This window comes from Dendrobates tinctorius, unplaced genomic scaffold, assembly GCF_039654945.1.
Source record: "Dendrobates tinctorius isolate UK_male_01 unplaced genomic scaffold, ASM3965494v1 ptg000130l, whole genome shotgun sequence".
Classification (NCBI taxonomy): domain Eukaryota; kingdom Metazoa; phylum Chordata; class Amphibia; order Anura; family Dendrobatidae; genus Dendrobates; species Dendrobates tinctorius.
In genome coordinates, this window is record NW_027361798.1 from 2,217,100 (window position 1) to 2,361,278 (window position 144,179).

Below are 144,179 nucleotides of genomic sequence, written 5' to 3' on the forward strand. Positions count from 1 at the left end.
CAGCAAATCGGCGCGGAATTTTCCGCAGCATGTGCACGGTGGATTTGGTTTTCCATAGGTTTACATTGTACTGTAAACTGCATGGAAACTGCGGCGTAACCGCAGCAAAAACCGCAACGTGTGCACACACCCTTAGTGATCGTTCTGTTCCCATCATTCTTTCTCAGATGGTGGAAAGAGGCCGGGAAACAAGCATTGAACAACTTCAATTTTGACGATCATTTAGCGGCCCGAACTCCGTGCATGTAAATACAATCGAAATGCTTCTGTGTGATGTGCAGTATGTTAGCATTTGGGGCCCCATTTTAAACTTTGCCTAGGGCCCCACTTTGCCTAAAACCGGCCCTGTCGCTGGTACATCGCTAAGTGTGACAGTACCTTTACTGTGATTGGCAAATGCTAGGCAGGAGATTCGAGTAGTGCGAGGAGAGTAGTGAAATACTCGCTATGTTCCGAGTACCGCGACTACTTCACTACTCTCCGAGTACCGAATACCCACGATTATGCTCGCTCATCCCTAGTCGTAATGTAGTGCCTGGGGTCTTTAAAGCTGGGCTTGTATCCTAGGTCATGGATCTTACAGCAGGACAATGAACCCAAACATACTTCAAGAAGCCCCCAGAAACAATGCGCTTGAGAGTTCTGAAGTGGTATTGTAACGCCAGCGCCCTGACTGGATGGCGCAAGCGCGGATTGTGGCCCCACTGTGCCACCAACCAGACTACCCTGGAGGGGCGTGACTAAGTAGCTACCTTGGTGGTCAATGGAGCCTCTAGTGGTGAGGTTAGGCTTGTGCCTGACTGACACCCTGCTGGCACATCCCGGGGACCTCTGCAGCCTACAGCACGCAGCATTGATTGTACATTTTCACTATTTTGATTTTGGGCAACTTTTTTCACTGTGATTCACTTACTTATTTATTTTTATATATATATTTATATATATTTTGCTGCACAACTGTTTTGCTGCACTATTTTTATATTATGCACTTTATCAATATCAATTTGGTAATACATTATAGCACGGTCACTTTATATATTCATATTTAGTAAATTTCTATTACTTTTTTATTAATATATCGTACCTGTGTATATATGTATCTTTATTTTATTATAAATTTTGGTCCCCGGTAGTGCCTTATCCATGGCATTGACCCCCTTTATTCATATTTTATTAATTTGTATATATGCTAATAATCAATAAAGTAATTTTGGACATTTTCTCGGTGTTTCGTTGGTTTCAACATATGTAACGTTGAGTTCCAATGCATGGGACATCGCACACCAGTCAGTGAGCTGGAAGTTGCAAACACTGTTGCAGCACTGCTAGGGCGGTGGCAGCTGTAGCTGACTTGCAGAAATGGGTACACACGCGGCATACGTTCACAAGTAGCTAAGGCAGGTCTGGGTCATTTTGAGAAACCACAGAACCACTAAGTTGAGCACATTATCTAATTCTTCCATACCCCAGGCTGCTACAGAAATAGAGGGATTCTGCAAATCCATGTGTGTGCGCTCTGGTGTCTCAGTGGAGGAGATCTCCATACTCTCTTCTAACCTGCCATCCTGGGCACCATTTCTTTTGGCCTTCAGGAGGAGGAAACCACACCAGCTTGAAAATGTAAAAACTTCTTACTGACGGTAACAGTCAAATGCAGAGAATAGCATGTGACAGAGTGTCCTTTCTCTTCCTTCACATACAAGCACTTTTTCAGTGATCATGGACACAGACCTGACAATGATGAATAATGCACAATTCTTCAGCCCTAAGTGAAATACCATTGTTTCTTGAATCTGTACATAATAGAGCTCCTGCTACCACCCTACGTTTCCCCATACCTGACTTTCTTGGATCTCCGTTGCAGATAAGGTTGTCCCGGTCCTGACACGTTTGTGGAGTCCCCAAATTGGCCTCTTCAGGTAAGTCTACTCTGTTTGTCCACGTTGCTCCTATTCTCTTGTCCTTCTCTTGTTCTTGTCTAATTCATCTCCTTCTTTGCCTCTGTCTTCTCTGAGACTCTCACTAAATAAGAAGGATGCCAAATATCCCAGTCATCCCTCAGTCTAAAACCACCCCCCTCAGGACCGACCTAACTGGTTAACAATCTCCTCTTCTAACAGGACCTGAAGGCACAGTGGTATTCACAGTAACACATCGCTGCCATCTAACGGCCAAACATTAAATAACATTAATTATGACAGCATAATAAAACAGCAACAGAGGGTCGTGGGAATCCTGGACCACCCCTCAAACAGCCATTGTCACACATGACCATGCCGAGTTGTAGGTTTAGAGGCGATAGGCACCGATCAGTCTGGTCTGTTAGATGTTTCAACAACTCTGCGTCGGTGTGCAGCTTGTCATCTAAACAGATTAGGTACAGCAGAGCCTGTTGTCGCTTGGCCATGGCAGTGCTGCAGCGCTTCCAACTTGCGATTGATGTTGACATCTCTGAGAGAAAGGGTGAGGAGGTTCAGGAATTGCTGTAGAAGGTCTGGGCAGCCCTGATTGAACCAGGACCCGCAATTCTCAGTGTCGATAGCACGTCTTCCATATCAGAGTCCGACTGGGTCCCGCCTTCTACAATGTCCACCAGTGTGCCATCAGGGAATTGAAGCCACAAGCACTTGTAATAATAATAATAAATTTTATTTTTATAGCACCGACATATTCCGCAGCACTTTACATTTCAGAGGGGATTTGTACAATAGACATTACAGCATAACAATCACATAGATCATAACAGATACCAAGAGGAGTGAGGGCCCTGCTCACAAGCTTACAGTCTATGAGGAAAGAGGGAGACACGAAAGGTGGGTGGTAACAGTTGCCCTGATTGTATGGACCAGCCATAATGTTAAGTGTGTAACAGTACAAACACAGAGGGCTAATGGAGGCATAAAGCATGTGGGAACATGATGCGGGGAACCTGGTTATGGTAAAACTTTTGGCTCTGCCACACAGGGATAGATTAGGTTAATGTGTTGAGGCGGTAGGCCAGTCTGAATAAATGCGTTTTCAGGGCACGCTTAAAATTGTGGGGATTGGGGACTAATCGTATTGACCTGGGAAGTGCATTCCAAAGAATTGGCGCGGCACGTGTAAAGTCTTGGAGACGGGAGTGGGAGGTTCTGACTATTGAGGATGCTAACCTCAGGTCATCAGCAGAACGGAGGGCGCGGGTAGGGTGGTATACTGAAACAAGGGAGGAGATGTAGGGTGGTGCTGAGCCATGGAGGGCTTTGTGGGTGAGGGTAATAAGTTTATACTGAATTCTGGAGTGGATGGGTAGCCAGTGTAATGACTGGCACAAGTTAGAGGTATCGGTGTAACGATTGGTGAGGAATATGATCCTGGCTGCAGCATTCAAGACAGATTGGAGAGGGGAGAGTTTGGTAAGAGGGAGACCGATTAGAAGAGAGTTACAATAGTCGAGACGAGAATGAATAAGAGAAACAGTAAGAGTTTTTGCAGAGTCAAAAGTAAGAAAAGGTCGAATTCTAAAAATGTTTTTGAGGTGCAGATGACAAGAGCGAGCCAGTGATCGGATGTGGGGGGTGAAGGAAAGCTCGGAATCAAGTATGACCCCAAGACAGCGGGCCTGTTGCTGGGGAGTAATAGTAGAACCACACACAGAAATAGCAATGTCAGGTATAGGTACATTAGTAGAGGGAGGAAACACCAGGAGTTCAGTCTTTGACAGGTTCAGTTTCAGATATAGTGAGGACATGATATTAGACACAGCGTTTAGACAATCGCCGGTGTTTTCTAGAAAGGCTGGCGTGATGTCAGGAGAAGAAGCGTATAATTGGGTGTCATCAGCATAGAGATGGTACTGGAAACCAAATCTACTGATTGTTTGACCAATAGGGGCAGTGTACAAGGAGAAGAGGAGGGGGCCTAGAACCGATCCTTGAGGGACCCCAACAGTAAGGGGAAGGTGAGAGGAGGAGGAACCGGCAAAAGATACAGTAAAGGAGCGGTCGGAGAGATAGGAGGAGAACCAGGAGAGAACGGTGTCCTTGTCCACATGTTCGGGGTTCAGTGGACTTTTCCCGTACCTGCGATTGTCGGGGCATAGCTAATGATATGGGACAAATGCTGATGTAAGGCAAAAACGGCATACTGGGAGAAATAGTGGCAGCTGGGGACCGAGTACCGAGGGACGGCCACAGCCATTAGGTTGCGGAAAAATTCCATCTCCACAAGCCTAAATGGTATAATTTCTAGAGCAAGCATGGAGGAAATGTGGCCATTTAGTATCGTGACCTGTGGGCGGCTGTGTATTAAGGCATTGACTGTGGTATCGACAACTGAACGCTGCACTGGGATAAGGAGGTGAGCGTGGTTGCTGATGGTGGTTGCAACTGTACAACGATAGGTGCAGGGTGAGAGGCATCTTCACCTACATCACAGGCAGGGGATTGGCGTGCCCATAGAACAGGGAAAGAAGCAGTGGTGTCACACACAGATATTGTTTCTACGATTCTATGATTCTATGTTTCTGTACTCTGGTATTTGGCCCAACTAGTCGGTTGCTTTGATGTCTTGTGCCTGAGCATGCTGGTGGTGGTCAGGCTGGTAATTGTGCTGCCCCTGGTGATGCTGGTATGTCAGATGTTGCAAATGGATTTTTAGGTTAACTGGACCATCTTTAAAAAAGTGCCAGACTACTAACCCTTGGCCTGGCAACTTCAGCTATGTTTGTGCTCTGGGGAACAGTTGGCCACCTTGTGTCTCTGGCCTGCACACTGCCTCTGCGCTGCTGTCCTTACTCTGTATGTCACCTTCCTAGAATAGGTCAGTGACTTCATCATCCACCACTTCGTCTTCCACTTCCTCACACTGGTCCTTGTCCTGTCTTGTGGATGTAACAACACCACTTTTTGGCAATTGTGTCTCATCATAATCCACCTCTTGCCACAGTAATAGCATTTTCCCACCACTGCCTTCTTGTGACCATGGCTGCTCAAATATTTGAGCATCTCTACCTGCGATCTCTTCATGTCCCGCTTAAAACTGGCAGGACGAGAGTCCAGAATCTATACTTATAAGCGGAAATATGAACAGCTCTTTGGAGTATCCAATTGTTGGTCCGCTAGTCTGCGGGTACTTTGTATGGTTGGAGAAAGGAAAATCAGGGTGAAGATTATGTGGTCTAGAATCATGGCTACTGAAACTGGACTGTGTGTTAGACAGGTTGGTGCCGGCAAAGTAACTGAAAGCATTATCTGCTATCCATCCAGCAATCTTTTTACACTTCAAGAGTGGTGTTCCCTACAAAGTTGGATAAGAAGCAAGATCGACATGATGTGTGTGTTTGTTGTGATCCCGCGGCAGTCAGTTTCACCTTGCCCACAGCCTCGGCCTCTGCACTCACCACTAACTTTACGTCCACTTCCCTGTCCTTTGCCACTCACCTTGTCCATTGTAAATTATGTATGAGTTATCCCTGTTGAGAAAACGTTGCAGAATTAATATCACAGGAAAATTTGCCCACCTCAGATGGACTCCTTACACTGCAGGAGCAATATATAGCGATGCTATTTCTAACCAACCAAGTCTGGTTGTATGTATTTGACGCACAACTGCTGCAGCTGCTGCAATATATATGGCGTATAATATTTCCCTGCTCAGAACAATTTGCAGGCTGAAGAGCAGAAAGAATATTACTAACCCCGAGAAGAGGTTCTGGTAGGAGCTGCAGCATAGAGGACATACAATTCCCCCTATCCTGTCCTACACGATCCTTTCAGCACAGTCTCTCCCTAAGTGCTGCTATCAGCAGTATCACTAGTGATTATAATTAGCCCTAATGAGGGCTGTTGTTGCAGTTGAAAGAAAAGTATCAGTGGTGTCTAATCTCTTGCACAAAGTAACGGAAATCTCTAGCTCCATGGATAAAATCCATAAATCTTTATTGATAGGTTAAAACATGAAAAAACGAACGAACCTGCTGCAGAATAAACCGAGGATACCGGAGGAAGACTGACCGCAAAAAACAGCTGTACGCGTTTTGAAAACTCAAGGTGTACATAGTCTTCAGTTACATTGTGCACGGAACGAGCTGGGTATAAGAGCACTTGGAACAGCTGAATAGCAGACATATAATTAACATAACTACAAAGAAAAAAATGTGAAGAAAAAGAAGGTGACATGAAAATATACACAATGCATCTGTACAGGAGAAAATGGTATAATACAAAATGCAAAAATTGTATATGTCAATAATGCAACATCATTTCTTTCTTTAAATCTAAACCTAGCGGTACTCGGGGATTTAATAAATAAATCCGATACGCTTCCCTGCCACGTAATCTTTTTTCTCTGTCTCCACCATGTTAATTCTTTTGTATTTGTTCTATGGTAAGCACATTAAAATATGTGATCTGTCTGTTGTGTAAAGTATTGACGAGACCAGAAACATCTGAGAGATTACGGGTTGTGGGTGGGACAATATCATACGGGTGTTCTCTGATCCTGTCTCTTGGTCTCCTGATAGTGGAGCCAACATATAGAAGTTTGCAATCAGAACATTCAATCATGTATACCACGTAATCTGAATTACAGCTCAAAAAACTTTTGATTTTTAAATTCTTTAAATTTTTGGAACAGGAAAAAGTGGTGGGTTTTTCTAGATTGCAGACAGGTTTTACACGGATGTTGTCCAGATGTATAAAAACCAGTGGTAGATAACCAGTTAGAAGAATTTGTTACTTGACTAGGGTTAAAAAAAACTGGGGGATAAAAAATTGCCTAATGTAGGAGCTCGTCTCGATACAATGATAATACCATTTTCTAACACAACATTCATGGTGTCATCGTCTCTTCATATGGTTACGTTTCGGTGTACAATCTCTGATATTGACTTAAAATGAGTTTTGTATGTAACAACCAAAACAGGTGGCTCTGAGGAAGAACAATCAGTGGCAGTGCCTGACTTGGGATCTGCAGTAATAAGATCTTTCCTTGTTTTAGTATCCGCCATGTTAAATGCCCGATTAATGGTCCAGTTAGGATATTTTCTGTCAGTGAGGCGCTTTTTAATACATTTTTTCTCATTAATAAAAGACAAACTATCACTACAATTTCGTTTTGCCCGTAATGTTTCACCAAGAGGAATGGACTTCATTGTACAGTATGTGAGGGATGAAAGCTATGTGCAGGTAAGACAGTATGGCCTGCAGTCTTTTTTCGTTGAGTGCACCTAGTGATGGTTTGAAAAGGAATACCTGTCAGACATAAATCTAAAAAATGTATGCTACTCTTGTCAAATAAGTAGGTGAATTTTAAATGAAACGGATTGTTGTTGATATAATCAATGAATGAATTTAATGAATCAGACTCGCCCTGCCAGACAAGTAAGAGATCATCTATATATCTTGAATACCATTTGATATGGTCAAAAAAAGGATTATCGAGATGAACAATATATTGCTGCTCCCACCATGCCATTACAAGATAATATTCTTTCTGTCTTCAGCCTGCAAATTGTTCTGAGCAGGGAAATATTATACGCCATATATATTGCAGCAGCTGCAGCAGTTGTGCCTCAAAAACATACAGCCAGACTTGGTTGGTTAGAAATAGCATCGCTATATCGCTCCTGCACAGTAATAAGTCCATCTGAGGTGGGTAAATTTTCCTGCGATATTAATGCTGCAAAGTTTTCTCAACAGGGATAAATTATACATAATTTACAATGGACAGGGTGAGTGGCAAGGGACAGGGAAGTTCACGTGAAGTTGGTGGTGAGCGCAGAGGCCAAGGCTGTGGGCAAGGTGAAACTGACTACCGCGGGAGCACAACATCTGAGAGATTACGGGTTGTGGGTTGGACAATTTCATACGGGTGTTCTCTGATCCTGTCTCTTGGTCTCCTGATAGTGGAGCCAACATATAGAAGTTTGCAATCAGAACATTCAATCATGTATACCATGTAATCTGAATTACAGCTCAAAAAACTTTTGATTTTAAAATTCTTTAAATTTTTGGAACAGCAAAAAGTGGTGTGCTTTTTAGAACACAGACCGGTTTTACACGGATGTTGTCCACATGCATAAAAGCCAGTGGTAGATAACCAGTTAGAAGAATTTGTTACCCAATTAGGGTTAAAAAAAACTGGGGGATAAAAAATTGCCTAATGTAGGAGCTCGTCTCGATACAATGATAATACCATTTTCTAACAAAACATCCATGGTGTCAACGTCTCTTAATATGTTTACTATTATGATTAGGTCACCGAGGAGTATAGCCGGGGAATAAGCTAGGCAACCAGAATATCAGAAAGGTTGGTAACTAAGCGGATTGCAGACCCCTAAAACTAACAACACAGCTAGAATTAGTCGTGGGACGTACCTAAGATGTCCTAGATGCCTCGGCACAGCCAAAGAGTTAACTAAGCATAAAGCAAAAAAGGGGAAAGCTAAACTGCCCCGGAGTAGAACCCCAAAGGAATAGATAGCCCCCAAACATATATTGCCGGTGAGACAAGATGAGGCACAAACACAGGCAGAGAACAGACTGAGCAAATGATGGGGCCCAACCTGTCTAGATAGAACAGGACAGAAAAGATACTGTCTGCAATCACGCAAAAACCCTAAGAAAAATCCAACATGTTTGATATGCAAAAATACTGAGGCCACATAACCTCTCCCCCACTAAATCAACATTATGGTGTGAACTGGAAGCAAAGCTAAAGATACTGATATAACAGGGAACTAGCAATACTGAATAGACTGACATAAGCTGTGTCATATGGAACTGGATCCAGCACTGGTCCCAGCATGGAACAATGCTGAACCCACACAGCAAAGAAGAAAGCAGAGCAAGGCAAAAACTGGATCAAAAGCAAACAGATTCCAGCAAACAAATAACTTATCTGAACGATGCAGGGCCCAGCAGGGGGCAAGCGGACTTGAAAATGCACAGGAAGAAAACCAAATCACCAGCAACAACTGAGGGAAGCTTGCTGACTTAAATCTTCCCAGTCTGTAAAACCTGACCTCCAATCATCCTCTTCATGTGATTGACTTCTGTCAACCCAACCAGCTCCTTTACCCGCAGCAACCACTAGAGGGAGCCCAAGCGCAGAAGTCAGGTCAAAATTGTTCACAACAGTACCCCCTCCTTGAGGAGGGGTCACCGAGCCCTCATCCGATCCACCAGGCCGATCAGGATGGGCCCGTTGGAAGGCGCGAACCAATCTCTCGGCATGAATGTCATAAGCAAACACCCAAGAATTATCCTCCTGACCATAAGCTTTCCACTTGACTAAGTACTGGAGTCCCCGTCTAGCCAGATGAGAATCCAATACCTTCTCTACCTCATACTCCAGATTACCCAAAACCAACACAGGATCAGGGGGCACAGCCACGGGAACTACTGGCTCCACAAACCTGTTCAACAAAGATTTATGAAAAACGTTGTGAATTTTAAACGTAAGATTTCCAAAATCTTATAAGGTCCAATGAACCTTGGCTTGAATTTTGGAGATACAACTTTCATAGGAATATTTTTTGAGGACAACCAAACCATGTCACCCACTTTAAACCGGGGACCAGTGGTCCTATGCCGGTTGGCAAACCGTTGGGCCCTCTCCTGAGAGTGAGACAACTTATCCACTACTTGATCCCAAATCTGCTGCTTTCTGTCTACCACAGAATCCACACTTGGGCAGGCCGAAGCCTCCACCTGCCCTGAAGAAAATCGAGGATGAAACCCAAAGTTGCAGAAAAAAGGAGACATCAAAGTGGCAGAACTAGCCCTATTATTTAGAGCAAATTCTGCCAAGGGCAAAAATGAGACCCTGTCATCTTGATCAGCAGATATAAAACATCTCAAATAGGTTTCCAAGGTCTGGTTTGTTCTCTCAGTCTGCCCATTCGTCTGAGGGTGAAATGCAGAGGAGAAAGACAACTGAATTTCCAGTTTAGAACAAAAAGCTCTCCTAAATCTGGAAACAAATGGGACTCCTCTGTCAGACACAATGTTCTCAGGAATACCGTGCAAACAAACCACCTGTTGTAAAAACAAGGACACCAACTCAGAAGAAGATGGCAACTTCGGGAGTGGTACAAGACGGACCATCTTAGAAAATCTATCACAGATCACCCAGATAACCGTCATTGTCTGAGAGACAGGGAAGTCAGAAATGAAATCCATTGAGATATGGGTCCATGGCCTCCTGGGCACCGGTAGGGGCATTAACAAACCACAAGGGTTTGGACCAAGAACAAGTCCCACAGGACTGCACAAAATTTCTGACATCACGATATAAAGCAGGCCACCAAAAGGACCGACTCACCAAATCTCTGGTACCAAAAATACCAGGATGACCAGCTAACGTGGAGCAATGAATTTAGTAACATAGTAACATAGTTAGTAAGGCCGAAAAAAGACATTAGTCCATCCAGTTCAGCCTATAAAATTCTGTCAGAATAAATCCCCAGATCTACGTCCTTCTAAAGAACCTAACAATAACTGTAAGATACAATATTGTTACGCTCCAGGAAGACATCCAGGCCTCTCTCGAACCCTTTGACTGAGTTCGCCATCACCACCTCCTCAGGCAAGGAATTCCAGATTCTCACTGCCCTAACTGTAAAGAATCCTCTTCTATGTTGGTGGAAAAACATTTTCTCCTCCAGACGCAGAGAATGCCCCCTTGTGACTGTCACCTTCCTTGGTATAAACAGATCCTCAGAGAGATATTTGTATTGTCCCCTTATATACTTATACATGGTTATTAGATCGCCCCTCAGTGATCTTTTTTCTAGACTAAATAATCCTACTTTTGCTAATCTCTCTGGGTATTGTGGTTCCCCCTTCCCCTTTATTAATTTTGTTGCCCTCCTTTGCACCCGCTCTAGTTCCATTATATCCTTCCTGAGCACCGGTGCCCAAAACTGTACACAGTACTCCATGTGCGGTCTAACCAGAGAGTTGTACAGAGGCAGTATAATGCTCTCATCATGTGTATCCAGACCTCTTTTAATGGACCCCATGATCCTGTTTGCCTTGGCAGCCGCTGCCTGGCACTGGCTGCTCCAGGTAAGTTTATCAGTAACTAGGATCCCCAAGTCCTTCTCCATGTCAGATTTACCCAGTGGTTTCCCGTTCAGTGTGTAATGGTGATATTGATTCCTTCTTCCCTCGTGTATAACCTTACATTTATCATTGATAAACCCCATCTGCCACCTTTTGGCCAAAGTTCCCAACTTATCCAGATCCATCTGTAGCAGAATACTATCTTCTCTTGTATTGACTGCTTTACGTAGTTTTGTATCAACTGCAAATATCAATATTTTACTGTGTAAACCTTCTACCAGATCGTTAATAAATATGTTGAAGAGAATAGGTCCCAACACCGACCCCTGCGGTACCCCACTGGTCACAGCAACCCAGTTAGAGAATATACCATTTATAACTTCCCTCTGCTTTCTATCACTAATCCAGTTACTTACCCATTTACACACATTTTCCCCTAGACCCAGCATTCTCATTTTGTGTACCAACCTCTTGTGTGGCACGGTATCAAACGCTTTGAAAAAATCAAGATATACCACATCCAATGACTCACCTTTGTCCAGTCTATAGCTTACCTCTTCATAAAAACTTATTAGATTGGTGTGACAGGAGCGAGTCCTCATAAACCCATGCTGATATGGCGTTACACAGTTACTCTCATTGAGATAATCCAGAATAACATCCCTCAGAAACACTTCAAATATTTTACCAACAGTAGAGGTTAGACTTACTGGCCTATATTTTCCAGGGTTACTTTTAGAGCCCTTTTTGAATATTGGTACCACATTTGCGGAGTCTCTAAATATAAGAAATAATGGTTTGTCTATTACATTACTTAGTTCTCTTAGTACTCGTGGGTGTATGCCATCCGGACCCGGAGATTTATCTATTTTAATCTTATTTAGCCGGTTTTGCACCTCTTCTTGGGTTAGATTGGTGACCCTTAATATAGGGTTTTCTTTGTCTCTCGGCATTTCATTTTCCACCGTGAATACCGTGGAGAAGAAGGTGTTTAATATATTAGCTTTTTCCTCGTCATCTAGAACCATACTTTCCTCACAATTTTTTAATGGGCCTGCACTTTCACTTTTGATTCTTTTACTATTGATATAGTTGAAGAACAGCTTGGGATTAGTGTTACTCTCCTTAGCAATGTGCTTCTCTGTTTCCTTTTTGGCAGATTTAAATATTTTTTTAGATAAATAATTTTTCTCCTTATAGTTTTTTAGAGCTTCAGCGGGGCCATCCTGCTTTAGTAGTGTAAATGCTTCTTTTTACTGTTAATTGCCCCTCTTACTTTTTGGTTTAACCACATTGGGTTTTTCCTAGTTCTTGTCCTTTTGTTCCCACAAGGTATAAACCGCTTACAGCGCCTATTAAGGATGTTCTTACACATTTCCCATTTATTTTCTGTATTCTTATTTCTGAGGACATTGTCCCAGTCACCCAGATTAAGGGCATCTCTAAGCTGGTCAAACTTTGCCTTCCTAAAGTTCAGTATTTTTGTGACTCCCTGACATGTCCCTCTAGCGAAACACAAGTGACACTGTAAAATATTGTGGTCACTATTTTCCTAGATGCCCAACAACCTGCAGATTTGTTATTCTGTCAGGTCTGTTAGATAGTATTAGGTCTACAAGTGCTGCTCCTCTGGTCGAATTCTGCACCAATAGTGAGAGATATAATTATTCTTGGCTATTAGCAGAAACCTGTCGCCTTTATGGGTTTCGCAGGTCTCTGTTTCCCAGTTAATATCCGGGTAGTTAAAGTCCCCCATAACAAGGACCTCATTATGGGTTGCAGCTTCATCTATCTGCCTTAGTAGTAAACTTTCCAGTAATAAAATTTCAGACATTACTCTTATCCTCCACTGGTCATGGACATACAATTTCCCCATAGGGCATCGTTCAGGTTTGTCCTCCTGAAATTCCTCCAGGGCAAGTCTCAAATCGGGTGAAATGGCAGAAAGAACCACACCCTCATTTAGAATTGTAGTAGGCTTGGTCACATCAAGAGAATCCGCAATGAAACTCCTAGAGAGGGCATCCGCCTTAACATTCTTAGTGCCCGGAAGAAAGGAGACCACAAAATTAAAATGCATGAAAAACAAGGCCCACATTACCTGTCTAGGATTCTATCGCTTGGCTGATTCAAGATAGATGAAGTTCTCGAGGTCGGTGAGGACCACAACTTGATGTCTGGTTCCCTCCAACCAATGTCTCCACTTTTCAAATGCCCACTTCATAGCCAACAATTCCCTGTTCCCCACATCATAATTACGTTCAGATGGGGAAAATTTTCGAGAAAAGAAGGCACAGGGATTCATCTTAGCGGTTACCGGATCTCTTTGAGACAAAACGGCTCCTGCACAAATCTCAGAAGCATCTATCTCCACCTGAAATGGGAGTGAAACATCAGGTTACCATAGAACGGGAGCAGAAGTGAATCTACGCTTAAGCTCCTGAAACGCCGAGACTGCCTCTGGAGACCAATTCACCACATCAGCGCCCTTTTGGTCAAATCCATTAGTGGTTTAACAATACCAGAAAAATCACTTATGAATTTATGGTGGAAATTAGCAAAACCTCAAAACTTCTGGAGAGTCTTCAAGGAAGTGGGCTGAACCCAATCATAAATGGCCTGGACCTTGGCCGGGTCCATTTCAATAGCAGACGGGGACAAAATGAATCCCAAAAACGAAATCTTTTGTACGCCAAAGAGACATTTCGATCCCTTAACATACAGAGTATTTTCCCTCAAAATCCAGAACACAGTCCGGACATGTTCCACATGAGAATCCCAATCAGTGGAAAAAATCAAAATATTGTCCAAATAAACGATTAAAAACTTATCCACAAAGTCCCGGAAAATATCGCTCATAAAAGATTGGAAGACGGAAGGGGCATTAGTGAGCCCAAAGGGCATCACCAGGTACTCAAAATGTCCCTCTGGAGTATTAAACACCGACTTCCATTCATCCCCGTGCTTGATGAGAATAAGATTATACGCCCCCCTGAGGTCAAGCTTGGTAAACCAGCAAGCACCTTTCACTCTGGAAAATAAATCAGAAATCAGGGGTAACGGGTACTGATATTTAACAGTGATCTTATTAAAGGAGAGATAGTCAATACAAGGCCTTAATGAGCCATCTTTCTTGGCCACAAAAAAAAAATCAGCACCTAAAGGTGAAGAGGATCGTCTAATATGACCCTTCTCCAATGACTCCTTGATATAAGATTGCATAGCATCATGTTCAGGTACCGATAAGTTGAAAAGCCAACCCTTGGGAAATTTACAACCGGGCACTAACTCGATTGTGCAATCATAACTCCTATGAGGAGGCAAAGATGCAGACATACTCTCACTAAATACATCAGAAAAATCAGCCAGATAATCAGGGATATCATGAGACTGGGGAGAGGTGGAGAAAACAGGAGTGTCACTAAGAACACACTGACAACCCCAACTCACCACAGACACAGACTTCCAATCCAGAACAGGATTATGAGTTTGCAACCAAGGAAAACCCAGAGCAATAGTATCATGTAAATTATGCAACACCAAAAATTTACAATTCTCTTGATGGTCCGGGGCAACCTGCATTATCATCTGGGTCCAAAACTGGGGTTTTTTCTCCGCCAAAGGGGTGGCATCAATACCCCTTAAAGGAATAGGAGTCCGCAGGGGTACCATGGGAAAACCACAACGCTTGGCAAAGTCAAAATCCATCAGGTTCAGGGCTGCTCCTGAATCAACAAAAGCCTTAGCAGAAAATGAAGATAAGGAGCAGATCAAGGTAACCGCCAAAAGGAACTTAGGCTGTACACTGCCCACAGCAAATGTGTGTGCAAAACGCTTTTCCCGCTTAGGGCAGACAGAAATAGTATGAGAGTCGTCCCCACAAAAGAAGCATAACTTATTACGCCTTCTAAACTCCTGACCTTGCGCCCTAGACAAAACCCTATCACATTGCATAGGTTCAGAAGTTTGTTCAAAAGGCAGCAACGCCTCTCGTGTAGTTTTACGTTCACGTAAACGTCGATCAATTTTAATGACATGGAGTCGTTAAGAACAGAAAGGACAGGAAATCCCACCAGAACACCGCTAGGGTGTCATCATTTCATTTAGTAAGTTCCACTTTCGGAATTTTTGACAATATAACTCTGCCGCTTCCTGACCCTGCTTCATTGCCAATAAAGTTTTCTCAGCTTAATCAATAACATTAGGTTCATCATACAACAACTCCAGAGCTTGAAAAAATACGTCCACATCAGCCAAAATAGGATTCCCAGGTGTCAGAGAATGTTAAGGGCTGGCGGAACACACCAAATAATAAGATAGTGTTTAGGTGCGTTCGCAGCCCGAGGTCCACCGTGCAGAGGTGTTAACTGCTGGTGCAATAACGGCACACACGGGGTTAACCTCACCCAAGGTGTACCGAGGCGAACTCTTATAACTTAGAGCCGCACTACCGCAAATAATAGATGCCGTAGCCTGTTTTCGCTCACAGAGCTCGGCAGAGTAAGCGCTAGCGTAACGTCACAGGACTCAGCCCTTAGACAGCAGGACTGAAGTCCCTCTAGACCGCTAGCGCCCGGCACCGCGACTGCGATACCAACAGGGATCAAATAAATGGCGTGTGCAAGTGTGCAGACGGCCGGTATGCACTGTGGCCTACAGGCTAGCCACTAGCAGGCGCTGACTCAGTCTCTAAACCCTAACAACAGACGTATCAAAGGGTAGGGGTTTCATAATGAGTCAGACACCAGATACATGCATCCATCATCATACACACCAAACTATTTGAGTCTATCTTAGCGCATGGCCGAGCGGCCATGCGAACCTTTTATAGCCGCAGGCGTCCGTGATCCTCCTTGCTTCTCGGATGGGCCAATCCGAACACGAGCAGGACCTGAGCACATGACCTTTGATCTCCAATGGGAGATCACTCCACAGGCATGCTCAGTGGCCCGACATGAGGACTTAGTCCCTGGAGGATCTTGATGCTGAGCAGCATGCATTGCCAAAGCTGAACCAGGGGTGGCAGCAGCAAGCAAACTCACGGAGCTGGTCTGGACAGAGCGCCGGGACTGATGAGTTTGCTGAGCAAGCTCCTCTGCGGCTGGGGAGGAATGGGAGACCGTCAGAGGCAAGGCTCGGGATTCCTGCTGTGCAGCGCCAGAAATCCAGCGCCTAACAGAGAAAATGACCAGTCCTGGGGATCGCCGCGCAGCAGGGAGATGACAATTTTAACCTGCTGCACCAAGTTCCCCGATGAGTTAGGTTTCAAGGCAAAAAACAGTTTGCAATTATTCTTAAAGTTAAAAAATTTAGACCGTTCCCCAGAAAATACATCAGGAGTAGGGATTTTTGGTTCCACGGCAGACGATTGAGCGAGATAGGCAGAAATTCCCCGAACTTCATCAGCGAACTGCTCAACACGATCAGACAATTGCCATTAAAGAAAAAATCCTCCTATGGCCCCAGAGCAAAAGAGGAAAAAAATTCTGAATTTTTTTTTCTTACAATTTTTCCCTTCTTTAGAGTACCCTAGAATCTATAGTTTAGGACGGTGATTCTGTAATGATTAGGTCACTGAGGAGGATAACAGGGGAATAGATTAGGCAACCAGATAACCAGAGAGGTTGGTAACTTAGCGGATTGCAGACCCCTAAAACTAACAACATAACTAGAATTAGCCATGGGACGTACCTACGATGCCCTAGACACCTCGGCACAGCCAAGGAGTTAACTAAGCATAAAGCAAGAAAGGGGAAAGCTAAACTGCCCCGGAGTAGAACCTCAAAGGAATAGATGGCCCCCAAACATATATTGCCAGTGAGACAAGATGAGGCACAAACACAGGCAGAAAATAGAGTAAGCAAATGATGGGGCCGAAACTGTCTAGATAGAGCAGGACAGGAAAGATACTGTCTGCAATCACGCAAAAAACCCTAAGAAAAATCCAACACGTCTGATATGTAAAATTACTGAGACCACACGACCTCTCCCCCACTATATCAGCATTCTGATGTGAACTGGAAGCAAAGCAAAAGATACTGATATAACAGGGAACTACCAATACTGAACAGACTGACATAAGCTGTGTCATATGGAAATGGGTCCAGCACAGAACAATGCTGAACCCACATATCAAAGCAGAAATCAGAGAAAGGCAAAAACTGGATAAAATGTAAAAAGATTCCAGCAAACAAATAACTTATCTGAACAATGCAGGACCAAGCAGGGGGCAAGCGGACTCTGAAATACACAGGAAGAAAACCAAATCACCAGCAACAACTGAAGGAAGCCTGCCGACCCAAATCTTCCCAGTCTGTAACACCTGACCTCCAATCATCCTCTTCAGGTGATAGACTTCTGTCAACCGGACCAGCTCCATTACCCGCAGCAACCACCAGAGGGAGCCCAAACTCAGAAGTCAGGTCAATCAGGTCAACAGTGTTCACAACAGTTTACGTTTCGGTGTACAATCTCTGATATTGCCTTAAAATGAGTTTTGTATGTAACAACCAAAACAGGTGGCTCTGAGGAAGAACAACCAGTGGGAGTGCCTGACTTGGGAGCTGCAGTAATAAGATCTTTCCTTGTTTTAGTATCCGCCATGTTAAATGCCCGATTAATGGTCCAGTTAGGATATTTTCTGTCAGTGAGGCGCTTTTTAATACGCTTTTTCTCATTAATAAAAAACAAACTATTTCGTTTTGCCCGTAATGTTTCACCAAGAGGAATGGACTTCATTGTACAGTATGTGAAGGATGAAAGCTATGTGCAGGTAAGACAGTATGGCCTGCAGTCTTTTTTCGTTGAGTGCACCTAGTGATGGTTTGAAAAGGAATACCTGTCAGACATAAATCTAAAAAATGTATGCTACTCTTGTCAAATAAGTAGGTGAATTTTAAATGAAATGGATTGTTGTTGATATAATCAATGAATGAATTTAATGAATCAGATTCGCCCTGCCAGACAAGTAAGAGATCATCTATATATCTTGAATACCATTTGATATGGTCAAAAAAAAGATTATTGAGATGAACAATGTATTGCTGCTCCCATCATGCCATTACAAGATTAGCCACTGAAAGGGGAAAATTTTGCCCCATCGAAACTCCACCATTTTGTAAAAAAAAAACAAACTTTAATTAAACAAAAAATAATTGTGAGACAAAAGAAAAAATAAAACTGAAATGTTGTATGTTTGTAAATCTTGATTATACATGCTATATTTGTTAAAATTAAATTGGATTGCACAGGACTTCCTCACAGCTTGTGAGAATCGATGTAAGGGTGAGCTGAATTTCCACTTCTATATGTCTAATCTCGGCCTATACGCAGCTACAACTCTGTACCGCGTTCAGCGGCACCTTTGCGTACGCTGCCTGTGTCATTTTGGTACACTGAGCATAGCCTGTGTGAGAGTAACACAGAGCCCAGCAAAGCGAACTCCTGGCAACCACAGTTTGCACAGCGATGCAGTTGCCCACGGTAATGGGTCTCAGAGGTGGGCTGTCTTGTGCCCGGCGGTGATCCGGAGATAGACTGTCTTAGTTGGTTTGCCAACACCTGCTTATCTGTGTTTCTATGGATCTTGTACTTAGTGCCTGCTCTTGTGCTGCTATGATTTGTGCCTTTGTGCTGTCTCAGCATCCAGCTTTCTCCAGCCATTGGAAGGAGTTCTCCATGTCAGCCACCTCCATTATCTGCCGGTGGTACATCCCAAGCAGCGGCTTGTCTTTCCATGGCGCTTCATGTTCCTGCTCTTCCTTCCAGATCTGTTGCTCTTGCTGCTGCCTTAGGCTTTCTCTCAGCATCTTCACTTTTGGTGCCATTTTTCTGATATATTCCTAGATGCTCCTTGTTTCATCAACAAGGACATGGACAAGGCAATATATACAGTATATTGTAGTGCAGCGGTAGCACACTTATGTAGTGAGGAGGCAGTGACCCAACAAAGTTCAAATTAAAGTCTCTTTAATTTTCGACTCACAGCAAAGCACAGCACATGATATCCTCTGGATCGCAGCCCGGAACCCTATCCTCTGGATTACAGTCACTACACATGCACAGCAAAGCACAGGACAGTCTACCTCCGGTCCAATGCCGGGCACAAGAAAGCCTACCTCTGAGACCAGTTACCGTGGGCAACTGCACAGCTGTGCAAACGGTGGGTGCCAGAAGTTCTTTCTGCTGGGCTCTGTGTTACTCTCACTCAGGCTATGCTCGGCACAGTGTACCAAAGGACACAGGCATCTTTGTAGGGAACACCACTCTTGAATTGTGAAAAGATTGTTGGATGGATAGCAGATAATTCTTTCAGTCACTTTGCCAGCACCAACCTGTCTAACCCACAGTCCAGTTTCAGTAGCCATAATTCAGAACCACATAATCCTCACCCTGATTCTCCTTTCTCCCACCATACAAAGTGCCCGCAGACTAGCGGACCAACAATTGGATACTCCAAAGAGCTGTTCATATTTCCGCTTATAAGTATAGATTCTGGACTCTCATCCTGCCAGTTTTAAGTGGGACATGAAGAGATCGCAGGTAGAGATGCTCAAATATTTGAGCAGCCATGGTCACAAGAAGGCGATGGTGGGAAAATGCAATTACTGTGGCAAGAGATGGATGATGATGAGACACAATTGCCAACAGATGGTGTTTTTACATCCGTAAGTCAGGACAAGGACCAGTGTGAGGAAGTGGAAGACAAAGTGGTGGATGATGAAGTCACTGACCCAATCTAGGAAGGTAATATAATAATAATTGATAATATAATTGATAATATAAACAACAACAACTGGGGCATCAAGTTCGTGCCAACAACACATGAAAACAACATCAATTTCCTTGACCTTACAATCTTTTCTGTTGATACACAGATCTACACAAAAACATATTTTAAACCGACAGACAAGAATTCCTACATCAACTACAAGAGTGGACACTACACAAAATGGTTGCGTAATATCCCGGCAAACCAATTCAGAAGAATAAAGAAAAATTGCACTTCAGAAGAAGATTATACATCACAATCCCAAATCCTCAAAGATAGATTCTTAGAGAGAGGTTACCCGAAGGAATTAATATCCAGTACGCAGAGACACAGTGGAGAAATCCCTCAAGCAATTCTCCTAACACAGAAGAATAAGAAAAAGACCGAGGAAGCGAAAGCACTGAATTTTATAACAACATACAATAATTGCCACAAAACCATCAGGAAATGTTTGAACACTCATTGGCATCTACTTCAGAGTGACCCCATCTTAAAATCAATCATACCTGGGAAACCAGGGATAACATTCCGTAGAGCCCCAAACATAAAAGGAATAATAGCTCCAAGTCGGCTTAAACAAAAAATGACCACGAAACCCAGTAAAGAACCACTGAAAAAGGTCTTAAAGTGCAGAAGAAATAGATGCCTCTGTTGTCAAAGTATACAACAGACAACCACCTTCCAATCTACCTCGACAAAAGAATCCTTTTCCATCAAACATGGTATGAATTGTTCAACAGAATTCGTTATCTATTTGCTTGAATGCCCGTGCGGATTACAATATATAGGGAGGACCATCAGACCGCTTCACGAAAGGCTAAACAAACACCGTTCAAACATAAAGAATGGTTATAGAGCCCATGGTGTGTCACTTCATTATGACACCCACCACAACAGAGATATAAGAGCAATCAAACTAACCCCAATTGATCACATAGCAGACAATGTACCAAATAGGTTCGAACACCTAAAAAAACGTGAGAAATATTGGATGTTTAAGCTGGACACATTAAAACCAAAAGGCTTGAATATAATTTCTGAGTTGATATGAATTCCCACACCACGCTCACTTCCTGACATTTATCTAAGTGGGTGACACAATCACAGGTAATAGATGCTATCAGTATAAACACATACACACTGAGATCACTCCCAATCCCTTTCTAAAATCTGTTATTTTCAAATCTGTTTCACCCACAGTTTTGTATTTACTTTTATTTATTTATTTTTTTTCCCCCACTGGTATATTGAAATCACAATTCACTAGTATTTGTTAGAATAATGTTCACTCGAACACAAGATACACGAATTCACAACAATAAACTGATGGTTTAATATATCTATTTCTACATAGTAACAGCATCCACACTGCTTGGCATGAATGTATGTAGTGCCATCTACTGGTGCTTTAGAATACTAACACAAGATCTAATGAACAGCTATATGAATTTGTCTTGTTTTTTTCTGGTTATTGAAGATAGTATATGAATACCAACACAAGATCTAATGAATAGCTATGTGAACTTTCTGGTTTTTCTGATGGCGTGTATTTTCTCCTCATTGTCCTTTATGCTATATTGCTTGTGCTATATTGTTTGCGCCTGTATGGAGACCTGTGATCTTCCTGGGTATTAGAACCTAGGTTTGCTGTACCAATAGACACACGATCTATGGGTGATACCACCACAGCCAATATATAAAATAGTGACCATAAACACACGGAAGATGAGAAACACAGTTTTTAAGCCATTTTTAATAGTTTTAATACAATTTTTTAGATAATTTTTTATTGACAATAAATAATTAAAATAAAATAAAAATAAAAACTTTTAAGAAGCAGTTGATCTTAGGAATAATCTGGTTTATATTTTATGAAGTTTATTTTAAAAGCAGTACCACTCTTTGCTCCCCTCCTAAAACAAAAATAAAGAAGATTGTTTGTTACCATAATAATAATATTTTTGACATATTTCTTTGATAATTTTTCATAACAATTCTTTTATAACAACCATAGGACCATATATTTAACAGGATAGTGTCATGAAAAAGCAGTTTATAGAACCTTCGATCCACAGGCACTGATACCAGTGAGACGGTGGCGCTCAACATTAGTCACAAGAGAAAACACTGAAACCAGCAAATACATGGGTTCTACTACCCTGAAAGTCGGGTGACAATGGGTTTATAAAGCATTTTTTCTGCAGTGATAGTCTGGATATTTTAGCAATGTTTCTGCTGCATTTTTCATGGAAATTTTTACATCATTCTGTTTGTAAGATTTTTATGTACATTTTAGCAAGTGTTTTGGACCATTTTCTTGTTTTATCATGCTATTTATGTGAAATTCCGCCAAAAATGTTGGCCCCTCCCCCAGTGATGACCATTATGACATCACATGTAAACAGAACACACCCATAATTGCTAATGTAAGGGGCTATAAATTCCCTGCTCCTATGGCTGATGTAATATCCCTGAGGAAGGTGCCAGGAAGGGCGCCGAAACGCGTAGGAGGAAATAAAGGAGTACACTGGTACAACATCTTGCATCCCAGGTGATTTGTGAATCTCGGCAGCGCGGACTGCAACACACCCTGCTTCCCACAACTTTCTGAAGGTTTTTCCACGTGCGAGTGGTTGGTGGAGGTCCTGCAGCAGCTGATTCTGTGATATGCTCTCAAGCCAGTTGTGGGTTACACAACTGGAATAGGTGAGTGGAACTGTATTATACCGCTCATACTTCTAGTGTCACTAGTGATAGGGCACTATTGCGCCTCTTGTTCCCCCCACCATTTTTGTATTGAATCTAGGAAGGTGACATACAGAGAGAGGACAGGAGCGCAGAGGCAGTGTGGTGGCCAGAGACATAAGGTGGCCAACTGTTGCCCAGAGCACAAACATAGCTGAAGTTGTCAGGCCAAGGGTTAGGAGTTCCCGAGTCTGGCAGTTTTTTTAAAGATAGTCCAGTTAACCCAAAAAATGCCATTTGCAACATCTGACATGCCAGCATCACCAGGGGCAGCACAATTACCAGCCTGACCACCACCAGCATGCTCAGGCACAAGACAGCAAAACAACCGACTAGTTATATATCAGTTATAAAATCATACTTTCAATGACAAAGTAAACAAACAAAACAAGTGAAATAGACCATGAAACATAATGTATTCTCCGCAGCATTGCACCAACCAGGAGGTTCTTTATCAGGGTTCTGAGTTTGTAGCAATGCGGGTTATAATAAGCCAATATTCCCGAGTCCACATAAAGCGTCACGTTCATTCACTGAAAAAGAGATATCTCAGGGATTATATCTCGCGGTTGAGGAAATTACGGCATCAGGGGCTAGGTGTGTCAAGGGTGAGTCACGCCACCTTTCCCACATTCTATGAAATTTCTGTGGACATCCTCTGTTTCTGTATAATATGTTCTCATATGGAATTATATTGTTCACTCATTTTTTTCCACTGATTGACTTAAGGAGACCGTCCCCCATCCACCTCAACGCTATCGCCTTCCTAGCCATAAACAGAACCTCCCTGAGAAATATCGTAGTGAATCTACATTACTAAGTTCACAACACCCAACACACACAGCTCCGGACTACATTCAGTTGGTATCCCAATTATCCTTTCTAGTGTAAAAATCACATCCTTCCAATATCTTCTTATATTTCTACAATCCCATATGAGTTGCCAAAAATCCGCTCCCACCTCCCCGCATCTATGACATTCATCATTTACTCTTCTGCGGTATTTATGTAATCTACTCGTGGTTAAATAGGAATGGTGGAACATATATAATTTAATTAATTTGCTATTTGCCACTGGAGACACCGTCGTAGGCGCCTCCAATGCGGTCACTCCACTGGTCATCGATGATAGAGGGGATTAGGTGCCTCCATTTATCCTCCACAGCTAATTTTGGAATTTAACAAAAAGGTGAACAGGGAGGACACCTGTAGGTCCTTGGGTTGACAATATTCCTATTAGTGAATATCTAGATATTTGCAATCTAGGAAGGTGGAACTGGTACATTATGGCATGTACTTCAACTCAAAAATATTTCATGGATCCGTAAATTCCTCAACCAAAAATCTGCAAAAACCCTAGTCCATGCCCTCATCATCTCGCGCCTTGACTACTGCAACCTCCTGCTCTGTGGCCTCCCCTCTAACAATCTGGCACCCCTCCAACCTATTCTAAACTCTGCTGCCCGACTAATCCACCTGTCCCCCCCCCCGCTATTCCCCAGCCTCTCCCCTCTGTCAATCCCTGCACTGGCTCCCCATTACCCAAAGACTCCAGTTCAAAACCCTAACCATGACATACAAAGCCATCCACATCCTGAGTCCTCCATACATCTGTGACCTCGTTTCCCGGTACTTACCTGCACAAAACCTCAGATCCTCACAAGATCTCCTTCTCTACTCCCTTCTTATCTCCTCTTCCCACAATCGCATGCTATACTTCCCCCAAACATCCCCCCTACTCTGGAACTCTCTACCCCAACATATCAGACTCTGGCCTACCATGGAAACCTTCAAAAGGAACCTGAAGACCGACCTCTTCCGACAAGCCTACAACCTGCAGTAACCACTGATCCACCAAACCGCTGCACGACCAGCTCTACCCTCGCCTACTGTATCCTCACCCATCCCGCTGTAGACTGTGAGCCCTCGCGGGCAGGGTCCTCTCTCCTCCTGGACCAGTTATGACTTGTATTGTTTAAGATTACTGTACCTGTATGTATTATGTATACCCCTCCTCACATGTAAAGCTCCATGGAATAAATGCGCTATAATAATAGTAATAATGCCTCAGCTGCAGATATTTATAAAACTCTCTATGAGGGATTCCAAATTTTATATGAAATTGTTCAAATGATAAAATTTTATTTTCAAAGATCTGATTGAGCGCTGTTATACCATTTCGTTTCCAGAAACTTGGGTCCTGTAAATTCTGGAGATGCAAAAATTCAGGATAATCCCATATCTGAATCTCCCCGACCTGATCAGAAAACTTTAAAGTATGCTTACTTTCCCGCCAAACCTGTATTGCTAAACTATGTGCAAACAGCAGACCCCGAGGTGGTCTGTATGAACCCTCCAATACCTCCCATGCTGTGTGCACCCCCAGTTATTGGTGTTTTAGCCACTAGATGGCAGCGGTTTGCAGATACGACTGTCACCTGTAGGTTAGCTGGCACACAGGAAGAGAATCAGTCTGAGCCGCCCCCAGCGACAGCTGGAAAACTGAAGCAAGACTGAGCGTGGCAGACGGCCATCTTGGAGTGCAGTTAGTAAGAGACAGATGTGACAGGAGCACAGGTGAGAAGAGCGGGTGCTGGGAGCTGGTCAGATTACTGAGGAAAGATGCAGCTGTCCCTGTGATTCCGGTCAGAGAGGAAGAATCACGTTGGGGAGACGACTACGGCTGGATGCAGAGTTAGATTCCACCCAAAGCATCGGCTGTGATGTGAATGGCCTTCTGCCAGCCTGTCAGGCAAACGCTGCGCTCCAGGTGACTAGCCCAGGATCCACTCCACGGTCTCCCAGCTAAACGGCTGTTCGGACGATCAGACAGCCACTTCTGTGTAACGGCCGGAAAGTCCTGAGCTCAGGCCTCACCGCAGGGATCCCGGGGGAGCGTGCACACAGATGCTAGGGAGAGTTTGAATATAGAAACTTGGCACACACAGTATGTATGATTTCCAGTGAAAAAATGATTTTTAATATACAGTACATACAGTATAGACGTTTCGGTCACATTGACCTTCATAACTTTTTTGAAATATACTCGTGTATGAGCTACTAATGTCTGATATGTTACAGACATCATCTGCAACCTTCTTTGTGTCCCAGATACTCTGATTATTGTATATACTTCTGTTATTTTGATTATTTCATTTGTTATTTTTTGCAGTACTGTGATGAAGGTCAATGTGACCGAAACGTCTATACTGTATGTACTGTATATTAAAAATCATTTTTTCACTGGAAATCATACATACTGTGTGTGCCAAGTTTCTATATTCATATGATTACGGACTAGGATCCTACTTGTTGCACCACCACTTTATAGCTGTGCTAAACGGTTTTGTGTTATAAGGTCCTAGGGAGAGTTTGGCGCCAAACCTAAATTCTCAGAGACATTGTTTGATAAGAGGACTGTGTGACCCTCACCTAGATCCTCCCCTCACTGGGTGAGCCTGTGCATAGATGGCAGAACAGAATTGACATTTTAGAGAATTAAGTTTATGAATCTCTGCGCTGCACCGCTGCAAGGGCCGCCTCTTGTACCCATCTAATTACACCCCTGCTGTGGGTAACTCTCAGTTACCTCATTAGGCAGAACCACAGGACAGGCAAACTATAGTGTATCTGATAGAACATGCTGAGCCTATTGCTGTGCAGCGCAGGGGTCCTAGCTGATCCGGGCTAGGTGTGCAGCGCAGGGGCCCTAGCTGATCGGGGCTAGGTGTGCAGCGCAGGGATCCTAGCTGATCTGGGCTAGGTGTGCAGCGCAGGGGTCCTAGCTGATCTGGGCTAGGTGTGCAGCGCAGGGGTCCTAGCTGATCTGGGCTAGGTGTGCAGCGCAGGAGTCCTAGCTGATCCAGGCTAGGTGTGCAGCGCAGGGGTCCTAGCTGATCCGGGCTAGGTCTGCAGCGCAGGGGTCCTAGCTGATCGGGGCTAGGTGTGCAGCGCAGGGGTCCTAGCTGATCCGAGCTAGGCGTGCAGCGCAGGGGTCCTAGCTGATCTGGGCTAGGTGTGCAGCGCAGGGGTCCTAGCTGATCTGGGCTAGGTGTGCAGCGCAGGAGTCCTAGCTGATCCAGGCTAGGTGTGCAGCGCAGGGGTCCTAGCTGATCTGGGCTAGGTGTGCAGCGCAGGGGTCCTAGCTGATCGGGGCTAGGTGTGCAGCGCAGGGGTCCTAGCTGATCCGAGCTAGGTGTGCAGCGCAGGGGTCCTAGCTGATCCGGGCTAGGCGTGCAGCGCTGGGGTCCTAGCTGATCTGGGCTAGGTGTGCAGCGCAGGGGTCCTAGCTGATCCAGGCTAGGTGTGCAGCGCAGGGGTCCTAGCTGATCTGGGCTAGGTGTGCAGCGCAGGGGTCCTAGCTGATCTGGGCTAGGTGTGCAGCGCAGGGGTCCTAGCTGATCCAGGCTAGGTGTGCAGCACAGGGGTCCTAGCTGATCGGGGCTAGGTGTGCAGCGCAGGGGCCCTAGCTGATCGGGGCTAGGTGTGCAGCGCAGGGGTCCTAGCTGATCCAGGCTAGGTGTGCAGCGCAGGGGTCCTAGCTGATCTGGGCTAGGTGTGCAGCGCAGGGGTCCTAGCTGATCCGAGCTAGGTGTGCAGCGCAGGGGCCCTAGCTGATCGGGGCTAGGTGTGCAGCGCAGGGGTCCTAGCTGATCCGGGCTAGGTGTGCAGCACAGGGGCCCTAGCTGATCTGGGCTAGGTGTGCAGTGCAGGGGTCCTAGCTGATCTGGGCTAGGTGTGCAGCGCAGGGGTCCTAGCTGATCCGGGCTAGGTGTGCAGTGCAGGGGCCCTAGCTGATCTGGGCTAGGTGTGCAGCGCAGGGGTCCTAGCTGATCCGAGCTAGGTGTGCAGCGCAGGGGTCCTAGCTGTTCCGAGCTAGGTGTGCAGCACAGGGGCCCTAGCTGATCTGGGCTAGGTGTGCAGCGTAGGGGCCCTAGCTGATCTGGGCTAGGTGTGCAGCGCAGGGGTCCTAGCTGATCCGGGCTAGGTGTGCAGCGCAGGGGTCCTAGCTGATCCGAGCTAGGTGTGCAGCGCAGGGGTCCTAGCTGATCTGGGCTAGGTGTGCAGCGCAGGGGCCCTAGCTGATCTGGGCTAGGTGTGCAGCGCAGGCGTCCTAGCTGATCCGGGCTAGGTGTGCAGCGCAGGGGCCCTAGCTGATCTGGGCTAGGTGTGCAGCGCAGGGGTCCTAGCTGATCCGAGCTAGGTGTGCAGCGCAGGGGTCCTAGCTGATCTGGGCTAGGTGTGCAGCGCAGGGGCCCTAGCTGATCGGGGCTAGGTGTGCAGCGCAGGGGTCCTAGCTGATCCAGGCTAGGTGTGCAGCGCAGGGGTCCTAGCTGATCGGGGCTAGGTGTGCAGCGCAGGGGTCCTAGCTGATCCGGGCTTGGTGTGCAGCGCAGGGATCCTAGCTGATCCGAGCTAGATGTGCAGCACAGGGGCCCTAGCTGATCTGGGCTAGGTGTGCAGCGCAGGGGCCCTAGCTGATCTGGGCTAGGTGTGCAGCGCAGGGGTCCTAGCTGATCCGGGCTAGGTGTGCAGCGCAGGGGCCCTAGCTGATCTGGGCTAGGTGTGCAGCGCAGGGGTCCTAGCTGATCCGAGCTAGGTGTGCAGCGCAGGGGTCCTAGCTGATCCGAGCTAGGTGTGCAGCACAGGGGCCCTAGCTGATCTGGGCTAGGTGTGCAGCGTAGGGGCCCTAGCTGATCTGGGCTAGGTGTGCAGCGCAGGGGTCCTAGCTGATCCGGGCTAGGTGTGCAGCGCAGGGGCCCTAGCTGATCTGGGCTAGGTGTGCAGCGCAGGGGTCCTAGCTGATCCGAGCTAGGTGTGCAGCGAAGGGGTCCTAGCTGATCTGGGCTAGGTGTGCAGCGCAGGGGCCCTAGCTGATCTGGGCTAGGTGTGCAGCGCAGGGGTCCTAGCTGATCTGGGCTAGGTGTGCAGCGCAGGGGCCCTAGCTGATCTGGGCTAGGTGTGCAGCGCAGGGGTCCTAGCTGATCTGGGCTAGGTGTGCAGCGCAGGGGTCCTAGCTGATCCGGGCTAGTTGTGCAGCGCAGGGGTCCTAGCTGATCTGGGCTAGGTGTGCAGCGCAGGGGTCCTAGCTGATCCGGGCTAGGTGTGCAGCGCAGGGGCCCTAGCTGATCGGGGCTAGGTGTGCAGCGCAGGGGTCCTAGCTGATCCGGGCTAGGTGTGCAGCGCAGGGGTCCTAGCTGATCGGGGCTAGGTGTGCAGCGCAGGGGTCCTAGCTGATCTGGGCTAGGTGTGCAACACAGGAGTCGTACCTGATCTTGGCTTGGTATGTGTATTAATTAACTATGTTTCTTTGTTGCTGTCTCTGGGATAACACAGTTTTCATTGTTAGTAAATCTAGTTCCTCAACAAATTGCCTGGTCATGTTCTTTGTCCTTGGCCCGCTGTATTCTGGGAGAGACCACCCTGGCACATGGTCTACAATGACACAGCATTTAATCTTAATTATGCCAGTCATATATTTTCAGTGGGTCAAGACTAGTGTTGAGCATTCCGATACCGCAAGTATCAGGTATTGGCCAATATTAGCTGTATCGGAATTCCGATACTGACTTCCCATACTTTTTTCATATCAGATACCGGAATCGGAAGTTCCCATAATGCTATCAGCCCGCTCGCTTTGATTCAGCCAATGGGAATCCTCAGAAGTGTGGGCACATCCTGTTAGGCATGTAGGCATGTTAACTATTGGCATGGCTGTGATTGGCTGCTGAAATGACGTCAGGATGCACTATAAAAGCCACCGCCGCCGCCATTTCTGGTCACTCTGCTGTGAATTCAGTTAGGGACAGGCTGCTGTTGAAGACTGTGAGGGACAGTTAGAAATAGCGATTCCACAAAACATATTGTGCTTTACCCAGGCTACATAATCCACCACTGTAGCTTGCTTTTCCCTAGCAGCAGTGTTCACAGCTGTCTGCAAGGGCTGTGTGAGTGCAGCTCACGCTGTGGAGTGGGTCCTGCAGCCATGTCTGGTTGTAGGCCGCCCAGCGTGCCTCACTGCTGCCTCATACATATTTTTCTTTTTGAGCTGCTTATTTTTCAAAAATTCTATCTAGTGTGCTTCCATCCGTATCCATATACGTTGGTTGCAAACACTAGTAGTAGACAGCGGAGCCTTTCTGCAGCCTTTCAGTGCTAGTGCCCACTTAGCTGCACTGTTCATGGCTGTCTGAGAGGTCTCTGACTGAGTGAGTGCAGCTCACGCTGAGTAGTGTGTCCTGCAGCTACGTCTGGTTGTAGGCCGCTCAGCGTGTCACTGCCTCACACATATTTTTCTTTTATTGCAGCTCATTTTTTCTCCTATTAGTGTGCATCCATCCGTATCCATATACGGTGGTTGCAAACACTCTATGAGTAGACAGCGGAGCCTTTCTACAGCCTTTGAGTGCTAGTGCCCACTTAGCTGCACTGTTTATGGCTTTCTGAGAGGTCTCTGACTGTGTGAGTGCAGCTCACGCTGAGTAGTGTGTCCTGCAGCTACGTCTGGTTGTAGGCCGCTCAGCATGCATCACTGCCTCACACATATTTTTCTTTAATTGCAGCTCATTTTTTCTTCTCCTATTAGTGTGCATCCATCCCTATCCATCTACATTGGTTGGTTGCAAACACTATATAGGAGTAGATAGAGGAGCCTTTTTTCTGGCTTGTGCCCTTCAGCTGCAGCCAGATTAGTATTACCCAATTTTTTTGGAGCCTCATCTTTTGCATTGTAGGTTACCTGCCTGCATTGTAATAGCTCCAAAAAGTTGGTGATACTATCACTTTCAAATCTTTGGTCACATTCTTTTAGTTTTTTTTCACAAAAAAAAACAATAAAGTTCACCAAACACTACATTTGAAAGTTGTGTAGGCCACATTAGCTCCCATTAAAGTGTAGTCGACACACACACTTCATAAAATTAGTGTTTCTTGTACCTGTAACCAGCTGTTCAGGAATAAGCACACTAAGGCCCCCCTTTGTACTTTTCTGCCTATCTTTATCAGTCTAGCAAGATGAAGAAGGCAGGGAGTAAGGCACGTGGGCGTGGAGTTTCAGCAGGGAGAGGACGTGGGGATTCTGCAGGGAGAGGACGTGGGGATTCTGCAGGGAGAGGACATGGGGATTATGTGCCTGCTGCGGGCACCAGTGGATCAGCAGCCCCCAGTTTTAGCAGGCAACAGTCCTTTATGCGCAGCTTTGTAGGACCTCAGCGTACCCCACTGCTGTGGGAGGAACAAATTGAAGCCGTTGTCGGATGGATGGCAGCTAACGCAACGACTTCAATGACTTCCACATCCTCTCAGGGCCAGAGCACCGAAGAGCAACCATCTGTCTCTTCACCACCTGCCAAAGTGCCCAGGCAGTCAGAGAGCCCTGGACAGGAGCCATCACAGTCTCTACTTCTGTTCTCTGAATCTGTTGGCTTGGAAAGAGGGGGCCAGCCAAGCAGCATTCCAGAAAGTGAAGAAGAGGGAGTATGCAGTGATGCGCAACTTCTTTGTCCCTCTGAATCTGAAGAGGCATGTGGGCCAGTGCCTATGGTCAGCACACCTCAGTACGCATCAGATGATGAGACTCATTTACCACTTTCTGGTGCGTACGGTGCTGGCGAGACAACCCAGGAGAAGCAAGTGTTTGAGGAGGGGAGTGTAGATGATGAGGTCCTTGACCCATCATGGCGTGAGGAACAGGAAGGTGGTGGGAGCAGCTCTGAGGAAGAGATTCCCCGAACGGCCAAAACAGGAGGCAGAGGGAGGGGGCAGATTTGGTTGCCTGTAGCCTCCACTTCGGCACCTGGTAGGAGCATTCCTCTTTCAAAAGGCAAAATGGGTTCTCCCAAGACTCGCCGTGCATGGTCCTTTTTTGACACAGTTGCAGATGACATTTGCTTTGTCAAATGCAAGCTGTGTCATCAGAGAGTCAAAAGAGGGAAAAATGTCAGCAACCTCAATACCACTAATATGTGGAAACATGTGCGTACCAAGCATGAGGTGGAGTTACACAGACACACTGAAGACGTAGGCCAACGTACAGCACCACCTACCACCTCTTCAGCTCGTGTTGGGGCCTCTTCCTCCAGCTCACACACAGCTGGTTCGGCTTCCTCACAGGATCGCCAAGGAAGAACCTTTGGCACTGTTGTCCGGAGACCCTGTGACATTCCACCCACAGCACCACGTTCCCAGTCATCCTCACACTCCCAGGCCACTCGTCAGCCATCGGTAGCACAGGCATGGGAGAAAAGGCGGCCATACTCGGCAAACCATCCCCGAGCACAGGCTCTGAATGCTGGCATTGCCAAACTACTGGCACTTGAAATGCTGTCGTTCAGGCTGGTGGAGACCGACACCTTCCGGGACTTCATGGCATTGGCAGTCCCACAATACACCGTGCCCAGCCGCTTTTATTTCAGCAGGCGAGCCGTCCCTGCCCTGCTGAAACATGTGGAGGGAAAAATAAAACATGCGCTACTAAACGCCGTTAGTAGCATGGTCCACCTGACCACCGATGCGTGGACCAGTAACCATGGACAGGGGCGATACCTTTCCCTCACTGCCCATTGGGTCAATGTTGTTCTGTCAACTCCACGGATTGCAGGAATCCAGTCCGTACACATAGACTCCTCATTCTACTCAAGTTCCTCAGAAACAGCGCAGCAGGAGCCTGTTACAACCGATATGAGCACAGCCGTGGCCAAACGTCAACAGGCTGTACTCAAATTAATTTCTTTGGGGAATCGAAGCCACACAGCGCAGGAGCTCTGGAATGCCATCAAGCAGGAGAGTGACGTGTGGTTTGTGCCAGCGAATCTCCAGCCGGTCTTGGTAGTGTGTGACAATGGCCGAAATCTGGTGGCAGCTCTTGGCCTAGGCAACCTCACTCACATCCCATGTCTGGCACATGTGCTGAACTTGGTCGTGCAGAGCTTTTTGAGGGACTATCCGGATCTTGATGCACTGCTGCACAAGGTCCGCATAGAGTGCGCTCACTCGCAGCGTTCCAGCACGGCAAGATCGCGCCTTGCTGCTCTGCAGCGCCGATTACACCTTCCGGAACATCGCATCATATGTGACCTACCCACCAGGTGGAATTCAACGTTACATATGTTGGAGCAGTTGTGTGAGCAGCAGGCAGCAGTCATGGAGTACCAGCTGCATTAGGCGCAAACAAGTCGCACTGTGCGCCGGTCAGGGCCGGATTATAGGAGGGGCAGGCGGGGCTTCAGCCCCGGGGCCCCCACCACAAGAGCTTCTAAGGGGGCCCCCACCACTGGGCAGCGACCGCCAACGCAGCGCGAGGATAAATATTAGACGCCGTCAGTGAATAGCAGGAACGGAGAGGCCGGCAAGGGTCCGTCCTGCTTCCTGCCCGGAGGCCGCGCTTCCTGTTTTCACACGTCATCATTCAGCGGCCGCTGCTGTGTGAGGGAAGAAGCGCTGGCGATGCTGCGGAGGACAGGTGAGAGGAGAGAGGTGGTGTCTTGTGTGTGTATGTATGTGTGTATCAGTGTATGTATGTATGTATGTATGTATGTCTGTGTCTGTGTGTGTGTATATCTGTGTGTATGATGGAGCAGGCAGAGGCAGTGATGGGACATGGGAGTGATGGTCTAGAAGGCAGTGATGGGGTGAAGGAGCAGGCAATGATGGGGGTGATGGAGCAGGCAGTGATGGGGCCGGGTGATGGAGCAGGCAGTGATGGGGTGATGGAGCAGGCAGTGATGGGGTGATGGAGCAGACAATGATGGGGGTGATGGAGAAGGCAGTGATGGGGTGATGGAGCAGGCAATGATGGGGGTGATGGAGCAGGCAGTGATGGGGTGATGGAGCAGACAATGATGGGGGTGATGGAGAAGGCAGTGATGGGGTGATGGAGCAGGCAATGAGGGGAGTGATGGGGGTGATGGAGCAGGCAATGATGGGGTGATGGAGCAGACAATTATGGGAGTGATGGAGCAGGCAGTGATGGGGTGATGGAGCAGACAATGATGGGAGTTATGGGGTGATGGAGCAGGCAATGATGGAGGTGATGGAGCAGGCAGTGATGGGGGTGATGGAGCAGGCAGTGATGGGGTGATGGAGCAGGCAATGATGGGGGTGATGGAGCAGGCAATGATGGGGTGATGGAGCAGGCAATGATGGGAGTGATGGAGCAGGCAATGATGGGAGTGATGGGGGAAGGCAGTGATGGGGTGATGGAGAACGCAGTGATGGGGTGATGGAGAAGGCAATGATGGGAGTGATGGGGTGATGGAGCAGGCAATTATGGGGTGATGGAGCAGACAATGATGGGGTGATGGAGCAGACAATGATGGGGGTGATGGAGCAGGCAATGATGGGGTGATGGAGCAGGCAATGATGGGGTGATGGAGCAGGCAATGATGGGAGTGATGGAGCAGGCAATGATGGGAGTGATGGGGGAAGGCAGTGATGGGGTGATGGAGAACGCAGTGATGGGGTGATGGAGAAGGCAATGATGGGAGTGATGGCGTGATGGAGCAGGCAATGATGGGGGTGATGGAGCAGACAATGATGGGAGTGATGGGGTGATGGAGCAGGCAATGATGGGAGTGATGGGGAGAAAGCAGTGATGGGGTGATGGAGAAGGCAGTGATGGGGAGAAGACAATGATGGGGTGATGGTCGAGAGGGCAATGATGGGGTGGTGGGTGAGAATGCAATGATGGTGGTGGTGGAAATGTGGCAGAACAAGAGGATAAGATTAGATTGTACATCTAAGTGCTACAGTTCGCGCTCTACTGTTATGGCTAAAATGTTAATGATATGGGGGCCCCCACCAGATTTTCTGCCCAGGGGCCCCCACCAACCTTAATCCGGCCCTGGCGCCGGTCACACTTCAGCACCACTGAGTGGGCCTCTATGAAGGAAATATGCCTAGTTTTGCGTGCCTTCGATGATTCCACGTGGATGGCGAGTGCAGATGATGCACTAGTCAGCATGACTGTCCCCCTTATGTGCCTGCTTCAAAAAACACTGCAAGCACTAAGGGATGAGGTTTTGGAAGAGGTGGAGGATGAGGAGTCCCAAATGCCATCTGCTAGAGTTGAGCAAAACGGGTCTAAAAATTTCAAAAGTCGCCGACTTTTGGTAAAGTCGGGTTTCATGAAATGAAACCCGACCCTAGGGTGAGGTCAGCCACGAGCTCGGCGACTTTAGCGTCAAAGTTGCGTTTCAAAAGTTTGTTTTCCGCCCTTTTTCAGCCAATCAGGATCCACGGACACTGTGGGCAACGTGATGACATAGGCAGGGGTCACCACCATCTTTGAGAAGGGCATGCAAGTGATTGGCTTGCTTTGGGGGGGCGTCACAGGGGGTATAAAAGGGCGTGCACACCGACCGCCATGTTACTCATGCTGATCTCAGAATAGGGAGAGCTGCTGCTGCTGATTCTGTAGGGAGAGCGTTAGGCAGGGAAGAAGACACCAAAAACTGCTTCTGCTGCTAGCGATTTTGCCTGCACAACACACCAGTCACTGAGTGTGCAGTGCAAGTGGAGGCTATATTTTGCTGGATCAGCTGTGTTGGTTGTTAGGCTGCCTTATAAGGCTTCCTGATAGCTGCATTGCTGTTTTCCCACTGCTCTGCAAACTGCTTTTTTAAAAGCAATCCAAATTTTTTTTTCTGTCCTGCTGAGGTACTGAGCGTGCATTTATTCACACCATACAGCGGTGTACGCTCCTCACACAGTACCGTGTAACGGCTGTTATCACGGCCACAGTGAAGCTATCTGTGTGTGACTCTGTAAGAATAAGTCGAGGACATGTTCCGTTCTTACAGACCTCCACCTTCTAGTTTTGTATGTTTTTCGAACAGTTAAGTATATTTGCTGTTTGATCACATTCAAAACTATAGAGAGACAGCGTGTGTCAGTCCGTATACAAAAACACGGAGCTTGACAATTTTACAGACACCGGACAGCGGTGTACGTGCACGCTCCTCTCTCAGTACCGTGTAACGGCTGTTATCACGGCCACAGTCGAGGACATGTTCCGTTCTTACAGACCTCCACTCTAGGGAGATTCCTATTCTGCCCAATTCTATATACACCTTGTAGTTTGTCATACACTAGCCAATTTCTGCCTGTGACATAGCGGTGTGATATTCACTGGGCCTCACACAATCCAACAGTGTCCACAAGTGTGTTCAGAAATTCTACATCTCCCCTGTCCTATAGTGACATTTTTCACACCTTATTCACACTATGCGTCACCTTATGGTAGCGCTTTTAGCGCATTAAGTTTTGGTGCCTGTGCTTGGATGTACTGATGTGACATATGATCTTCTCTATATCCCTATGGTGCTCTTAGCAAGGACGATTGCGCTATTAAACATGGGCGCCGTGATATTGAGTGCACAGATAAAGTCGCATTTTTCATCGGCCTGAGGTCTCCTTGAGGGGAAGGATCCTTCCTGGGCGCTCGCACGCTGCTTGAGATTTTTTTTTTTTTTTTTTCTCTTGCCGCTGCAGGCGCCTGTGTATTGGAGATCATTGTGCTTGCGTATCTTTACTGATTCAGTACTGAGTAGAGGAGGAAGTACTGACCTCTTGGCAAAACATTTGGGCGCGTGCGCAGTGGAAATAGATGCTTAGTAAGGGCAACTCCATGGTACTTCTGTCAGTTAATACAGGCGCTGCGCACTGACGGGAGCAGGACGCTGCCTCATTAAACTCAGCACTGATCCACCTTTTTTCTTTTTTTTTTTTTTTCCCCACTTGAAACTCAGCTGGTAAGAGTGATTACTAATTGGATAGGTATATATGAAGGATCTCAACAGAACATTACACTGACCTTGAGAAAGACACATCGCTGTGTCGATACGTGTGGGTTTGGGGTTCCCATGTTACCTACCCGGTAGCTTGTTCATCCTCAGAAACCAGGTGATATCATGCTAGGGAAAGGGACTTGTTAATGTATGTTTATTTGTGTTGGCAACATGATAAGTATTCAATTTTCTATTTATGGCATATGTAGAATCTCTATGTAACCATAGTAGTTATTGATAATATGGTATTTTTGATCCAAGGTCATGATTGTCATTACAATTGATTTGATAGACCCTAGGTTATGGTAACTAACAGATACCTGGCATTATACTGAATGGTTGGCCTTGGGACCCATAGTATTTAACTATTTATCAAAATGACCCATTGTCTTTGTTTTGTTATCAGTGTCTGGTTGTTCAGACTTTTTAATTGTTTTTAAACAAAGTGTCTGTTTGTTGTGTCCATTAATAAAATTGATATTTTTTGATTATCATATCCTTGTGGTGATCCCTATTTGTGTGCATATACTTTTTTTCTTTATGTGTTTTCATTTTTCACACCTACGACATTGAGCCTGTGACATAGCGGTGTGATATTCACTAGGCCTCACTCAATCCAACAGTGTCCACAAGTGTGTTCAGAAATTCTACATCTCCCCTGTCCTATAGACACCTTGTACCTTGTTTTACATTACTATATAGTTTGTGGGATTTTGTGTACTTTTTTACCAAAAATGAGGAAGGCTGGTGGAAGAGGCCGTGGAATTGGGCGGGGGTTGCCAGCTGGTAATGATGGTGTTGGTGGTGGATCTGATGGTAGTGGCAAAAGCAAAATAGGACCGAATGCCGGAGGTGTTGAGCCTGCATCATCATCTGGCTATGCAAGGCCTTGAAGGCTTAGTTTTCTAGGAGTTGGCAAGCCGCTTTTAAAGCCAGAGCTTCAGGAAAAAGTTTTGGCTTACATTGCTGACTCATCCTCCAGCTCTATCGCCTCCTCTTCTGAAGTTGTAAAAAATAAAAGCACTGAGTCGTCATTGGAGGCTCATGTTCATGAACCACACCTTTCCTTGTGTCCTTCACCCCAACCAAGATTGAAGGATGACGCAGGCCATACTACTGATTACTCCATGGAGCTGTTTTCACATACCATGCCTGGGTTATCAAGTGAAATGGTGAGTTACCCAGGCCAAGATGAATCTGACATGGAGTGCACTGATGCACAGCCACTGATAGATGATTCTGCTGGTACATTCACTCAGAGCACTACATTGTCCTCGCAGTGTACAGAGCCAGATTCTGACCCTGATGAGACTCAGGTGCCCCTTCCCGCATACTATACCACCATACACGGTGACACAGAGGAAGGTGCACATGACATTGAAGAGGAGGTGATGGATGACCCAGTTGTTGACCCAGATGGCATCCATTGGGGGAAGAGGGTGCTGCTTCCAATAGCTCAGATGAGGAGGAGGAGCATCCACAGCAGACATCGACATCGCAACAGCTGTTATCTGGCAGGCCCGGAGCACTCCAAAGAAAGGTTCCAAAAATCAAAAGAGTTGCTGGACAGCTTGTCCAGAGGGTCAAAATAGCACAGCGTGCTAGGCCGCAAAATGTCTTCCAAAGTAGGAAGAGTGCAGTGTGGCACTTTTTGAACAAAATCCTCATGATCAGGCCAAGGTTATCTGTAAGAAGTGCGCAAAGACCTTTAGCCGAGGGAAAAATCTGAAAAATTTGAATACCAGTTGCATGCTTAGACATTTAACCAGCATGCACTTGCAAGCGTGGACACAACACCAAACCTCAAGTACCACATGTGCAACTGATCACAAAGACGGTAGTCAGCAACGCTACATTGTTTTCCCCACTGTAAGCCCACCGGTTAGCACAGAAGCAAATGTTGAGGTGTCGTTGCAAGGCCAAAGCAGTCAGGGAATCCCACTGTTATATCAACGAAAGACTGAATCTAGGCCATCAGAAAGAACACCAACTCCATCACCATCATCAACCCTCTCTCAGTCCGCCCTGTCCACCGCTAGTTCCACCATGTGCAGCTCTCAAGTCCAGCTCACCCTCCCAGAGACTATGAGTAGGTCAAGAAAGTACTCAGTCTCTCATCCGAGTACACTGGGTTTGAACGCCCACATTTCCAAACTAATCTCGTTAGAGATGATGCCCTATCGGTTGGTGGAAAGCGCAGCTTTCCGCGAACTCATGGCCTATGCAGTACCACGCTATGACCTACCCAGTCGCCACATCTTCTCTCGCAAAGCCATCCCAGCCCTCCACGATCATGTGAAAGACCGCATTATCCATGCACTCAAGCAGTCAGTGAGTGGAAATGTGCACCTCACAACAGATGCATGGTCCAGTTGGCATGGCCAGGGCCGTTACTTGTCCATCACTGCGCACTGGGTTAATGTGGTGGATGCAGGGTCCACAGGGGACAGCGGTGGTGGGACAGTGCTGCCTAGCCCACGGTATAGGAAACAGTTGGCTGTAGGCGTTCGACCCTCCTCCTCCTCCTCCAGAAGCGAAAGCTCGTCCACAGAGCGCAGTCGTACGAGCACTCCATCTGCAGCTGCCACTGTTGCACATGAGGTGTCCCCCTATCGAGCAGCTAGTGGAAAGCGTCAGCAGGCTGTGTTGCAGATGATGTGTTTGGGCGACAGACACACCGCGGAGGTGCTGGCCGAGTACTTTCAGCAACAAACTGAGTCATGGCTGGGCAGTATACATCTTGAGGTAGGCAAGGTAGTTAGTGATAACGGCCGTAATTTTGTGGCAGCCATAGCCCTTTCAAAACTCAGCCACATACCTTGCTTGGCTCACACCTTGAACCTGGTGGTGCAGTGCTTCCTCAACAATTATCCGGAGTTAACAGCCTTGCTCCAGAAGGTGCGAAGACTGTGCGTGCACATCCGCCGGTCGCCTGTACACTCCATTCGTATGCAGAAGCTGCAGCGATTGCTCCACCTTCCCAACCACCACCTCATTATCGACATTGCAACAAAGTGGAACTCCACCCTGCACATGGTTGAGCGGCTGTGCGAACAGAGACAGGCCATAATGCATTTGTGGGAGGATACACGGCCAGGCACTTTGAGAGCAGACATGGAGTTGACAGGTGTGCAGTGGTCGAAGCTGAAAGACATCTGTAAAGTCCTTCAGTGTTTTGAGGAATGCACACGGCTGGTAAGCGCAGACGATGCCATCCTAAGCATGAGCATCCCACTTATGCGTCTGCTCATGCAAACTTTGACGCACCTTAAGGAGCAGGCGTCTGCAGCCAATGTTGACGAGGTGGAAGAGGAGGAGGGAATCCTTGATGACATTCAGCCATTGTCTGCTCAGGGACCTCTCCTGGACGAGGTGGAGGAAGAAGAGGAGGAGGAGGATGATGATGGGGATGATTACTTAGGGGAGGAGGATGCATCTCATGGGGCAAGTGAAAATGTTGGCGTGGCAAGGTCTGGTACAGGGTTTGTACGTGACTGGAGGGATGTGGATTTGCCAGAAAGTGCTCCTCCAACCAGCACTCGCAGTGCATCATTGACACCGGGAACATTGGCCCACATGTCAGATTATGCTTTGCAGATCCTAAAAAGGGACCCCCGCATTGCCAAAATGATGAACAATGACGACTACTGGTTGGCCAGCATCCTGGAGCCACGCTATAAAGGCAAATTACAAAACATCATGCCACAAGAGAACCTTAACCTAATATTGGCTAATAAACAAGCAACTCTGGTAAAGCGGTTGGTTGAGGCATTCCCAGCACACAGCAGCGGTGATGGTTCTCACACGAGCCGTACGGGCCGGGGGCAGCTTGGCAGAGGTGTTCATGGTGCACACAGCAGAAGTGGCGTTGGAGACAGGGGTTTCATGACAATGTTGTGGACTGATTTTTCAAGTACCGCTCACACAACTGGTAATACTGCATCGATGGAAAGTGACAGGAGACAGCACTTGTCAACTATGGTTACAAACTACTTTTGCTCCCATATCGATGTTCTCCCGCACAGGTCATTCCCCTTTGACTATTGGGCCGCTAAACTGGACACCTGGCCTGAATTGGCCCAATATGCCTTACAGGAGCTCGCTTGCCCAGCTGCAAGTGTGCTATCGGAAAGAGTCTTCAGTGCAGCTGGATCAATCCTGACAGAAAAAAGGACCCGTCTGTCAACCCAAAATGTGGATGATCTAACCTTCATTAAAATGAACCATGCATGGGTTTCCAAGGATTTTGTCCCACCTTCCCTTGATGACACATAGGTTGCCATAAAAATGGCTTGCTTTGGTCCTCCTCCTATTCCACGAACTTGACCTATTTCGCCTTTTGCAGCAGCTGAATGTCCCACATCAACATATGCCACTTTGTAAACCGACCTAACTGGGCTGCCCCCCCCCCATGGCCAGGGTCACCACCTAGCGCACGAAACCGTGCTAGTGCCGTTGCCCTGGACAGGTGGGTAGGCCGACTCTTGGGCGCGGGCACTGGCACAGGGTCCCTCATAGTGCAATCAAGTGTCTCTGACGGTGGTGGTGCACACCCGCCATCAGACACACCGCCGTACTATGAGGGGCCCAGTGCCAGTACCGACGCCCACGAGTGGGCCCCCCTTGCTTGGGCAGGGCCCCAGCATTTGCAATGTTTACCTCTCCCTGCTCATACGCTGTGTAGTCTGGGCTGTCAAATCCTTCACTGGGAGTGCCTCTACAAATTGATTGAACTGAAAGATGATGGTTAAGATGTAGCTATGCCCTGTTCTGCTGGCCGGGCTCTAGCTCCAGATGATCAATGGCTTCCATTTCTTATGGATGTTGACTCACAATGACATGCAGTGGTGGTTTATCATCAGCTTTCACAGTTTTCCTACTCACAAACGTGTGACATTCCGGCGCACATTTTAAAATGTGCCCTCTCATGCCAATCAAATAGAATCACCTACGGCCTGTGGCTTCTGTCTTTTGCACTCCAAAGTTACGTGACAGATCATGATAGCCAGTGAGCACCATGTTTACATCGCTCCCTGTGATAAAAATTTGATTGAGATGAGTAACAGTGATGGAATCAACGGAAGTGCGATACAGCAAGACTTTATTCACAAAAAAATGTTTTCACTGTCTCAACACACAAATTAATTGAGGGTCAGCATCGCCTATGAGAATTGTGATGGAAGTTGTTCCCGTGAATAGTAATTCCTAGATTTCTGCAATCACTAGCCTTTATGTCAGTAATTGTATGCATCTCATTTCCTATTGCGGAGAGGCTGGACTGTCTTACTGAGACAGAAATATATATGAAGATTTAAAAATAACACCAAAAGTATATAGTTGTGTATGCCTCAAATGCATTTCCTCTTTTCCACTTTTTAGATTGCTGTGTAATCCATATTGAGAACATGGAGATTTTACATGTTTAAACTATGCTATCCAGTGATAAAGTACCCTTTCTCAACTTTGTACAATCTGGTCAAATCCATACTGGGCCTGAGAACATCTGAGTCTGCCTCCTGATCTATAGACATATATTTTTAATGTGTAAACTAGGCTACATATATACGTGTTATCCAGTGAAACTGTACCCTTTATCAACTTTCTACAATGTTGATGAATCCATACTGGGCCTGAGAACGGCTGCCGAGCTGTTAAGCAAGCTACAGCACCTGTGGTTTGGACACGTAATTTTTTCAGGAATGACGGTTAGGCCTAACTCCGGAATTACGGTTGACCTGAACTTACTGGGAAATCATCATTCGTTCGCGGGGAATAATCTGAATCCAAGATCCCCATCACTAACGGGGTTCAGCAGGTTATATGCACCTGTAAATGTCAAAAGCTGGTCCTTTCAGTGTAGCGTGCATGCAGCCCTGGACATGTACGGGAATGCTAGACCTGTTATTGCTCGATCTCACGTGCCAGAGCCTCGCTTATCCCTCTAGTAAGCTTGACGCGTACTGCGGGGGCATGCAGGAGTCTGGGTTGTTAACGGAATAAAGCTGAGAAATCGCTAGCACAACTACAAACACACATACCACACCACACACAGAATCGACAAAGCTTTCAAACTGTGCATCTTTTCTTTAGGTGGCGTGGTTGTGGTTTCCCAGGTGGAGTCCAATTAAGCCACAGGCTCCACTCCTGGTGGTGCCCTTTTGGACATTCCTTTAAGGTTCTGCTTTGCAATCATACTGCCCTCGGAAACCAAAAACTTTGCCTTCATGGACGCTGTTTGGAGGTTCGTGGGAATAACGCCGCCCAATCAGCAGTCGGCATATGGGTCGCCCTCCCAGGGCTGTGGGGTACTCGGTACCGGGCTGGTGTCAGTGGGATGTGTCACAGCAGCGGTGACCCGGACGGTGGCCCTGGGCGCCCATGTAAATGGCGTGGTATAATGGTAAAGAGTTTATATAGATAGTTTGACGCCGCCTGTGGTGTTCGGCAACATAGATGTTAGGCGGACGCTGCATGCAGATCCTCTGGGACTGATGGTGTTGTGCAGCAAAGATGGTGAAGCTCCCCACAGGTGGAGCTGGAGTCCCAGGGAAGTGTAGATGTAGTGATGGGGGAAAGGCACAGGCGGTGTAGGTGCTGGTACCCAGATGTAGCGGTGCTGGAATAACTGTAGGACACCAGAGCGTGCAGTTCCAAAGCTTTACTCACAGTCTGCAGGTTACACAGATGCCTGCCTCCGTGCTGTGTCCTCCGGGTCAGGACCTCAGCCAACCTCCGGGACCAAAATGGAAAGCTCCCTTCCAACACTCCGCCAACATGTACCTTCCTGAACGTCTCTTTTCTAGCGCTTGTGGGGGAAGCACTCACAGGACCGTGGTTCACTGAAGCGCCTCCTGTCTAACAGATGTTCCTCAGACATTACTTGTATGGCAGACAGCTGTAGCCTTTTCCTTCTGGCTCCCACACGTCGATGCTGGGGCCTCCGAGCCTTAGTTGGGTACAGAGCATTTATAGCTGTTACTTCCCCCGGTTTCTGCTGCAGGAACGTCAGTGTCCCTACAAACTCGGAGACCGGAATTGGGACCATGCGCTCCAGCTAGGAGTGAGCCTTAACTCTGCTCATCCTCCAGCTCCCCTTCTCACGTCCACACACTTCCCCTTCCCTGCACAAAGTGCCCTAACTTACCTCCTCCTGACCACAGAGAGCAGCTCCTCAGCAGTCAGGTTCAGAGGTCTCCCTGCTAGCCTGGAGTGGGAAATGTGTTGTGTGTTGGTTTCACTGCTAGAGAGATCCTTCGTTGCTCCCAAGCTTGACAACACACTCGCTAGGAGGAAGGTAATGCCACAGTGGCGACCGTACTCTTGGGGATGCCACAAGTGCACTGAGGCCCAGCCACTGCTGGATGATGCTGCTGGTACATTGACCCAGACCACTAGATTCCCCTCGCACTCTACACTGCCAGAATCTGACCCAGAGGAAACTCAGGTTCCCCTTCCCGCATACTATACCACCTTACACGGTGACAAAGAGGAAGGTGCAGATGAAAGTACAGGTTACTTGAGCAGGTGGGGGTGGCATACTCATGGGCGATGGCATTGGCACAGGGCACCGCATAGTACGCAAAAGTGTCTCTGCCTGTGGGAGGGCCTAAACAGCCAAGTGCAGTGAGATGGAAGATGGGGACGACAAGGAGTTCAGAGTCGTGCTGGGATTCCCTAGCGAGGAGACTTATTTAATTGTTTTCAATGTTGGGACAGCAATTTTTGGGGAGCACTATACTCTGGTGAATGATATATGGGGCCCACCATACACTGGAGCATTCCAAAGGTGGACATCAGACACTGGAGCAGCATTTACAGGGCCCATTATACACTAGAGCAGTAGAAATGGGGCCCATTATATATGGAGCATTATTTGGGCCCATAAGACAGTGGAGCTTCATCCATTGGGACCAACATATACTATAGCATTATGTGGAGCTCATCATATACGGTTTAAAACATTATATGGGATCAATGATTCCATATGGAGAAATATATGGGCCTCATTACTCTGTATAGCGCACTAAGCGCTGGCCATAATACTGTATGGAGTTATATACTGTTCGTTTTTGGAGGTATTGGAGAATTTAAAATGGATATCAGTCATGAGATGTAAGAAGTGAAGTATTTTTCGTTGTACTATACCGCTATTTCTCTGCCGTATCGGAGCATCATGAGTTGTGGTATGTGTTAAAGTGGCGCTCTTTGGCCCTCGGCCCACGAAAACCTGGAGCCAGCCCTACCCCCCCACAACTGTAGCCAAATAACCCCCATTTTTCAGTACGTAACTAGCATTATGAAGTAAATTAAGGTTGACAAGCTTAAGTAATAAGAATTGATGCTTTTGGCATTCAAATGGCCACTGTAGGTGTATTTCCTGTCCTCCTCTCACTGCCGATTTTAATTCCCCATTGACTTACATTGGGTTTCGTGTTTCGGTCGGACCCCCGACTTTTCCCTATAGTCGGCCGATTTTGCTCGACCCGACTTTTGGAAAAGTCGGGTTTCATGAAACGAAATTCGACCCTAAAAAAACAAAAGTCGCTCAACTCTACCATCTGCTTCTGGACAATCTGCGCTACGTGGTTCCTCACAAAGGCCTAGGCAGGGGACACTTTGTGAGGAGGATGAGGAGTCGATGGAGGAGGAAGACATCTCTCCAGAGGAGGGAGGTACACAAAGCTCTAGTCAGTATGTACAGCGAGGGTGGGGTGATGCAGGGCAGGCAGAGATCACGCCTCAAGCAGGGGACAGCGGTTCTTTGGCAGTTGGGAGTCTGCAGCAGATGGTTGATTTCATGCTGCAGTGCCTGAGAAACGACCGCAGCATCGCCCACATTCTCTACACGGCTGATTATTGGGTGTACACCCTCCTAGATCCTCGCAACCGGGACAACCTCATACCAACCTCATACCAACGTTGAACCGGGAGCGTAAACTGCGGGAGTACCAAGACACACTGGAGCAGTCCATCATGTTTTCCATTCCACCCGACAGCAGTGGTGCTAGTGCTTTACAAAGCAGCTCTGTGTGTCGAGGCAGTGGAGGAAACTCGGCACAAAGAGGCAGCAGAGGCATCGCCTCAGCACAAGGCAAGACCACTATGGCCCAAATGTGGCAAAGTTTTGTGTGTCCGCCACAATTGTCTACACCATCACAGACGGCTCCAGTCAGCAGGAGGCAACGTTTCCGTCAGATGGTGACAGACTACATGTCTTGCCCTGTCAGTGTACTCCCAGATGGCTCTTTCCCCTTCAAGTTTTGGGTCTCTTAGCTGGATACATGGCCAGAGCTTAGCCAGTATGCATTGGAGGTGCTGGCTTGCCCTGCTGCCAGTGTATTATCGGAACGCGTCTTTAGTAGAGTTGAGCGACTTTTGGTTTTTTAGGGTCGCGTTTCGTTTCGTGAAACCCGACTTTTCCAAAAGTCGGGTCGAGCAAGATCGTCCGATTATAGGGAAAAGTCGGGGTCGTCCCGAAACACGAAACCCAATGTAAGTCAATGGGGAATAAAAGTCGGCAGTGAGAGGAGGACAGGAAACACACCTACAGTGCCCATTTGAAAGCCAAAAGCATCAATTCTTCTTTCTTAAGCTTGTCAACCTTAATTAACTTCATAATACAAGTTACGCACTGAAAAATGGGGGTTATTTGGCTACAAACTGTGGGGGGGGAGGGCTGGCTCCAGGTTTTCATGTGCCCTGGGCGAAAGAGCGCCCCTTTAACACATACCACAACTCATCATGCTCCGATACGGCAGAGAAATAGCGGTATAGTACAATGAAAAATACCTCACTTTTTACATCTCATGACGAGGCCCATCTATTTCTCCATACAGAATCATTGGTCCCATATAATGTTTGAAACAGTATATGATGAGCTCCACATAATGCTACAGTATATGTTGGTCCCCATGGATGAAGCTCCACTGTCTTATGGGCCCAAATAATGCTCCAAACATAATGGGCCCCATTTCTAATGCTCTAGTGTATAATGGGCCCTGTAAATGCTGCTCCAGTGTCTGATGTCCACCTTTGGAATGTTCCAGTGTATGGTGGGCCCCATCTATCATTCTCCAGAGTATAGTGCTCCCCAAAAATTGCTGTCCCAACATTGAAAACAATCAAATAAGTCTCCTCGCTAGGGAATCCCTGTACTTGTCTGGACAGGTGTTGTAGCTTGCTTAACAGCTCGCCAGCCGTTCTCACGCCCAGTATGGATTACACGTGATTGCACAAAGGTGAGAAAGGGTACCGTATCCCCAGATAACATGTATGGATAGCGTACACATTCAAAATATATGTCTCAGGAGGCAGGCTCAGACGGTGTTAGGCCCAGTATGGATTGCACGTGATTGCACAAAGGTTAGAAAGGGTACCGTATCCCTGGATAACATGTATGGATAGCGTACACATTCAAAATATATGTCTATACAGCATGAGGCAGGCTCAGACGGTGTTAGGCCCAGTATGGATTGCACGTGATTGCACAAAGGTTAGAAAGGGTACCGTATCCCTGGATAACATGTATGGATAGCGTACACATTCAAAATATATGTCTCAGGAGGCAGGCTCAGACGGTGTTAGGCCCAGTATGGATTGCACGTGATTGCACAAAGGTTAGAAAGGGTACCGTATCCCCGGATAACATGTATGGATAGCGTACACATTCAAAATATATGTCTATACAGCATGAGGCAGGCTCAGACGGTGTTAGGCCCAGTATGGATTGCACGTGATTGCACAAAGGTTAGAAAGGGTACCGTATCCCCGGATAACATGTATGGATAGCGTACACATTCAAAATATATGTCTATACAGCATGAGGCAGGCTCAGATGGTGTTAGGCCCAGTATGGATTGCACGTGATTGCACAAAGGTTAGAAAGGGTACCGTATCACCGGATAACATGTATGGATAGCGTACACATTCAAAATATATGTCTCAGGAGGCAGGCTCAGACGGTGTTAGGCCCAGTATGGATTGCACGTGATTGCACAAAGGTTAGAAAGGGTACCGTATCCCTGGATAACATGTATGGATAGCGTACACATTCAAAATATATGTCTCAGGAGGCAGGCTCAGACGGTGTTAGGCCCAGTATGGATTGCACGTGATTGCACAAAGGTTAGAAAGGGTACCGTATCCCTGGATAACATGTATGGATAGCGTACACATTCAAAATATATGTCTATACAGCATGAGGCAGGCTCAGACGGTGTTAGGCCCAGTATGGATTGCACGTGATTGCACAAAGGTTAGAAAGGGTACCGTATCCCTGGATAACATGTATGGATAGCGTACACATTCAAAATATATGTCTCAGGAGGCAGGCTCAGACGGTGTCAGGCACAGTATGGATTTGACGGCCCAGATTACACAGCGGAGGAGCAGGGAGAGGTAAAGATTGCAAATGCTGGGGCCCTGCCCAAGCAAGGTGGGCCCACTCGTGGGCGTCGGTACTGGCACTGGGCCCCTCATAGTACAGCGGTGTGTCTGACGGCGGGTGTGTACCACCACCGTCAGAGACACTTGATTGCACTATGAGGGACCCTGTGCCAGTGCCCGCGTCCAAGAGTCGGCCTACCCACCTGTCCAGGGCAACGGCACTCGCACGGTGTCGTGCGGTAGGTGGTGACCCCGGCCATGGGGGGGGAGGCAGCACAGTTAGGGAGTTTTAGAAAGTGGCATATGTTGATGTTGGACATTCAGCTGATGCAAAAGGCGAAATAGGTGAAGTACCAGGAAGAGGTGGACCAAAGCAAGCCATTTTTCTGTCACCCTATGTGTCATCAGGGGAAGGTGGGACAAAATCCTTGGAAACCCATGCGTGGTTCATTTTAATGAAGGTTAGATCATCCACATTTTGGGTTGACAGACGGGTCCTTTTTTCTGTCAGGATTGATCCAGCTGCACTGAAGACTCTTTCCGATAGCACACTTGCAGCTGGGCAAGCGAGCTCCTGTAAGGCATATTGGGCCAATTCAGGCCAGGTGTCCAGTTTAGCGGCCCAATAGTCAAAGGGGAATGACCTGTGTGGGAGAACATCGATATGGGAGGAAAAGTAGTTTGTTACCATAGTTGACAACTGCTGTCTCCTGTCACTTTCCATCGATGCAGTATTACCAGTTGTGTGAGCGGTATTTGAAAAATCAATCCACAACATTGTCATGAAACCCCTGTCTCCAACGCCACTTCTGCTGTGTGCACCACGAACACCTCTGCCAAGCTGCCCTCGGCCCGTACGGCTCGTGTGAGAACCATCACCGCTGCTGTGTGCTGGGAATGCCTCAAGCAACCGATTTACCAGAGTTGCTTGTTTATTAGCCAATATTAGGTCAAGGTTCTCCTGTGGCATGATGTTTTGTAATTTGCCTTTATAGCGTGGATCCAGGATGCTGGCCAACCAGTAGTCGTCATCGTTCATCATTTTGGCAATGCGGGGGTCCCTTTTTAGGATCTGCAAGGCATAATCTGACATGTGGGCCAATGTTCCCGGTGTCAATGATGCACTGCGAGTGCTGGGTGGAGGAGCACTTTCTGGCAAATCCACATCCCTCCAGTCACGCACAAACCCTGTACCAGACCTTGCCACGCCAACATTTTCACTTGCCCCATGAGATGCATCCTCCTCCCCTAAGTAATCATCCCCATCATCCTCCTCCTCCTCCTCTTCTTCCTCCACCTCATCCAGGAGAGGTCCCTGAGCAGACAATGGCTGAATGTCATCAAGGATTCCCTCCTCCTCTTCCTCCTCATCAACATTGGCTGCAGACGCCTGCTCCTTAAGGTGCGTCAAAGTTTGCATGAGCAGACGCATAAGTGGGATGCTCATGCTTAGGATGGCGTCGTCTGCGCTTACCAGCCGTGTGCATTCCTCAAAACACTGAAGGACTTTACAAAGGTCTTTCAGCTTCGACCACTGCACGCCTGTCAACTCCATGTCTGCTCTCAAAGTGCCTGGCCGTGTATCCTCCCACAAATGCATTATGGCCTGCCTCTGCTCGCACAGCCGCTCCACCATGTGCAGGGTGGAGTTCCACCTTGTTGCAATGTCGATAATGAGGCGGTGGTTGGGAAGGTGGAGCAATCGCTGCAGCTTCTGCATACGAACGGAGTGTACAGGAGACCGGCGGATGTGCGTGCACAGTCTTCGCACCTTCTGGAGCAGGGCTGTTAACTCCGGATAATTTTTGAGGAAGCACTGCACCACCAGGTTCAAGGTGTGAGCCAAGCAAGGTATGTGGCTGAGTTTTGAAAGGGCTATGGCTGCCACAAAATTACGGCCGTTATCACTAACTACCTTGCCTGCCTCAAGATGTACACTGCCCAGCCATGACTCAGTTTGTCGCTTCAAGTACTCGGCCAGCACCTCGGCGGTGTGTCTGTCGCCCAAACACATCATCTGCAACACAGCCTGCTGACGCTTTCCACTAGCTGCTCGATAGGGGGACACCTCATGTGCAACAGTGGCAGCTGCAGATGGAGTGCTCGTACGACTGCGCTCTGTGGACGAGCTTTCGCTTCTGGAGGAGGTGGAGGAGGAGGAGGGTCGAACGCCTACAGCCAACTGTTTCCTATACCGTGGGCTAGGCAGCACTGTCCCACCACCACTGTCCCCTGTGGACCCTGCATCCACCACATTAAACCAGTGCGCAGTGATGGACACGTAACGGCCCTGGCCATGCCGACTGGACCATGCATCAGTTGTGAGGTGCACCTTTCCGCTCACTGACTGCTTGAGTGCATGGACAATGCGGTCTTTCACATGATGGTGGAGGGCTGGGATGGCTTTGCGAGAGAAGAAGTGGCGACTGGGTAGGTCATAGCGTGGTACTGCATAGGCCATGAGTTCGCGGAAAGCTGTGCTTTCCACCAACCGAAAGAGCATCATCTCAAACGAGATTAGTTTGGCAATGTGGGCGTTCAAACCCAGTGTACGCGGATGAGAGACTGAGTACTTTCTTGACCTACTCATAGTGTCTGGGAGGGTGAGCTGGACTTGAGAGCTGCATATGGTGGAAGTAGCGGTGGACAGGGCGGACTGAGAGAGGGTTGATGATGGTGATGGAGTTGGTGTTCTTTCTGATGGCCTAGAATCAGTCTTTCGTTGATATAACAGTGGGATTCCCTGACTGCTGTGGCCTTGCAACGACACCTCAACATTTGCTGCTGTGCTAACCGGTGGGCTTACAGTGGGGGAAACAATGTAGCGTTGCTGACTACCTTCGTTGTGATCAGTTGCACATGTGGCACTTGAGGTTTGGTGTTGTGTCCATGCTTGCAAGTGCATGCTGGTTAAATGTCTAAGCATGCAACTGGTATTCAAATTTTTCAGATTTTTCCCTCGGCTAAAGGTCTTTGCGCACTTCTTACAGATAACAGTGGCCTGATCATGAGGATTTTGTTCAAAAAAGTGCCACACTGCACTCTTCCTACTTTGGCAGACATTTTGCGGCCTAGCACGCTGTGATCTTTTGACCCTCTGGACAAGCTGTCCAGCAACTCTTTTGATGTTTGGAACCTGTCTTTGGAGTGCTCCGGGCCTGCCAGATAACAGCTGTTGCGATGTCGATGTCTGCTGTGGATGCTCCTCATCTGAGCTATTGGAAGCAGCACCCTCTTCCCCCAATGGATGCCAATCTGGGTCAACAACTGGGTCATCCATCAGCTCCTCTTCTATGTCATGTGCACCTTCCTCTGTGTCACCGTGTATGGTGGTATAGTGTGCGGGAAGGGGCACCTGAGTCTCATCAGGGTCAGAATCTGGCTCTGTACACTGCGAGGACAATGTAGTGCTCTGAGTGAATGTACCAGCAGAATCATCCATCAGCGGCTGTGCATCAGTGCACTCCATGTCAGATTCATCTTGGCCTGGGTAATTCACCATTTCACTTGATAATCCAGGCATGGTATGTGAAAACAGCTCCATGGAGTAATCAGTAGTATGGCCTGCGTCATCCTTCATTCTTGGTTGGGGTGAAGGACACAAGGAAAGGTGTGGTTCATGAACATGAGCCTCCAATGACGACTCACTGCTTTTACTTTTTACAACTGAAGAAGAGGAGGCGATAGAGCTGGAGGCTGAGTCAGCAATGTAAGACAAAACTTTTTCCTGATGCTCTGGCTTTAAAAGCGGTTTGCCAACTCCTAGAAAACTAAGCGTTCGAGGCCTTATGTAGCCAGACGATGACGCAGGGTCAGCACCTCCTGCATTCGGTCCTATTTTGCTCTTGCCACTACCATCAGATCCACCACCAACACCATCATTACCAGCTGCCAACCCCCGCCCAATTCCACGGCCTCTTCCACCAGCCTTCCTCATTTTTGGTAGAAATGTAGACAAAATCCAACAAACTATATAGTATGTAAAACAAGGTGTCTATAGGACAGGGGAGATTTTGAATTTCTGCACACACTTTTGGACACTGGACACTTTTGGATTGTGTGAGGCCCACTGATATCTGAGCGCTATGTGACAGGCTTGATGGCACAGCTGTGACCTAAGTGACTAGAGGATAAGTGAGATTTTGAATGTCTGCACACACTTGTCATGTCGGACGCTGTTCACACCACAGCGTCCGGCAGGCAGAGGTAGTTCCACCTCCAGCCACTATAGCCTCAGTGGCGCCGGCTTGATCTTCAGGCTCTCGGGGGTTAATCCTGCTGGAGACCAGGTTGGAAGGTTAGTCACGCCCACGGTCTTTAAATAGTCATACTGGCATATGGGCGTCGCCGATTATAGCTTGTGTTTTCATACCAAGTGGTTCCGGTCTGGAGTGGAGGTGTTGCAGAGAGAGAGATTCGTATCTGGTGTCGTATGATCCGTCGTTATCCTTTCTCCTTCCCATATTTGTGTTTAGTTGTGCCCTGTTCACATTACTGTATATTCCTGTGTGTGTGCGGCGCAGTGCAGTTTAAGTTCTCCCTGTCTGTCATTATTTGTGTGGGAGCTTTGGTGGTGTGTCTCCTCACTGGGTGGAGGGTGGAGGGTTAAGTGCAGGGCTGAGCAGGAGATAAGGAAAGGGTGGAGGCTCAGGCATTTGCACCTTCAGCAAAAACCCTGGGTTGAGGGTCAGACAGGGTTTCCCCTAGTGAAAGGGACACCACAGGGGCCCCAGGTATTTCTGCCTTAGTTGTCCTAAGCCACGCGTGACAAGCTATAATCGGCGACGCCCATATGCCAGTATGACTATTTAAAGACCGTGGGCGTGACTAACCTTCCAACCTGGTCTCCAGCAGGATTAACCCCCGAGAGCCTGAAGATCAAGCCGGCGCCACTGAGGCTATAGTGGCTGGAGGTGGAACTACCTCTGCCTGCCGGACGCTGTGGTGTGAACAGCGTCCGACATGACAGTACCCCGTCTTCTACGAGGGACCCCAGGGCCCTCAAGACTCATAGGACCCGGCTTGTCCGGATGACGACGGTGAAAAGAACTGACCAGCCGATCCGCATGTACAGTGGGGCAAAAAAGTATTTAGTCAGTCAGCAATAGTGCAAGTTCCACCACTTAAAAAGATGAGAGGCGTCTGTAATTTACATCATAGGTAGACCTCAGCTATGGGAGACAAACTGAGAAAAAAAATTCCAGAAAATCACATTGTCTGTTTTTGTTTCATTTTATTTGCATATTATGGTGGAAAATAAGTATTTGGTCAGAAACAAGCAATCAAGATTTCTGGCTCTCACAGACCTGTAACTTCTTTAAGAGTCTCCTCTTTCCTCCACTCATTACCTGTAGTAATGGCACCTGTTTAAACTTGTTATCAGTATAAAAAGACACCTGTGCACACCCTCAAACAGTCTGACTCCAAACTCCACTATGGTGAAGACCAAAGAGCTGTCAAAGGACACCAGAAACAAAATTGTAGCCCTGCACCAGGCTGGGAAGACTGAATCTGCAATAGCCAACCAGCTTGGAGTGAAGAAATCAACTGTGGGAGCAATAATTAGAAAATGGAAGACATACAAGACCACTGATAATCTCCCTCGATCTGGTGCTCCACGCAAATTCCCACCCCGTGGGGTCAGAATGATCACAAGAACGGTGAGCAAAAATCCCAGAACCACGCGGGGGGACCTAGTGAATGAACTGCAGAGAGCTGGGACCAATGTAACAAGGCCTACCATAAGTAACACACTACGCCACCATGGACTCAGATCCTGCAGTGCCAGACGTGTCCCACTGCTTAAGCCTGTACATGTCCGGGCCCGTCTGAAGTTTGCTAGAGAGCATTTGGATGATCCAGAGGAGTTTTGGGAGAATGTCCTATGGTCTGATGAAACCAAACTGGAACTGTTTGGTAGAAACACAACTTGTCGTGTTTGGAGGAAAAAGAATACTGAGTTGCATCCATCAAACACCATACCTACTGTAAAGCATGGTGGTGGAAACATCATGCTTTGGGGCTGTTTCTCTGCAAAGGGGCCAGGACGACTGATCCGGGTACATGAAAGAATGAATGGGGCCATGTATCGTGAGATTTTGAGTGCAAACCTCCTTCCATCAGCAAGGGCATTGAAGATGAAACGTGGCTGGGTCTTTCAACATGACAATGATCCAAAGCACACCTCCAGGGCAACGAAGGAGTGGCTTCGTAAGAAGCATTTCAAGGTCCTGGAGTGGCCTAGCCAGTTTCCAGATCTCAACCCTATAGAAAACCTTTGGAGGGAGTTGAAAGTCCGTGTTGCCAAGCGAAAAGCCAAAAACATCACTGCTCTAGAGGAGATCTGCATGGAGGAATGGGCCAATATACCAACAACAGTGTGTGGTAACCTTGTGAAGACGTACAGAAAACGTTTGACCTCTGTCATTGCCAACAAAGGATATATCACAAAGTATTGAGATGAAATTTTGTTTCTGACCAAATACTTATTTTCCACCATAATATGCAAATAAAATGAAACAAAAACAGACAGTGTGATTTTCTGGATTTTTTTTTCTCAGTTTGTCTCCCATAGTTGAGGTCTACCTATGATGTAAATTACAGATGCCTCTCATCTTTTTAAGTGGTGGAACTTGCACTATTGCTGACTGACTAAATACTTTTTTGCCCCACTTGTATGTCTGAGGCTGGAACCCAAGACCTCTCCTCCGGACCATACCCCCGCCAGTGCACCAAATACTGAAGAGTACGGCGTACTACTCGAGAGTCCACTACCTTGGCGACCTCGAACTCTAAATCGCTATCCTCCATGATGGTATCTCAATGTATGCTCCCTGCCAAGGTTATTATCGCCGGCAGAGAGCTACCTATATCAGTGTTTGTGGATAGCGGTTCCGCTACCAATCTCATAGATGAGGAGTTTGCACACACCGCCGGGTTTAAGATCGAAAAACTTCCTCACCCCATACAGGTGGTGACCATTAATGCTGTTCCCCTCCCTCAAGGGGAGATTACTGAGTTTGTGGCAGAGGTGAAACTCCACATTGGGGTCCTACATTCTGAGTCGGTTACATGTAGGGTCCTCCGTAATCTCCCAGCTCAAATGGTCCTGGGTTTTCCATGGCTGTCCAGGCACAACCCGGTAATTGATTGGAAAACTCAGGACATAGTGCAATGGAGTGGTTTCTGCCAAGACAATTGCTTGGCCACATGTGTGTCCGCCGTGACGCCCAGCCTGCCGGAGGCTTTGCAGGATTTCGCGGATGTTTTCTCTGAGAAGGGTTGCTCAGAACTGCCTCCACATAGAGCCTATGACTGTGCGATTAGGTTAAAACCCGGGGCCAAATTACCTAAGGCCAGGATGTTTAATATTTCTGGTCCTGAGAGGCAAGCTCTGAAAGACTACATCGCGGAGAGTCTGAGCAAAGGACACATCCGGCCTTCGTCCTCGCCTGTAGCCGCGGGGTTTTTCTTCATTAAGAAGAAAGATGGGGGGTTACGCCCGTGTCTGGATTTCCAAGAGTTAAACCAGATTACTATCCGTGATCCCTACCCAATGCCGTTGATCCCGGATTTGTTCAACTAGGTAGCGGGGGCGAAATGGTTTTCCAAGCTGGACCTCAGGGGGGCGTATAACCTCATAAGGGTCCGTCAGGGGGATGAGTGGAAGACGGCGTTTAACACTCCTGAGGGTCATTTTGAGAGTCTGGTTATGCCGTTTGGGTTGACCACCGCGCCTGCCATTTTCCAACATTTTATTAATGATGTATTTGCTCATGTCCTGGGGAGATTTGTGATTGTATACCTGGATGATATCCTCATTTATTCTAGCGATCGGGACACTCATTTGGAGCATGTTAGGCAGGTGTTACAGTTGCTCCGGGAGAACCAGCTCTATGCTAAGCTGGAAAAATGTTTATTTTTTGTTCAGGAGTTGCCCTTTTTGGGATATATTGTGTCCGCAGCCGGTTTTAAAATGGACACCGCTAAGGTGCAAGCGGTGCTGCAATGGGAGAGGCCGGAGAATCTGAAAGCACTCCAGCAGTTCCTTGGGTTTGCGAATTATTATAGGAAATTTATAAAACACTTTTCGACTGTCGCCAAACCGCTCACGGACATGACAAAAAAGGGTGCCGATCTGGCGAACTGGCCTGAGGTGGCTATACGTGCATTTGAGCGTCTGAAGAATAGTTTTGCTTCAGCCCCCATTCTGGTGCAACCAGACGTGTCTAAACCTTTTGTGGTAGAGGTTGATGTGTCGGAGGTGGGAGTGGGGGCAGTACTGTCTCAAGGCTCGTCCTTGAGCGAGATGCATCCATGCGCCTACTTCTCCAAGAAGCTGTCGCCGGCCGAACGGAATTATGATATCGGCAACAGGGAGTTGTTGGCCATCAAACTGGCTTTTGAGGAATGGCGACACTTCTTGGAGGGGGCGGCTCACCAGGTCACAGTTATCACCGACCATAAGAATCTGCTCTATCTGGAGTCGGCCAAGCGTCTGTCTCCTAGGCAGGCTCGCTGGGCATTGTTTTTTACTTGTTTCAGTTTTCTTGTGACGTACCGTCCCGGGGCTAAAAACACCAAGGCGGATGCTTTGTCTAGGTGTTTTCCGGGGGGAGAACCTCGGGAAGAGCCGGTACCCATCCTCCAGAAAGGGGTAGTGGTCTCGGCTCTCACGACGGAGGTAGAGGCGGAGATTGCCGAGGCCCAAGAGGAGGTACCACCAGGACTTCCCGCCAACAAATCATTTGTACCCCTGCATCTTCGGCTTAAGGTGTTGAAGGAACACCACGATTCGGTACTGGCTGGTCACCCAGGGGTGAAGGGCACCTTAGAGCTGGTATCGCGTCGTTTCTGGTGGCCCAAAATCCGGCAGGACGTGGTCTCGTACGTGGCAGCTTGCATCACGTGCGCTAGGGCTAAGTCACCCCGAACCCGTCCTGCTGGCACGCTACAGCCTCTGGGGGTACCCAATAGGCCATGGACAGAAATCTCCATGGATTTTATCACTGACTTGCCAGCCTCGGCAGGGAACACGGTCATCCTGGTGGTGGTTGACCGTTTTTCAAAGATGGCGCATTTTGTGGCGTTGTCTTCTTTGCCCAATGCTAAGACGTTGGCTCAGGTATTTGTGAAGGAGGTGGTCAGACTCCACGGCGTACCATCTGACATAGTATCTGATAGGGGTACGCAATTTGTGGCGAGGTTTTGGAAAGCTTTTTGCTCAAGGTTGGGGATCAAGTTGTCACATTCATCGGCGTTTCATCCACAGTCTAATGGACAAACTGAGCGCATGAACCAAAATCTAGAACAGTATTTACGATGTTTTGTGTCCGACAACCAGGAGGAGTGGTCTACTTTCCTTCCTCTGGCCGAATTCGCGTTAAATAATCACCGCCAAGAGTCATCAGGAGAGTCTCCATTCTTTTGTGTGTACGGTCAACATCCTCAGTTTTGTACCTTACGTCAGGGTGACTCCGGGGGTGTCCCGGAGGAGGATCAGCTAGGAGCCCAATTGTCATCAGTCTGGAGGCGGGTGAAACAGCGTTTGTTGAGCATGAGTGCCAGGTACAAACGGGTGGCTGACAGTAGACACGTGCCAGGTCCGGACCTGTGTGTGGGTGAATGGGTGTGGTTAGCTACGAAGAACATAAAACTCAAAATTCCATCTTTAAAACTGGGTCCAAGGTTTATTGGGCCTTTTAGGATTTCTGCCATCATTAACCCAGTGGCTTATCGGTTGGAACTTCCTGCGGTGTACAAAATACATAACGTTTTTCACAGGGCTTTATTGAAAAAGGTGGTAGGCTTGGTGGACACGACGCCGATGCCACCTCCAGTCATGGTGGATGGCGATTTAGAGTTCGAGGTCGCCAAGGTAGTGGACTCTCGAGTAGTACGCCGTACTCTTCAGTATTTGGTGCACTGGCGGGGGTATGGTCCGGAGGAGAGGTCTTGGGTTCCAGCCTCAGACATACATGCGGATCGGCTGGTCAGTTCTTTTCACCGTCGTCATCCGGACAAGCCGGGTCCTATGAGTCTTGAGGGCCCTGGGGTCCCTCGTAGAAGACGGGGTACTGTCATTTCGGACGCTGTTCACACCACAGCGTCCGGCAGGCAGAGGTAGTTCCACCTCCAGCCACTATAGCCTCAGTGGCGCCGGCTTGATCTTCAGGCTCTCGGGGGTTAATCCTGCTGGAGACCAGGTTGGAAGGTTAGTCACGCCCACGGTCTTTAAATAGTCATTCTGGCATATGGGCGTCGCCGATTATAGCTTGTGTTTTCATACCAAGTGGTTCCGGTCTGGAGTGGAGGTGTTGCAGAGAGAGAGATTCGTATCTGGTGTCGTATGATCCGTCGTTATCCTTTCTCCTTCCCATATTTGTGTTTAGTTGTGCCCTGTTCACATTACTGTATATTCCTGTGTGTGTGCGGCGCAGTGCAGTTTAAGTTCTCCCTGTCTGTCTTATTTGTGTGGGAGCTTTGGTGGTGTGTCTCCTCACTGGGTGGAGGGTGGAGGGTTAAGTGCAGGGCTGAGCAGGAGATAAGGAAAGGGTGGAGGCTCAGGCATTTGCACCTTCAGCAAAAACCCTGGGTTGAGGGTCAGACAGGGTTTCCCCTAGTGAAAGGGACACCACAGGGGCCCCGGGTATTTCTGCCTTAGTTGTCCTAAGCCCCGCGTGACAACACTTTTGGACACTGGACACTTTTGGATTGTGTGAGGCCCAATGAATATCTGAGCGCTATGTGACAAGCTCGATGGCACAGCTGTGACCTAAGTGACTAGAGGATAAGTGAGAGTTTGAATCTCTGCACACACTTTTAGACACTGGACACTTTTGGATTTTGTGAGGCCCAATGAATATCTGAGCGCTATGTGACAAGCTCGATGGCACAGCTGTGACCTAAGTGACTAGAGAATAAGTGAGAGTTTGAATCTCTGCACACACTTTTGGACACTGGACACTTTTGGATTGTGTGAGGCCCAATGAATATCTGAGCGCTATGTGACAGGCTCGATGGCACAGCTGTGACCTAAGTGACTAGAGAATAAGTGAGAGTTTTAATCTCTGCACACACGTTTGGACACTGGACACTTTTGGATTGTGTGAGGCCCAATGAATATCTGAGCGCTATGTGACAGGCTCGATGGCACAGCTGTGACCTAAGTGACTAGAGGATAAGTGAGAGTTTGAATCTCTGCACACACTTTTAGACACTGGACACTTTTGGATTGTGTGAGGCCCAATGAATATCTGAGCGCTATGTGACAAGCTCGATGGCACAGCTGTGAGCTAAGTGACTAGAGGATAAGTGAGAGTTTGAATCTCTGCACACACTTTTGGACACTGGACACTTTTGGATTGTGTGAGGCCCAATGAATATCTGAGCGCTATGTGACAAGCTCGATGGCACAGCTGTGACCTAAGTGACTAGAGGATAAGTGAGAGTTTGAATCTCTGCACACACTTTTGGACACTGGACACTTTTGGATTGTGTGAGGCCCAATGAATATCTGAGCGCTATGTGACAAGCTCGATGGCACAGCTGTGACCTAAGTGACTAGAGAATAAGTGAGATTTTGAATTTCTGCACACACTTTTGGACACTGGACACTTTTGGATTGTGTGAGGCCCAATGAATATCTGAGCGCTATGTGACAGGCTCGATGGCACAGCTGTGACCTAAGTGACTAGAGAATAAGTGAGATTTTGAATCTCTGCACACACTTTTGGACACTGGACACTTTTGGATTGTGTGAGGCCCACTGATATCTGAGCGCTATGTGACAAGCTCGATGGCACAGCTGTGACCTAAGTGACTAGAGGATAAGGGAGATTGGATTGCTTTTAAAAAAGCAGTTTGCGGAGCAGTGGGTAAACAGCAATGCCAGCCTGTCAGGAAGCCTTAAAAGGCAGCCCAACAAACAACACCACTGATACACCACTATATAGCCTCCCCTTGCACTGCACACACAGTGACTGGTGTGTTGTGCAGGCCAAATCGCTAGCAGCAGAAGCAGTTTTTTTGTCTTCTTCCTTGCCTAACGCTCTCCCTACAGAATCAGCAGCAACCTCTCCCTATACTGAGATCGGCAGAAGTAAGATGGCGGTCGGCGTGCACGCCCTTTTATAACCCCTGTGACGCCCACCAAAGCAAGCCAATCACTTGCATGCCCTTCTGAAAGATGGTGGTGACCCGTGCCTATGTCATCACGTTGCCCACAGTGTCCGTGGATCCTGATTGGCTGAAAAAGAGCGCAAAACAAACTTTTGAAACGCGACTTTGGCGCGTAAGTCGCCGACCTCGTGGCCGACCTCATCCTAGGGTCGGGTTTCGTTTCATGAAACCCGACTTTGCCAAAAGTCGGCGACTTTTGAATTTTTTCGACCCGTTTCGCTCAACTCTAGTCTTTAGTGCCGCAGGTGGTGTACTAACAGACCGTCGCACACGACTATCTTCCGATAACGTCGACCAGCTTACTTTTCTGAAAATGAACAAGGCCTGGATCTCCCCAGAATTTGCCAGTCCTCTTCCCGACTAAATAATTGGTTGGCAACTGTATCTAGGTCTCCTGTTGTGTTCATGTTTCTACCACCTGAACTATAATCCCTGGGCTTCAACACAGCCAGTTGTCGCTCAGATGTGTCGTCTGCAAAGACAAAAACACACTAGCTCCTGTGTTAGTGGGGTTCAGTAACGCCAGCTGCTCCCCTGCTGTGTGGACGGCAAAGTCTCCTGCTCCATCCACATTCAAACTCCTACTGATTTTTAACCGTGCTAAACTTAGGCCTCTGGCTCCAATGTCTCTAGTATTTCCCCTGGCCTCCAGCCCCGCCAGTTGCTGCTCTGAAGTGGCGTCCGCACAATCCACACTTGTTCCTGAGTTACTGGGGCTCAGTCACGTCAGTTGATCCCCCTGATGTGTGTCCGGCAAGGTCTCCTGCTCTGTCCACATTCCCATTACTAGTAGTGTGAATGAGGACTGAGCAGGAGACCTTGCCGGGCACACATCAGGGGATCCACTGACGTGACAGAGCCCCTGTAACCCAGGAACAAGTGTGGATTGTGCTGACGCCACTTCAGAGCTGTAACTGGCGGGGTTGGAGGCCAGGGGAAATACTAGAAACAGTGGAGCCAGAGCAGGGCCGCCATCAGGGCATGACAGCATGACAGTCACATGATCAGGGGCCTCATGTCTGCAGGACTCTGCTGTGCTGGTTGTCATGGTGTACTGCTGGATGAGGTAAAGTTTCTGTGTGGGTTCAGGAGGGGTTTACAGGGTGGATGTAGCAGAGCCGTACGTGTACGAGGAGTACGGAGCGAAGCCGTGTGTATACGAGGAGTACGGAGCGGAGCCGTACGTATACGAGGTGTACGGAGCGGAGCCGCGCGCGTACGAGGTGTATGAAGCGGAGTTGCGCGTGTACGAGGTTTACGGAGAGGAGCCGCGCGTGTAAGAGGAGTACAGAGAGGAGCCGCGCGTGTAAGAGGAGTACGGAGCGGAGCCGCGCGTGTACGAGGTGTAGGGAGCGGAGCCGCGCGTGTACGAGGTGTAGGGAGCGGAGCCGCGCGTGTACGAGGTGTACGGAGCGGAGCCGCGCGTGTACGAGGTGTACGGAGCGGAGCCGCGCGTGTACGAGGTGTACGGAGCGGAGCCGCGCGTGTACGAGGTGTACGGAGCGGAGCCGCGCGTGTACGAGGTGTACGGAGCGGAGCCGCGCGTGTACGAGGTGTACGGAGCGGAGCCGCGCGTGTACGAGGTGTACGGAGAAGAGCCGCGCGTGTACGAGGTGTACGGAGAAGAGCCGCGCGTGTACGACGAGTACAGAGAAGAGCCGAGCGTGTACGAGGTGTACGGAGAGGAGCCGTGCGTGTACGAGGAGCAAGGAGCAGAGCCGTGTGTACGAGGAGTACGGAGCGGAGCCGTGTGTAGGAGTTGTGCGGAGAGGAGCCATGCGTGTACGACGAGTACATAGAGGAGCCGTGCGTGTACGAGGTGTACGGAGAGGAGCCGTGCGTGTATGAGGTGTACGGAGCGGAGCCGTGTGTACGAGGTGTACTGAGCGGAGCATCGCGTGTATGAGGTGTACGGAGCGGAGCCGCATGTGTACGAGGTGAGCGGAGAGGAGCCGTGCGTGTACGAGGAGTACGGAGAGGAGCCGTGTGTGTACGAGGTGTACGGAGCGGAGCCGTGTCTGTACGAGGTGTACGGAGCGGAGCCGTGTGTACGAGGTGTACAGAGCCGCTTGTGCATTTTGGCATTGGGGGCCCATTAGAAAGTTATTATGCAACGTCGGCGGCAGGCGCTTATGGCCGTGTGAAGGGGATAAGGGAAACCGCGCTTCAGATAGGAGTTCTGCAGCAGCTGCGATATGACTGCGGCTCTCATGCTGGGAGAGCAAGGCTCTGTGGGGCAGCGGTTCCGTCCAGCTCAATAAACCTGTCTCCCCCTGAGGGGCTGCAGTGCCATTGTGGGGTTGGGAGCCTTAGGGTACATCCCCGTGTTGTACCCCACAGGGGCAGACTCCCACCCACCTGCCCTATATTCTCTGCTGCAGAGCCGGCTTCTTCCCACTTACCCTACTGTTTCAGGTTGCCCTATGTGCATGAGATGTCATCTTCTAGGGGTCTTTCACTTGTCCCCAGATGACTCCCAATACAGTAAATAAAGCCCCCCAGTCCTCTCCCTCCCCTGCACTAGCTGAAGGGTTCAGAGTCAGACATAGGGGAGGGGGTAATATTATCTAGTCTTTTCTTACCTCAGGGATTTTTTGGGGTCACCTTTTGACAACTCTTATAAAGTCACCTGCTCTATTCTCACAATGTGCAAGGCAGCGGAGAAGTCTGCAGTGTAAAATTGACTGGGGGCTTTACAGTCCCACTTCCTTTAAGCACATGCTAAAAAGGAAGCAAAAAATGTTTATAAAATGGAAAGAAGGAGGCATATCTAAAGAAGAATATAATGCTGTCTGCAGAACCTGCAAGGCACAAATCAGATTATCTAAAGCTGAAAATGAATTGAGGCTTGCAAGAGATGTCAAAAGCAATAATAAAGGATTTTGGGGATATGTCAAAAGTAAAAGAAAAGTCAAAGATGCTATAGGATTTTTACAGGATGAAAATGATGAAATGGTAAGACAGGATGTTGAGAAGGCTGAACTTTTAAATTCCTATTTTGCATCTGTTTTCTCTCAGAAAGGAAATGTAACATCAACTGTTATTCACTGTCCTATTAAGGGAATAGAAGAATCCAGGATATCTATAAACAGAAAGATAGTGAGGAAACACTTAGCTAACCTAAATGTATTCAAGTCTCCAGGTCCAGATGAATTACACCCCAGAGTACTGAAGGAGATAGCAGAAGAAATTTTTGAACCCCTCTCCATAATCTTTGAAAATTCTTGGAGAACAGGAGAAGTGCCAGAAGACTGGAGAAGAGCAAATGTTGTTCCTATCTTCAAAAAGGGGAAGAAGGTGGACCCAGGCAACTATAGGCCGGTGAGTCTGACTTCTATACCAGGAAAGATCTTTGAACAAATTATTAAACAACATGTATGTCAGTACCTGGATAAGAATGAAGTGATTAAACAGAGTCAGCATGGGTTTGTAACTAATAAGTCATGTCAGACTAATTTAATTTCCTTCTATGATGGTATTACTGATTGGGTGGATCAAGGAAATGCTGTAGATATAGTATATCTTGACTTCAGCAAAGCGTTTGACAAAGTCTCTCATACAATCGTTATTGAAAAAATGACTAAGTATGAAATGGACAAGGCAACTGTTAGGTGGATTCATAACTGGCTTAGTGATCGGACCCAAAGAGTGGTCGTAAATGGCTGCACATCCAGTTGGAAGAATGTCTCAAGTGGGGTACCACAGGGCTCTGTCCTGGGCCCTGTATTGTTCAACATCTTTATCAACGATTTAGATGAAGGAATTGAGGGTAAACTGATTAAATTTGCTGATGACACAAAGCTAGGAGGGATAGCTAATACTAGAGAAGAGAGAGAGAGGATTCAAAAAGATTTAAATAAACTGGAGAAGTGGGCAGCAACTAACAGAATGGTTTTTAACAGGGAGAAATGCAAAGTACTACATCTGGGCAATAAAAATGAAAAAAGCATATATAGAATGGGAGTAATAGGGCTAAGTGACAGCACATGTGAAAAAGACTTGGGTATACTAATAGATTACAGACTGCACAGGAGTCAACAGTGTGATGCAGCAGCAAAAAAGGCAAATGCAATTCTAGGATGTATTAACAGAAGCATACAGTCTAGATCACGTGAAGTAATTATTTCCCTCTACTCCTCTTTGGTCAGACCTCATCTGGAATATTGTGTCCAATTTTGGGCACCACATTTTAAAAAAGACATCAACAAACTGGAGCAAGTTCAGAAAAGAGCGACCAGAATGGTGACCGGTCTGCAAACCCTGTCTTATGAGGAAAGGTTGCAGGATTTGGGAATGTTTAGTTTGCAAAAGAGAAGACTGAGAGGAGACTTAATAGCTGTCTACAAATATCTAAAGGGCTGTCACATTGTAGAAGGATCAACTTTATTCTCATTTGCACAAGGAAAGACTAGAAGCAATGGGATGAAGCTGAATGGGAGGAGACACAGATTAGATATTAGAAAAAACTTTTTGACAGTTAGAGTGACCAATGAGTGGAACAGGCTGCCACGAGAAGTGGTGAGTTCTCCTTCAATGGAAGTCTTCAAACAGAGGCTGGACAGACATCTAACTGGGATGATTTAGCGAATCCTGCTTTGAGCAGGGGGTTGGACCAGATGGCCCAGGAGGTCCCTTCCAACTCTACGATTCTATGATTTATCTATGGTTCTCAGTCCACTCTGTGCCATTTTTAGGGTCAGGGCTCTTTTGCAGGGTTTTGACAGAACAGATTTGTGATGGTAATGTAACATAAAGCGCAGTTCTGGGACCATTAGATACTTATAAATATGCATTTCTATTCCTCCAGGAAATGTGTGAGGAAATACAAATGAGTGGGAGATTCCCACTCAAATGTGCATTTTAAAATCCACAGTGTGTCACTTGTATGTGACAAGATCCACACGTGCCACATGATTTTGTTGAGGAAAGTCCACATTGAATGTGCTGCTCGTGCGCTTACTCTTAGGGCTGACCCTCACTACAGGTCTAGTGCTGAACATTGGGGATTTTCCAGTTCCCCTATGTCAATGTCATTCAGGTAAATTGATCTGATTGGCAGTTCACTATCAGATCTGTAGCAGTGGGGACATATTAGTCAGGGACATGGCAGCCCCTCCATTCTCATCTTGTCATCTTTGACCGCTGGGACCTCGGATACCAGTGTCAGTGCTGATCACTGGCGATTTGTTAGCACAGTCCGTGTCTACAGAAGCATGTCTGGTCTGAAGTGCTGATATCTGCGATCTCATGTTTTGGGGTGCACATACACCTTACATACCTGGCAGCCAAAAGCCCTTTTCTGAGAAGTTTGGGTCCTAAAGCCATGTTTGAATGGAGCATGAGGGATTTTGTGTGACCATCACCCATAGGCTGTGCCAGCGTGCCATGTGGTGGGACCAGGCTGGGAGCAGAAGATGGTGACCGTGGACGGCAGCGGGACGGTGGATGGCGAGGCGCAGACGGTAGGCACTGGCAGACCAGTCACGAGGCGGCGAGCGAGCAGAGTGAGTAGACTGTCTGTCTCTGACTCTCTCCGATGTCTCCGTCTCCGGTGGCATGGTGGCGGTGCCCAAAGAGCCATGACGGGAGAGGGAACAGAATCTGGGGGTCTCATGGGGGGTACAATTACATTGACTTAATATGTGACCAACCTAATATAAGGTACTGCCTTTGCCACCTTGCTGGAGTATGTTAGAGTTAGATGGGCACTGACTCAGTATCATCTGGTCATTGTCTGAAGATGGATGCACAATAATGGTTAAAAAAAAGTTACCAAATGTTTAATAGGTTAGAGTAGAGTAAGGCCCTGTCAATAGAGTCTACCTTGTCATGGTGGCAGGCTTAAAAAATCTTTTGGTCAAAACTAAAGCTGATGGCTATGTATGTGATATGGTGTTGATGTGAGATTGGTGAGGGTGTGGTGTAGAAGTGAAGTTTTTCCAAGAAAGGGCGGAGGGATTTTGGAAGGTTCGCATGGTGGAGGAGGAGCTAGGGAGGAGGCGGAGCTGGGGGTGGAGCCTGGGCAGAGTCTCAAGGGGGGCCCCATAAATTTTGCCAGTATGGGGCCCCGAAATTCCTAGTGGCAGCCCTGAGCCAGAGGCCTAAGTGGAGCTCGGTTACAATCAGTTGTAGTCTACAAAACCAGCTGCAAGTTGGCCTCAGCCTGCTCCATGCCTCATCCTGGGCTCCAACAACGCCAGTTGGTGTTCAGAAGTGTCATCTTCCCAGAGAAAAACATACTAGCTCCTGTGATAGTGGGGTTCAGTAACGCCAGCTGTTCCCTTGCTGTGTAGACGGCAATGTCTCCTGCTGACTCCACATGCCCAAAACATCAGGCCTCAGCCTGCTCCATGCCTCAACCTGGGCTCCAACAACGCTAATTGTTGTTCAGAATTGCCGTCTTCACAGAGAAAAACACTCTAGCTCCTGTGTTAGTGGAGTTCAGTAACGCCAGCTGCTCCCCTGCTTTGTAGACGGCAATGTCTCCTGCTGACTCCACATGCCCAAAACATCAGGCCTCAGCCTGCTACCTGCCTCAACCTGGGCTCCAACAACGCTAGTTGGTGTTCAGAAGTGTCGTCTCTTCCCAGAGAAAAACACACTAGCTCCTGTGTTACTGGGGTTCAGTAATGCCAGCTGGTCCCCTGCTGTGTAGACGGCAATGTCTCCTGCTGACTCCACATGCCCAATACATCAGGCCTCAGCCTGCTGCATGCCTCAACCTGGGCTCCAACAACGCTAGTTGGTGTTCAGAAGTGCCGTCTTCACAGAGAAAAACACACTAGCTCCTGTGTTAGTGGGGTATAAACCAACATGTCAAAGAGTAATGCCCAAAGAAACACCATGGGATACAGATAGATAACGATCGCATGAGAGCAGCATAAGTAGCGCGATATATTACTCAGGTGTAGGCAGGAGCGGGATGACCCCAGGGCCAGGTGAGGGAAAGCCCGACGCGCGTTTCGCGTGAAGAGACCACGCTTACTCAAGGGAAGTCATAGACTTATAACTGCACTTGCTGTCTATTTGTTTATACATACATCGCATATATTCTTTGCTCCACAAGGCATTGGGGAGTGGGTATTACCCTGGGTGAGCTGTGTCTACCCCGTGGTGCTGTTATTTTATTTACCATATTTCTGATATGATGTTTTTCTACATATTTCAATAAAGATTGTAAGATTTTTTACCTTATTCACCTGTTGACTCAGATTTTCCATTGTTTTTCTTCATGTAAAATTAACCTACAGGGAAATAAAGGGTTTTTTTAAATTCCGATATTTCTGTTCCATTGACTTGAATAGGACTTCCGGGATCAGAATCGGCGATACCCGATACTTTTTTTAGATCGGCCGATCCATTCAGATCCGATATTTTTCAGTATCGGGTGGTATCGCTCAACACTAGTCAAGACACATGTTGAACTTTGACTATTGAATCGTTGATGTTTGTGAACTGTTGAATGGCTGATATTTACCTCTTATATCAATTCCTTCAGGTTATTGTCTACTGTCTTTGGAGGACAGGGACACAGGGTCATTGAACAATCGGTGTTTGCTAATATGTTAATTACCCATTGTATATGTCACCTGTGCTGTTTGGTGGACTACAAGTTTCAGATACTCTAACCGAGGTTGCAGAGTGGAGCAGAGGCTGCATTAGAGTGCGGAGGTGTCAGATAAGTGCATAGTTAAACACAACATCATAGTTTGTGATAACTATGTAACTGTTTTAATTGTTGGGGAATTATCTCTGCCTGTGTGCTGGTGAAAGTTTGTTTAAAGAAAAGGTGCAGCCTGTGATTGGTCCATGTAATGAAGCTTCTAGGACCAGCATCTGGCTACACCTGTGCAGTTTGGTGGACTACAAGCTCCAGATATTCTAAGCTGTTGAGCGGGGCAGAGGCTGCATTTTAAGTGCAAGGCTGCAGGTAACTGCATAGGTAAAGGGAACCAGTCAGCAGTTTTGGCCGCTATAAGATGTGGCCACCACCTTTCAGGGCTTATCGACAGCATTTCTATAATATGCCACAATGGGGCGGCCAGGAGGATTACAAAGTGATTTGTGAATCTTTGGTAGAATATAGAATACCGGGGTGACTGGATGTGGATTAGTGAGAACGGTGACTGTTTTTTGGTCAGTTGTATTGAGTATCACGTATTTTTGAAGTTTCTGATCAATCTTAGATTTGATTCTCATGAAGGCATCTTTGCTGATTTTTTATGTAAGTAGAAGTATCACCAAGTAGACAAGAAACTTCTGTGAGATATTAGGGGGCTTTACACATTGCGATATCGCTAGCAATATCACTAAAGCGTCACCGATTTTGTGACGCAGCAGCGATATCGCTAGCGATATCGCTACATGTGATACTCACTTCCGACCGGCTCCCCCGCTGGTTATCGGTGATCGCGCGAGATCGGCCTGGTCCATTTCTCGTCGGCGGCTTCCAGCTGGCACCGACGAGCGACGCGTGGACGCGTGCACAGGACGTCATCATCGCCGCGTCTGACAGGTAAGTAACGACCACTGCTGCGTCGCTGGTGAGATCTGCCTGTTTGGCAGCTCACTAGCGACCATTTAGCGATGCACCAGCGATCCTGACCAGGTCATATTGTGGTCGGGATCGCTGGTGCATCGCTAAATGTAACGGGGCACCACAATAGCCCCACCCTTATCTGCCTGATTGACAATTATGTTTGCATTGGTCTTGAGGGAATCAATAGCTAATTTATCTGACTGAGATAAGTTACTGGCCATCTGAAAGGAACCCTTTTGTTGTAAGTTTAGGAAGTCCCATATATCTCTGTGTATGAAGTCTATACATGGTTCAGGTACATGACACGTATGTGGTGGATTAAACGTACTAATGTTTCTAAGACCTAGTGTGGAGATAGACAGATCAGGAACAGGAGCGCTCCTAGTAGGGGCGGTACTGCTTCCAATAGCTGACGATTGCAGTCCAAAGTGTGTCTTGAGCCTGATGTTGCGGAAGAACCTCTGCAAATCTTGCTCAGGTCTAAAGCTGTAACAAGGTGGAGTGGGACTAAAGGAGAGGCCTCGGCGGAGGACTGCCAGTTCAGTGGGGCTCAAGGTGTATGATGGAATGTTGGCCACTGTGTTGGGGGTCTTACCTGAGACCAGGTTGTCATACGATCTTCTCTGCTTATGGTTGTACCTCCGTGTTAGCCTCCTCGTGGTGGACGTTGGTTGCCTCTCTCCGGATAGTATTTGCCTAAAAAACGATAATGTTCTGGGAACCTGTTGAAGTTTCGCTTCCGGAGCTGAAGGAGCCTTAATGTGTACTCGCAGACCTCGTAAGTTTAAAGATCATTTAGTGAGGGCTGATATTGGGGGTTCTCAAAAGGCGACGGACTGGCACTTTCCCTTGTTTAGGTTGTGCCGCCTGTTCGAATGTTATAAAATCAAGTGATATTACTCATCCGCACACAGGCAAACGCTATCCTATCAAAGGTTTTTTCACATGTGACAGTAATTTCGTTATCCATGCAATGAAATGCCCTTGTGGCTTACTGTACATCGGTGAGACAATACAACACGTAAAAGATAGGATAACTAGCCATAAATCAACTATTCGATGCAAGCGGTTATTTCCAGGTCACGCACGCTGGAAAGTCACCACTCAGCTCCCATTTCTATAGCTCCACTGCCACCAATGCACACACACCTCCACAATAGATCACACGCCCTGGCACACCGCCACATGCAGCGCCGGGAAGCGCATCTCTGGACACTATGCACCAGTGGTTAGTATCCGAAACATCAGGTATTATGGCACTATTACATTTCTGCACTATTAGGCTGTGATTCCCTTAAAGGAACAGTGTACTAAATTAAAACAATTCTTTTTACAGAACACTTTCTACTCATGAATTGCATCGCCGTTCTCTGGCCGTGCTGAATCACTAACAGGTCAGTATCTCATAGTCACCCTATACCCTGCTAGAATTGTGGCTACTATATACAGCTGTATACCTACTTTACTTGCACGCTTCTGTTACTTCCTTCCTTTTTTCTATTTTTCATTGCCCCCCCTCCCTTCATTCCTTGTCCTCTTGGTTCAATGCTATTAATTTTACAGTTGTGACTAGAGTTGAGCGATACCGTCCGATTTCTTCAAAGTATCGGATCGGATGGTATCGGCCGATCTTTAAAAAAAAGTATCGGTATCGCCGATTCCGATACCGGAAGTCCCATTCAAGTCTATGGGACTTCCGGTATCGGAATAAGAAAAACCCTGTTTTTGCCTTGTACAGCCTCTCTGGGGTCTGTACGGGCCTTTCGGGGGGCTGTGCCGGCCTGCCAGGGGGTCTGTGCAGGCTTCGGTGGTCTGTGCCGGCCTGCCGGGGGGCTGTGCTGGCCTGCCGGTGGTCTGTGCAGGCTCCGGTGGTCTGTGCCGGCCTGCCGGTGGTCTGTGCCGGCCTGCCGGTGGTCTGTGCCGGCCTGCCGGTGGTCTGTGCAGGCTCCGGGGGGCTGTGCCAGCCTGCCGGGGGGCTGTGCCGGCCTGCCGGGGGGCTGTGCCGGCCTGCCGGGGGGCTGTGCCGGCCTGCCGGTGGTCTGTGCAGGCTCCGGGGGGCTGTGCCGGCCTGCCGGGGGGCTGTGCCGGCCTGCCGGGGGTCTGTGCAGGCTTCGGGGGTCTGTGCAGGCATCGTCCGATGGGACTACAAGTCCCATCGGGCGATGCCTGCTACCATGACAGTGATTGACACATTAGCCAATGATGGGACAGTAGTAGTCCCATCATCCGGCTAATGTGTTGAATGTAAAAAAAAAAAAAAAAAATTACATGCTACATACATACAACATGCATACTACATACATGCTACATACTACATACATACTACATACATACTACATATATACTACATGCATGCTACATACATACAACATGCATACTACATACATGCTACATTCATACTACATAAATACTACATGCAACATACATACTACATATATACTACATACATACTACATATGGGTGGGAATTTCCCACGCAGCAATGGCATAAAGTGAGACTAGGGACTTTTTTTTTTTAAGTGGCGGAGGAATACAGTGCGGAAGGATACCTACCTTCCGTCATTGGATTCCTGCAGCCCGTAGAGAACGGCAGCATCATCTGATGCTGCCGTTCTCTACCCAAGATCGTCGTGGGACACACTCGTGGACTGCTTCGGATCGTGGGTGAGTATTTTTGTGGTTTGTTATGTTAATATTTATTCCGGAAAAGACAATGGCTTCGGGGAACAATGTGACAAGTATTGGTAAGTATGTTACTCTATGTTATATGTACTGTATGTCTATGTATGTATTGTATGAATGTATTGTATGTATGTAGTATATATGTGGTATGTATGTAGCATGTAGTATGTATGTAGTATGTATGTAGCATGCATGTAGCATGCAGTATGTATGTAGCATGCATGTAGTATATATGTAGTATGTATGTAGCATGCATGTAGTATATATGTAGTATGTATGTAGCATGCATGTAGTATATATGTAGCATGCATGTAGCATGTATGTGGTATGTATGTAGCATGCATGTAGTATATATGTAGTATGTATGTAGCATGTAGTATGTATGTAGTATGTATGTGGTATGTATGTAGCATGTAGTATGTATGTAGTATGTATGTAGCATGCATGTAGCATGCAGTATATATGTTGTATGTAGTATGTATGTAGTATGTATGTGGTATGTATGTAGCATGTATGTAGTATATATGTAGCATGCATGTAGTATATATGTAGTATGTATGTAGCATGTAGTATGTATGTAGTATGTATGTGGTATGTATGTAGCATGTAGTATGTATGTAGTATGTATGTAGCATGCATGTAGCATGCAGTATATATGTTGTATGTAGTATGTATGTAGTATGTATGTGGTATGTATGTAGCATGTAGTATGTATGTAGCATGTATGTAGTATGTATGTAGCATGCATGTAGCATGCAGTATATATGTTGTATGTAGTATGTATGTAGTATGTATGTGGTATGTATGTAGCATGTAGTATGTATGTAGTATGTATGTAGCATGCATGTAGTATATATGTAGTATGTATGTAGCATGTATGTAGTATATATGTAGTATGTATGTAGCATGTATGTAGTATATATGTAGTATGTATGTAGCATGCATGTAGTATATATGTAGTATGTATGTAGCATGTGGTATGTATGTAGCATGTAGTATGTATGTAGCATGCATGTAGTATATATGTAGTATGTATGTAGCATGTAGTATGTATGTAGTATGTATGTGGTATGTATGTAGCATGTATGTAGCATGTATGTAGTATATATGTAGTATGTATGTAGCATGCATGTAGTATGTATGTAGTATGTATGTGGTATGTATGTAGCATGTAGTATGTATGTAGCATGCATGTAGTATGTATGTAGTATGTATGTATCATGTATGTAGAATGTATGTAGTATGTATGTAGCATGTAGTATGTATGTAGCATGTAGTATGTATGTAGTATGTATGTGGTATGTATGTAGCATGTAGTATGTATGTAGCATGTATGTAGTATATATGTAGTATGTATGTAGCATGCATGTAGTATGTATGTAGTATGTATGTGGTATGTATGTAGCATGTAGTATGTATGTAGTATGTATGTAGTATGTAGTATGTATGTGGTATGTATGTAGCATGCAGTATGTATGTAGCATGTATGTAGTATATATGTAGTATGTATGTAGTATATATGTAGTATGTATGTAGCATGTAGTATGTATGTAGCATGCATGTAGTATGTATGTAGTATGTATGTAGCATGTAGTATGTATGTAGCATGCATGTAGTATGTATGTAGTATGTATGTAGTATTTTTTTTTTTTTTAACATTTAACACATTAGCCGGATGATGGGACTACTACTGTCCCATCATTGGCTAATGTGTCAATCACTGTCATGGTAGCAGGCATCGCCAGATGGGACTTGTAGTCCCATCGGACGATGCTTGCACAGACCCCCGGACATCAGCACAGCCCCCCGGCAGGCTGGCACAGCCCCCCGGCAGGCCGGTACAGACCCCCACAGGGTGCACAGACCACCGGCAGGCCGGCACAGCCCCCCGGCAGGCCGGTACAGACCCCCACAGGGTGCACAGACCACCGGCAGGCCGGCACAGCCCCCCGGCAGGCCGGTACAGACCCCGGGCAGTCCACACAGCCCCCCGGCAGGCCGGCAGAGACCCCCGGAAGGCCCGAAATGACGGCGCATCATGATGCGCACACACCGCGCATCATGATGACGTCAGGCTGTCAATCAACTTTGAACTTCCGATTCCGATGCCGAATTCCGATATTGAAAAAATATCGGAAGTCGGTATCGGAATTCCGATACAGCAAGTATCGGCCGATACCCGATACTTGCGGTATCGGAATGCTCAACACTAGTTGAGACTAATAATATAACAATTTATTGGCTCTGTGTGTTTGGTAACAGCGCTATTATTCAGATGATCCTTATATCCAATGTCTGGATACTTGAACCATCTTTCATACCTTCATCCATTATAAGTTTATGCTTCGAACATACAACACTGCCCTTCACCTCTCCAAACAAGCCTATTTCAACACCCTCATCACCTCACTGTCCAATAACCCGAAACGTCTCTTTGACACTTTTCATTCTCTACTCAACCCAACAGTACAGGCCCCAACCACGGAGCTCCGAGCTGACGATCTGGCCAATTACTTCAAAGAAAAAATTGACCAGATTTGACAGGAAATTATCTCCCAATCCCCTCATACCATGCACTGTCCTCCCTCCCCCACTGCATCTAGCTCACTCTCTTATTTTGAACCAGTCACAGAAGAAGTAAGCAGGCTCCTTGCATCTTCTTACCCAACCACTTGCACCAGTGACCCAGTTCTGTCACATCTCCTCCAGTCCCTTTCCCCTGCTGTCACCCCTCACCTAACTAAAATATTTAACCTCTCTCTCGCTCTCTGGTATCTTTCCCTCCTCATTTAAGCATGCCATCATACATCCACTACTTAAAAAACCATCCCTCGACCAAAACTGTGCCGCTAACTATAGACCTGTCTCTAATCTTCCCTTCATCTCTAAACTCCTGGAACGCCTGGTCCACTCCCGTCTTACCCGCTATCTCTTTGATAACTCTGTTCTCGACCCTCTCCAATCCGGTTTCCGCTCTTTACACTCCACTGAAACTGCCCTCACTAAAGTCTCTAATGATCTGCTAACAGCTAAATCTAATGGTCATTACTCCATGCTAATTCTCTTGGATCTCTCTGCAGCATTCGACACTGTGGATCATCAGCTCCTCCTCACTATGCTACTTTCCATTGGCCTCAAGGACACCGTTCTCTCCTGGTTCTCCTCCTATCTCTCCGACCGCTCCTTTACTGTATCTTTTGCCGGTTCCTCCTCCTCTCACCTTCCCCTTACTGTTGGGGTTCCTCAAGGATCGGTTCTAGGCCCCCTCCTCTTCTCTTTGTACACTGCCCCTATTGGTCAAACAATCAGTAGATTTGGTTTCCAGTACCATCTCTATGCTGATGACACCCAATTATACGCTTCTTCTCCTGACATCACGCCAGCCTTTCTAGAAAACACCGGCGATTGTCTAAACGCTGTGTCTAATATCATGTCCTCACTATATCTGAAACTGAACCTGTCAAAGACTGAGCTCCTGGTGTTTCCTCCCTCTACTAATGTATCTATACCCGACATTGCCATTTCTGTGTGTGGTTCCACTATTACTCCCCAGCAACATGCCCGCTGTCTTGGGGTCATACTTGATTCCGAGCTTTCCTTTGCCCCCCCACATACGATCACCGGCTCGCTCTTGTCATCTGCACCTCAAAAACTTCTCTAGAATTCGACCTTTTCTTACTTTTGACTCTGCAAAAACTCTTACTGTTTCTCTTATTCATTCTCGTCTGGACTATTGTAACTCTCTTCTAATCGGTCTCCCTCTTACCAAACTCTCCCCTCTCCAATCTGTCTTGAATGCTGCAGCCAGGATCATATGACTCGCCAATTGTTACACCGATGCCTCTACCTTGTGCCAGTCATTACACTGGCTACCCATCCACTCCAGAATTCAATATAAACTTAGTACCCTCACCCACAAAGCCCTCCATGGCTCAGCACCACCCTACATCTCCTCCCTTGTTTCAGTATACCACCCTACCCGCACCCTCCATTCTGCTGATGACCTGAGGTTAGTATCCTCAATAGTCAGAACCTCCCACTCCCGTCTCCAAGACTTTACTCGTGCTGCGCCAATTCTTTGAAATGCACTTCCCAGGTCAATACGATTAGTCCCCAATCCCCACAATTTTAAGCGTGCCCTGAAAGCGCCTTTATTCAGACTGGCCTATCGCCTCAACACATTAACCTAATCTATCCCTGTGTGGCACAGCCAAAAGTTTTACCATAACCAGGTTCCCCGCATCATGTTCCCACATGCTTTATGCATCCATTAGCCCTTGTGTCTGTACTGTTACACACTTAACATTATGGCTGGTCCATACAATCAGGGCAACTGTTACCACCCACCTTTCGTGTCTCCCTCTTTCCTCATAGACTGTAAGCCTGCGAGCAGGGCCCTCATTCCTCTTGGTATTTGTTATAATCTATGTGATTATTGTTATGCTGTAATGTCTATTGTCTGTACAAGTCCCCTCCGAAATGCAAAGTGCTGCGGAATATGTCAGCGCTATAGAAATAAAATTTATTATTATTATTATTATACCTGTTTTATTGTAAATCTGTATATACCATATCATTTATACACGTTTATTTGTCTTTCAGAGTTGTTTGAGAAAGACCATTGACGGTCGACACATCACGCGCTTCTTGATTCTTTTGCTTTGCACATCGAATTTGAATTCTTTTTTGTGATGTCATTTTTTTTCTAATTAAAAACTTTTCTGCAATCGGTTTGAGAGTGCGGCTGTTTGACTATCTCTATGCATTGCGGATCATTGCAATTCAGCTTGCTCCTCATCTTCTCGTCAGCTGTGTGCACCTCCTTAATTTTTTCGATAAGCCCGGAAAGGCAGCGGACGCATCTTATAGCGACCAAAACAGCTGACAGGTGCACATTAATAATTAAACATATGATTGCCTGACAGAAGAGCATAGTTTTGTGTTTTCCTTACTAGCTTCCATTGCTTTTTCTGCTTTTCTCTGTGCTGTTTATCCCCATGTAGTATGTGCTCCATGGACAATGCCACCACGTGCATCTCGTGAGAGGTCTGCAGGCCTTCATCGTTTGAGGGTGAATATATCAACGCTCGATGTCAGCGAGTAACATGTTTGGAAGCCCTGAAAATGGATCTAAATGTGCAGCTGACAACATGCCCCCTGGTTACACACCATGCAGCCCTCCTGATTACATACCCTGCAGCCCCCTGGTTACATAGCCTGCAGCCCCCCTGGGTACACACCATGCAGCCCCCGTGGTTACACACCCTGCAGCTCCCCTGGTTACACACCCTGCAGCTCCCCTGGTTACACACCCTGCAGCTCCCCTGGTTACACACCCTGCAGCTCCCCTGGTTACACAGCCTGCAGCCCCCCTGGTTACACACCCTGCAGCCCCCCTGGTTACACACCCTGCAGCCCCCCTGGTTACACAGCCTGCAGCCCCCCTGGTTACACAGCCTGCAGCCCCCCTGGTTACACAGCCTGCAGCCCCCCTGGTTACACAGCCTGCAGCCCCCCTGGTTACACACCCTGCAGCCCCCCTGGTTACATACTCTGCAACCCCCCTGGTTACATACTCTGCAACTCCCCTGGTTACACACCATGCAGCCCCCCTGGTTACACACCCTGCAGCCCCCTTACATGTCCACATCCCTCTCTCACACATCTTTCACATGCTGTTTGCATCTTGCCATCGCCAGGAGCCGCCAGCAGGAGGGAAGCGCTGACAGGCAGCACCAGAGGAGCAGGGAGGTAGAGCAAGCGTTGAGCGCCGCGCAGGACTGGAGCTGCAGGATCCGACAGCTGGGAATCACAGGGGCTCCGCATGACCTTTGTAAGCAGACATGACCGGGCAGCGAGTGCCGTGTGTCCACATCTGCTATATTGTCATGTGGGCAGTGCATAACGTATTATAATGCGGGCAATCTGGCCCTGGGCCCCCAGGAGCCGCAACGATATCCAAGATTGCCCTCGTTATAATCTGCCTGTGCACGGTGGTAATCTCAGTGTTGGTCTTTGTATAGTGAGTAATTTTCAGTAACAGTGCGACAGCGCGGTCATCTGCTGAGGTTCCCCTATACCTAGTTAGGAGCTCACTCGTGTTTCGCCACCCCTGAGCTTCACCTCTGGCAGGACGGCAGCTGCCACTTCACAGTTATAATCTAGCAGTAGCACTATAAAGAGCCGCAGTGCAGCCCAGGCTTTATGGAGATTGTGAATATTGGGCATTGGCTGCAATGTCTCATAAAACAAAGTCAATGAGTTTTCACTGCATTCTAAAGAAATCCTCTATTTTTGGCCTTGTGCAAAATTCTTCAATTGTGAGCGCCGTTTTGATGAATTTAGTGCACAAAAATGTTGGAAAACTCACAAATCGAAAAAGAAAAAAATGCAAGTGATGAATCGGACCCAACAGCTAAAACATCTCTTATCCGAGAATCCCAAAATCTTGTTTTATTTATCTTCCCCAAAAGTTCTAGGGAAGACAGACGAAAGGTAAGGAAGGAAATGTCACTTCAGTACTTGGTGTGAAGTATCAGGAGCAGAGATGACACAGACATGGTGCTAGCTGGAACATGGAAGTGAAGGGCGTCATGATTCCCTACATTTTATTGTTTCTTCCCTTGATCATTTAAACAATGTAGCCATGGGTGCGAAACGAGGAATTTGTGTTTATTTTCAAATTTAACCAAATGCAGAAATAACCGTTGAGAACATGTTCCTTCCCATCCTCTAACCTGTGTTTGTGTGATGGAAACATCTACAGAACTCAGAGCTGATGAAGACGAGCTAGACAAAGAAAAAGCTTGACATGTGTGAAGCTTGCCTTGACTTTGGTAGCTACCAGCAGACTTTATTGCCTTTATTGACCGGGTCTCCATAAACCTCAACCTCACAAAGAGATAAGTATTCTGAGCGTCCGCCGATCACCACGCTGACATATCGACCTTCCATCCCGTTACAGCAGAAGGACAAGGTAGCAGATTTAACATTCTTGACTTTATCACACCTGGAGAAGAAAACCATCAAAACCTTGTGATGATCAACTGCAGATTCCAACACATTTGTCATTTTAGGTCACTTCTAAACAACAACAAAAACAACATTCAGGAACCCCCCAAAGTGCCAGATAAGGGCCAACATTCGAACCCATGTTCCGCTTTGTAATATTTCTGACCAAAAGGTAAACAATTATAACAAATATTTACAGTTCAATCATGCACAAGATGGGACGTTGTGGAGAAACACAAGATGGGACATTTTGGAGAGGCAAAAGATGGGACATTGTGGAGAAACATGAGATGAGACATTGTGGAGAGGCAAAAGATGGGACATTGTGGAGAAACACAAGATGGGACATTGTGGAGAGGCAAAAGATGGGACATTGTGGAGAAACACTAGATGGGATATTGTGGAGAGGCAAAAGATGAGACATTGGGAGGAAGCACAAGATGAGACATTGTGGAGAAACACAGGATGGGACATTGTGGAGAAACACAAGATGGGACATTGTGGAGAGGCAAAAGATGAGACATTGTGGAGAAACACAGAATGCGACATTGTGGAGAAACATAGGATGGGACATTGTGGAGAAACGCCAGATATGAAATTGTGGAGAAACAAATGATGGGACCTTCTAGAGAGGCAAAAGATGATATATTGGAAGGAAACACAAGATGAGACATTGTGGAGACATACAAGAAAGAACATTATGGAGAAACACAATATCGAACATTGTAGCAAAACAACACAGAACATAATGAAAAGAAACACAAGATGGGACAGTAAGAAGAAACACAAGGTGGGACATTGTGGAAAAACACAGGATGGGATGTTATGGAGAAACACAAGGTGGAACTTTATGAGGAAACACAAATTGAGATGTTATGGAGAAACACAAGATAAGACGCTGTGGAGAAACATAACATGGGACATTATGAAGATTCACAAATTGAGATATTGTTGAGAAACACAAGACATGATATTGTGGAGAAATAGGCCATTGTTCACTGTCGAAGAAAACAAGATGGAACAATATAAAAAGATTTAGATGGCACAACATAAAAAAGCGTAAGACAGTACATTGTTGAGAAACTGAGAAACGCTAGAGAAATAACACAATCAAGGAGATTGTGAAGAAAAATGAGGGACATTTAGGAGAAATGTAGTACTAGCAGGTACGCAGGATGCAGTGTCGAGTCACGAGACAACTACGGTGCTTTTTAAGAATACGTTTATGGGACTTGAGGGGACTTTCCTCAGTCACAGCCTGATCACCGAAACAGGGGTAACACAGGTTGCCCACGCAGGGGCTCTAAACAAGCAAACACAGTAACGCAGCACACGACTACTCCCGGCACTATAGGGCCGTGGTTTGGCCAACTATAGGTCCTTAAGTCTAGAGTCTACTTAACAGTCCAGGTGTCCCTCGCCATTTGGGCTGGTGGTCTTTTGGCGAAATAGTTGCTGGGCCCAGTTGCTGAGGTGTTGACGCAGTCTTCGCGCTCTCCAGTGCGCTGAGGACACTGGAGCCCCACAGGCCCCGGCGGAGTCCTTGGATGGATGGGCCGCAGCGCCCGGACCTGGGCAGGTGGCAGAGATGTATAGTGGCGAGTGACAGGCCACCTGCGTAGCTAACGGCTGCGACGGGGAGTCCGCGATCAAGAGAGGCCCGGCTCCTGCTGCAGACCGGAGCGGGACAGTCGTGGCCACCGACAGCGCGGTGCTGGCCGCGGCCACTGGTGAAAGCAGGGAGGCTGCGGGTGGCAGGGAACAGGCTGCGGTCACGAGCTCAGGGGAGGCGGCTGTGGGCGACCGCGGGTAGGCCGCAGCCGCGGGCAGAGGGGAGGCGACAGCGGCCGCGAGCTGTGCTGGGGCCGCAGTGGCCATGGTCTGGAGATGGGTAACAAGTCTCGGTCGGCTCTCTGGATACCGTCCCTCTGGAGTCCTCAGTCGGCGTCCTCCGTGGCGCTGGTGAGTCGCTCTAGCAGGCAGTCGCTCCGACGCTCTCCTGCTGTGTCTGTCCCGGTCTGCTGACTCATCGTCTGGGGAATTCCCTGCCTCCTTTATACCGGTCCCTCCCCCAGCCCACCTGTCAGTCACAACGGTCCGTCCTCGAATCCTGTCCCCCGGGAACAGTTTCCCCCCGGAACTCAGATGACGGCTCCTCTGGTTCCGGCCCGGACACTCGACGGTGGCCGTTCCTCCCACACTCCCCCGCCCTGTATGCTCGCCAGTCCTCGGGCGAGGGTTTCTGTAGACTCGTGTTAGTTCCTTGGGATGACAGTCCTTGTTGCCATACAAACTGGTCCTGTTCGTAATGTTCAGGGGGTTTGTCAACTGTTGACCGCTCGGAGCGTCGAAGCTCAGGTGTAGTGGAGTCTTCTGGGGAGGTGGAGGGTGGTCGAATAGTTGGTTCTGGTGGGATGTCCGGGTCTGCTGTAATGCCACTACTGGGACGCCCCGTAGATGTGACGGGGAAGTCCTCTTTGTCATCCAGGTCCCAGACCGTGGGCCGAGGGTCGGTTCGGGCCGCGGAGGATCAGCAGATGTACTAGGTCGTAACATGTTACGGTGCACAACCTCAGTGAGAGGCGTGTTATCTCCTTCAGACTGTATTTCGTATACAGGCCCATCGGGGCTTACCCGATGCAACACTCGGTACGGGTTTGCCTCCCACCATGGTTCTAACTTGTTTTGGGGACATTGATCAAGTACGAGTACCCGATCCCCAGCCTGAAAGTCAATAGGTGGGGGTAGTGTTCCCCCTGGTGTTCTAGTTCCCGGAGTTTCGTATGTACGATCCGATGGAGGGTCTGCAGCCAATGCCGATGATTTAGGACCCATGAGGTTACCCTGGTCCAGGGTTGTGGCTCTTCCGGGTTTAATTCCACCTCCGTAATTTCGTTGCCTTCTCGCCCGAACAGCAATGAAAAGGGGATGTAACCCGTTACTCGATGCACTCAGTTGTTATACACCCACATCAGTTCGGGGACATATTCAGGCCAGCGGGCCTTGCGGTCGCTCTCCAGGGTGCACAGCATTTGGATCAACGTACGATTGAATCGCTCGCAGGCTCCGTTTCCCTGCGGGTGGTATGGCGTAGTCCGCGATTTATCGATTCTGTATAGATGGTGAAGCTCTTCCATGACTTTTCCTAGGACGCACACTCTTTGATGCAAATGTATTCGTTGTGGACAGCCGTACACTTGAATAAAGTTCTTTCAAATCGCGAAAGCAGCTGACTCCGCTGTTTGGTCTCGGGTGGGGGTGACTACGGCGAACTTGGTGAAATGGTCTACCATCACGAGATAATGTTCATACCCCTGATAGGCAGGACCGATGGTCAGGTAGTCCACCGTAAGAAGCTCCGGGGGGCTGATGTCACAATAGTCTGCACCGGGGCTCGTTGCGCAGGGGGTTTAGCAAGCTCGCACGGGAGGCAGGTGTGACAAACTTCTTCAGCAGTGTGTAAGCGTGGGTGGTACACTATCTGCTGTAACCACTGTAACGTCTTTTGAGCACCAAAGTGAGCCCCTCTTTCATGGGCTTACCAGGCCAGTTGGTTGAGATGGTCTCCGGGCACGATCACCTGCCATATCGTAGCTGACGTGACTCGTGACATGGCCTTTCGATATGAGTCCCTTTTTGATGACCAGTTTTTCCCACTGGCGCAGCATCAGTAACATATCTTGGGTCAAAGTCTGCCTCTGTGAGCCCGTGGGCAATCTACCGGTGGCCACCCATCGGCGCAGGAGTCCAATTTCTGCATCTTCTTGCTGCTGGATCCAGTGGTCGCGGGGCTGTCTCAGCATCCCCCTAGGAGTCCCGGACTAGGCACTTCCTGCGTGCTGACTGCAAGAACAGCGGTGGTGAGGGCGAATGGCGTCTCATCTGCTTCTAATTCGTCATCTCGGTTTCTCCCTGGGGTGTTGTGTCGGATTCTTGAGAGCGCGTCGGCGTGCACGTTTTCAGCTCCCCGTTTATAGAAGATCTTATAATTGAATTTGGCCTTCTGAGCTACCCACCGCTGCTCGAAGGCCCCCAGCTTGGCATTCTCCAGATGGGCTAATGGGTTGTTATCGGTCCACGCTACTACTTCGGAGCCCGCCAGATACTCTGCAAATCGCTCCATCATTGCCCACACTACTGCGAGGAGCTCGAGCTTAAAGGAGCTGTAATTGTCCGGGTTGCATTCTGAGTCATGCAGCGACCAGCTACCATAGGCGATCACTTTCTCCTGACCATCCTGCACCTGTGACAACACAGCTCCTAGTCCCTGGAGGCTCCCGTCGGTATGCAGGATGAACGGTTGCGAAAAATCCGCATATGCCAATACCGGGGCGTCCGAGAGAGCAGCTTTGAGGTCTTGAAACGCATCCTCTTGCGGTTGCTGCCACTGGATCTTCCATCCATTCGCCTTGGTTCTTACAGAGCTCGAGCTCGGCGTGCAAAAGTCTTCACGAATGGACGGTAGTAGCCAGCCTACCCCAGGAAGGCCCGCACGTCCTTCACCGTCTCGGGGGTAGGCCACCCCTGGATGGCAGCGACCTTTTCCAGGGATGGTCGAACGCCCTCTGTCGAGACGGTATGCCCCAGGTACTCGATCTTGGTGCGGAATAGATGGCATTTCTGGGGCTTCACCTTCAACCCGTACTTCTGCAGCCGACCAAGCACCTGCCCTAACCGCCTCAGGTGGTCCTCGAAGGTGGCGGAATAGATGATAATATCGTCCAGGTATATCAATGTGGCTTCGAAGTTGAGGTCTCCGAGACACCGCTCCATCAACCGCTGAAAAGTTCCGGGGGCGTTGGCCAGCCTAAACGGCATCCGATTGAACTTGAACAGTCCCATGGGAAGGATGAATGCCGTCTTGGCTCTGTCCTCCTCCGACATCAGCACCTGCCAGTACCCACTGGCCAGGTCAAGGGTGGAAAAGTACGTTGCGTTCTCCAGGGCGGACAGAGACTCTTCTATATGGGGCAGCGGATACGAATCCTCGATGGTGCAGGCATTCAACTTCCGATAATCCACGCAAAAACGTAGAGTGCCATCTTTCTTTCTTTCTGCGGCTGCCTGTTGGGTTCGCACCGTGACTGCCCAGGGATCTTCGGGTTGCACCCGCAACTGGACTGCGGGGTCCGGCAACATCTCCTCCAATGGCCGGACTAGCTTGACCACTTCGGCCCGGGGCTTCAGGGCAATGTTTTATCTTACAGGTTGACGCACCGTACCAAGACGGTCCCTCCCCGCACTGTGGCCAGGGAGTGGGCCACCAGGATGCCAGGGTGAGTAACAAGGTTCCACCTGCACCTCCACGCCCTCCAGTGGTATCGGGGCGCGGATTGGCAGAGCCACCACCATCTGCCCCGGAGGAAGCACAAGCGGAGGGCCCGCCGGCGCGATGACATTGGCCAGAGCCTCACCTTACTGACACTCCTGGAGCACTCATGCCTCCCGCACCAACCACTGGAAGACCTGCCCCTGGGCCGTGCGAGAACCCCACTGACTTAGGGTCTCCTGTGTGGAATCGTTAAGGAGTAGATTGCTGAACTCCCGCAGTATATTCATGCCCAAGATGACCGGGTGGCGGTCATTAGTCTCTCCGTGGGTCAGGACCACTCCCCGGCAGCCGAGGGCTTTTCCACACAATGTCATCTGAAGCCACACCACTTCGTCGACAGGTACCGGCAGTTGGTTTGCGGCCACTAGTCGTATCATGGGCCCCCACTGGGGCCTTGCCGCTTCCGGGAAATGTTGCCGGAAGTATGTTGTCGGCATGGTCGTCACCTGCGACCCTGTATCTACGAAGCACCGTACTGCACGACCCTCGACTTCAGCCCATACTATTAGGCACTCAGCGACCATTTCTTTGGGACTTCCACCACCCTTCGTTGTGGCTTCCGGCTCCGAACGGCGTCCCCCATGCCCGGAGCCCTCTAGTTTAATGTCCGCCAGGGTGGGCGCTTCCCATGCCGCGGACACTCCCGAGCGAAGTGGCCCAGTTCTCCACACTCATAACACCGGGACAGCGAGACTCGGCCACCCCGGGCATTGCGAGGCCACCAGGGCCCGGAATTGTAGCTAGGCCGGCCAGGCACGGGCTCTGTTCTCTTCTTTACTTTGGCCAGCTCGCCCCAGATACTTTTCTTTTCTTGTCTCATTTCCGCAATCCATTGAGGTTCTTCGACAACACTTACAGAAGACTCCATGCTCCGGGCCTTCCCCACAGGAGCCGTCATCCCCTGCTCCTACTCTCGCACCCGGACCTGACTCCCCACTTCGGAGGGAGCCGTCATCCCCTGCTCTTGCTCCCGGGCCTGACTCCCCACTTCGGAGAAGGCTAAACGTGGGTTCACTCGGATCTGCTCCCGCAATGTCTGTTTGATTAACGGGTCCCGGAGTCCAGTCACTAGCAGGTCACGCAGAGTAATGTCGATGGGCCCTACCCCCATTCCGTCCTTCCTCTCTGTAACTCCTGGAGGGCATTCATATACTGGGTGATGGTCTCCCCCTCCCCCTGCATCCGACTAAACAACCGGGTTCTTAGCTCCCCCATGTCTCTTGGATCCCTGTGGATCTCTTCCAGGATCTGCAAGACCCTGGCGAAGGTGTTATAGCGCCCCGAGGGTCTCAACATTACCGACTTCCGAGCTTCTCCATCTAACGCCATAAGGGCTACCTCAGCCTCTAAATCGGGGTCATGGGGTGCATACGGAAAAGGCCCCACATCCGTTCTGTCCAGCTCCACAACAGAGTATCGGAGCCAGAAAACCGGGGCAAGTTACTTAGCATAGCCCCCAGGGAGATGCTGGAGCGGGGACCCCTGTCATCAGTAGCGCGCGCAATCCCACTCCGATCAGGCGCACCGCCGTCTGCGCTCGGAGACTGCATCCTGCCGACTACGCCAAAATGTAGCACCAGCAGGTACGCAGGATGCAGCGTCGAGTCACGAGACAGCTACGGTGCTTTTTAAGAATACGGTTATGGGACTTTCCTCAGTCACAGCCTGATCACCAAAACAAGGGTAACACAAGTTGCCCACGCAGGGGCTCTAAACAAGCAAACACAGTAACGCAGCACACGACTACTCCCAGCAACGGCCGGTCACTATAGGGCCACGGTTTGGCCGACTACGGGTCCTTAAGTCTAGAGTCTACTTAGCCGTCCAGATGTCCCTCGCCGTTCGGGCTGGTGGTGTTTCGGCGAAATAGTTGCTGGGCCCAGTTGCTGAGGTGTTGACGCAGTCTTCGCGCTCTCCAGCGCGCTGAGGACACTGGAGCCACACAGGACCCGGCGGAGTCCTTGGACGGATGGGCCACAGTGCCCAGACCTGGGCAGGCGGCAGCAATGTATAGTGGCTAGTGACAGGCCACCTGCGCAGCTAACGGCTGCGATGGGGAGTCCGCAATCAAGAGAGGCCCGACTCCTGCTGTGGACCGGAGCGGGACAGTCGTGGCTGCCGACGGCACGGTGCTGGCCGCGGCCACTGTTGAAAGCAGGGTGTCCGCGGGTGGCAGGGAACAGGCTGCGGTCACGAGCTCAGGGGAGGCGGCCGCGGGCAGGCCGCAGCCACGGGCAGAGGGGAGGCGACAGCGGCCGCGAGCTGTGCTGGGGCCACAGTGACTGCGGTCTGGAGTGGGGCAACAAGTCTCGGACGGCTCTCTGGATACTGTCCCTCTGGAGTCCTCAGTCGGCATCCTCCCTGGCGCTGGTGAGTTGCTCCAGCTGGCAGTCGCTCCCACGCTCTCCTGCTGTGTCTGTCCCGGTCTGCTGACTCATCGTCTGGGGAATTCCCTGCCTCCTTTATACCGGTCCCTCCCGCAGCCCACCTATCAGTCACAACGGTCCGTCCTCGAATCCTGTCCCCCGGGAACAGTTTCCTCCGGAACCCAGATGACGGCTCCTCTGGTTCCGGCCCGGGCACTCGACGGGTGCCGCTCCTCCCACAGTAACACAAGGCAACACATCATGGAAAAATCCAACGCAAAGCCTTGTGGCAGAACAGAAGATGAGAGTTTTGGCAGAAAAGTGTTCAAAAGCAAAATGTGTACTTATGATAGAACAGAGTGAAATAAGACAGGATATATCATGAAAATACAAGACATAACATTTTGGGGTAATGCAAACAGGACATTAGAAAAAAACCAAAACCACAAAGAAAAACACTGAAACAAAGTGTGTGACGAGACGTAATATAGTACAATGAGATAAAGTACAAAAAGCAGAAACAACAAAAAAGGACAACAAAAAGGAACAAAACACAAAACATTGTAGTGAAACACGTTATAAAAATTTTCCAAGATACAAAATGCATTATAGAAAAAACAAGATGTGTGATTCTGAGGGAACACAGGACATGACATTATAGTAGATCACAAGATCTACAAGAAGGGACAATGTGGAGAAACTAAAGACAAGATGTTGTGGATGAAAAGAAAACAGAACACTGTGGAAATTAAGAAGATGACAACACCAGATAGAACATTGACAAAAGACACAACATGGTGATTTGTTGAAGAACACAAAACACAATCTTGTGGTGGAACACAAGCCAAAACATAGTAGAAAAAACAAAATGTGGAAGTATCCAAAAAAAGTCTGAAGACAATGGGTAAAAATGATTTTGCTTTTGAGAGAAAATAAGACAGGGCATTGAGGAGAAACCAAAGATGGGCATGGTTAAGAAATGCAAACCAGAACATTGTGAAGGAATATAGGACCGACGTTTTCGGGAAAAAAAACAAGACTTTATGAAAAAAGCATGGTGTGTGAATCTGGCAAACAGAAGATAGGATATTGAGGTGAAACCTAAGATGGGACATTATGGAGGAACACAAAAAGGGACATTTGTGAAGAACACAAGATGGGACATTGAGGAAAAACAAGACCTTGTAGAAGAACACAAGATGAGACATTGAGGAGAAACAAGACATGACCTTGTTGAAGAACACAAGAAGAGACATTGAGGAGGAACAAGACATGACCTTGTAGAAGAACACAAGATGGGACATTGAGGGGGAACAAGACATGACCTTGTAGAAGAACACAAGATGAGACATTGAGGAGGAACAAGATATGACCTTGTAGAAGAACACAAGATGAGACATTGAGGAGAAACAAGACATGACCTTGTAGAAGAACACAAGATGAGACATTGAGGAGAAGCAAGATAAGACCTTGTAGAAGATCACAAGATGGGACAACCTGTTTTCTTTCACACTTACACTGGGTTGTTGTTGTTGGGGGAATTGCCGATTCGGACCTCGGCCCCCATCAGCCTCTCTTTACAGCAGTCTATCCTGTTTGTTAGGATGACATTTGATATCTTGTAGATCTGCTTCAGGTCCAGCATCCACCAAGCATTTTTCTGATTATTGGTGTGAGTGCAGGAGCCCTTGTGGTAATCGGTGTCTTTGCCGCCATCTATGGCATTTTTGGCGTATCCCATTATCGCATATTTATAGTCAGATATCTGCGAGGCTTCTCCATTTCTTGCTATATTTGTGGCTAAAGGAATAAGAACAAAACAGCTTTCAGTGAGGAGCAGTAGACCGGCCTGATGGGATTCTCATTATTTCCCATAGTCCAGGTCCGTAATTCCTTGGATTTATGCAATAATAATTCCAGAAAATTAGATGGCCCCAGCTATATATTGGATAGTTTGATGATTGCTGGATTATATGTACAGTATATAGCACCAATATAATGACATTATGTAGCCACAATATTATACTACGGGTGACTGACACAATGTTGGGAGTTTAGACTGGGTTGGGTTCTGGGCATCAGAGACCTCGGTAGCGGCATCACCAAAACCCCTCTGCACATGCTTTATCCCACTCTGCGGTACAGATACATGACTGCCCTGTGGCACAGATATAATCCCGCTGTGTACAGACATATGACCGCCCTGTAGTCCGCGGTGTGGGCAGGATCTCACCTCCAGGTGCAGGAGCGCATCCCAGAGCCAGAACCACAGAGCCCAGCAGAGTGAGAAACGACAGAACATTCATCCTGGGGGAAGAAGAGGAACAGAGACACCGAGAAATCACTGAAGCCAACAACGTACCTAAATGTAATAAGTCTCTTATTAATAGGGAGGAAGTGTAAGTCATTGACTGATCTTCTGCTCCAGTCACAGCCAGAGCTGCACTCACTCTCCGGGGTCAGTTGGGCTTTTCAGACCGTTCTTACAGATGATGGAGTTGGCAGGTGTCACGCACAGACATTTTGTCATCTCCATCATTGGTCACATTTGTCCTACGGGTCTATTCCCCATCGTGGACTCATATACTGAATGTGGCAGGTCATTGATGTCCGTCGCGCCCCACATGACCGGTTGGTGCATTGTCACCACCCAAAGATCCATAGAGCAAAGTGGGACCAGAGGGAGCGAGCGGAGGACCCGGCGAGGAGCAGCAGGACTGGTGAGTGGCCCCCTGGGAAAGCTCAGGAGTAGCTTGTATTACTTTTTCACCCCTTCCTGACTATCGATAGTTTGTGATTTGGGGTCCGGAGAAAACTCAGAACATAAACATCTTCTCATGGCAATGGGAATCAACCGGAATATTTCTGAAGCATATTTCTGGAAATTGCTGATGCCCCTAGATCGAGTGTAGAGGAGATAAGAATGGCTGATAACAGGGGAAAATAGATTGCACTTACCTGTGCAGAAGATGCAGCGCAGTGAAGTGACAGTGTATGGATGGTGGCGCCCCCTACAGTCAGGTCCTGCAGTCTGTGTGCCCCGAGCGGCCTCAGTGCGGGGCATTTATACCTTATCACGCTCCAGGTCCTCCTCCCGCTCTGATCCGGCCTCTACTTTGTGGTTTTCCTCCCTGAAGAGAATTTTCTCATGACTAATAATAAACCAAACAAAGTCGTTAATCTGCAGCCGAGATCAATATCCACAGAGGGTCCAGGAGTCACTGAGAAAATGGAAGCGTGAAGGTAGAAACATTGCCACCATACGTGTGCGGTCGATACCGCGTGTACGTCTGCACCACGGGAGCAGTCCATAGGGTGTATGAGTAAAAGGACTGGGGGGAAACCCTGCAAGTAGTCCTGTCTGCTGATAACATTCAGTAATTGTATGGAGGCATTACTTGGTTCCTTTATGGATTTATGATGTAGTCACTATATGGCGGGGATATTCAGCAACTGCATCATAATATTCAGCCATAAAGTGTTATCCTAGAATCCTAGAATGTCAGAGATGGAAGGGACCTCCAGGGTCATCAGGACCTCCAGCGCCCTTGTGTCCAACCCCCTGCACAATGCAGGAGTCACTAAATCATCCCAGTCAGATGTCTGTCCAGCCTCTGTTTGAAGACTTCTATTGAAGGAGAACTCACCACTTCTCGTGGCAGCCTGTTCCACTCATTGATCACTCTGTCAAAAAGTTTTTTCTAATATCTAATCTGTGTCTCCTCCCATTCAGCTTCATCCCATTGCTTCTAGTCTTTCCTTGTGCAAATGAGAATAAAGATGATCCTTCTACAATGTGACAGCCCTTGAGATACAGTTGTGGCCAAAAGTATTGACACCCCTGCAATTCTGTCAGATAATACTGTTTCTTCCTGAAAATGATTGCAAACACAAATTCTTTGCTATTATTATCTTCATTTAATTTGTCTTAAATGAAAAAAAAAAAACACAGAATGAAGCAAAAAGCAAAACATTGATCATTTCACACAAAATTCCAAAAATGGGCCAGACAAAAGTATTGGCACCCTCAGCCTAATACTTGGTTGCACAACCTTTAGCCAAAATAACTGCGACCAACCGCTTCCGGTAACCATCAATGAGTTTCTTACAATGCCCTGCTGGAATTTTAGACCATTCTTCTTTGGCAAACTGCTCCAGGTCCCTGATATTTGAAGGGCGCCTTCTCCAAACTGCCATTTTTAGATCTCTCCACAGGTGTTCTATGGGATTCGGGTCTGGACTCATTGCTGGCCACCTTAGAAGTCTCCAGTGCTTTCAAACCATTTTCTAGTGCTTTTTGAAGTGTGTTTTGGGTCATTGTCCTGCTGGAAGACCCATGACCTCTGAGGGAGACCCAGCTTTCTCACACTGGGCCCTACATTATCCTGCAAAATCTGTTAGTAGTCTTCAGACTTCATAATGCCATGCACACGGTCAAGCAGTCCAGTGCCAGAGGCAGCAAATCAACCCCAAAACATCAGGGAACCTCCGCCATGTTTGACCGTAGGGACCGTGTTTTTTTCTTTGAATGCATTTTTTTCTCCTGTAAACTCTATGTTGATGCCTTTGCCCAAAAAGCTCTACTTTGTCTCATCTGACCAGAGAACATTCTTCCAAAACGTTTTAGGCTTTTTCAGGTAAGTTTTGGCAAACTCCAGCTTGGCTTTTTTATGTCTCGGGGTAAGAAGTGGGGTCTTCCTGGGTCTCCTACCATACAGTCCCTTTTCATTCAGACGCCGACGGATAGTACGGGTTGACACTGTTGTACCCTTGGACTGCAGAGCAGCTTGAACTTGTTTGGATGTTAGTCGAGGTTCTTTATCCAACATCCGCACAATCTTGCGTTGAAATCTCTTGTGAATTTTTCTTTTCCGTCCACATCTAGGGAGGTTAGCCACAGTGCCATGGGCTTTACACTTCTTCATGACACTGCGCATGGTAGACACAGGAACATTCAGGTCTTCGGAGATGGACTTGTAGCCTTGAGATTGCTCATGCTTCCTCACAAGTTGGTTTCTCAAGTCCTCAGACAGTTCTTTGGTCTTCTTTCTTTTCTCCATGCTCAATGTGGTACACACAAGGACACAGGACAGAGGTTGAGTCAACTTTAATCCATGTCAACTGGCTGCAAGTGTGATTTAGTGATTGCCAACACCTGTTAGCAGGGCCGGACTGGGACTAAAATTCAGCCCTGGCATTTGAAGTTACACAGGCCCACTAGTCACATGGTGACTATATAATATTTTTGTACAGTTGTAGGTTACAAGCAGTGAGAGGAGATTAACACGACTATATAACATGTAGTCAGAGCTGTGCCCAGTATTTCAGCTGAGTCCTATTTATTGCTTTTAGTTGCAGTACTCCTCCCAAAGCTCTGTCCCCTTTTGTACACACGGTGACAGAATTCCTGGCAGAACTGCTATCCATTGGGCAACCAGACCCCCTGGTCATAGCTGCCCTATCATACCTCCCAACTTTTGAGGAAGGGTAAGAGGGACAAAGACTGCGGCGCGCAAATTTTAGGCCACGCCTGGCCACACCCATTCCGCAACTAGTCACACCCATGTCCACGCCTAATCGCACCCATTTAGCACTGCTGATCACACTGACTTGTACTGAGGGCACAGTGGCTGGCATTATGGGCACACTGACAGGCACTAAGGAAGAGAGAAAACAGAGAGAGAGAGAGAGAAAGAAAGAGGGGAAAGAGAAAGAAAGAACAGAGAGAGAGTGAAAGAACAGAGAGAGAGAGAAAGAAAGAGGGGAAAGAAAGATCAGAGAGAGACAGAGAAAGAATAGAGAGAGAAAGAAGTAAAGAAAAGAAAGAAAGAACAGAAAGAAAGAAAGAGAGGAATGAAAAAGAAAGAAAGAGGGGAAAGAAAGAACAGAGAGAGAGAAAGAAAAAAGAAAGATTAGAGAGAGAAAGAAAGAACAGAGAGAGAGAGAGAAAGAAAATGAGGGAAAGACAGAACAGAGAATGAGAAAGAAAGAAAAAGAGAGAAAGAAAGATTCTATAAAGATACTATAGCAGCCCGGCTCCCATTGTAGTGCCCACCTGAGCCTCCTGGTGCAGGACATATCATGATCCGCTCACATGGCCGGCATCCCCGATTCCAAGGCGATCCTGCTGTCTGCGCTGTCGGAGGAGGACACGGTGATGGATCTGAAGCATTCCTGGTTCTGTTACAATCTCCTCAAGAAATTATCTCATTTCCGGTCAGCTTCCAGCACATCACTTCAGGTGGAACATCACGTGTGTGTTTTAAAATGCTCCTCGGGGCTCCGCCGTGTACTCCTGTGTCCGTGGGAAAAGCCCGCTTTGTATGCTTCGTACACATATGACTCCACTCCGTACACACACGGCTCCGCTCCGTACACCTCGTACACACGCGGCTCCGCTCCGTACACCTCGTACACACGCGGCTCCGCTCCGTACACCTCGTACACGCGGCTCTGTTCCGTACACCTCGTGCACACACGGCTCATCTCCATACACTTCGTACACACGCGGCTCCGCTCAGTACACCTCGTACACACGCGGCTCCGCTCCGTACACCTCGTACACACACGGCTCTGCTCCGTACACCTCGTACACACACGGCTCTGCTCCGTACACCTCGTACACACACGGCTCTGCTCCGTACACCTCATACACACACGACTCCGCTCAGTACACCCCATACACATACAGCCCTGCTACATCTACCCTGTAAACCCCTCCTGACCCCACACATACTTATCTCATCCAGCACCATGACAACAGCCAACAGCACAGCAGAGTGTTGCAGACATCAAGAGGCAAGGCTGTGCGCACAGGACCTGTGATGAGGTCACAGGAGGGGCGGAGTCAGGGGTCACATGATCAGGGGTCTGGACAATGGCTCCTGATCATGTGACCCCCTGACTCCTCCCCTCCTGTGACCTCATCACATCACAGGTCCTGCGAACAGAGAAGGCAAGCGACACTGTGAGTGGCTGCGGGGGGGGGCTCATGCTACGGCGAGGATGGGGGGCGTGGGGGAAGCGTGGCGGCTTATCTCCCTGCAGTGCTGGAGGAACTTGGAAACTATCACCGCCGTGCCGCAGAGGGCCGGCAGCAGGAGCAACAGTGGCCGCAGCCGCTGGCAAGCGGCCAGATGATCGGGCGCCACGGCCCACATGACAGCGGCCCAGCAGGAAAATGCCCGGTTGGTCATATTGCCAATCCGGGCCTGCCTGTTAGGTGCCACAGGTAAGTTACAGGTGCTGTTAATTACACAAATTAGAGAAGCATCACATGATTTTTCGAACAGTGCCAATACTTTTGTCCACCCTCTTTTTTATGTTTGGTGTGGAATTATATCCAGTTTGGCTTTAGGACAATTCTTTTTGTGTTTTTCCATTTAAGACAAAATAAATGAAGATAATAATACCAAAGAATTTGTGTTTGCAATCATTTTCAGGAAGAAACTGAGTATTATCTGACAAAATTGCAGGGGTGTCAATACTTTTGGCCACAATTGTATTTGTAGACAGCTATCAAGTCTCCTCTCAGTCTTCTCTTCTGCAAGCTAAACATTCCCAAATCCCCTAACTATTCCTTATAGGACATAGCTTGCAGATTGGTCACCATTCTGGTCGCTCTTCCCTGAACTTGTTGATGTCTTTTATATAATGTGATGCCCAGAACTGGACTCAGTATCCAGATGAGGCTTGCCAAGGAGGAGTAGAGGGGGACAGTGACTTCACGTGATCTAGACTGTATGCTTCTGTTAATACATCCTAGAATTGCATTTGCCTTTTTTGCTGCTGCATCACACTGTTGACTCCTGTGCAGTCTGTAATCTATTAGTATACCCAAGTCTTTTTCACACGTGCTGTTGCTTAGTTCTATTCCTCCCATTCTATAGATGTTATTTACATTTTTTCTTGCCCAGATATAGAATCTTGTATTTCTCGCTGATAAATACCATTCTATAGTCGCTGCCCATTGTTCAAGCTTAGGCCTCTTTCACACATCCGGTTTTTGTCATCCGGCACGATGCGGCGAAATTTTTAATAACCGGATCCAGCACCGGATCCGGTTTTGTCCCATAAGCTTTCATGGGCGCCGCATCGTGCCGGATGGTTATGCGTCGTGTCCGGTTGTTGCCGGACACGGCATAAATTAGCCTTCCAGCATCTGCAAAAAACGTTCCCTGCAACGTTATTTGTCAGCGCCGGACCGGCTTTTTCCACAGCGCATGCCCGGACTCTGTGAATGTTAACCCCACAAGTGCCCGGCGAGAGAGAGAGAGATCTCTCTCTGTCACCCGGACACTTGTGAGAGATCTCTCTCACCGGGCACTTGTGGGGTTAACACTCACAGTGTCTGGGTGAGAGAGAGAGATCTCTCTGTGGGGTTAACCCCACAAGTGCCCAGCAAGAGAGAGAGATTCTCTTGCCTGGACACTAATGTTAACCCCCCATGTCTCTCTCTCTCCACCCCCCTCCCCTCTCCTATCCTCTCCTCCCCTCCCCTCCCTTTCAGCAGCTGTCTCATTGGCTGCCTCTGTCCTGCGGCTCCTTTAATAATGTCCGAGCCGTATCGTCTCGCCGCACACACATCCGGTGTCACGGCTGCAGGCCGGATCCGGCGGCCCGGCTTTTCGCCGCACGCCGCCGGACCCCACACACCAGATGTGTGAAAGTAGCCTTATCTAGATCCTTCTGAATCCTTTGTCCTCTTTAGTATTAGGCCTCTTTCACACACCAGGTTTTCGCCGTCAGGCGCGATCCGGCGCTTTTGACAGAAACCGGATCCGGCGAAATGCAATGCCGGTTCCGGTTTCCCCCCCATTGACTTGCATTTGCGCCGGATCGCCATGCCTTTCATCTGGTTGGCCATGCGTTTCATCCGGTTTTCGCCGGATCCGGCAATGTGTCGCGATCCGGCGTCTGGAAAAAACGGCTACTGTAATGTTTTTTGTCTCCGGCGAAAAAGCCGGACACGCCGGATCCGGCGCGTCCGTCTTTTTCACACAATGAAAGCCTATGAGCGCCGCAATGCGCCTGATCCGGCGAAAGCCGGATCCGGTGGCCGGATCCGTTTTTTTTGGTCTGAGCATGCTCAGTAGCTCTGCCCACTACAACCTGTCAAAGAAGGGCTGTAGGAACACGCTATATATAGTTTTCCAGTAGCCAATCCCTTTCGGAAGGCCACAAGGGTCAATTTTAAAAACCAGATCCGGCGTAATCCGTCGAAAAACGGATAGAAAAACGGATGAACCGGATGAGACGGATCCGGTTTTGTCTGTCAAGAACAAGACGGATCCGGCAGAAAACCGGATCCGGCACATCAGGTTTTACAAAACATTTGCCGGATCCAGCATTCCGGCACGACGCCGGATCGCGCCTGACGCCGAAAACCTGATGTGTGAAAGTAGCCTTAGCTATCCCTCCTAGCTTTACATCATCAGCAAATTTAATCAGTTTACCCTCAATTCCTTCATCTAAATCGTTGATAAAGAACTTGATGTTATATAATCACTAATCAACTAACGTCATTTCTGTCAGTGAAATACAATGTGGCACGCTTGTGAGATGAATGTATCATTTATTTGGCAATAATAATCCAAAATAAAGTAACCTTTCTATCTCAGTCATAGACGTTCATCAGATAGCCGAGGTGTGGAGGAAACAAGATGCAGAGCAATCAGGGTAAGGTGAACAGCCCAGGGAGAATGTGCGCACCTGGGATAGATACAGAGCGCAGCCTTGGGTAGACAATAGTCATGCAGCCATCTGTACCATGGCAGTGTGCACGCAGTGGTGGACCTATCCCAGATATCGGGGTATTATTCCCCATCACCTGGGATAGAGATACAGGGTCGTATGTGAGGACTTTACAGCACAGGAGCGAGGAGATCTCAGTGCTTTTCCCCTGTATGATTCTGCTTTCTTATGATTGGGCAAAATCATATATGGGAAAAGTAAAGCTGTTCTAGAGGAAAATCTGTTGACGCCCCTATAGCTGCAGGGGAAATTTGCATATTGGGCGCCCTAAATTATAGAATTTAATGTCAGATAATAAAAAGGACGAGGAATAAAGAAAAAAACTAGAAAAACTACACTTTATTCAGCTCTTCAACCATTTCTTGCTCTTTATACCTGTTAGGGATCGTAGGTAGGATTAATAGCCATCAATATTAGCGATCAACACCTAATATTAGTTTTAACACCTGGAGGATTAAGCCCCTTTCTGTCCTGGTACTTTTCACAGCAGGAGTTTGTTACAATGTTAAGGTACTGTCACACTTAGCGATGCACCAGTGATATGACGCGGTCAGGATCGCTGGTACATCGCTAAGTGGTCGCTAGTGAGCTGCCACACAGGAAGATCTCAGCAGCGACATCGCTGGGGACGGGGGTCGCTACTTACCTGTCACACCAGGCGATCCTGACGTCCTCCCGCCCGCGTCCACGTGTCGGTCATCTCGGCAGAAAGCTGACGACGAGAAACGGCCCAGGACGTTCTCGCGCGATCAGCGATAACCAGAGGGGGAGCGGTCGTAGGTAAGTATCACACACAGCGATATCGCTATAACGTCACTAGTTATATTGCTAGAGATATCGCTTAGTGTGACAGGCCCTTTACAGTGTAGACAATGTAGCTGATACATTGTAACAAGCTAAGAGAACAGCATATAGATTCATGGTGACTGCATTTAGTGCACAGGTTGTCTGGACTGAAGAGATTGTAACAAACCATCAGCTGTGTGAGTTACTAATTAGGGCAGGAGTTCTAAATGGAAAACTACAGGGTGAGAATTGACCAGATATGCCTATGTTTTCCTGTATGGGGTATGGTCAGAAGCCCCCTCAGATGCTGCAGCCCCGGGGTCTCCTCGGCCCTTTCCCGCATGATACGGGTGATTGTCCAGTGACTCACTAATATCAGTGTCAACATTCCCTGAAACTCAGGCTGAGATTTTCTGCTTGGATTGTAGATCAATAAAGCCTAATCTCTGGATAAAGGCAATGTTCTGCAGCTTTCTAATAACTTCTGTTCCACTTTCTCACCGGTGTCAGGATTGGCGTTTGCTTTCAGGGAGTGAGAACGCGCCTGTTTACCCACCCAGTCAATAATCCAATAAATGGCAATGGCTGACCTCAGAGGATACACTGTATCCAGTCTAGACACCTCCAGATTGATACATTGTAGCTAGTGAGGAACCGGCCTTCCTCTTCCTCCATATTCTCTCTGTTCTGGGGCTTGTGAAGCGGAGAAGGACTCTGAAGTCACAACGGGCCGTGTCCGGATGGGAGGCACCAATACACATTGTGCATGGCTTCTATAGACCAAGGAAGGATAACCGAAATCCTATCTCTATGGTATATATCTTATAGTCGCCTTTCCTCCACCTCCTGAACACGTCCCACCACCGCTGGTCCACTGATTGGCTCTTCTTTCTGGCTGGGTCTTCCATTGAGTAGACCTCATGCCACCATGTGGGCCACAACGTAAGACAATATTGTGCCCCAGGTGATGGTGTCCCATGAAGACTGGCCAACAGAATAGTAGAAGGCCCGACGGAGGCCGGTGGTGGGATCCGGGGACGGCGGAGTAGAGGGGAGTGTAAGATTATTATTTTCATCGATTCCTTGTAGACTCAATTCCCATCTAATGTATCCCTCCTGAAATGCGCGGTTCTGCCCTAGGCTCAGGAGACTCGCCCTTCTCTATCAACCACTTGTTGTGCACATGATAGTAGTAATCTTTAGTGAAGACCCCTGACACGCAGTTTAGCCTTTGTCCAGCATCAGATTTTTCTCGTATGGTCGAGTCCCTCCAGTAAGGACTCGTTCACATGTCTGTTCTTCAAGGACAGATCTCGCACCTAGGTCAGGATCAAGAAGCTTTTATTGATTTCTTATCCAAGAAAAACTGATGAATGTTTGACCAAAGTCAGATGAAGCTCAGCACAAACTCACTGATGAAACGAAATTATTGTACATGGGGGATGTGGAATAAAAAAAAGTGGAGACGTGAATGAGCCGTGACACGCGCTGGATGTGATACCTGAGAGCTAATGATGACAGATATCAGCACAGCTGCATAAATGGAGCCATTTTATGTACTGTCCTCCCTATCTACAGACGGCTTTCGCTGCCCTCCCTGAGAACATTGATGCTTTCCCTCCTCGCCACACTGCTCTTGGCTAAAACTCGTTCTCTGCTTAACTCAGATTTGTCAAGCAAACAAAAGACAAAGAAGCTCTGCAGCAGCCAAGCGGAAGGTGATAATTTGTGTCCGAAATGCAAAATGTAACAATACATTAGACGCGAGAGTAAATGTTTCCATTTTCTTTAAGAATAGATAATAAGGGGATACCTCCCATCCAGGTATCTACGCCATAGATCCATATTAGTGGCTTCTCTGAGTCGCACTCAGATCCTTGGGGATGTTACAAGGTTTAACAATGGAGGAGCCTTCTTGGCCGGAGTCGTGTAGATTAGTGTGAGACCCCTGAAATATCCCATTTACCCTTCAACCCCTCACTCCTATATATCTGGATAACTGATCGGTCGCTGACCCTCAGGTATCACAAGAAAAGGCACTTTCTCCTTGTAACTAAGACCCGGCCAGTAATGGAGGACTGAAGCTGCCACACTAAGGGAGGAGGACTGAAACCGCCACACTAAGGGAGGAGGACTGAAGCCACCGCAATAACGGAGGAGGACTGAAGCCGCCACACTAACGGAGGAGGACTGAAGCTGCCACACTAAGGGAGGAGGACTGAAGCCGCCACACTAACGGAGGAGGACTGAAGCCACCGCAATAACGGAGGAGGACTGAAGCCGCCACACTAACGGAGGAGGACTGAAGCTGCCACACTAAGGGAGGAGGACTGAAGCCGCCACACTAAAGGAGGAGGACTGAAGCTGCCACACTAAGGGAGGAGGACTGAAGCCGCCACACTAACGGAGGAGGACTGAAGCTGCCACACTAACGGAGGAGGACTGAAGCTGCCACACTAACGGAGGAGGACTGAAGCTGCCACACTAAGGGAGGAGGACTGAAGCTGCCACACTAAGGGAGGAGGACTGAAGCTGCCACACTAAGGGAGGAGGACTGAAGCCGCCGCAATAACGGAGGAGGACAGAAGCCGCCACACTAACGGAGGAGGACTGAAACCGCCACACTAAGGGAGGAGGACTGAAGCCGCCACACTAATGGAGGAGGACTGAAACCGCTGCAATAACGGAGGAGGACTGAAGCCGCCACACTAACGGAGGAGGACTGAAGCTGCCACACTAACGGAGGAGGACTGAAGCTGCCACATTAAAGGAGGAGGACCGAAGCTGCCACACTAAGGGAGGAGGACTGAAGCTGCCACACTAAGGGAGGAGGACTGAAGCTGCCACACTAAGGGAGGAGGACTGAAGCTGCCACACTAAGGGAGGAGGACTGAAGCTGCCACACTAAGGGAGGAGGACTGAAGCTGCCACACTAAGGGAGGAGGACTGAAGCTGCCACACTAAGGGAGGAGGACTGAAGCTGCCACACTAAGGGAGGAGGACTGAAGCCGCCGCAATAACGGAGGAGGACTGAAGCCGCCGCAATAACGGAGAAGGACTGAAGCCGCCACACTAACGGAGGAGGACTGAAGCCGCCACACTAAGGGAGGAGGACTGAAGCCGCCGCAATAACGGAGGAGGACTGAAGCCGCCACACTAACGGAGGAGGACTGAAATCGCCGCTCTAACGGAGGAGGACTGAAACCGCCACACTATGGGAGGAGGACTGAAGCTGCCGCACTAACGGAGGAGGACTGAAACTGCCACAATAACGCAGGAGGACTGAAGCCGCCACACTATCGGAGGAGGACTGAAGCCGCCGCAATAACAGAGGAGGACTGAAACCACCTCTCTAACGGAGGAGGACTGAAGCCTCCGCACTAAGGGAGGAGGACTGAAGCCTCCGCACTAACGGAGAAGGACTGAAGCCGCCGCACTAACGGAGAAGGACTGAAGCCGCCGCACTAACGGAGAAGGACTGAAGCCGCCGCACTATCGGAGGAGGACTGAAGCCGCCGCAATAACGGAGGAGGACTGAAGCCGCCACATTAATGGAGGAGGACTTAAACCGCCACACTAAGGGAGGAGGACTGAAATCGCCGCTCTAACGGAGGAGGACTGAAACCGCCACACTAACAGAGGAGGACTGAAACCGCCACAATAACAGAGGAGGACTGAAACCGCCACACTAAGGGAGGAGGACTGAAGAGGACTTCTCTGTCAAGAATTGTCTCCTCACCCGGAACACCCCCACTTACCACACTTATCGGAATACACGTACCATTAATACCCAACAGCTTAGGGACAATCTCCACACATCTTTAGCCCCCATCTCCACCCTCTCCTGTCCAGACATAGCATTGTCACACTTCAATAATACACTGAAGAATGCCCTAGATGAAGCAGCACCTTCTATACGCAGAAAGACCCGACACAGACAACGGCAGCCCTGGCACACAACGCAAACACGCTTTCTTCAGCGCTGTTCGAGGTGTGCAGAGCGGCAGTGGAGAAAATCTCTCTTAGCAGAAGACTTCATCCACTATAAGTTCATGCTCAAAACCTATAACTCTGCCCTTCATCTGGCCAAACAATCCTACTTCACCACCCTCATCACCTCACTATTAGAGTTGAGCGATACCGTCCGATACTTCAAAGTATCGTATCGGATGGTATCGGCCGATCTTTAAAAAAAGTATCGGTATCGCCGATTCCGATACCGGAAGTCCCATTCAAGTCTATGGGACTTCCGGTATCGGAATAAGAAAAACCCTTTCCTGCCCTTGTACAGCCTCTCTGGGGTCTGTACGGGCCTTTCGGGGGGCTGTGCCGGCCTGCCAGGGGGTCTGTGCAGGCTCCGGTGGTCTGTGCCGGCCTGCCGGGGGGCTGTGCCGGCCTGCCGGGGGGCTGTGCAGGCTCCGGGGGGCTGTGCCGGCCTGCCGGGGGGCTGTGCCGGCCTGCTGGTGGTCTGTGCAGGCTCCGGGGGGCTGTGCCGGCCTGCCGGTGGTCTGTGCAGGCTTCGGGGGTCTGTGCAGGCATCGTCCGATGGGACTACAAGTCCCATCGGGCGATGCCTGCTACCATGACAGTGATTGACACATTAGCCAATGATGGGACAGTAGTAGTCCCATCATCCGGCTAATGTGTTAAATGTAAAAAAAAAAAAAAAAAAATTACATGCTACATACATACAACATGCATACTACATACATGCTACATACATACTACATATATACTACATACATACTACATATGTGTGGGAATTTCCCACGCAGCAATGGCATAAAGTGAGACTAGGGACTTTTTTTTTTTTTTAAGTGGCGGAGGAATACAGTGCGGAAGGATACCTACCTTCCGTCATTGGATTCCTGCAGCCCGTAGAGAACGGCAGCATCATCTGATGCTGCAGTTCTCTACCCAAGATCGTCGTGGGACACACTCGTGGACTGCTTCGGATCGTGGGTGAGTATTTTTGTGGTTTGTTATGTTAATATTTATTCCGGAAAAGACAATGGCTTCGGGGAACAATGTGACAAGTATTGGTAAGTATGTTACTCTATGTTATATGTACTGTATGTCTATGTATGTATTGTATGAATGTATTGTATGTATGTAGTATATATCTGGTATGTATGTAGCATGTAGTATGTATGTAGCATGCATGTAGTATGTATGTAGCATGCATGTAGTATGTATGTAGTATGTATGTAGCATGCAGTATGTATGTAGCATGTATGTAGCATGTATGTAGTATATATGTAGTATGTATGTAGCATGTAGTATGTATGTAGCATGCATGTAGTATGTATGTAGCATGCAGTATGTATGTAGCATGTATGTAGTATGTATGTAGTATATATGTAGTATGTATGTAGCATGCATGTAGTATGTATGTAGTATTTATTTTTTTTTTTTTAACATTTAACACATTAGCCGGATGATGGGACTACTACTGTCCCATCATTGGCTAATGTGTCAATCACTGTCATGGTAGCAGGCATCGCCCGATGGGACTTGTAGTCCCATCGGACGATGCTTGCACAGACCCCTGGACATCAGCACAGCCCCCTGGCAGGCCGGCACAGCCCCCCGGCAGGCCGGTACAGACCCCCACAGGGTGCACAGACCACCGGCAGGCCGGCACAGCCCCCCGGCAGGCCGGTACAGACCCCCACAGGGTGCACAGACCACCGGCAGGCCGGCACAGCCCCCCGGCAGGCCGGTACAGACCCCCACAGGGTGCACAGACCACCGGCAGGCCGGCACAGCCCCCCGGCAGGCCGGTACAGACCCCGGGCAGTCCACACAGCCCCCCCGGCAGGCCGGCACAGCCCCCCGGCAGGCCGGCAGAGACCCCCGGAAGGCCCGAAATGACGGCGCATCATGATGCGCACACACCGCGCATCATGATGACGTCAGTCTGTCAATCAACTTTGAACTTCCGATTCCGATGCCGAATTCCGATATTGAAAAAATATCGGAAGTCGGTATCGGAATTCCGATACAGCAAGTATCGGCCGATACCCGATACTTGCGGTATCGGAATGCTCAACACTACTCACTATCCAACAACCCAAGACGACTTTTTGAAACCTTAAACTCCCTCCTGAAACCTAAAGTACAGGCCCCCATCACCAACCTCAGCGGTGAGGATCTGGCCACTTATTTCCTAGAAAAAATCAACCACATCCATCAGGATATCTCAGCCCTATCTCCTCAGTGCCTGGATCCCCTTCCCTGCCACACCTCAAGCTCACTAGACATCTTTGAGCCTGTTTCAGAAGAAGAAGTTTCCAAGCTCCTCGCTTCTGCTCGGCCTACAACCTGCAACAGTGACCCTATTCCTTCACAGCTCCTGCAGTCTCTCTCACCAGTGGTCACCACTCACCTGACTAAAATATTTAACCTCTCTCTTTCTTCAGGTATATTTCCCTCCTCATTTAAACATGCCATCATAACCCATTTACTTAAAAAGCCATCCCTGGACCAGAACTGCACTGCTAACTACAGACCTGTCTCTAACCTTCCCTTCATCTCTAAACTCCTGGAACGCCTGGTCCACTCCCGTCTAATCCGCTATCTCTCGGATAACTCTCTTCTCGACCCCTTACAATCTGGTTTCCGCTCTTTACACTCTACTGAAACTGCCCTCACTAAAGTCTCTAATGATTTAATAACAGCTAAATCGAAAGGTCATTGCTCCCTGCTGATTCTCCTGGATCTCTCTGCAGCATTCGACACTGTGGATCACCAGCTCCTCCTCACTATGCTCCGCTCTATAGGCCTCAAGGACACCGTTCTCTCCTGGTTCTCCTCCTATCTCTCTGACCGCTCCTTCACTGTATCTTTTTCCGGCTCCTCTTCCTCTTCTCGTCCCCTTACTATCGGGGTCCCGCAGGGCTCAGTCCTAGGCCCCCTCCTCTTCTCTTTATACACTGCCCCTATTGGACAAACAATCAGCAGATTTGGGTTCCAGTATCATCTCTATGCTGATGACACCCAATTATACACTTCTTCCCCTGACATCACCCCTACCCTAATTCAAAATACCAAGGATTGTCTGTCTGCTGTCTCTAGCATCATGTCCTCCCTCTATCTGAAACTAAATCTCTCCAAAACTGAACTTCTTGTGTCTCTCCCCTCTACTAACCTCACTCTACCTAACATCGAAATAACCCTGGAGGGTTCAACCATAACTCCCAAGCAGCATGCCCGCTGTCTTGGGGTCATATTCGACACTGAACTTTCCTTTACTCCGTACATCCGATCACTCAGTCGCTCTTGTCACCTGCATCTTAAAAACATCTCCAGAATCCGACCTTTTCTCACCTTTGAAACTGCTAAGACACTTACTGTCGCTCTTATTCATTCTCGCCTGGACTACTGCAACTCTCTTCTGATCGGTCTCCCTCTTACCAAACTTTCTCCTCTCCAATCCATCTTGAATGCGGCAGCCAGGGTCATATTTCTGTCCAGCCACTTCACCGATGCCTCCATCTTGTGCCAGTCATTACACTGGCTACCTATTCGCTACAGGGTCCAGTATAAACTCATCTCTCTCACCCACAAAGCTCTCCACTGTTCTGCACCGCCTTATATCTCCTCTCTCGTCTCTGTCTATCGCTATACACGTGCCCTCCGTTCTACAAATGACCTAAGACTAACATCCCCCGTAATCCGAACCTCGCACCTCCGCCTCCAAGACTTCTCTCGTGCTGCTCCAGCTCTCTTGAATGCACTTCCCCAGGCGATCAGACTGATACCTAGCCCTGACCTATTCAAGCGCGCTTTGAAAACCCATCTCTTCAAACAAGCCTACCACATCAACTACCCAGAAAGCTAACTTTGCCCTGTTCCCTCCTTCCAAATATTATTCTGAATCTGCACCCTACTATTCATCTGTCTCCACACCCTTCATGCACATGATAACTGCACTTGATACTTGTCTATTGCACTTAAACACACGGGCTGATGACCGGATCATGCAGCTTTATATGAAAATCCCTATTATAATTGCCAGACCTGAATTAACAAGCACTCTTCACCTGCCGTGTCCCCCCATTTCCTTGTAGATTGTAAGCTTGCGAGCAGGGACCTCACTCCTAATGTCACTGTTTGAATTGTCTTAACTTGTATTGAATTTATTGTCTGTACATGTCCCCGCTTAATTGTAAAGTGCTGCGGAATATGTTGGCGCTATATAAATAAAAAATTATTATTATTATTATTATTAAGCCTCCGCACTATCGGAGGAGGACTGAAGCCGCCGCAGTAACGGAGGAGGACTGAAGCCGCCACACTATCGGAGGAGGACTGAAGCCGCCGCAGTAACAGAGGAGGACTGAAGCCGCCACACTAACGGAGGAGGACTGAAGCCGCCACACTAACGAAGGAGGAAGGAAACAGCCACACTAACGAAGGAGGAAAGAAACCGCCGCACTAACGGAGGAGGACTGAAGCCGCCACACTAACGAAGGAGGAAAGAAACAGCCGCAGTAACAGAGGAGGACTGAAACCGCCACACTATGGGAGGAGGACTGAAGCCGCCGCACTAACGGAGGAGGACTGAAACTGCCACAATAACGCAGGAGGACTGAAGCCGCCACACTATCGGAGGAGGACTGAAGCCGCCGCAATAACAGAGGAGGACTGAAACCACCTCTCTAACGGAGGAGGACTGAAGCCTCCGCACTAAGGGAGGAGGACTGAAGCCTCCGCAATAACGGAGAAGGACTGAAGCCGCCGCACTAACGGAGAAGGACTGAAGCCGCCGCACTATCGGAGGAGGACTGAAGCCGCCGCAATAACGGAGGAGGACTGAAGCCGCCACATTAATGGAGGAGGACTGAAGCCGCCACACTATCGGAGGAGGACTGAAGCCGCCACAGTAACGGAGGAGGACTGAAGCCGCCGCAGTAACGGAGGAGGACTGAAGCCGCCACACTAACGGAGGAGGACTGAAGCCGCCACACTAACGGAGGAGGACTGAAACCGCCGCACTAACGAAGGAGGAAAGAAACCGCCGCACTAATGGAGGAGGACTGAAGCCACCACACTAACGAAGGAGGAAGGAAACAGCCACACTAACGGAGGACTGAAGCCGCCACACTAACGGAGGAGGACTGAAACCGCCGCTCTAACGGAGGAGGACTGAAGCCGCCGCATTAACGGAGGAGGACTGAAGCCGCCGCATTAACAGAGGAGGACTGAAGCCGCCACACTAACGAAGGACGAAAGAAACCGCCGCACTAACGGAGGAGGACTGAAGCCGCCACACTAACGAAGGAGGAAAGAAACAGCCGCAGTAACAGAGGAGGACTGAAGCCGCCGCACTAACGGAGGAGGACTGAAGCCGCCGCACTAACGGAGGAGGACTGAAACTGCCACAATAACGCAGGAGGACTGAAGCAGCCACACTATCGGAGGAGGACTGAAGCCGCCGCAATAACAGAGGAGGACTGAAACCACCTCTCTAACGGAGGAGGACTGAAGCCTCCGCACTAAGGGAGGAGGACTGAAGCCTACGCACTAACGGAGAAGGACTGAAGCCGCCGCACTATCGGAGGAGGACTGAAGCCGCCGCACTAAGGGAGGAGGACTGAAGCCTCCGCACTAACGGAGAAGGACTGAAGCCGCCGCACTATCGGAGGAGGACTGAAGCCGCCGCAATAACGGAGGAGGACTGAAGCCGCCACACTAATGGAGGAGGACTGAAACCGCCACACTAAGGGAGGAGGACTGAAATCGCCGCTCTAACGGAGGAGGACTGAAACCGCCACACTAACAGAGGAGGACTGAAACCGCCACACTAAGGGAGGAGGACTGAAGCCTCCGCACTAACGGAGGAGGACTGAAGCCGCCACACTCTCGGAGGAGGACTGAAGCCGCCGCAGTAACGGAGGAGAACTGAAGCCGCCACACTATCGGAGGAGGACTGAAGCCGCCGCAGTAACGGAGGAGGACTGAAGCCACCACATTAACGGAGGAGGACTGAAGCCGCCACACTAACGGAGGAGGACTGAAGCCGCCACACTAACGGAGGAGGACTGAAGCCGCCACACTAACGGAGGAGGACTGAAACCGCCACACTAAGGGAGGAGGACTGAAGCCGCCGCAGTAACGGAGGAGGACTGAAGCCGCCACACTAACGGAGGAGGACTGAAGCCGCCGCACTAACGAAGGAGGAAGGAAACAGCCACACTAACGAAGGAGGAAAGAAACCGCCGCACTAATGGAGGAGGACTGAAGCCACCACACTAACGAAGGAGGAAGGAAACAGCCACACTAACGGAGGACTGAAGCCGCCACACTAACGGAGGAGGACTGAAACCGCCGCTCTAACGGAGGAGGACTGAAGCCGCCGCATTAACGGAGGAGGACTGAAGCCGCCACATTAACAGAGGAGGACTGAAGCCGCCACACTAACGAAGGACGAAAGAAACCGCCGCACTAACGGAGGAGGACTGAAGCCGCCACACTAACGAAGGAGGAAAGAAACAGCCGCAGTAACAGAGGAGGACTGAAGCCGCCGCACTAACGGAGGAGGACTGAAGCCGCCGCACTAACGGAGGAGGACTGAAGCCGTCGCACTACCGGTGGAAGAAACAAACAGCCGCTCTAACGGTGGAGGACTAAAGCCTCCACTCTAACGGAGGAAGACTGAAGCCGCCGCATTAACGGAGGAGGACTGAAGCCGCCGCACTAACGGAGTAGGAAAGAAACTGCCGCACTAACAGAGGACTGAAACCGCCACAATAACGGAGGAGGAAAGAAACCGCCGCACTAATGGAGGAGGACTGAAGCCGCCGCATTAACGGAGGAGGACTGAAGCCGCCGCATTAACAGAGGAGGACTGAAGCCGCCGCATTAACGGAGGAGGACTGAAGCCGCCACACTAACGAAGGACGAAAGAAACCGCCGCACTAACGGAGGAGGACTGAAGCTGCCACACTAACGGAGGAGGACTGAAGCTACCACACTAAGGGAGGACTGAAGCTGCCACACTAAGGGAGGAGGACTGAAGCCGCCGCAATAACGGAGGAGGACTGAAGCCGCCACACTAAGGGAGGAGGACTGAAACCGCCACACTAAGGGAGGAGGACTGAAGCCGCCACACTAATGGAGGAGGACTGAAACCGCCGCAATAACGGAGGAGGACTGAAGCCGCCACACTAACGGAGGAGGACTGAAGCTGCCACACTAATGGAGGAGGACTGAAGCTGCCACATTAAAGGAGGAGGACCGAAGCTGCCACACTAAGGGAGGAGGACTGAAGCTGCCACACTAAGGGAGGAGGACTGAAGCCGCCGCAATAACGGAGAAGGACTGAAGCCGCCACACTATGGGAGGAGGACTGAAGCTGCCGCACTAACGGAGGAGGACTGAAATCGCCGCACTAACGGAGGAGGACTGAAACTGCCACAATAACGCAGGAGGACTGAAGCCGCCACACTATCGGAGGAGGACTGAAACTGCCACAATAACGCAGGAGGACTGAAGCCGCCACACTATCGGAGGAGGACTGAAGCCGCCGCAATAACAGAGGAGGACCGAAACCACCTCTCTAACGGAGGAGGACTGAAGCCTCCGCACTAAGGGAGGAGGACTGAAGCCTCCGCACTAACGGAGAAGGACTGAAGCCGCCGCACTATCGGAGGAGGACTGAAGCCGCCGCAATAACGGAGGAGGACTGAAGCCGCCACACTAATGGAGGAGGACTGAAACCGCCACACTAAGGGAGGAGGACTGAAATCGCCGCTCTAACGGAGGAGGACTGAAACCGCCACATTAACAGAGGAGGACTGAAACCGCCACACTAACAGAGGAGGACTGAAACCGCCACACTAAGGGAGGAGGACTGAAGCCTCCGCACTAACGGAGGAGGACTGAAGCCGCCACACTATCGGAGGAGGACTGAAGCCGCCGCAGTAACGGAGGAGGACTGAAGCCGCCACACTATCGGAGGAGGACTGAAGCCGCCGCAGTAACGGAGGAGGACTGAAGCCGCCGCAGTAACGGAGGAGGACTGAAGCCGCCACACTAACGGAGGAGGACTGAAGCCGTCACACTAACGGAGGAGGACTGAAGCCGTCACACTAACGGAGGAGGACTGAAGCCGCCACACTAACGGAGGAGGACTGAAACCGCCACACTAAGGGAGGAGGACTGAAGCCGCCGCAGTAACGGAGGAGGACTGAAGCCGCCACACTAACGGAGGAGGACTGAAGCCGCCGCACTAACGAAGGAGGAAGGAAACAGCCACACTAACGAAGGAGGAAAGAAACCGCCGCACTAATGGAGGAGGACTGAAGCCACCACACTAACGAAGGAGGAAGGAAACAGCCACACTAACGGAGGACTGAAGCCGCCGCACTAACGGAGGAGGACTGAAACCGCCGCTCTAACGGAGGAGGACTGAAGCCGCCGCATTAACTGAGGAGGACTGAAGCCGCCGCATTAACAGAGGAGGACTGAAGCCGCCGCATTAACGGAGGAGGACTGAAGCCGCCACACTAACGAAGGACGAAAGAAACCGCCGCACTAACGGAGGAGGACTGAAGCCGCCACACTAACGAAGGAGGAAAGAAACAGCCGCAGTAACAGAGGAGGACTGAAGCCGCCGCTCTAACGGAGGAGGACTGAAGCCGCCGCACTAACGGAGGAGGACTGAAGCCGTCGCACTACCGGAGGAGGAAACAAACAGCCGCTCTAACGGTGGAGGACTAAAGCCTCCACTCTAACGGAGGAAGACTGAAGCCGCCGCATTAACGGAGGAGGACTGAAGCCGCCGCACTAACGGAGTAGGAAAGAAACTGCCGCACTAACAGAGGACTGAAACCGCCACAATAACGGAGGAGGACTGAAACCGCCGCTCTAACGGAGGAGGACTGAAGCCGCCACACTAAAGGAGGAGGACTGAAGCCGCCGCACTAATGGAGGAGGACTGAAGCCGCCGCACTAACGAAGGAGGAAGAAAACAGCCACACTAACGAAGGAGGAAAGAAACCGCCGCACTAATGGAGGAGGACTGAAGCCGCCGCATTAACGGAGGAGGACTGAAGCCGCCGCATTAACAGAGGAGGACTGAAGCCGCCGCATTAACGGAGGAGGACTGAAGCCGTCACAGTAACGAAGGACGAAAGAAACCGCCGCACTAACGGAGGAGGACTGAAGCCGCCACACTAACGAAGGAGGAAAGAAACCACCGCACTAACAGAGGAGGACTGAAGCCGCCGCACTAACGGAGGAGGACTGAAGCCGTCGCACTAACGGAGGAGGACTAAAGCCGCCACACTAACGGAGGCGGACTGAAGCCGCCGCACTAACGGAGGAGGACTGAAGCCACCAGACTAACGGAGGAGAACTGAAGCCGCCGCACTATTGGAGGATGACTGAAGCCACCACACTAACGAAGGAGGACTGAAGCCGCCACACTAACGGAGGAGGAAAGAAACCGCCGCACTAACGGAGGAAGACTGAAGCCGCCACACTAACGAGGGAGGACTGAAGCCGCCACACTAACGGAGGAGGACTGAAGCAGTCGCACTAACGGAGGAGTAATGAAACCGCCACACTAAGAAAGGAGGACTGAAACCGCCACACTAACGGAGGAGTAATGAAACCGCCAAACTAACGGAGGAGTAATGAAACCGCCGCACTAACAAAGGAGGACTGAAGCCGCCGCACTAACGGAGGACTAATGAAATCGCTGCACTAACGGAGGAGGACTGAAGCCACCACACTAACTAGGGGCGTACATAGAAATCATGGGGCCCCGTAGCAAAAGTCTGAATGCCCCCCTCCAAAAAAAAAAAAAAAAGAGAAAAAAATTCAACAGGTGCTCTTGACTCCAGGCATCCAAGTTATAGGTCAAACAATTAATTTTATAGCTAGTCTTTGTTTTTTTTTCTCATTTGAGTAAAAGAAAAAGTAAAACACTTACATCCAATTTGATATATTCCTTGGAAAAGTCAGAATGGAAACAGCAAAAGAGATATAAAATAATTACTTTACATAGCAAGTGTACCTTCATAAAACTGCCTAAATCAATAGTATAAGTGAATGTAAGAAACTTTGTAGTATCTTCTCAGGATTATTAGTTTCATTCTCTTCTTATGAGTCAATTTTTCCCCTCCCCGTCTCAAACTCATTTACTCTTAATAAACTGTTCAAGTCAGTCCTGATCAGCACAAAGATTTCACAAATTAGGAGGGAGAGGAGGAGCAAAGCCAGGAGGAAGCCAAAAAACATTCTCCTGCTGGTTTATTAGCTTATACCAAAGCTGAATTCCCAGCTACAATGCTCAATACTGCTATATAATTTCCTTCATACCGCTGTTCTACCCAAGGAAGAGCTAAAATAATTTTTGCATGGGAGACACTAGTTAAAAGCCAATTGCAAATAGTGTGTTAGGCGTCGGGTTCCTGTCACTGCACAGCGGGAATCCAGAGCCTTGCTTCCGGCGGTTTCCCATTCCTCTGCAGCTGCAGAGGAGGTTGCTCAGCAAACTCGTCGGTCCCGGCGCTCTGCCCAGGCCAGCTCCGTGGGTTTGCTTGCTGCTGCCACCTCTGGCACAGCTATGGTAATGCAGGCTGCTCAGCAGCGAGCTACTCCAGGGACTAATTCCTCATGTCGGGCCACTGAGCATGCCCGTGGAGTGATCTCCCATTGGAGATCGAAGGTCACATGCTCAGGTCCTGCTCCTGTTCGGATTGGCCCATCCGAGAAGCCTGGAAGGTCCCGGCCGCTCACGGCTATAAAGAGATCGCATGGCGCCTCGGCCATGCGCTAGGATAGACTGTACTTTCAGACTATGTGGAATGAGTGATGTATGCACGTATGAATGTCTCTGGTGAATGAGTTAAGAAACCCCCTACCCTTGGTACGCATGTGTTATGCAGCCTAGCCTGCTAGCGCCCAGGCATAGGCATAGGCAGGTCAGGGTTTGAGTCAGGCATTGGTCTTCACCAGTGACTCGGCACGCCTCAGTGCTCGTGCGCCACACTCTATAGCCAGCGTCTATAGCGGCATTCGCAGCAGCGACGCCATGCGCTCAGAGGGCCTAGAGGGACTCTAGCTCCGTGTCCTTGGGGGGTAGAGTTCTGTGGCCATACACTGTGCGCTCTTTTGTCCGGGCTCTGTGAGCTAAACAGGGTCCGTCATTTACGTTCAGCGGTCGTGCAGCTCTGTGAATTAACAGAGTTCGCTCTTGTTCACATTGGGTGACGTAACCCACGTGTGACTGTTTTCACCGCTTAATACTTCCGCCGTTATCTAGCAGCAGTGTACCACCTCTGCACGGTGGACCCCGGGCTGCGAACGCACCTACTACTATCTTATAATTTGGTGCGTTCCGCCAGCCCTAACATTATCCTAGCGCCAGGGTCTGGCTAATAATGGCGGGCGAACAACGACTGCATAGATACATCCAGCAGCTGGAGGGTAGGTTGGCAGCGTTAGAGCGTTCCACCTCAGCTGCGGATGTTACCTCGGTCGCTGTTCAAGCAGCTACAGAGGCTGTCGCCCGTGTCTCCACGGCCAGCCTTTCCCCCTTTTCTCGCCTCCCGCTGCCCGAAAATTTCTCGGGTGATAGTGCTTCATGCAGGCGTTTCGTGAGTCAGTGCTCCATTCACCTGGAGTTGCAGGCCACACGATTTCCCTCTGAGCGGGCCAAGGTGGGATTTATCATCTCCCTTCTGTCGGGCAGGGCCTTGGAGTGGGCCACCCCGCTGTGGGAGTGTGGGGATCTCCTGGTACACAGTGCCACCCATTTTCTGGTCACTTTGAAGCAGGTGTTCCTTGGACCTCGGGTCACGCACGACACCGCACTGCAGTTGCTGGCCCTAACCCAGGGTTCGTCTCTGGTCAGTCAGTATGGCATCCTCTTCAGAACTCTGGCCTCAGAGCTTGAGTGGCCAGATAAGGTTCTCATACCTATATTCTGGAGAGGCCTGGCTGATCATGTCAAAGACACCCTAGCCACCAGGGAGGTGCCCACCACTTTGGAGGAGCTCATTACGGTCTCCACCCGAATTAACATTCGCTTCACTGAGCGAGGGTTGGAGCGCTCCAAGTCCCGCCAACAATATAGATTTCCTCCAAACTTTGCTAGACCGCTGGAACCTCTCGGTCAACCGCCTGAGCCTCCAGAGGCCATGGAGGTGTCCAGCACAGGGTCCAGGGTCCGGTCCGTACGGGTACCTTCAGTCTGTTTCCGTTGTCGGCAGACTGGGCACCTTGCTAACCAGTGCCCACAGTGGCTGGGAAACGCTTCCGTCTAGTGGTTATCGGAGGGGGCCTACTAGACACAGCGACTTTCTCCTCCAAGCTCCTGTTTAAAGGGGCATTAGAATTTAATTCTTCCACTCTGGTAGTGGAGGTTTGTGTGGACTCTGGAGCAGAGGGCAATTTCATGTCGTCTGCCTTCGCCCTATAACACGCAATCCCCCTGGTCCTGCTACCTCAGCCAGTCTCTATCAGAGTGGTGAATGGTGCGACACTCCCGTCCCAAATCACCCACCAGACGGCTCCACTGAGACTCTCACTGTCTCCTTCCCATCAGGAGATGCTGTCCCTTCTTGTCATGCCCGAAGGTATCGACCAGGTCCTCCTAGGAGTTCCCTGGTTACGAGCTCACTCTCCTCACATTGAGTGGTCCTCGGGAAAAATCCTCGGTTGGAGCAAGTCCTGCGAGGGTAGGTGTCTGAGGGACTGCGTACAGGTCGCTACCTCTGAGGTTCCCGCAGATCTCTCCTCGCTTCCCAAGCTGTACCAGCAGTATGCAGACGTTTTCTCCAAGAAGGCGGCGGAGACCCTTCCGCCGCACCGCCCTTACGACTGTCCTATTGACCTCTTGCCCGGTGCTGAGCCTCCCCGGGGTCGAGTCTACCCCCTATCTCTCCTAGAGACAGAAGCCATGTCTCTATATCAGGAAGAATCTGGCAAGAGGATTCATTAGGAAGTCGGTGTCTCCAGCGGGAGCGGGATTCTTATTTGTCCAAAAGAAGAATGGAGAATTACATCTGTGCATCGATTACAGGGGTCTTAATGCCATAACCGTTAAGAACAAGTATCTACTACCCCTGATATCGGAACTGTTCAATAGGCTACGGGGAGTGAGAGTGTTTACTAAGCTTGATCTGCGAGGAGCCTATAACCTGATTCGCATCCGTGAGGGGGACGAATGGAAGACGGCATTTAACACCAGAGAAGGGCACTAAGAATAACTAGTGATGCCCTTCAGGCTATGTAATGCTCCTGCTGCCTTCCAAGACTTTGTGAACGATATCTTCTGGGATATGCTTACCACCTCGGTAGTAGTCTATCTGGACGAAATTCTCATTTACCCTCCAGATATTGACTCCCACCAGAGAGATGTTCGCAAAGTTTTCGATCTCCGGCGGGCAAACTCCCTTTACGCCAAGTTGGAGAAATGTGTGTTTGAGCAGGAGTCCTTGCCTTTCCTGGGCTATATCATCTCGGCCCAGGGGTTGGCCATGGATCCTGCCAAACTACAGGCGGTGATGGATTGGCAGGAGCCCCATTCTCTCAAAGCGGTGCAGAGCTTTATGGGGTTCATAAATTACTATCGCCAATTCATCCCCCATTTCTAAACTTTGGTAGCGCCCTTGGTAGCCCTCACCAAGAAGGGTGCAAACCCCAAACTGTGGTCGGAAACCATCTCCAAGGCCTTCGCCGCTATGAAATCCCACTTCGCTAGCGCTCCCAATCTACATCGCAGCTATGTAGATAAGCCCTTCATTATGGAGGTGGATGCCTCTTCCATCGGTGCTGGAGCAGTCCTGTTCCAGAAGGACTCGCAAAGGTCGGAAGCACCCATGCTTCTTCTTCTCTAAGACCTTCACTCCGGCGGAGAGGAATTATTCCATCAGGGACAGGGAGTTGCTAGCAATGAAGCTGGCCTTCTCAGAGTGGAGACACCTCCTGGAGGGGGATCGCCACCCTTTCCAGGTGTTCACCGACCACAAAAATTTGGTCTATCTACAGACTGCCAAGCGGCTGAATTCTCGCCAGGCAAGTTGGTCCTTGTTCTTCTCCCGATTCCATTTCACCCTGCATTTTCTCTCCGGGGAGAAAAACAAAAGGGCCGACGCTCTTTCTCGCTCCGTGATGTCATCGGAGGAGGGGCCTTGGCTGATAGTTCCATCGGAGAGTCTGAGGACCATGGCTCCGGTTGCTCTCGAGTCGGTACCTCCGGGCAAGACTTTTGTCCCTGCCCATCTGCGACCGGAGGTCCTCTCTTGGGCTCATTCGTCCAGGGTGGGGGGACATTTTGGGACCAACCGAACCTCTGATCTCCTTGCGAGGACGTACTGGTGGCCGCATATGGCCCGTGATGTCAGGGACTATATTCAGGCCTGCGTCTTTTGCGCCCAGAATCGGTCCTCTTGGCAGCGGCCTGCTGGGTTACTCTATCCCCTGCCGGTAGCAGACAGGCCCTGGGAGATGGTCGGTATGGACTTTGTGGTGGGTCTGCCCAAGTCCAGTGGCAGCACTGTCATTTGGGTGGTCACCAATCATTTCTCCAAGATGGTGCATCTGGTACCACTCTCGTGGCTACCTTCTGCACGGGGCCTGGCAGCGTTGTTTATTAAACATGTTTTCCACCTGCACGGCATGCTGGATAAGATTGTCAGCGACCGGGGTCCTCAGTTTGTGTCTCGGTTCTGGAGAGCTCTGTTCTCTGCTCAGCATTGAGCTACATCTCTCCTCGGCCTATGATCCCGAGACGAATGGGTTGGTTGAGAGAGCCAACCAGACCCTGGTGACATATCTGCGACATTTTGTCTTGGCCAGGCAGGATGATTGTGCATCCTTGCTGCCGTGGGCGGAGTTTGCTTTGAACAACGCTGTGGCCGATTCCACCGGTCAGACCCCATTACTCTTAAATTACGGCCAGCATCCACGCGTCCCCGTGCCCATGACCGTGTCGTCCACCGACTCTAGGGTGGCAGACTGGGCAGTGGAGGCACGTGACATTTGGGATCGCACGCAGGATGCTATCTGGGCCTCCAAGGAGAGAATGATTGTCTCCGCTGATGCACACAGGTGTCCTGCTCTGACCTTCTCCCCTGGTGACTTAGTGTGGCTTTCTGCCCGAAACATCAGGCTGCGGGTTGAATCCTCTAAGTTCACACCGCGCTATATTGGCCCTTTCAAGGTCCTCGAGCAGATCAACCCGGTGGTCTACCGACTGGCCCTTCCACCACACTTGGCTATCTCGGACACGTTTCATGTGTCTCTCCTTAAGCTGGTTCACATGTCCCGGTTTTCTGAGCCACCTGCTGGGACATCGGACCTGTTGTCAGACAAGTTTGAGGTCAATGCCATCGTGGGATGCAAGGTGATGCGGGGCAAAAAGTTTTACTTGTGGGATTGGAAGGATCATGGTCCTGAGGCTCGGACCTGGAAGCCGGTGGAGAACATCCATGCTTCTCTTCTCATTGCGAAGGCTGAAAGTTCAATAAGAGACTGCGCTGCTGTAGTAGAATTCAAGATATCTTTATTGCCAACGCGTTTCCTGAGCCAGTCCCAGCTCACTTCATCAGGACATCAGCCTTCTCTTTGTACCAAGTCCTTGGACCTCGTGTAGACTGCTGCAGCTGTTTTATGCGATTATCGGTGTTGTGACTCTCACAACCCTATCAGGTGAGCCTAACATTTGCTGTGCACTTATCTACTTTCCATACAGACCTACGCATTGGAAGCGCCCTGTCTCCCCCTTTTTCTTTCCTCTTCTCATTGCGGCATTTGAGCGTAGGGAGGCTCGGAGGGGAGGGGGCCCTAGGAGGGGGGTAATGTTAGGCATCGGGTTCCTGTCGCTGCAAAGCAGGAATCCTGAGCCTTGCTTCCGGCGGTCTCCCATTCCTCTCTAGCCGCAGAGGAGGTTGCTCAGCAAACTCGTCGGTCCCGGCGCTCTGCCCAGACCAGCTCTATGGGTTTGCTCGCTGCTGCCACCTCTGGCACAGCTTTGGCAATGCAGGCTGCTTAGCAGCGAGATTCTCCAGGGACTAAGACCTCATGTCGGGCCACTGAGCATGCCCGTGGAGTGATCTCCCATTGGAGATCGAAGGTCACGTGCTCAGGTCCTGCTCCTGTTCAGATTGGCCCATCCGAGAAGCCTGGAAGGTCCCGGACGCTCGTGGCTATAACAGGTTTGCATGGCCGCTCGGCCATGCGCTAGGATAGACTGTACTTTCAGACTATGTGGAATGAGTGATGTATGCACGTATGAATGTCTCTGGTGACTGACTGATTATGAAACCCCTACCCTTGGTACGCATGTGTTGTGTAGCCTAGCCTGCTAGCGCCCAGGCTTAGGTGTAGGTAGGGCAGAGTTTGAGTCAGGCAGTGGTCTTCACCAGTGACTCGGCACGCCTCAGTGCTCGTGCGCCACACTCCATAGCCAGCGTCTATAGCGGCGTTCGCGGCAGCGACGCTGTGCGCTCAGAGGGCCTAGAGGAACTCTAACTCCGTGTCCTTGTGGGTAGAGTTCTGTGGCCGTACACTGTGCGCTCTTTTGGCCGGGCTCTGTGAGCTAAACAGGCTCCGACATCTACGTTCAGCGGTCGTGTGGCTCTGTGAATTAACAGAGTTCGCTCTTGTTCACATTGGGTGACGTAACCCACGTGTCACTGTTTTCACACCGCTTAATTCTTCCGCCATTACCTAGCAGCAGTGTACCACCTCTGCACGATGGACCCCGGGCTGCGAATGCACCTACTATTATTTATAATTTGGTGCGTTCCGCCTGCCCTAACATAGTGCCTGTAGGGTGAAAATTAACAGTGTAACAACCTTAAAATGTAAAATAGATCTTTTTTTTATTTTTAAACAGGAAAGTATTAAGTTACGTACCGGTAACGGTATTTTTCGGAAGCCCATGACAGCACCACAAGAGAGGGGATCCGCTCTTTGGGAACAGGAAACCTACAGATACAAAAGCGCGGCACCTCTCCCACGCATCAGTTGGATTACAGAGCTTGAGAGGCTACCATGGTTAGTACACCGCATATACACAATATATACAACCTATCTATCCTATTTACAATTCTTTAAACCATCTCCCACATAAGGTGAACTCGCGAAAACAATCCTCTAACGGGGTGCACCCTTATACGTGAACAAGGGATGGAACTAAGGGTGCTGTCATGGGCTTCCGAAAAATACCGTTACCGGTAAGTAACTTAGTACTTTATTCGGACTCCCATGACAGCACCACGAGAGAATTACAGAGATGTAAACTAATTTAGGGCGGGACTACAGCCTGCAGCACCCTTAGCCCGAAGGTGAGATCTGAGGAGGCACCCATGTCTAACCGATAGTGGTTAAAAAAGGTGGAAGGAGATGACCAGGTGGCCGCCTTACATATCTGGTCAATTGATACTCCCGATCTCTCTGGCCAGGATGATGCCATGGCATGAGTGGAATGCGCCCACAGGTTCTATGGAGCCGGACCGCCACCTGCTGTGTAGGCAAGAGAGATAGCCTCCCTAATTCACCTCGCTAACGTGCGCTTTGACACTCTATACCCTTTCCTGGGACCTTGGAAGGATAAAAATAATGCGTTCTCCTTCCTCCAAGGATCTGTGGCTGCTAAATATTTAAGTAGTCATCTCTTAACATCTAGAGCCTGAAGTTTTTGTTCTTTAGGATTGGTTGGATTAGGGAGGAAGGAAGACAGAACTATTTCTTGTGTCCTATGAAAATGAGATGCTACCTAGGGAAGGTATGCCGGGTCTGGCCTTAGGATTACTCTATCCTGTAAGAATTCTGTGTACGGGGGCAATCTGGAAAGTGCATGTATGTCTCCTATCCTACGTGCAGATGTTATTGCTACCAAAAAGGCTGTCTTAAGTGATATCATTTTTAGTGAAGCAGAATCCAGAGGTTCAAACGGTTTCTCTGTCATGGCTGTCAGGACTAAATTTAAGTCCCAAGGTATACACCTATCTTTGAGTATGGGTCTCGATCTGGTAACTGCCTTAATGAATCTCGCCACCCAATGGTTACCGGCAATGTCACATGCAAATAGGGCCCCTAAAGCTGAAACCTGTACTTTCAATGTACTAGTGGAAAGGCCCAACTCGAGACCCCTCTGGAGGAATTCTAGAATCTGTTTTACGGGTATTCCATCCCTGATATTAAACTCAAAGGTGGACAGGAATTGCCTCCAGGTTCTATCATAGATACCTGTTGTGATTTGTTTCCTACTTTTTAGGAGTGTATCGATTACATTTTTTGAGAAACCTCTATCCCTCAATAGTGTCCTCTCAAACACCATGCCGTCAAACGGAGTCCCGCTACTTGTGGGTGGTTGACTGGCCCCTGGTAGAGGAGATCTGGAAGGTTCGGCAGTACCCAGGGATCGCTTACTGACATGGTCCTCAACCATGCAAACCAGGTCCTTCTGGGCCAGAAGGGGGCAATCAATATGACTCTTGCCCCGTCTTCCCTGATCTTCCTCACTACCAGAGGTAGAAGGTTCAAAGGCAGAAAAGCATAAGCCAGCAAGAAGTCCCATTTTATTAGGAGGGCGTCCACGGCCAGTGGATTTTCCCTGGGATTTAGGGAACAGAAAGTTTTTTCCTTCCTGTTTTCTTTGGTGGCAAAGAGGTCCACCTCCGGTTGACCCCATTTGCGGACAATCTGGTTGTAGATGCCTGAGTTTAAAGCCCATTCTCCCTGCTTTAGGGCCCTGCGGCTTAGAAAGTCTGCCTTCATGTTGTCTTTTCCGCTGATGTGGAGTGCGGTTAAAGATAGAAAATTTTTCTCTGCTATCTGAAGGAGACGTTCCGTTTTCTGCATAAGGGCGTTGGAGCGGGTTCCACCTTGGTGGTTGACATAGGCTACCGCTACCTGGTTGTCCGAGATTCCTCACATGATGGCCCTGCAGATACATAATGAGTTTTTTAATAGCCAATTCAATCGCCAGCAGCTCCCTCTGGTTAGATGAGGTCTCAGCATTGGAGTCCCACTGTCCCTGTACCACTATGTCCCCCATATGGGCCACCCAACCCCAAGGACTAGCGCCTGTGGTTATTACGCGGGTTATCTGTATCACCCAGGGCACCCCCGAGGCTACATTTCCGACATCGAGCCACCACCTAAGAGTTGTAATAGTTGAGGGGCTTAGCAAAACTTGACCCTGCAAGAAACCCTCTAAGGTTCTGCTATTAACCAGGATGTCTTTCTGAAGGGCCCTAGTGTGGAATTGTGCCCACTTGACCGCTGGGATACATGAGGTTAGGGAGCCTAACAGGGACATGTCCTGCCTGAGGGTCATGGAGGGTCTATCGATTGCCCGAAGAACCTGCTGCTGTATCTGTTGTAATTTATCTACGGGTAACAGACACTGCTGAGCTTCTGAATTTAAGAGCAAGCCTAGAAACTTCTGGACCTTTAAGGGCTGAAATCGGGACTTCTCGTAATTTATTATCCATCCGAGGTTCTCTAATCTGGACTTAGCTTTTTTTATCTGAGATAGACAATGGTCCACTGAATTTCCCACAATCAAAAAATCATCGAAGTATGGGATAATTAAGATGTCAACTTCCCGTAAATGAGCCATAACTTCGGCCACTATTTTTGTAAATACCCGGGGCGCTGCTGAGAGACCAAAGGGAAGGGCTCTATATTGATAATGACGGATTATACCGTCTATTGATACCGCCACTCTCAGGAACTGCTGGAAATCTGCGTGGATGGGCACATGATAGTATGCGTCTTTCAAGTCCACGACCGCCATAAAACACCCTTCAAACAGCATCTTTATTGTAGAATTAATAGACTCCATTTTAAAGGTGCGTTTAACCAAAAATTAATTAAGGAAACGTAAATTAATAATCATTCTGAATGTTTTATCCGGCTTTTAGGTTAGGAATAAGGGAGAGTAGAACCCTCTTCCTCTCTCAGACTCTGGAACCTCTATCAGAACGTTTTTCAGACACAGGTTCAAGACCTCTGCTTCTAAAGCCGCTTGCTCGAGGGGTGAAGACCTTAAGGGTGTTGGTTTAAAGGTATCCCGTGAGAATTGAGTGAACTCCAACCTGAGTCCGGTGGATATCACATTCCGCACCCAGTCACTATTGGTGACCTGTAGCCATGCTGGGAGGAAGGATGACAGTCTACCCCCCACGGGAATTGCTAGTCATTGGTTCTGTCTTTTTCGCTGTCTCGACGAGCGTCTGAACATGAAGCCCGTACCTCTTCTCCTTCTATCCTCCCATCTGGGATGGTCTCTATTAGGTGAAGGGTTACGCCTTCTCCCTTGACCGAATCTCCTTCTATTAAACGGACGTCGATAAGATGCGGACCAAAGATTTGGGAATTTTTTCTTATCGTCCCCGGCCTTCTCCAGCAGTTGGTCCAGGACTGCTCCGAATAAATATTCCCCCTCACACGGGATAGTACAGAGTTTCGCCCTGGACTGAATATCTCCCGGCCAGCACTTTAGCCACAGGGCTCTCCGAGCCGCATTAGAGAGACCTGCTGCTCTGGCGGCCATTCTGACTGCATCAGCCGAGGCATCGGCTAGGAAGGCTGCGCCATCCTTGATTATTGGTAGGGCCCCAAGGATTGCCTGTCTAGATGTTCCTTGTTTTAACTGCGACTCTAACTGGTCCAACCAGACCATCATGGACCTGGCCGTGCAAGTTGATGCTACTGCTGGTCTTAAGGAACCGGCTGCCATCTCCCAGGTATTTTTAAGGAAGGTATCTGCCTTCCTGTCTAGAAGATCTTTAAGGGACCCCATGTCCTCAAAGGGTAGTGAGGATTTTTTCGATGCTTTCGCAATAGCTGCATCTAATTTGGGGGCCTTGTCCCAAGTATTCATTGCTGAATCGTCAAAGGGATATCTCCGCTTGAGGGCTGGTGGTAGCGACCCTCTTTTATCTGGTTTTTTCCACTCTCTGCGGATGAGATCCTGAATTTTTTCATTTAATGGGAAGACTCTACGCTTCCTCTGCTCCAGCCCCCCGAACATCACATCCTGCATGGATAATTGAGGCTTCGGCTCCTCCACCTCCATTGTTCCTCTGACTGCTTTTACCAATTTGTCTACTTGGTTGAGCGGCAGGCAAAACCGACCAGAGTCCTCTTCTTCTGAGGAGGACGAGGGAGATGAAATATGGGAGTCCTTACTTCTCCTCCACTCTGTCAAGGAATCCGACTCCACCGGGTCCTCACCCCTTAAACTCTCTGGTTGGGACAGGGATTTTAGGGTTTCCTTCATCTTTGCCCTTATTATATCCCTTAAACACGCTGCTACTGTGGGCGACTCCTCCGCCACTGTCTGCTGGATACAGGGGGGACATAACTTTTTGGGGCATGAGTCTGGTAACGGGCATGCACAGAGTGTGCATTCCCTGTGTTTGGTTTTACTCGTAGCTTTCTTCCCCTAGAATAAAACACAGAAGGAGGCCCCGTCACTGAGTGAACATTCACGAAGATCACTTACCAGTGCCACAATCAAGTACCGGAGAATGAGAAGGATTTTTCTCAGTCGATGCTCCTGTCCGCCTACAGGAGCTTTTATGACTGGACTGGTCACTTCGTCCCGGACGCTCCTTACTGTCATGGGCCTCTTTCTTCTTCTGTTTGACCTGCCTAAGGTCATCCAGGGGCGGCAGTGAAGATTGTCGTTGTTGCCGCCTTTGCTGCTGCTTTTGCTGCTGCTGCTGCTCTTGATCGCTCTCCATTACTGCTCGCAATAAAGTGGCCAAGGCAAGGCACCCATCTAGGGTCCTGCCTATATACCCCTCCTAAGACACAAAAACAGAACACAGTATGACAAACGTGCATAAATACTCTGCTGTAAAACATATGTAACTGTAAGTAGCAAGTGCTAGTAAAAGATGTTAACAAAACCAGGGTATTTTGTTGATACATTTTTTTGCAAAAAAATGTACGCTAAGCCACTCCGCCGCGTCAAGGCATACCCTTCTCGGAGCAGTCCTATCTAATATATTTAAAAACCTGAACATGTGAATAATACCTTCATGAGCAGGGTTCAGAAAGGTGCTGCCCGGTATGGGCTCGCTGGGCAAAATGGCTTTTTATGCATGTCCCAAAAGAGAGAGGCGGGGATCTCCCAAAGCTTGCATAAGCAAGAAATCAATGGATTCAGAACACATGACACATGCACAAAAACTGAACGGGTCATAAGACCCTGTTCACACCACCCAAGAACTAAGACACAAAAACAGAACACAGTATGACAAACGTGCATAAATACTCTGCTGTAAAACATATGTAACTGTAAGTAGCAAGTGCTAGTAAAAGATGTTAACAAAACCAGGGTATTTTGTTGATACGTTTTTTTTTGCAAAAAAATGTACGCTAAGCCACTCCGCCGCGTCAAGGCATACCCTTCTCGGAGCAGTCCTATCTAATATATTTAAAAACCTGAACATGTGAATAATACCTTCATGAGCAGGGTTCAGAAAGGTGCTGCCCGGTATGGGCTCGCTGGGCAAAATGGCTTTTTATGCATGTCCCAAAGGAGAGAGGCGGGGATCTCCCAAAGCTTGCGTGTCTTAGTTCTTGGGTGGTGTGAACAGGGTCTTATGACCCGTTCAGTTTTTGTGCATGTGTCATGTGTTCTGAATCCATTGATTTCTTGCTTATCAAGCTTTGGGAAATCCCCGCCTCTCTCCTTTGGGACATGCATAAAAAGCCATTTTGCCCAGCGAGCCCATACCGGGCAGCACCTTTCTGAACCCTGCTCATGAAGGTATTATTCACATGTTCAGGTTTTTAAATATATTAGATAGGACTGCTCCGAGAAGGGTATGCCTTGACGCGGCGGAGTGGCTTAGCGTACATTTTTTTGCAAAAAAAGTATCAACAAAATACCCTGGTTTTGTTAACATCTTTTACTAGCACTTGCTACTTACAGTTACATATGTTTTACAGCAGAGTATTTATGCACGTTTGTCATACTGTGTTCTGTTTTTGTGTCTTAGTTCTTGGGTGGTGTGAACAGGGTCTTATGACCCGTTCAGTTTTTGTGCATGTGTCATGTGTTCTGAATCCATTGATTTCTTGCTTATGCAAGCTTTGGGAGATCCCCGCCTCTCTCCTTTGGGACATGCATAAAAAGCCATTTTGCCCAGCGAGCCCATACCGGGCAGCACCTTTCTGAACCCTGCTCATGAAGGTATTATTCACATGTTCAGGTTTTTAAATATATTAGATAGGACTGCTCCGAGAAGGGTATGCCTTGACGCGGCGGAGTGGCTGAGGCTACTTTCACACATCAGGTTTTCGGCGTCAGGCGCGATCCGGCGTCGTGCCAGAATGCCGGATCCGGCAAATGTTTTGTAAAACCTGATGTGCCGGATCCGGTTTTCTGCCGGATCCGTCTTGTTCTTGACAGACAAAACCGGATCTGTCTCATCCGGTTCATCCGTTTTTCTATCAGTTTTTCGACGGATTACGCCGGATCTGGTTTTTAAAATTGACCCTTGTGGCCTTCCGAACGGGATTGGCTACTGGAAAACTATATATAGCATGTTCCTACAGCCCTTCTTTGACAGGTTGTAGAGGAGAAAGTGCAGGTTGGAGAGAAGAGCAAGTTACTGGCGAAGATGGATGTTGTCATTGGAAATATTACCACTAGAAGTTCTGTGACGGTTTCAGGGACAATTTTGCACTATACTTTATGTCACCTCAAGGCAGAGTACACTGGCAGGATGACAGAGTGTGAAAGATTTGTGCCCTAACCAAACTTGTGTACCTTCTGGACCAACAGTATATACCTTTGCCAACCAAAGTTGGCTATCTTGTCATGGTCTTACTATTTTTAGCTTTAGGCCACAGGTGTGTACCTGGTTGTGTTTTATGCAAAGTATTTCACCTTTTAACAAAAGTTGTGTACATTGTTAGGAAATCACCAACAATAAACACAACTTTTCAGGTGAAATACTTTGCTTCAAACACAACCAGGAACACAACTGTGGCAAAAAGCTAAAATTTACCCACAGTTATACCTGGTTTTGAATACCTTTTTACCTTTTAAATACCCTGTATTTAACCTTTTTTTTAAACATATTTCGCCGCAGAAAGAAATGACAGACAACCAGTGTAAACAATAATTTAACTTTTATTTAAAATATTTTTTTTTGTGTAAACTGTTTTTAAAGTTAAAAAAACTTTTTTAATAAAGGTTTGAAACCAACCAAATGGGCATTTTTATTACAAAAAAAACATTATAACTCGGTGTAGTGTGGGGTGGAAATACTGCTGGAGGGGCTGCGGGACACTTCGACAATGGGAGTGTGGAGAGAGGACTGGGATCGTGGTGGGGAAGAAACAGTTAGAGGTGATGGTGTGGAAAAAGATACAGAATGGGTGGACATGTGGGAGGCAGAAGAGGTGGTGGGCGGTGGAATGGAGGGTTGGGCAGGGACTGTAGGAGCAGATGATGTTGATGGAAAGTTGTATGGGGAAGGAGTTTGGTACGGGGAAGGAGTTTGGTACGGGGCAGGTTGCTGGAAGTGGGGAGATGTCTGGTACTGGGGAGGTTGCTGGTACTGGGAAGGTTGCTGGTACTGGGAAGGTTGCTGGTATGTAATAGGAGGGGGAGGATGGAAAGTGGCTGGAGGGGGTGCAGATGTAATAGGAGGGGGAGGATGGAAAGTGGCTGGAGGGGGTGCAGGTGGAGGAACTACAGTGGTGGGAGGTGGAGGTTGGGAGGTAACCTGCTGTAGAGCACCGTGGCACGAATGCATTACATGCATCTGCTGGGTAGGAGATAGTGTTGCCATGCGCTCCACAACAGACCTGAAAAAGGTGTGGTTTGGCGAAGATCTTGCTTCTGAATGCATGGTTTGCAGAAGTGTCTTCACCTCCAGAATGCTGGAGTTGATCTGCTGAAAGCCTGCGGAGATTTGCTCTGACAAGACTTTTAGACAGTTCTGGAAAGATGCATTCAGATGCAAGAACTCTGGCGCATAACTCTTTTCCTGACCCCTCTGCCGCTGCCGCCCAGTACCCGCAGGTGTACTAGAGGTGGCAGGGGCAGAAGGGTGGGGTAAAGTGAAAGCGATCTCCTCACCAGCAGCTTCATGTAATGTAGGCGGCCACGATGCTCCTGTGCTGGTGGATGGGACAGATGGGTCGAATGTGTGGGAAGGCTGGGAAGGTGCAGATGTACCGGGGCGGTCGAAGTGTCCCTCGGTGCCGGTCTCCTCAGGGATCGCCTCAGAAGGGTCCAATCGTGCAGGCTCCCGAGTGCTGCTCACCGTGCTGTGGAATAAAGAGAAAAAAAAACAATTAAAATACTGACATGGTATGGCCCTGGCTGAAAAAAAAATTTACATCTAACATTTTTTTTCACATGTGGTGTGTAATATTTACCTTCTAGTGACCATTGTTTCCCGGAGGAACGACAGGGCTTGTGCGTACTTGTACTTGCTCCTGCGTCCTCCAGATCCAATCGGGGCCCGCATCTCTTTATTGAACTCCTTCTTGAAACGATCCCTCACAGACCGCCACCGATTCACAATTCTGTTCCCTGAAACGAGAAAGGACAAAGTGGTTAGTATACAACATCAGTGTTTCCCAAACTCCAGTCCTCATGGTCCCCAGGGGTCATGTTTTCAGGATTTCCATAGTAAATAGAAATCCTGAACACATGATCCGTGGGGACCACGAGGACTGGAGTTTGGGAAACACTGGTTTACATCAAGCAACCGGTACTGTATATACTTACGCTCTTTAATCTGGGCCCGAGCATCGAGGTCCTCCCAGCGGTCCACAAGGAGCGAACAGATTTCCTCCCAGAGTCGTCGGGTAACGATAAGGTCAGCGTGGCGGCGGTCAGCCATATTCCAGAGCGGCTCCCTTTCTCTGACGAGATCGATGAGGTGGTCCACATCAGTCCCTCCATCCTCACCGTCAGAGTCGGGAGCACGCTGTGAAAGCTGTTAAAGAAAAAGACAAAAATAACATAATTAGCCTCCACAAAAGAAATGAAATAAAAAGTGCAAAAAAACAAAGCAAAAATATTTATACTTACACGCTGGTGACCGCCGCGTTGCTGTCGCCGACGACCCTGGGAGGCACTGCGAGGACCTCTTGGCCGAGCACCAGATTGGGAAGACTAGAGAAGAAAACAAAAAATGTTATGTCTTTGGATGTAGGCATTTGTTTGCTGTGTGTGGTCTGCAGAACATTGTTTTCTATGTGTTGTGTGTAGTGTGATGTTGTGTTTCTGCGTTTGATGCAAAAAACTTACCAATTGTGAGCCCACTCCAGGTGTCTGTCCACCCCTTCCTTCTTCTTCTGGGAGCTCCTCTTCATCTTTTGATTCCTGTTTTGAAATAAAAGGCAATGAATAGACATATATTACAGAGATGATGGATTTTGGAAATAAAAACTAACCGTCAAACGCTGACGATGCGAGGGAGGGCTCCCAGAAGATGATGTGCTGTCTTCCTGGTGGCCAGACTCCATGCCTGTGGGTGGTGTTCCACCTGCTGCCATTGCTGCTGCTGCTGCTGCATCTATTGGGCGGCTGTTGAATAAAGAGAAACAAAGGGCCAATGAATATCTTGATATTCAATAGCCCTAGTTTGGAGGAATGGGGGATTTGATAATTACCGTCTCTCATCTGCTGCTGGCCTCCCCTCCTCAGCATGTTCCATTTGCTGCTCCATTTGGGGTGGTGGTGGTGCTGATGGTGCTGCAGTGGTCTCCTGCCTTCTCCTGCTGCGCTTGGTTGCTTTCTTGGGTGGCATGTTGGGTGTGGCTGTGGGTCCCACTGTCTTGCTTTTATATATGTCTTGTGGGCAGAGCTACTGAGCATGCTCAGACCAAAAAAACCGGATCCGGCCACCGGATCCGGCTTTCGCCGGATCAGGCGCATTGCGGCGCTCATAGGCTTTCATTGTGTGAAAAAGCCGGAGACAAAAAACGTTACAGTAGCCATTTTTTCCAGACGCCGGATCGCGACACATTGCCGGATCCGGCGAAAACCGGATGAAACGCATGGCCATCCGGCGCAAATGCAAGTCAATGGGGGGGAAACCGGATCCGGCATTGCATTTCGCCGGATCCGGTTTCTGTCAAAAGCGCCGGATCGCGCCTGACGGCGAAAACCTGATGTGTGAAAGAGGCCTTAGCATACATTTTTTTGCAAAAAAACGTATCAACAAAATACCCTGGTTTTGTTAACATCTTTTACTAGCACTTGCTACTTACAGTTACATATGTTTTACAGCAGAGTATTTATGCACGTTTGTCATACTGTGTTCTGTTTTTGTGTCTTAGTTCTTGGGTGGTGTGAACAGGGTCTTATGACCCGTTCAGTTTTTGTGCATGTGTCATGTGTTTTGAATCTATATACCCCTCCTCCAGACAGCAGATTTCCTCCTGACGCACCCTCCCCCCTAATAGGGCCCCCCTCCCCAGCTGGCGCCGCTTTGGGCAGGGGAACCGGCGCTTACCGGCGTCCTCCTGATGGGTGCCGCCATCTTGGGTCCCCGCTCCTGCGCAGTGGCGCCACCGACCCGGAAGCGCCCCCAGGCTCTGCCCTCTGACGTCACCGCGACTCCAACATGACCGGAAGTCACGCGGGACGCCCGGGCGCTCCCCGGCCGCAGTGCCCTGCAGCTGCGCCGGCCCCCCCCAACCTCCGCGATCGCGCCGCCAGAGCTGGGAGCCCCCAGGGGCATACTTACCGGTGGCAGCCACATATGGAGATGGACCTCCTCCGGACGCCGCTCCCTGCTGTATCCACCACCGCCGTGCCACCCATCCTGGGCCACCGTGGCGTACTCCAGGAGCTCCGCACCAGGCCGAGGTAGGAGACCCCCTCGCTACCTATACTGGCCGGCCGGCCTGGGATCCGGTCTGTAGGATCCCGTCCCCTCAGGAACAGGAAACCAACTGATGCGTGAGAGAGGTGCCGCCCTTTTGTATCTGTAGGTTTCCTGTCCCCAAAGGGCGGATCCCCTCTCTCGTGGTGCTGTCATGGGAGTCCGAATAAATGTATGTTATATTAAGCTCAGAATACTTACAGTAATAGCTGGTGAATTCCCCAATGCAAATGATATGCAAATTGCCTCTTCAGAAAGAAAGAGGACATTTACTCTACAGCGCCACCTATTGGTAGTAGCGATCCTACAAGTCACAATCAACCCTTTAACGAGTCTTGCAATATGACTTAGGATAAAAGCCAAATCAGAATCTCAATTTGCAGACACGGTGTTTCGCGCTATTGGCTCTCGTCAGTGCAAAGTATGAGATCTGATTTGGCTAGGTGAGAGGCTCTGGACTGAGGTCTAAGAGCAATGCAAATGAGACTTTTTATCCAAAAATCAAACTTTAAACTTGTTTTTAAATGATCCAGAAACAAAACTTTCAACCAGTAGTTAATCCGACCTGTAATGACAGATTAGTATTTGCCCTTGTATTGTTGTCACCACTTGTGTGTACAGTGATGGTATACCCCATCACCACAAACCTCTTCATTGACAAAGCTTTTATTTTAGACCTAAAACAAATATTTTTCAACTTTAAATCAATATTCCGGAAATTTTTATTGTTTGCAGGCTGGGTATTTATGCTTTTCTGTTCTCCACAGCCAACTATTAATATTTTATGTAAAAATGTGTTTAGTAAATCACATCTACAGATTAATACCATGAAGAGATCCCTATGGATGAATGGGTTTGTGTTTAGAGATCATCTTTGTCACAATTTTGTCACATGCAACAAAAGGCAGGTTAGCACTGCAATTCACAACTTATGTTACACATGACATAGCAAAATAGTGAAAAAGATAATGCATGAGCATGATGATAGGGTCTGACGACAGCTGCACATATCTCTGGGCAAGGATATGTTCGCAAATAGTTTAAATCAGGGAATCTCCAACTTTTTCTACTTGAATCTTATGTGACTGGATAAAATAATGAATGGGCTTTAACATCAATAGCAAAAGTCCATGTAAAAAATGAAACACTATTTTTTTTCTCCATTTATCCCGGTATAAAGTTAAAGGGAATCTGTTAGGGTGGTTTCACATTAGCGTTTCAGGGCGCAGCGACAGCCTGCGCGCTGCCGCCGCTAAGCCCCGCCCCCCTGCGTTTGGCAGCGCATGCGTCCTTTGGACGGTGCGCCGAGCGCAACCAAATTGCAACAGGTTGCATCTGGCGCTGTCTGCGCACCGTCAAAAGGACGCATGCGCCACCAAACGCATACTGCGCGCGGCCTGCGTCCCCAGTGATAAAGATAGGGGACGCAGGATGCATGCAGCGTCATGCACCCGTAGGTGGAGATACCAAAGGAGGAGAGGAAGAGGGCGGGGCTTAGCAGCAGCCGTGCGCAGGCCGTTGCTGCGCCCTGAAACGCTAATGTGAAACCACCCTTAGCAGGTTTTTGCTGCCTCGCCTGACTGATAGCAGCATGATGTAGGCAAAGAGACTCTGAAACCAAGGATGTATCACTTAAGGCCCTGTCTCACTAAGCGATATCGCTGTGTCTGATACTTACCTCCGACCGCTCCCCCACTGATTATCGCTGATCGCGCGAGAACGTCCTGGACCGTTTCTCGTCGACAGCTTCCTGCTGGGCTTCCTGTGGAGAGACAAGCGTGGAGCCGGGCGGGAGGACGTCTTCATCGCCTCATCTGACAGGTAAGTAGCGACCCCCGACCCCAGCGATGTCGCTGGTGAGATCTGCCTGTGTGGCAGCTCACTAGTGACCACTTACCGATGCACCAGCGATCCTGACCGCGTCATATCACTGGTCAGGATCGCTGGTGCATCGCTAAGTGTGACAGGACCTTTAGATTACTGGGTGCAGCTGTTCTGACACAATCTGATCTTTTAGATTTAGCAATACAGCAGAGCTGAGAAAGCTAAGTCCCAGCCATGATAAGCTCCTGGTGCTCAAACGATCATTACAGGTAAACAAAATATGGAGATGGATAAAGGAATCCGTGAAATCTGTGTTTTAATCCGAACTCCTGCTGTCTTCAGAATACATGCCAAACACTTGCTGACAGATTCCCTTTAAGTAACTACAGGTCAAACACATGCACTTGCTTAAAATCTGACTGTACATGATCTAGTAAAGTCACCCATTCCTATAAAACGTTGCCATCTTGTCCCAACTTGCACACTCACGCCGTGTAGTGTGCTTTAGAATCGACGTCTCCGGGCCTTGCTCTCTGCCAATGTGTCAATAATCCCGTCTATGGCCAGGTTTTTTGGCCCTTGCATTTTCTATGCTTAGGATTGCAAGGCCAGAAAGTCTTTGCTCAGACATTGTGCTTCTCAAATAATTCTTAATCAACTTCAGCTTGGAGGAGGACCTTTCTGCAGAAGCCACAGAGACAGGTAGTGAACAAAAGAAAAGCTATGCACGCAGCTGGTAAATCAGATGACAGCGCATTGTTCCCCGCTATTAGCAAATCTGCAAGTTCTTTCACTGACAGAGACTTCTGTGCTTCATTTTTAAGTGCTGATCTGAAGCTAAGAAGTTGTCCTGGAAAAGCTGTGGATAGATCTATTTCATATTTCTGCTGCAAACTTGACCCTTCAAACAACGGCTCATCTGATACAGAAGCTAAAACCGCTGGTTGAATGACATAAAATCTCTCAGAAACCTCATTCATCCCTTTGTATCTGTTTCTCAGCTGATTTAGAATGATATCTAAGCAGTTGTAAAAAACATTTACTTTGAACCTCTGTTCTGGATTTTCCAATCTCTCGTCAACACAAATTTTATCAAAATGAATTTTTATTTTTGGGATTCGTTTTTCAGCAAATTGCGGTTGAATTTTCCAAGTTCTTGCCAAGGAATCAGCAGTTTCTTTGGCCATTTCAGAATTGTTTCTATAGTTTGAAAGATCCTCAGATACATTTTTAATGAAATGTGTTGCTTTAGATAAATCCATGCTTTGAGCATTAATACACTGGCGCCCTTCAGTCTGAAGCACAATCAAGAAGACAAATTGAACTGACTGCATTTTCTTTTTGAGTCTCCTTGCTCATCTCTTTCACTCTTTTTGGATGACACAAGAATGAGTTTTGACAATGCTTTCAAAACATCTGGAAACGAAAACGTAGGGCAAGTAAGGCTTCATATCGCGAACACCAACGGGTTGGACACAAGATGACTGGTTTGTGAATGAAGATAGCATTTCCCAACGCCTGACGCTTTCCCCAAAAAACTTCTAGACATTTTGAAGAACATTGCCAAAGCTGGAAAATTCAGTAATTTCTGAAACCGCATCCTGAAGCACTAAATTCAAATGATGCGCTGCACAATAGTGTTGAGCATTCCGATACCGCAAGTATCGGGTATCGGCCGATATTCTCTGTATCGGAATTCCGATACTTAGTTCCGATACTTTTTTCATATCGGATACCGGAATCGGAAGTTCCCATAATGCTAGGAGCCCGCTTGATTTGATTCAGCCAATGGGGATCCTCAGAAGTGTGGGCACATCCTGTTAGGCATGTAGGCATGTTAACTACTGGCATGGCTGTGATTGGCTGCTGAAATGATGTCATGATGCACTATAAAAACCGCTGCAGCCGCCATTTCTGGTCACTCGGCTGTGAATTCAGTTAGGGACAGGCTGCTGTTGAAGACTGTGAGGGACAGTTAGAAATAGCGATTCTCAAAACAATATTGTGCTTTATCCAGGCTACATAAACCACCACTGTAGCTTGCTTTTCCCTAGCAGCGCTGTTTTCACAGCTGTCTGCAAGGGCTGTGTGAGTGCAGACCCACGCTGTGTAGTGTGTCCTGCAGGCACGTCTGCTTGTAGGCCGCCCTTCGTGTGTCTCTGCCTCATACACATTTTTCTTTTATTGCTGCTTTTTTTTTTCTCCTGTATAGTGTGCTTCCATACGTATCCATATACGTTGGTTGCAAACACTAAAGGAGAGGACAGCAGAGCCTTTCAGCAGCCTTTCAGTGCTATAGCCCATTTCTCTGCACTGTTTTTGGCTGTCGGATAGGTCTCTCTGTGTGTGAGTGCAGCTCACGTTGCAGTGTGTTCTACAGCCACCGCTTGCTGTAGTCCGCTCAGCGTGCGTCACTGCCTCATACATAGTCCTTTTTTTGCAGCTAATTTAGCCAGATTTTTGCTCCTATATTAGTGTGCTTCCATCCGCATCCATTGTCATTGGTTGGTTGCAAACATTATATAGGATTAGATAGAGGAGCCTTTTTGCTGGCTTGTGCCCTTCAGGGCCAGCCAGGCTAGTATCACCCTATTTTTTGGAGCCTCATCAATTGCATTGTAGGTTAGCTTCCTGCATTGTAATCGCTCCAAAAAGTTTGTGATACTATAGCTTTCAAACTTTGGTCACATCCTTTCCTTTCCCCCCACCCAAAAAAAAAAAAGGAAATAAAGTTCACCAAACACTCCACTTTAGAGTTGTGTAGGCCACATTAGATCATATTAAAGTGTAGTACACACACTCTTAGCCAAATTAGTGTTTCTTATACTGGTTAGCAGGTGTTCAGGAATAAGAACACTAAGCCACCCCTTTTTTACTTTTCTGCCTATCTTTATCAGTCTACCAAGATGAAGAAGGCAGGGAGTAAGGCACGTGGTCGTGGCTGTGGAGTTTCAGCAGGGAGAGGACGGGGGGATTCAGCAGGGAGAGGACGTGGGGATTCGGTATCTGCTGCGGCCACCAGTGACCCGGCATCCCCCACTTTTACCAGGCAACAGTCCTTCATGCGCAGCTTTGTAGGACCTCGCCGTACCCCACTGCTGCGTGACGAACAAATTGAAGCCGTTGTCGGATGGATGGCAGCTAACGCATCCACTTCAATGACTTCCGCATCCTCCCAAGGCCAGAGCACTGAAGAGCAACCATCTGTCTCTTCACCACCTGCCAAATTGCCCAGGCAGTCTGAGAGCCCTGGACAGGAGCCATCTCAATCTTTACTTCTGTTCTCAGAATCTGTTGGCTTGGAAAGAGGTGGCCAGCCAAGCAGCATTCTAGAGCGTGAAGAAGAGGGAGTATGCAGTGATGCGCAACTGCTTTGTCCCTCTGAATCTGAAGAGGCGGGTGGGCCAGTGCCTATGGTCAGCACACCTCAGTATGCATCAGATGATGATGAGACTCAGTTGCCAATTTCTGGTGCGCACGGTGCTGGCGAGACAACCCAGGACCAGCCGGTGCTTGAAGAGGGGAGTGGAGATGATGAGGTCCTTGACCCATCATGGCGTCAGCCACAGGAAGGTGGTGGGAGCAGCTCTGAGGAAGAGATTCCCCGAACGGCCAAAAGAGGAGGGAGAGGGCGGGGGCAGACTTGGTTGCCTGTAGCCTCCACTTTGGCACCCGTGAGGAGCAATCCTCTTCCAAAACACAAAACGGGCGCTCCCAGGACTTGCAGTGCGTGGTCTTTTTTTGACACAGTTGCAGATGACATTTGCTTTGTCAAATGCAAGCTGTGTCATCAGAAAGTGAAACGAGGCAAAAATGTGACCAACCTCAATACCACAAATATGTGGAAACATGTGCGGACCAAGCACGCGGTGGAGTTACACAGACACACTGAAGATGTAGGCCAACCTTCAGCAGCACCTACCACCTCTTCAGCTCGTGTTGGGGCCTCTTCCTCCAGCTCACACACAGCTGGTTCGGCTTCCTCACTGGAACGCCATGGAAGAACCACTGCCACTGTTGTCCAGAGACCCAGTGAAATTCCACCCACTGAACCACGTTCACAGTCATCAGCACCCTCCCATGCCACTCACCAGCAATCGGTAGCACAGGCATGGGAGAAAAAGCGGCCATACTCGGCAAACCATCCCCGAGCACTGGCTCTGAATGCCGGCATTGCCAAACTACTGGCCCTTGAGATGCTGTCATTCAGGCTGGTGGAGACTGACACATTCCGGAACTTTATGTCATTGGCAGTTCCACAATACAATGTGCCCAGCCGCTTTTATTTCAGCAGGCAAGCTGTCCCTGCCCTGCAAAAGCATGTGGAGGGAAAAATTAAAAATGCGCTACTAAATGCCGTCAGTAGCAAGGTCCACCTGACCACCGATGCGAGAACCAGTAGCCATGGACAGGGACAATACCTTTCCCTCACTGCCCATTGGGTCAATGTTGTGGAGCCGGGTACAGATCTGGAGAGTGGCTCTGTACGTATTCTGCCAACTCCAAGGATTGCAGGAATGCAGTCTGTACATATTGAGTCCTCCTCCTACTCTAGTTCCTCGGAATCAGCACTGCGTGAGCCTGTTAGGCCAGATATGAGCACAGGTGTGGCCAAACGTCAACAGGCCGTCCTTAAATTAATTTCTTTGGGGAATCGGAGCCACACAGCACAGGAGCTCTGGAATGCCATCAAGCAGGAGAGCGATGTGTGGTTTGTGCCAGCGAATCTCCAGCCAGGTTTGGTAGTGACAATGGCCGAAATCTAGTGGCAGCTCTGGGCCTAGGCAACCTCACTCACATACCATGTCTGGCACACGTGCTCAATTTGGTCGTGCAGAGCTTTCTGAGGGACTATCCGGATCTTGATGCACTGCTGCACAAGGTTCGCCTAGAGTGTGCTCACTTGCGGCGTTCCAGCATGGCAAGATCGCGCATTGCATCTCTGCAACGCCGATTCCGCCTGCCAGAACATCGCATCATATGTGACCTCCCCACCAGGTGGAATTCAACGTTACATATGTTGGAGCGGTTGTGTGAGCAGCAGGCAGCAGTAATGGAGTACCAGCTGCATCAGGCGCAAACAAGTCGCACTGTGCGCCGGACACACTTCACCACCACTGAGTGGGCCACTATGAGGGACATCTGCCAAGTTTTGCGTGCCTTCGATGACTCCACGCGGATGGCCAGTGCAGATGATGCACTAATCAGCATGACTGTCCCCCTCATCTGTCTGCTTCAAAAAACCTTACAAGCACTAAGTGAGGAGGTTTTTGAAGAGGTCGGGGATGAGCAGTCAGAAATACCATCTGCTTCTGGCAAGTCTGCGCAACGTGCTTCTACACAAAGGCCCAGGCAGGGGACACTTAGTGAGGAGGATGACGAGGAGTCAATGGAGGAGGAGGAACACATCTCTCCAGAGGAGGGAGGTACACAAGGCTCTAGTAGTCAATGTGTACAGCAAGGGTGGGGTGATGCTGAGCAGGCAGAGATGCTGCCTCAAGCTGGGGACAGCATTTCCGGTCCAGTTGGCAGTCTGCAGCACATGGTTGATTTCATGCTGCAGTGCTTGTTAAATGACCGCCGCATCGCCAACATTCTCCACACGGCTGATTATTGGGTGTACACCCTCCTAGATCCTCGCTACCGGGACAACTTACAAAGCCTCATACCACAGTTGAACCGGGAGCGAAAAATGCGGGAGTACCAAGAAACACTTGTGCAGGCCATCATGTTCTCCATTCCCCCCACAAGTGTTGCTGGTAGTGCTTTTCAAAGCAGCCATGTGGGTAGAGGCAGTGGAGGAAGCTCTGCACAAAGAGGTAGCAGAGGCAGTGCCACAGGACAAGGCAAGGCCAGTATGGCCCAAATGTGGAAAAGTTTTGTGGGACCGCCACAAACGGCTACACCATCACAGACGGCTCCAGTCAGCAGGAGGCAACGTTTCCGTCAGATGGTGACAGACTACTTGTCGTGCCCTGTTAGTGTTCTCCCAGACGGCTCTTCCCCGTTCAAGTATTGGGTCTCTAAGCTGGATACATGGCCAGAGCTTAGCCAGTATGCATTGGAGGTGCTGGCTTGCCCTGCTGCCAGTGTATTATCGGAACGTGTCTTTAGTGCTGCAGGTGGTGTGGTAACAGACCGTCGCACGCGACTATCCGCCGATAATGTTAACCGGCTTACTTTTGTGAAAATGAACAAGGCCTGGATCTCACCTGAATTTGCCAGTCCTCTTCCAGAATAAATAATTGGCTGGCAACAGGATCCAGGTCTCCTGTTGTGTTCATGTTTCTATGACCTGAACTTTATTTCCTGGGCTACAGCAACGCCCGTTGTTGCTCAGAAGTGCTGTCCGCACAGACAAAACACTCGCTCATGTGTAAGTGGGGTTCGGTAACGTCAGCTGATCCCCTGCTGTGTGTATGGCAAAGTGTCTTACTCCCTCCACAGTCAAACAACCTCAGATTTACACCTGGCTCCAAGTAGGCCTCGGCCTACTACCTCATTTTCCCTGGGCTCCGACACCGCCAGTTGGTGCTCGGAAGTGCTGTCCACACAGAAAAACACACTCGTTCATGTGAAAGTGGGGTTCGGTAACGTCAGCTGATCCCCTGCTGTGTGGCGGGCAAACTGCTGCTGCCTCCAAATTTTAGCTACTTCAGATTTAAACATTTTCTGATTTGGCCTCTGTCTCCACTCTGTCTCTAGTATTTCCCCTGACCTCCAACACCGCCAGTTCCTGCTCACAGTTTTCGTCCACGCATTCCACACGTGTTCCTGTGTTACTGGGGTTCTGTTACGTCAGCAGATCCCCCAATGTGTGTCCGCCACTGTCTCCTGCGCTGTCCACCTTCCCACTGCAAGTGGTGGGAATGTGGACAGAGCAGGAGACATTGGCAGACACACATCAGGGGATCTGCTGACATTACAGAATCCCAGTAACACAGCAACACGTGTGGATTGGGCAGACGGCTACTGTACGCATAAACTGGTGGTGTTGGTAGTCACGCGCAATCCTGGAAACAGAGTGGAGACAGATGCCTAATTGGAGCACGTTGACAGTCTGTTGTAGCCTACAAACACTGTAAAACTGCCACCAAGTAGGCCTCGGCCTGCACCCTGGTTCTCCCTGGGCTCCAACAACGCTAGTTGGTGCTCAGAAGTGCTGTCCACACAGAAAAACACACTCGTTCATGTGAAAGTGGGGGTCAGTAACGTCAGTTGATCCCCTGCTGTGTGGAGGGCAAAGTGTCCTGCTCCCTCCAAAGTCAAAATACCTCAGCTTTACACCTGGCTCCTAGTAGGCCTCGGCCTGCACCATGATTGTCCCTGGGTTCCAACAACGCTAGTTGGTGCTTGGAAGTGCTGTCCACACAGAAAAACACACTCGTTCATGTGAAAGTGGGGGTCAGTAACGTCAGCTGATCCCCTGCTGTGTGGAGGGCAAAGTGTCCTGCTCCCTCCAAAGTCAAAATACCTCAGCTTTACACCTGGCTCCTAGTAGGCCTCGGCCTGCACCATGATTGTCCCTGGGTTCCAACAACGCTAGTTGGTGCTTGGAAGTGCTGTCCACACAGAAAAACACACTCGTTCATGTGAAAGTGGGGGTTAGTAACGTCAGCTGATCCCCTGCTGTGTGGAGGGCAAAGTGTCCTGCTCCCTCCAAAGTCAAAATACCTCAGCTTTACACCTGGCTCCTAGTAGGCCTCGGCCTGCACCATGATTGTCCCTGGGTTCCAACAACGCTAGTTGGTGCTCGGAAGTGCTGTCCACACAGAAAAACACACTCGTTCATGTGAAAGTGAGGTTCGGTAACGTCAGCTGATCCCCTGCTGTGTGGCGGGCAAACTGCTGCTGCCTCCAAATTTTAGCTACTTCAGATTTAAACATTCTCTGATTTGGCCTCTGTCTCCACTCTGTCTCTAGTATTTCCCCTGACCTCCAACACCACCAGTTCCTGCTCACAGTTGCCGTCCACGCATTCCACACGTGTTCCTGTGTTACTGGGGTTCTGTAACGTCAGCAGATCCCCCAATATGTGTCCGCCACTGTCTCCTGCGCTGTCCACCTTCCCACTGAAAGCGGTGGGAATGTGGACAGAGCAGGAGACAGTGGCAGACACACATCAGGGGATCTGCTGACATTACAGAATCCCAGTAACACAGCAACACTTGTGGATTGGGTAGACGGCTGCTGTACGCATAAACTGGCGGTGTTGTTGGTCACGTGAAATCCTGGAAACAGAGTGGAGACAGATGCCTAATTGGAGCACGTTGACAGTCTGTTGTAGCCTACAAACAATCTAAAACTACCACCAAGTAGGCCTCGGCCTACACCATGATTGTCCCTGGGCTCCAACAACGCCAGTTGGTGCTCGGCAGTGTCTTTGGCACGGGGACTCCCTGTTGCCCAGCCTGGTTCCAGCACGCCTGCTGTTTCTGGGTAGTGTCAAGGTCACTATGCCACCAATCCGTTGTCCTGTCGTCTTGCGGCAGGGTTAGCCGACTCTACGGTGCCTGCAGTTTAGGTGACTCCTATGTGGGCTGCGGGAACTGGCACTGAAGGCTGGATCCGTAGTGCCAATGGGACATGGACCCCCTGTAGGACTGTGGGTTTCGGTAACTGCGGCCGGCTTGCGGCCTGGCTACTTTGCTTTCAATGGGTACCTTCTGCTACCCACCCGGGTTCCAGCACTGTCTGCTGGTTCTCGCCAGAGCCTTTGGCCTAGGTGCCTCCATCTCGGTATCCGAGGTCCAGCACCGTCAGCTAGTCCTTGGTAGTGCTTTTTAGCACAGGTACCTTCTGCTTAGTAACCATGGTCCAGCACCGTCAGTTGGTCCTCGGTAGTGCCATTGGCTCTTGTTCCTTCTGCTACCCAACTGGGTGCCAGCACTGTCTGCTGGTTCTCGCCACAGCCTTTGGCCTAGGTGCCTCCATCTCGGTATCCGAGGTCCAGCACCGTCAGCTGGTCCTTGGTAGTGCTTTTTAGCACAGGTACCTTCTGCTTAGTAACCGTGGTCCAGCACCGTCAGTTGGTCCTCGGTAGTGCCATTGGCTCTTGTTCCTTCTGCTACCCATCCGGGTGCCAGCACTGTCTGCTGGTTCTCGCCAGTTTCTCAGCCTTCTTGTACCTTCTGCTACATTTCCAAGATCAAGCTTTTTGAAATTGTCTTTGGTAATCCTTATTGATCTCCATGACGATGACCCTGATGATGACGACCCTGAAGACCACACCAAAGAAGACCAGAAATATGACCCTAAATAATAAGACCAAGAGGACAAAGAACATGAAGACAACCACCAAGATACAGAACAAAAGACAGAAGAACAAGAAGCAGAAGAAGCAAAAGCAGAAGAACAGAAAGCAGAAGAACATTAAGCATAAGATAAAAAATCAGCATAGAAGAAATCAAAATTATAAGCAGAAGAAGACTAAGCAGTAAATGGGGGTGAGTCCGTTCCTCCTCGTGGTGCCCCTGGAAAATGCCTGCTGCTGCAGGCCAAACTGAACGCAGACAAATCCTGTTGTAAATCTTTTGTGACAGGCAGAACATAAGGTGTAATCTTATAACTTTTATAGATAAGTACTACAGGAATGCCTGTCACCATAAGAAAATGAAGAAAAAGAAGAATAGGAAGAAGATGAAGAAATAGCATATGAAAATTAATAATAGCTGAATAAGAAGATTATGAAGAATGGAAAAAAAAAATTAATGGGAAGAAGATGAAGAAGAAGAAGATGAATAAGGTGAAGAAAAAGTTGATGAAAAAAATGCTACTGCTGCGGATCATGAAGGAGAAAGTGTGGGAGAAGTACAAAAGAAGGTGAAGAGCATGGAAGTTGCGAAACATACATATCTGACAAAATATAAAAAAGTTAACAGTCAATATCTTTGTAACTCCGAACGTCTTGAAAAAAAAAATTGGAATTAATGCTATGCCATGTGATTTGAATAAACCACTATGCCGTTAATGTCTCCTCCACCTCCCACAATACATTCTACATGATTCTTATTTGTTTTCAATTATGTAGAAATAGCCAACAAGGAAATAAAGGGCTTTTTTAAATTCCGATAAGGGACGTCCCATTGACTTGAATGGGACTTCCGGTATCGGAATCGGAGATACCCGATATTTTTTTCGTATCGGGCGATACCATCCGATACGATATTTTTGGGTATCGAACGGTATCGCTCAACACTACTGCACAATGAACATTGAGGGCATTTCCTTCCCTTTGTAAAATTCGAGACTGCACGCCAGTATAGATGCCACTCATTGTGGCAGGTCCATCATAGCCCTGACCACGGCACTTATCTAATGAAAGACCATGGCGCTCAGCGCAGGCCAGAAGAGCTTTTTCTATACCAGCAGCACTTTGGTCATGCACAGCTTGGAAGCCAAGAAAACTTTCCACTTTTGTGGTTCCCAGATTTGCATCTCTCTCTACAGACACATATCTGATAATCTGACTCATCGGCTCCACTTTTGCAATGTCTCGTGTAGTGTCCATAATCAATGAATACAAATCAGCTTTACTAACGTCTAATAAAATCTCATTTGTAACTTGGTTGGATAATATGCCAATTAATTCATTTGGAATTCGGGGACTTGGATATTTTGCTGTGCGTTCAGGTAACTGTAGCAACTGCTTAAGAAGAGGATCATGCTCCGCTAGTAACGCTATGATTGCAGGAAAGTTCCACTGTTGCTTTTCCCAGTTTTTTCTCTGTGACCGTGAAAGGCAATATTTGCCATTGTTAACGTGACATTATCTATTCTTTTTAAAACTTGTCTCCAGAATTCTTTACGAATTTGATTTTCACTCTCTTGGTCAATAGTTTCATTCCTTCGCCACTGATCATAGACAACACAAGCTTCAATGTGAGTCTGTGCACTTTCATGAACCTATAATCCTTTCCAATTGCTTATACCTTTGGCCCAAGCTGGAGATACGCCCAATTTTTGGCGGTCACCAAATAACCAACAGGGTTCACAGTATGCTGCATTTCATTTTGGAGAGTAACAGAGCCAAGTAATGGGAAATTTAAGGCCATTGTTGGTTACTCTTTGATAATATGTTTTTGAAAAGCATCTTTTCTGTTCATCATTATCTCTTGGGAAAGGTCCAGGAGGTCTACAAGGGCCGTGGGAAACTATAATTCTCTTCAGACTAGCATCAGTAATTGTTACAGGGAAGTGTCCTCTATCTGTCTTATATTTTTGTGAAGCCAGGTTAACATTTATCTCGCTTGCATCAAAGGCTACATCATCGGCCATGTCACTTTTAGAAAATGCACCATCATCTGCCTCTCTCTCCAAAAGTTCTGGAGTTCTTACTTCAGTGATTCGTAGCATTTCCCGTGAAGTAGTTGGTTCATTGATCTGTACAGATTCCTGCACTATGGATTCTGCAGCTGAGGGGCTTTCTGGCAAACTTTCAACATTTTCAGTGTTTATTGCAGAACTTTCTCCTGTGCTAGGGGCATTAAAAAAACCTGGTAATTCTAGAGAGTTTCCCTGTTTTTTGGCTTTCCGCCCTTTTTACGCTTCTGAGCGCCAGTTTGATGTTGGTAAGTGGACATGGTAAGCAGATGAAGCTTGATCTGTGGGGCAAGAAGGGTGAGATTATATAGAAATGTATACTTTACACTGGGATCAAAGATGAATGTGTCTGTAGTCAATAATTATAGTCTACAACGCTCTATTCACACAGACTCAAAGATGCAGGTCAGTCATTATCGGCAGCCGCATGCATTTCACACTATGAATAGGAGCAGCAGGTTGCACTATTAAACCACACAAGAAAATGGCAAATGCCAAGTTCTAATTCAAGTCAATGGCGTCCAAAAGCTCCTGCTGTTGTATAAAAAGAAAAGAAATCACGAGAACATTGTTATGGATTCTTTTAGAAATTGAGCCAACTAAAGTAGTGTGGATTGAGGAACATACCGTATATATCTTGTGTTGTATAATTGGTCACTATCTAAGCAATATACTTTGCATAAATCAATAGTGCAGAAAAATAGGAAACACGAATATATTTAATCAGGAATATGCTTCCTTCTCCACTTATCAGACATTCCTCCTTCAACCTGTCTCCAGCATTTATTAAATGTGCCGAGATCACGATCTGAGCATGCGCCACCTCCAGCGGCCATTTTCCTGGGGTCCACTGCATATAACAGAATGGAAGGTGCTGGGCTCCGGCTGCCACAAGATGTCGGCGGAGTCCCTGCACCACCGGACACCTCCAGTGCAGAACTTGGCTGACAGCATGGGGCCTGCAGCCGCTGCCTCCAAACAGGCCGTCCTGACCCCGTCCACATCTCTGGCGCCCTGCTCCACTGCAGCTGGTAAGGTGATTTCGCTTTCTAAGACGCACCCTTATTTTCCCCCCAAATGGGCGAGTAAGAAAGTGAGTCTTATAAAGCGAAAAATACGGTAATTTGGCTGCTTGCAGGGCTGGATTCAACCACAGCTACCCTACCACTGCTGTATAGCACCCTCCATGATGCTGCTGCTTCTGAACATGCACTGAACTAAAAAAACCCAAGCTAGAAACACAATGAGCGTACTCCCTGTACTCCCTATACTCCCTGCTGTAGTCAAGGAGATAGTCATAGTAGATATAAATGGCATAGCTACACCAACTGGGCTATACCTGGTCGTGGTGGGAGGACTTTTCTGCTTTTTTGATCAAAAACAGCGTTTACTAAGTTCCTTATGTTATTTCTATGTGCTATTATTATTTATTGCCAGCAGGGTATATTCTTATTCTCTTTCTATCTTGGGCTATGACTGCTGAAAGGCCGCGGTGTGAACCTGCTCCTACGCGTTGCAGGTCTACCAACTCTGGCTCTTTTGAAATGTGAAATTTCTGCTAATTTGTTTTTAACCTTTATACATGGTATGTAAAGCCTTATGTATCAAGGGCAAAAAACTGGTGAGAATATTAGAAGATGCACAAACTTATGAAATATTTAGAACTGCATTAACTTACATAGCAGAAGGTAGTAAAAAATCTGTATCTACAATGTGTCTTGAACACGTCGTCTTATCTGGTGGAAAATACGAAGTTATGATGTAATATTATTTATTTCAGGTTATTCAAGAATCACACATCTACAAAAGCATTACCAACCAAGGGCACACATAGAAAGGCAACTTGGGATGATCCCTGAGAGGCGCGACTGCCTGCAACCATCCGGGAATACAAAGGGCCACTTCTGATAGAGAGCTGGATTTACGGGATAATCAGTGTGTAAACAGCCGATCACCCAAACAATGAGCAAAACAATTATTGACTGAAATGATTATGGCTTAAAAATAATCCCACTCAGTAACACATCCTTCTTTGTAACCAGTATGTGCTGCTGAGAACAATAATAATCTATGCACACAAAGCAATCTATACTGATCATCCTGTGAGCGTAAGAAATGCCAAAACGGGCTATTGGCCAACAAGTAGCAGATTGATTGTCAAGATTATATATATATATATATATATATATATATATATATATATATATATCACAGATGAATAAATCATTGGTGGCTCAGTGGTATATATACACACACACACACACCCCTGCAGTGCATGCAGCCGGGCCCCCTCCACCCTCCACAGTGCGTGCAGCCGGGCCCCCTCCACCCTCCACAGTGCGTGCAGCCGGGCCCCCTCCACCCTCCACAGTGCGTGCAGCCGGGCCCCCTCCACCCTCCACAGTGCGTGCAGCCGGGCCCCCTCCACCCTCCACAGTGCGTGCAGCCGGGCCCCCTCCACCCTCCACAGTGCGTGCAGCCGGGCCCCCTCCACCCTCCACAGTGCGTGCAGCCGGGCCCCCTCCACCCTCCACAGTGCGCGCAGCCGGGCCCCCTCCCTAAGGTGCAAAGTGCAGCCAGAGCCATTGCAAATGTAAAGTGCCAGGCTGCCAGCACAGTGAGGGGACACATTTAACAAAAAAAAAAATCCACCCCCAGCCGGGCTCACGTCTTCTGTGTGTGTGTCCCTCTCTCTGAGTGAAAGAGGCTCAGGAATGTTTTCTGCTTCCTGCAATGCACGTGTGCTGCTCTCTGGCTGCCAGGAGGCGTTGCGTTCTTATGCAAATCCAGCCAGAGACTTCAGCCAACT

At 48.6% G+C, this 144,179-nt stretch overlaps 1 protein-coding gene and 1 long non-coding RNA gene across 2 annotated transcripts; one reads left to right on the plus strand and one right to left on the minus strand.

Annotated features, from left to right (window-relative positions):
- The first annotated feature begins 22,300 nt into the window (after positions 1-22,300).
- LOC141047918 (uncharacterized) lies at positions 22,301-75,863 on the plus strand. Its single transcript, XR_012219926.1, has 3 exons — positions 22,301-22,524; positions 69,788-69,845; positions 75,735-75,863. It is a non-coding gene; the product is annotated as an uncharacterized lncRNA (long non-coding RNA).
- Positions 75,864-77,783: 1,920 nt separating this feature from the next.
- Positions 77,784-88,940, minus strand: LOC141047916 (fucolectin-like). The gene is made up of 4 exons (XM_073543237.1): positions 88,800-88,940; positions 88,075-88,148; positions 87,359-87,641; positions 77,784-78,141 (listed from the first exon to the last, which is right to left on the minus strand). Exons 2-4 carry the CDS (start codon positions 88,145-88,147, stop codon positions 77,973-77,975), a joined length of 525 nt encoding a protein of 174 aa, XP_073399338.1. The 5' UTR covers position 88,148; positions 88,800-88,940; the 3' UTR covers positions 77,784-77,972.
- Positions 88,941-144,179: the final 55,239 nt, after the last annotated feature.

Coding starts and splice junctions, on each gene's coding strand:
- LOC141047916 (XM_073543237.1), bottom strand. CDS start 88,147: ATGAATGTTCTGTCGTTTCTCACTCTGCTGGGCTCTGTGGTTCTGGCT. Junction 87,642..88,074: donor ATGCGCTCCTGCACCTGGAG/GTGAGATCCTGC, acceptor TTATTCCTTTAG/CCACAAATATAGCAAGAAAT. Junction 78,142..87,358: donor CCCAACAACAACAACCCAGT/GTAAGTGTGAAA, acceptor TTTCTTCTCCAG/GTGTGATAAAGTCAAGAATG.